General features: G+C 37.7%; 8 protein-coding genes, 2 long non-coding RNA genes and 1 pseudogene across 12 annotated transcripts; 8 read left to right on the forward strand and 3 right to left on the reverse strand.

The window, feature by feature from the left end:
- Positions 1 to 13,495: 13,495 nt before the first annotated feature.
- LOC137710022 (uncharacterized) lies at positions 13,496 to 13,930 on the reverse strand. The gene has a single exon (XM_068448986.1). The coding sequence runs from the start codon at positions 13,928 to 13,930 to the stop codon at positions 13,496 to 13,498; it is 435 nt and encodes a 144-aa protein (XP_068305087.1).
- A 12,582-nt stretch (positions 13,931 to 26,512) lies between these two features.
- On the forward strand, positions 26,513 to 28,426 carry LOC137709679 (subtilisin-like protease 3). Its single transcript, XM_068448665.1, has one exon. It carries the CDS (start codon positions 26,513 to 26,515, stop codon positions 28,424 to 28,426), a length of 1,914 nt encoding a protein of 637 aa, XP_068304766.1.
- A 1,355-nt stretch (positions 28,427 to 29,781) lies between these two features.
- Positions 29,782 to 31,701, forward strand: LOC137710023 (subtilisin-like protease 3). Its single transcript, XM_068448987.1, has one exon. It carries the CDS (start codon positions 29,782 to 29,784, stop codon positions 31,699 to 31,701), a length of 1,920 nt encoding a protein of 639 aa, XP_068305088.1.
- Positions 31,702 to 35,072: 3,371 nt separating this feature from the next.
- Positions 35,073 to 37,382, forward strand: LOC137709687 (subtilisin-like protease 3). Its single transcript, XM_068448673.1, has one exon. It carries the CDS (start codon positions 35,073 to 35,075, stop codon positions 37,335 to 37,337), a length of 2,265 nt encoding a protein of 754 aa, XP_068304774.1. The 3' UTR covers positions 37,338 to 37,382.
- Positions 37,383 to 41,985: 4,603 nt separating this feature from the next.
- LOC137711126 (subtilisin-like protease 4) lies at positions 41,986 to 44,977 on the forward strand (annotated as a pseudogene).
- A 134-nt stretch (positions 44,978 to 45,111) lies between these two features.
- LOC137711127 (uncharacterized) lies at positions 45,112 to 47,147 on the reverse strand. The gene is made up of 3 exons (XM_068450333.1): positions 46,759 to 47,147; positions 46,175 to 46,290; positions 45,112 to 45,891 (listed from the first exon to the last, which is right to left on the reverse strand). Exons 1-3 carry the CDS (start codon positions 46,870 to 46,872, stop codon positions 45,408 to 45,410), a joined length of 714 nt encoding a protein of 237 aa, XP_068306434.1. The 5' UTR covers positions 46,873 to 47,147; the 3' UTR covers positions 45,112 to 45,407.
- A 1,400-nt stretch (positions 47,148 to 48,547) lies between these two features.
- On the reverse strand, positions 48,548 to 55,868 carry LOC137710742 (uncharacterized). 3 transcript variants are annotated; one of them, XM_068449854.1, is made up of 11 exons: positions 55,807 to 55,868; positions 53,816 to 53,918; positions 52,894 to 52,947; positions 51,508 to 51,737; positions 51,175 to 51,426; positions 50,994 to 51,070; positions 50,716 to 50,903; positions 50,545 to 50,594; positions 49,901 to 49,945; positions 49,043 to 49,092; positions 48,548 to 48,946 (listed from the first exon to the last, which is right to left on the reverse strand). In XM_068449854.1, the coding sequence occupies exons 2-11, from the start codon at positions 53,904 to 53,906 to the stop codon at positions 48,868 to 48,870; spliced, it is 1,116 nt and encodes a 371-aa protein (XP_068305955.1). In that variant the 5' UTR covers positions 53,907 to 53,918; positions 55,807 to 55,868; the 3' UTR covers positions 48,548 to 48,867. The 3 variants fall into 3 exon arrangements, with proteins under 3 accessions (XP_068305955.1, XP_068305954.1, XP_068305956.1); XM_068449853.1 differs by having other exon boundaries at positions 49,889 to 49,945; XM_068449855.1 differs by lacking the exon at positions 52,894 to 52,947 and having other exon boundaries at positions 49,889 to 49,945.
- Positions 55,869 to 57,840: 1,972 nt separating this feature from the next.
- Positions 57,841 to 59,401, forward strand: LOC137709908 (uncharacterized). The gene is made up of 3 exons (XR_011064954.1): positions 57,841 to 57,930; positions 58,030 to 58,206; positions 59,158 to 59,401. It is a non-coding gene; the product is annotated as an uncharacterized lncRNA (long non-coding RNA).
- A 4,454-nt stretch (positions 59,402 to 63,855) lies between these two features.
- LOC137710024 (uncharacterized) lies at positions 63,856 to 67,942 on the forward strand. Its single transcript, XM_068448988.1, has 5 exons — positions 63,856 to 64,310; positions 64,682 to 64,790; positions 64,894 to 66,124; positions 66,542 to 66,741; positions 67,919 to 67,942. Exons 1-5 carry the CDS (start codon positions 63,856 to 63,858, stop codon positions 67,940 to 67,942), a joined length of 2,019 nt encoding a protein of 672 aa, XP_068305089.1.
- A 4,341-nt stretch (positions 67,943 to 72,283) lies between these two features.
- Positions 72,284 to 75,703, forward strand: LOC137709693 (uncharacterized). The gene is made up of 4 exons (XR_011064918.1): positions 72,284 to 72,454; positions 72,971 to 73,320; positions 74,624 to 74,705; positions 75,066 to 75,703. It is a non-coding gene; the product is annotated as an uncharacterized lncRNA (long non-coding RNA).
- Positions 75,704 to 124,771: 49,068 nt separating this feature from the next.
- Positions 124,772 to 127,141, forward strand: LOC137709763 (transcription factor bHLH118-like). Its single transcript, XM_068448747.1, has 3 exons — positions 124,772 to 125,129; positions 125,580 to 125,918; positions 126,538 to 127,141. The coding sequence occupies exons 1-3, from the start codon at positions 124,785 to 124,787 to the stop codon at positions 126,634 to 126,636; spliced, it is 783 nt and encodes a 260-aa protein (XP_068304848.1). The 5' UTR covers positions 124,772 to 124,784; the 3' UTR covers positions 126,637 to 127,141.
- The last annotated feature ends 17,038 nt before the right edge of the window (positions 127,142 to 144,179 follow it).

Genomic DNA, 144,179 nt, shown 5'->3' on the forward strand with positions numbered 1-144,179 from the left:
ACAAAAGATAGATTACACCTAAAAACGTTCCACCAATCCAACTTGAATAGCAAAAAACGTCCAAGGCTGCTCCTCCTCTCTTTCTTCCTTGCTAGGCTGCAGGACAAGGGTATGGAATGGGTGAATTTGGGTTATGGTGTACTATGGTGAAGGGTAGATGAATGGCAGGGAAGTATGATGGATGATAAGGTGCGGAAGTGTGTATGGATGATGGCTGAATGGTGGCTGCGGCTGTATGTGTGTAGATAGTCCTTTAGAATTGTGTATGTGATCTATATATGTGTGAATGGGTGCGGCAGAATGTAAATCTTTTAGGGCAAGGATCATAACTTTAATTAAATGTTTTGGGAAAGAATTGGACCCCAAGTCCTCAAGGAAAAGGATAATTAAAGTTAGAATCCTAAGGGAGCAAGGATAAGAAAGTTGCGGCAAGGGTTGAAAATAGGAAAGGTGTTTCCCTTGCACGACAAGGGAAAGGGAAAGGGAAAGGGATAATTGGTGTGGCAAGGACCCTTTGGCTGGGATCAAGGCTTCTAGAACTTATATTTAAGTGTCCTAAATTGATTAGGAACCCCTTTGATAGCTGGAACATAAGTAGGAAAAGATTAGGATTGACTACGTCAAAATAAGGAAGTTTGACTCATGTTTCCTTCTTTGTGGTTGATTCCTTTTCTTCCAAATCTTGAATTAATTTATTCCATCTCTTTAGTAGATTCGTAGCCTTCTTTGATCCTCAATTTCGTCCATCCGCCTTGCTCCAAGCATGCGGTAACCATTCCAAGCCCAAAACTGCTCCAAAATGCTCCAAATTGTCTTTTCTTGCCACTTTAACCATTTGGACCTACAAACACACGAAAATAGCTTAAATTACTAAAATAACTAAGAACTAACTAAGTAAATGCAAGAAAACAAGCTAACTAAGTTGCATAAATATGCTCCTATCAAATTCCCCCACACTTAGTTATTGCTAGTCCTCGAGCAAAACAAAACAAAACACACTCTAGACCTTCCAACATTTGTCTCAGGGATTTCCAATGAACATGACATATTAAAGATCACTACTCCCACAGATTTTAGCTCTCTTTACACTTGAGCAAACACTTAACCACAGTCACCACTTACTAGTTCACATTTAATCAATTAAAACAACATTTTGAAAGTAGTAACATGCCTTAGAGAATTCCCTCAATTCCTCACAAGATATACTCTCTATTTTCACACAGATTTTCTGACTACACTCCCTATACTAAGTATATGTGAGAAGATTGATGTAAATATGTAGACTAACACTCACATATGTTATAACAAAAAAAGCATTTTCCGGGATTATTAATATGATATGTATATGATCTCATGAACGGAATGCTACTACTTAGAACGAGAACCAGGGATTCCATATGCTCATACCAATTTCAAACTCCACATATTGAACACATAACATCAAGATAGAAGTCTAGGGGTTGTAACGGGGCTAGGGTATTGGCTAACAAAAAAAACGTAAGGATAAACAAGGGTTCTTAAAGCAATAGGAAGCAAAGTAATGAAATTGACACTTAGAATTCACTTTTGATGCAGAAATCAACTTTTAAACGCAAAGGGAAGATTCACACAAAACTTAGGGTCAAATTCAAACTTTAAAACCCTTTCTTCAACAGCCAATACTTGTGAGTTCATTCTCACTTATTTCTTAACTCTTTTCTTTCTTTTCGCAACCTTTTTTTTTGTTTTCTTCTCTTTTTTTGTTTTTCTTTCTTTTGCCATGCCCTCTTACCTTCCCCCATACTTATTTTTCTGCAATATGTAAGTCAAAAGGAATTCCCTTTAAGTCATGCTCCACTATTCTTTAAGAACAAGGGTATGGATAGTCCTAATCTAGGCTAGGAAAGGATAATGTGGCTATCAAAGAAAATAGGCTAGATAAGGCTCAAAAGGGTTAAACCTACAATACATATGCAATGGGATAAGGCTTTTTGGCTTTGGTTTAACTAAACAACTTCATCTTATTGTATGTTATGCAATCAATATCATGCTTTGAATGAAATGGGCATGAGTTCTAGTATTTGGAACTATAATGATGAAAACACTTTCTAAGTAGCAACCAAGCAAAGAAATAATGAGATCATGCAACAACTTTAGAAAACAATAATCCACAGATGTATAACTCTCCAAACAAAGTTTAGGCTCAAGTCTCTCAGGGTTGTAACGTTAGTTTGAGTTCCTTCCTTCAAGCATGTTACAAAAACTGATTTTTTTTCTTTGTGATTACATGTGAATTTGTAAACAATAGCTACAACTAAGCATAAACCAAAGAGCAAATCAAACTTCCATCCATGTTTGTAACTTTCTTTAATAGTCATGCAATCAAAATCAAATCCTCTTCATTGTGCTGGAAGGTACCCTAAGACACAAACAAACACACAAAAACAACTCTAAAACAACTCTTTTTAGGTTTTTCAAAACTGTTTTTCGAATAAAACACTTCAAAACACTTAAAAACAGTGCGAAACAACATTAGAAGTGGTAGGTGATAAAATCCCACGAAAATCATGCAAAAACAGCTTGTTGACCTCCCCCCCACACTTAAACTAAACATTGTCCTCAATGTTTTGAAACAAAGACTCACACACAAACAATCAAACAACACAAACTAACAAACATAACTATCATGGCAAAGTAAAAGCGACAAAGAGTAGGGTTTAGGAACACAAATCTGGTTGTGGATTGTTGAAGATGCCTAGGTCTTCTTTATTTGAATGGATGGGTTGCCTCCTAAGAAGCACTTGCTTTAACGTCTTCCAGCTGGACGATACCTCCTATTAAGCTCTATTAGGGTCCACGACATGGAGGGGTACATCATCCACAATCTGCCCTTCGACATTCTCATAATATGGCTTTAAACGATGCCCATTCACCTTGAATTCTTGGCCATTCCTTAAGCTTTGAATTTGGACTGCACCATAAGGAAAAACATTAGTAATAACAAAAGGACCAATCCATTTAGAACGTAACTTGCCGGGAAACAAACGAAGGCGAAAATTGAAAAGTAACACTTTCTGCCCTATGAAGATGTCTTGCTACGAATCATCTTGTCATCGAATGCCTTTGTCTTCTCCTTGTAAATGCGAGCATTCTCATAAGCTTCATGCCTAATCTCTTCAAGTTCATTCAATTGAAGCTTCCTATGAATTTCAGCCGCATCTATGTCCATGTTGAATGTTTGACAGCCCAATGCGCCTTGTGTTCTAATTCCATGGGAATATGGCATGGTTTGCCATAGATAAGCCGAAATGGGGACATTCCAATGGATGTTTTGTAGGTCCTACGATATACCCACAGTGCATCCTCCAAACGCAAGCTCCAATCCTTTCTTGTTGGCCCCACAGTTTTCTCCAAAATTTGCTTGATATCTCTATTTGAAACCTCAGCTTGGCCATTTGTTTGAGGGTGATAAGGTGTTGAAACCTTATGTGTGACATTATATTTCTTAAGCAGCGCCTCAATGGTTCGATTACAAAAATGAGACCCTCCATCACTTATGAGCACTCTAGGCCTAAATCTAGAGAAGATGTTAGTTTTGATAAAATCTGCAACCACTCTAGAATCATTAGTACGGGTGGCTTTTGCTTCCACCCATTTCGAGACATAATCAACCGCAAGCAAAATATAAGTGAAACTATATGAAGAAGAAAAATGACCCATGAAATCAATGCCCCAAACATCAAAGATTTCAACATGGAAAATTGCCCATTCTTTGACAACGATCACAAGTCATGCAAAAAGTTCTAGCATCCTTAAAGATTGAAGGCTAATAAAATCCACATTCTAACACCTTAAGGGTTGTGCGTTGTGTGCCAAAATGACCCCCACATGCATCAGTGTGACAAAAAGTTAAAATTGAATTAAACTCATAATCATGCACACACCTACGAAGAATCTGATCAGAGCAATATTTCCACAAATATGGGTCATCCCACACATAAAACCGTGCATACTTTTTGAGTTTATCATGTTGGTGTTTGTTTAGGGTGCTTGGAACTTGTTTAAACACCAAATAATTTACCAAATCTGAATACCATGGCTCACTTACCTCAATGGACAACAATTGCTCATATGGGAACGTCTCTTGGATGGGTAAGGATTCCTCATTGTGCACCAAACGACTCAAGTGGTCAGCCACAACGTTTTCACTTCCTTTCTTGTCTCTAATTTCAATATCGAGCTCTTGGAGGAGGAGCATCCAGTGAATTAGCCTTGGTTTGGCCTCATTCTTGGTGAATAAGTACTTCAACGCTGCATGGTCAGAATAAACAATAACTTTAGTGCCAAGTAAATAAGAACGAAACTTATCTAAAGCAAACACAACAACAAGAAGTTATTTGCAGTGGTAAAGTAGTTCAATTAAGCATCATTCAAGGTCCGGGATGCATAATAGATGACATGTGGCTGCTTGTTCTTCCTTTGGCCTAAAACAGCCCCTATTGCATAATCTGAGGCGTCCCACATTAGCTTAAAAGGTATGCTCCAATCTGGTGGAACTATGATTGGGGCCGAGGTAAGTAGCTCCTTGAGGTGTTTGAATGCCTTCTCACATTCCTCGTTGACCTCGAATGACTCTTCCTTTTAAAGGAGATGGCAAAGGGGTTGTGAAATTTTTGAAAAGTCCTTGATGAATCACCTATAGAATCATGCATGTCCAAGAAAAGAACAAACCTCTCTCACCGAAGTGGGAGAGGGTAAGTGGCGTACAAGATCTATTTTTGATTTATCAACCTTAATTCCTTTTTCGGAAATTATGTGACCCAAAACTATGCCTTCTTTGACCATAAAATGACATTTTTCCCAATTCAAAACAAGGTTAGTTTCAATGCATTGTTTCAAGATTAAAGTGAGATTATGTAGACAATCATCAAACGAATCACCGAAAACACTAAAATCATCCATGAATTCCTCAATGATCTTTTCAACATAATCTGAAAATATACTTACCATGCATCTTTCAAATGTGGCTGGTGCATTGCATAAACCAAATGGCATTCGATGATAAGCAAAAATACCAAATGGACAAGTAAAAGTGGTATTTTCTTGATCATCTGAAGCTATAACAATTTGATTATATCCCAAATAACCATCAAGAAAACAATAAAAAGAATGACCAGCTAACCTTTCAAGCATTTGATCAATGAATGGCAAAATGAAGTGATATTTCCTTGTAGTGGCATTGAGCTTCCTATAATCGATGCAAACTCTCCAACCTGTTTGGATACGTGTGGGCACAAGCTCATTCTCTTCATTCTTCACCAGAGTGACTTTAGATTTCTTTAGAGCAACTTGGACCGGCGAAACCCAACAATTATCAGAGATTGGATAAATCACTCCACAATCAAGGAGCTTGATAATCTCATTTTTCACGACTTGCATCATTGGAAGGTTGAGTCGGCGTTGAGCTTCTCGAGATGGTTTAGCCCCCTCCTCCAAGAAGATTCGATGCATGCAAGTTGTAGGACTTATCCCCTTAATGTCGGCCAAGGTCCATCCAATGGCTGTTTTGTACTCCTTTAGCACCGTCACCAACTTGTCTTCTTCTTGTGTCATGAGTGAGGAAGCAACTATGATGGCAAAGTCTCTTGTTCTCCTAAGAAAACATACTTCAAGTGGTTTGGTAATGGTTTAAGCTCAAAGGAAGCTGGTTGTATCATTGAATGAAGCAACTTATTAGTAGAAACAGAATCTGAAATTAGGATTGGAGACTTACCATATTGTTTGGCAATGACTCTAGAGCAGCCACCATCTCAAATACATCTTCACAAGGGGGCACGGCATGGAATTCTTGAATGGTGTCGTGGGTGTGATTTAGTGCTGCCTTTTGGTTTTTGAGTCCCATTCCATTTGTAATAACAATTTCAAGTGCATCCTCATGTAATTGTTCAAGATGTTCTTGCGACAATGAATCAATAATATCAATAGAAAAACATGAATGATCATCACTAGGATATCCCATAGTTTCAGAAATGTTAAAATCAATAATCTCGCCATCAAATTCCATTGTCAATGCCCCTTTGAACACATCTATCTTAGTACGGGCTGTTTTCATGAATGGTCTCCCAAGTAAGATCGGTAAGGGTGTGGAATGGGCCGAATCTTCCATCTCAAGCACATAGAAATCAGCCGGGAAAATTAAGTTATTAACTTGCACCAAAACATCTTCCAAAACTCCTTTTGGATATGCATTAGAACGATCGGCTAATTGAATAATAACACCATCATTTTTCAGCTCTCCTAAGTTCATAAATGCATAAATAGAGTATGGCATGACATTAATGGATACACCTAAGTCTAACATGGCATGTTCAAACTTAGTACTGCCAATAACACAAGGGATTGTGAAACTACCTGGATCTTTGCATTTAGGAGGCAATTTCCTTTGTAAAACCGCTGAAACATTCTCACTTACCCTTACCACTTCCTTATTGGAAATCCTCTTCCTTGTTGTGCAAAGCTCTTTCAAGAATTTTGCATACTTTGGAACTTGTTTGATTGCATCAAGGAGTCGAATATTGACTTGCACCTTCCTAAATGTCTCAAGAATGTCCTTGTCATTCTCTTCTTTCTTTGATTGCATAAATCTGTGAGGGAAAGGTACACTGGGTGGAATAGGGTTAGAATTAATGGAACTTGAACCTATCTTACCTATATTGGACAGATTAGGGGGTGTAGGAGTCTGCGGCAAGGAAGGTGCTACCTTTGCCGTGGCCTTTCCTTGTTCCACTTCCTCAAATTGCAGCTTCTCATCCTATTTTTGAATTGATTTGGATGGTCTTGGGTTAGTTCCAACTTCTTTACCACTTCTCAATGCGATGGCTTTGGCAAATTCAAATCCTCCCCTTGGATTCACAATGGTTGAACTAGGTAGTTTGCATTATTTTCTGAATTGGCCCATGAATTCTGCCATTTGCCCCATTTGTTTCTTCAATTCATCCACCTCCTTAGCTTGATTTTGCATCTCTTTGGTTTGATTTTGTACTCCCTACGTCAAAGGGGTGAGTAATTGAATAACTTTATCATTATCCAAAGACATACCTGAATTTGGTTAAACCAAAGGTGGTTGAGGTTACATTGGTGTGAATGGCTTTTGAAATATCCCAAGGGGTGTTGGACGAAATCCTTCTTGCTGTTGCGGTTGTTGAAGCTCCCTCCACCTCATGTTTGGGTGATCTCTCCATCCCGGATTGTAAGTGTTGGAATATGGATCATGCCTTAGCTGTTGTCCTTGATAGTCCACGACATTGACACTCTCCCATCCTCCATTCTCAATCAATTGAGGGCATTTTTCAGATTGGTGTCCTTGTATAAAGCATACACCACAGATTGTGTTTTCTTGCATTTTGGGTCTTTCAACAACCTGTGACACAAGAAGAGTGAGATTAGCCAATTGAGATTGAATTTGAGATATTGCACTTACCTCATTCACATGCTGCTGCCGTGGGGTGTCTCTTTGTCCAACTCCTTCGTATTGTTGTGCATTCAAGGCTCGGTTTGCAATTAAAGTCTTGGCATCATTTGGTGTTTTGTCAACCAAAGCTCCTACCGCTGATGCATCAAGCATTTGTCTCTCAATTGGAAGAAGTCCTTCGTAGAAATATTGAATTAGAAGTTCTTCTTTCATTTGATGTTGAGGACATGATGCAACAAGAGTCTTGAAACGCTCATAATATGCTGGAAATGAATCCCCTTGGCTTTGTTGAATTCCACTAATCTTCTTCCTCAAGAGAATGACTCTCGAAGTGAGGAAATTTTTTTTTAAGAATGCTCTCTTCATGCTTTCCCAAGATGTGACAGTTCCAGGTGCTAATTCATACAACCAATCCTTAGCTTTTTCCAAAAGAGAGAATGGAAAAGCTTTCATCTTCAAAATGTTGGCATCAACGTTGATTGGGGTCATGCTTGAACAAACCACTTCAAATTCCTTCAAGTGCTTGTTTGGATCCCCCATAGACAGCCCATGGTACTTTGGAATGTGATGCAACAAGCTAGACTTCAATTCGAACTCATCGGTCTTGTCTTGAGCTGCCCTAGGATATTGAATGCATAAGGGTGCGGCATTGTCCAATCCCGAGGTTGAAAGTTCCTTGATTGTTCGATTATCCGCTGCCATGACTTGTGCTTCTTCTTCCACCTGAGCCATGGCCTCTTCTTCCTCCTCAAAATCAGATTCTAAGCTAGAACTAGGTGGATTAAGTTCCAACTCCTTCCTCTTCCTTCTCAAAGTCCACTCAAACTCTTCGTCAAAGTCAAAGATATTTGCACGAACAAGTTGAAAGCTTCAAGTCATAAACCAGTACCTAAAAACAAGAAAAGAAAACAAGGTCAGCAACTAAAACAAACACACGAAAAAGAAACAAAAAGAAACAACGGGGGATTAGCAAAGTTGCTAATCCCCGACAACGGCGCCAAAAATTTGATGTGTTATATAATAGCACTCAAATTAAACCCTCTTGTTGACAATTGTAGTAAAGATGCAAGTAGGGATCGTTCTAGGCAGGGGATTAAGAGGAATTGCTAATCTACTTAAAACTGACTCAAAAGCATAAAACTAGGCTTGAAAACACTTAACTAGACTCAAAGAACTCGGAACAAACTAGAAAGACTCAAAACAGCACTAAACAATCAAAAAGACTTAAAACAGACTCTAGGACTTACTTTGGACGAATTCTAACTTTAACTTGACTAAAAACACTTTAAAAACACAATTTGGCCTGATTCTAGCTAATTTGACACAACAAAGTAAAGGGGGATTAGGTTTTTGACGAATTTAAACTAAAAACAAACAAATTTAAAGACTTAAACAACTTTGGACGAATTTAGGGAAAACTATGGGTGAATGGCTAGCTAGAGGGTCCTTCTCCACACATGACACACTTGCATACAAATTGATTTCCAGTTGCTTTTTCAATAAACCATAAACCTCAACACCCCAGATTAAGCGTGACACCACTAATTAACCCTCAGATTTTCCTTAAGTCATTGAATTGGACGGACAACGCATCGGCAACCAAATTATTCTTCCCAAGTTCCCTACATGAACTGCATAATAAAGACACAAGCAAAGATCATTAAGCTTTGTGAAAATCATAAGCTTTGACAAGGCATTCGTAACTATGATATCATGATACTCATGACAGGAATTTAACTTAGCATGATTGTGACCAGCAACCTATACTACTTGTGAATATACGTTTGTAATGATTATGTGAAACTCCCTTATATTATAGCATCAAATTCATGCATGCAAACTAAGTAGGCCTCCTTAATCAACATACAAGAATAAGTTCTTAATCAAACGGTTAAGTAAATTGCATTCACAATTTATGAAATCACAACTGGAATTAATCAATTCATATTGCAAATATAATCACGGTTTCAAAGTCTCCTCTAGCTAAAACAAGTTTAGCCTCTCATGTTCATAGCAAAACAAAGATAATTTAAATTAAACATTGAAGACAAAAGATAGATTACACCTAAAAACGTTCTAACAATCCAACTTGAATAGCAAAAAACGTCCAAGGCTGGTCCTCCTCTTTTTCTTCCTTGCTAGGCTGCAGCACAAGGGTATGGAATGGGTGAATTTAGGTTATGGTGTACTATGGTAAAGGGTTAATGAATGGCAGGGAAGTATGATGGATGATAGGGTGCGGAAGTTTGTATGGATGATCGCTGAATGGTGGCTGCGGCTATGTGTGTGTAGAGAGCCCTTTAGAATTGTGTATGTGATTTATATATGTGTGAATGGGTATGGCAGAATGTATATCTTTTAGGGCAAGGATCATTACTTTAATTAAATGTTTTGCGAAAGAATTGGACCCCAAATCCTCAAGGAAAAGGATAATTAAAGTCAGAATCTTAAGGGACAAAGGATAGGAAAGTTGCGGCAAGGGTTGAAAATAGGAAAGGCGTTTCCCTTGCACGGCAAGGGAAAGAGAAATGGAGAATTGGTGCTGCAAGGACCCTTTGGCTAGCATTAAGGCTTCTAGAATTTATATTTAAGTGTCCTAAATTGATTAGGAAACCCTTTGATAGTTGGAACATAAGTAGGAAAAGATTAGGATTGACTAAGTCAAAATAAGGAAGTTTGACTCATGTTTCGTTCTTTGTGGTTGATTCCTTTTCTTCCAAATCTTGAATTAATTTCTTTCATCTCTTTTGCAGATTCCTAGCCTCCTTTGGCCTTCAATTTCGTCCATCCACCTTTCTCCAAGCATGTATTAACCATTCCAAGCCCAAAACTGCTCCAAATTGCCTTTTCTTGCCATTTTAACTATTTGGACCTACAAACACACGAAAATAGCTTAAAATAATTGTACAAAGCTTCTTCAAAAACTTAGCATACTTCGGAACTTGCTTTATTGCATCAAGAAGTGGGATATTGACTTGTACCTTCCTGAAGGTTTCTAAGATGTCTTTTTCATTCTCTTCTTTCTTTGATTGCATAAACCTGCGAGGAAAAGGCACATTTGGTGGAATAGGGTTAGAAGGAGTTGAATTCGAACCAACCTTACCTAATTTAGGAGGTATAGGAGCCTTAGAAGGTTGCAGCAAGGATTGTTCTTCCCTTGCCGTGGCCTTGTCCAACTCTTCTTCTTCGGGCAGCAGCTGTTCATCCTCCTTTTGGCTTTGTTTGGACATTTTTGGATTGGTTCCAATCTCTTTACCACTTCTCAAGGTAATAACCTTAACAGTTTCAAAACCTCCCTCTGGATTTACAATGGTTGAACTAGGAAGCTTGCCTTGTTCTCTAAATTGTCCCATGAATTCTGCCATTTGTCCCATTTAGTTCTTCATTTCGCCCATCTCTTTGGCTTGGCTTTGTAAACCCTGAGTCAAAAAAAGTTAGTGCTTGAAGAATTTTATCATTATCCATTGACGAACATAAATTTGGTTGGGATTGTTGTGGGGGAGGTTGTGGTGGCTACATAGGTCTTAAATAAAACTCCTCAGATGGCTGCCAATATCCTTCTTGTTAAACTTGTTGAGGTTTTCTTCACATAAAATTTGAACGATCACTCCCACCTGGATTGTAAGTGTTGGAAAACAAGTTGTTCCTTGATAGATTATGGCCAAGATAACCCCAAGCATTAACACTATCCCAACCTTCATTCTCAATTAATTGAGGATGTTGATTAGTTTGATATCCTTGCCTATAAGACACACCAAATGTACCCACTATTTGCATTCTGGCTGGACCTTTCAATATACTGTGACATAAGAGAAGTAAGATTTGCCATTTGAGCTTGAAGATTAGCAATTGCCATTTGAGCTTGAAGATTAGCAATTTTACTAATCCCCGACAACGGCGCCAAAATTTGATGTGGTAGAAACTAACACACAAATTAAACCCTATGATTTAGACGAATGTAGTATGAGCAAGTAGGGATTTTTCTAGGCGGGGGATTAGGAGGGATGCTAATCAACACAAATTAAACTTAAAAACTGAAAACTAAGCTAGACTAACACAAAATAAGAACTGAGGGGGATTTTTGGATGAATTTTAACAAAAATAAAGTAAATTGCAACAAACGAATTAGGTTTTGTACAAGATATAGATGAAAGGCTAGCTAGAGGATTGTTCTCCACACATGAAACATATGCATACAAATCAATTTCCAGTTATTATTTCTATAAACCATGAATGAAAATACCACAAATTAACTGTGAATTGCACAAATTAACTCTCAGATTTTCCTAAGTTAATTAAATTGGACTCAGCAACGCAACCTAATTATTCTTCTCAAGTTCCCTAACTATGAAAAGCATGATAGAGATACATCTCAAAGATCATTAAGTTCTGTGAAAATCATAAGCATTGACGAAGCATTTGTAACTATGAAAAACATGATACTCCTGCCAAGAATTTGCTTAACTCAATCTTGATTAGTGACTTTTACTACTTGCAAATATAAGTTCATAACAATTAGGTGAAATTCCCTTATATTCTAGCATCAAATCCCTGCATGCAAACTAAGCGTGCACCCTTAATAAACATACAAGAATAAGTTCTCTATAAAGCAGATAAGTAAATCGCATTCATGTTTTACGAAACAATAACTGAATGTAATCAATTTATATAAAACATATGTTCATGGCTTTGAATTCACCTCTAGCTAAAAAGAAACTTGGTTACACATGTTCATCATAACTGAAAAACAATCTAAAATAAACATTGAAACTTAAAACAAAGATAGAAAGAACTCTGAAAATTACAGCAACTTCAATGGATGAATGGTAGGCATGGCACTCTCTAAATCTCTGCAAGAATTTCATATATATAGGGGGAAAATGGCTGAATCCAAGGAGGAAAGGGTTTTGGCGATTTTGAGTTATTTATTGGACTCTAAAAATCAGGTAGAAAGTGTTGGAATGTGATTAGGATTCCTCCTTGCAGCTGGAGATAAGATAAGATAAGATAAGATTGGATAAGATAAGATAAGATAAGATAAGGTAAGATAGGATAAGGTTGGATAAGATAATGTTCCTTCCCAATTAGGATTTCTCTTTCTTGTGTAATTCCTTGCCTTCCAAGCCTCAACTTTAATTTCTCCAGATTTTAACACATATCTAGCACCATTTAAACACCAAAACATTGAGCCCGTATGCTATCGATGCATGCTATCCAATCCAAGTCCAAAACTGCTCCAAATTGCTCCATTTTGCCATTTATTGTCAACTTTACCAACTGGACCTACAATAATACGAAAATAACTTAAACTACTACAATAAATAGAAATTAACTAAATAAATGCAAAGAAATAAGATAACAAAGTCACATAAATATGCTCCTATCATTTAATTCACCAACCAAGCTTATCTCAAATTCACTTGTCATCATATTGATAAATTGTTTCATAAGAGAGTCAAAAGTAAACCTAACAACTATGCCATCGACATACATTTGAGCAATCACAACCTGAGATTTAACATTCTTAACAAACAAAGTTTTATCAACAGAGCCACGAGTATAACCATGAGTACGAAGATGGGAAGACAACCTGTCATACCAAGCACACGGGGCTTGTTTAAGATCGTAGAGACCTTTTCTCAAATTGTACACCCCATCTAGTTTATGAGGATCCTCAAAATCCTGTGGTTGTTCCACGTAGACCTCCTCATGAAGATATCCATTAAGGAATGCAGTTTTGACTTCAATTTGAAAAAGTTTGAACTTTAAGTGGCATGCAATAACATAAAGAAGCTTGACTAATTCAAGACAAGCAACATGAGTGAAGGTTTCATCAAAATCAACACCTTCAAGTTGAGAGTATCCTTAAGTAACAAGCCTGGCCTTATTTCTGATAAAATTCCCTGACTCATCAAACTTGTTTTTGTAAATCCATTTTGTGCCAATAACATTAGTGTTCAATGGACGATAAAAAAAAGGACTAGACTTCATTCCTCTCAAACTGATTCAGCTCTTCTTGCATGGCTAAGATCCATTCTTCATCAGTTAAAGCATATTTGATATTCTTAGGCTCAATCTGGGAGACATAGCAAACATTTGCAACTTCATCAGCAATTTGTCTTCGAGTTCTGATGCCTTAAATAGGACACAAGGGTCTTGTTCAATGCTTAATTCACTCTCATTGTCACTTTCTAACACCACACTTGACTCACCAGAAGCATCACCATTATTCCTAGAAGAGGGAAATAACATATCATCATTTTCAATCGCCAAAGAGGGAGGGAAATCAGTGTCATCAATCTTTACGTTTATGGACTCCATAATGGTTTCTGTTCTCATATTGAAAACTCTATAAGCTTGACTTGTGTTAAAGTACCCTAAGAAGATTCCTTCATCACTCTTAGTATCAAACTTTGCTAGATGTTCAAGATCACACAGAATGTAGCAAACACTCCCAAAAACTTTGAAATACATTACCATTGGTTTCTTACCCCGCTAGAGTTCATAAGCAGTCACATTAGTGCTAGGTCTAAGGAACACTCAATTTGAGATGTAACAAGCAGTGTTCATGGCCTCAACCCAAAAGTGCTTTGCCAAGTTTTTGTTGTTGAGTAACACCCTAGTAATCTCTATCAAAACACAATTTTTCCTTCCCACTACACCATTCTGTTAAGGGGTGATTGGAGCAAAAAAATCATGGTTGATGCCATTTGTTGAACATAAATCATCAAAATGTGCATTCTCAAACTCAGTTCCATGATCAGTTATGATTCTGACTAGAGCAAGATGGCTAGAAAGAGATTCATTCAACATTATTTTATACACAGTGGAGGAACAGTTGGAAGGTATCAGATATTTCCCTTAAAAAGCATACCTAAGTGAATCTAGAGTAGTCATCCACAATTACCAAGATGGACTTTTTGCCACCAAGAGATACGATCTGAATTAGTCATACAAGATCCATATTAATCAATTGAAGAGGCTTAGTTGTTCCAATGTCAGTCACTTTCTTATGATCTACCTTAGATTGCTTTCCCAATTAACATGATCCGCAAACATAAGAGTCAGAAACAGAAAGAGGATACAGCCCCTTCACAACCTCATGTTTGGACAACTTTTTGAGGTCTTAGAAGTTCATATGCCCAAGTCACTTATGCTACAATACACTAGTTTCATCCATAACTTTATGGCACTTGGAGTATTCAACAACTTTAGAGACATCAAGAATGTAGCAATTATCTCCAGATCTCAGGAGTAGAAGCAAGTTCTTTCCATGTTTATCCCTAATCCAACAACCTCGTTTTGAGAAGCACACTTCATCAGCCTCATCATCACATAACTAGCTAATGCTAATGAGAATTGACCTTAACCCATCAACATAGCTAACATTTTCAAGCTTAGGTAATCCAGGGATCTTGACATCACCTTTCCCTATGATCTGAGACTTGTCTCCACCACTAAACACAATACCACTGCCAATAAAAGGAGCAAGAGATGAGAAAGCATCCTTGTCTCTAGTGTGACGAGAGCACCCACTATCAAGATACCACACATTTGGTTTAGGAGCAGATAAAGCATTTAGAACAACAACGCATCTATTTGAATCCTTCTCAACCCACTTTGAACTTTTCTTAATATTTGTAGATGAAGAAAAATGAACAAGATGAGCAATTCTGTTGACTTCGATGACCAGACGGTCCACCTGATATTTCAGCAAGTTAGTCTTTGAATAGTACAATTTTCTACATTTTGGATGAATGTGCCCCACTTTCTACAAAACCAAGACCATTTTTACCACCATGTAGTTTCCCAAAACTAAGCGTCATGTCAATTTTTTCAACTTCATTAGTAAGGCGAATAACTTTATCATTTGCCTCATTCAGCTCAAGTAGCTATTTCCTGTTAGCCTTATGATACATTACATTGCTTGTCTTCAACACATGAATTTGATTTGTCAAGTTTTCTTGAGATTTTAGCAAGTTGTGGACTCGAGCTTCAATAGTAGAGATGACATCTTTATCTTCAACTTTGTCATTGCAATTATGAGCTTTCTCATTCAGCTCCTTAAGATGAGCCTTAAGATAACCAATCTTTTCATCCAATTCAATTCTGACTAGACGAAGATACTTGTTTTCCTTTTGTAATTCAGTTACTTTCTTAGCTAGTTCAATCTTCTCCACTTTTGTAGAGCAAGTCTCATCAAAGAGTGTATCATACTTAATGCACAATTCATCATAAGTCATCTCCTCATTGCCATTCATAATGAAATCATCATCACTTAGAGACACTTCCTCAATTAGAGTAACAAAAGCAACAACCTTTTCTTCATCATCTGACGACATATCAGACTGCACAGAACCTTGCTCGTTGTCATCTCTCCAAGCAACCATCATTGCCTTTTCATGCTTTTGACCAAGGATTTTTGTATTATCGTAATCAGCAGCACGGTGCCCTCTTCCACCACATCCAAAGTAGGGACCAGGTACCTTCCATAAACCTTTGTCTCCTTTTTTAGTGAACTCTTTATTCTTCACTCCAGTGTATTGTTTTTCCTGACGATTTGTTGGCTCACTAAACCATTTAGAATCATTCCCTTTGTTTTTAAGAATTCTGCTGAATTGTTTGACGAATAGAGCAAGATCATTTTCTGAGGCATGTCTACACACATCACCAACAACCTAACAGTTCTAAACTGTTACATCCCACATCGCCCAGGGGAGTGGATCTTGTAAGCCTTATATGTATATTCCAATCTCTACCTAGCACGAGGCCTTTTGGGAACTCACTGGCTTCAGGTTCCATTGGAACTCCGAAGTTAAGCGAGTTAGCGCAAGAGCAATCCCAAGATGGGTGACCCACTAGGAAGTTCTCGTGTGAGTTCCCAAAAACAAAACTATGAGGGCGTGGTCGAGGCCCAAAGCGAACAAGATTGTGCTACAGTGGAGTCGATCCCGAGTTGTGGTGGCGACCCGATGTGACAATTTGGTATCAGAGCCAATCCCTGGTCGGAAGTGTACTGATAAGGACGTCGGGCCCTTAAGCGGGTGGATTGTTACATTCCACATCGCCCAGGGGAGTGGATCCTGTAAGCCTTATATGTATATCCTCATCTCTACCTAGCACGAGGCCTTTTGGGAACTCACTAGCTTCGAGTTCCATCGGAACTTTGAAGTTAAGCGCTAGCGTGAGAGTAATCCCAGGATGGGTGACCCATTGTGAAATTCTTGTGTGAGTTCCCAGAAATAAAACCGTGAGGGCATGGTCGGGGCCTAAAGTGGACAATATTGTGCTACGGTGGAGTCGAGCCCAGGATGTGGTAAGGGCCCGGGCCGGGATGTGACATAAACACCATGAAGGGCCATCTCTTTTCTCTTTTGGAATCCCTTCATCAATGTCAAGCTCCATCTCATATGTAATGAGTTTCCCAACCAATTTTCCAAGCTTGATCTTATCTAGGTCCTGAAACTCTTGAATGACAGTTTCTTTGCTTTAAATCTCTTGGGCAAGCATCTCAAAATCTTTTGAACAATGGTTGTTTCATCAATAGGCTTCCCTAACCTCAGGGCTTCATTTGTTAACATTTCAACTTTCTCAAAAAGGACCGAGAATGTCTCAGACTAGGGCATTCTCAAATCTTTAAATTTCGAAAGGGTCATTTGAAGCTTTAAATCTCTCAGTTGTTTATCACCTTCGTGAAGAATTCAGAGTTTGTCCCAAGCTTGCTTGGCAGTTATGCAATATCAAACATGAGCAAATTGATTAGACAAAATGGCAAAAACAATTGCATCCTTTGCTTTCCCACTAGCCTCAACGAAGCCTTCAACTCAAGAGTGAGATAATCAACAAGTATAAGATCTTAAGCCTCAAGGAATATCTGAAACTTCTCGGTCCAAGCAACATAATTTGTACCATCAAAGAATGGAGGTGTATTGTAGGAGCTACCGACACGATCACGATCCATGGTGAAATTCCACCCAATATCATAGAGCTCAGCAAGAAAGAAGGAATGTTAGCCAAGTTACTTTATTTTGTCCTAACCCTATTCTAATCCTACACCACCTAGGTTCCAGCTGCAAGGAGGATCCCTAATTATATTAGGACATTTAAATAAATGATTCTAGAAGGCCTAATCCCATTCCTAAAGGGAACCGCATCTATTTCTTCTAGAAAACCCTTTCCCTTGCTGTGCAAGGCATTCCCCTATCCTCTAGGATCTGGTGCACCTCTCTTTCCCTTTTCCTCTTGCATTCTGACATTTATTTACCCTTTTTCCTTGTGGATTTGGAGTGCAAATCTTTCCCAAAACAATTAATTAATGTCGTACCTTTCTTTCTTTATTTTTAAGTTTTTTGCCGCACAAAAAGACACCATTCATCCATCATTCACCACAATTTCGAACCACTCATCTATCCCTCACCATAATACACACAACCCATCCCTCACACACAAGAACCCAATTTCATACACAAACACCCTTGTGCCGCATCCTTGCAAGGAGAAAGCAAAGGAGACCCTTGGAGCCATGCCTGCCATTCAAGTTTGGATTGTTGGAACGTTCTTAGGTGTATTCAATCTCTTGTTTTCAATGTTTAATTTAAGTTATCTTTGTTTAAGTGCAAACATGAGGAGCTAAACTCGTTTTGGCTAGAGGAGAATTCAAAGCCATGAACATATATGTGATATGAATTGATTTCATCCAATTATTGTTTCGTAAAACATGAATGTGATTTGCTTAACTACTTGATTGATAACTTATTCTTGTATGTTGATTGAGGGTGCACACTTAGTTTGCATGCATGAATTTGATGCTAAAATATAAGGAATTTTCACCTAATCGTTATGAACTTATGTTTACAAGTAGTGGAGGTCTCTAGTCACGATCATGTTAAGTAAATTCCAAGCAAGAGTATCATGCTTTTCATAGTTACGAATGCCTTGTCAATGCTTATGATTTTCATAGAACTTAATGATCTTTGATATGTATCTCTATCATGTTGTTCATATAGGGAACATGATAAGAATAATTTGATTGCGTCGCTGAGTCCAATTCAATGAAATTAAGGAAATCTGAAGGTTAATTTGTGTAGTTCACAATTAACTTGGGGCATTGTCATTCATCGATTATTGGAATAATAATTGGAAATCAATTTTTATGCATATATGTCATGTGTGGAGAAGGACCCTCTAGCTAGCCATTCACCCATTAAAACACCTAATTTCGTCCAAAGTTGTTTAGAGTCTTTAAATCAGTTTGCTTTTACTTTAAATTCGTCAAAAACCAATTCCCCTTTAATATTTCGTGTTTACTTAGTTAGAATCAGTTTAAATTTGTTTCTTTTAGTGTTTTGAGTCAAGTTAGAATTCGTCCAAAATCACCTTTAGTTTCTGTTTTGAGTCAATTTGCTTGTTTTGTGTTGTTTTGAGTCATTCTAGTTTGTTTTGAGTCATTTGAGTTTAGTTTTCTGTTTTTGAGTCTAGTTTAGTGCTTTAGAGTTTAAATTTGTGTAGATTAGCATCCATTCTAATCCCCGGCCTAGAACAATCCCTACTTATTCATACTACAACTACATAAAAAGGGTTAAATTTTGTGTGCTATTTTATATCACATCAGAAGGTACCCCAAGACACAAACGACTCTTTTTGGGTTTTTCAAAGCTGTTTTCGATTTTTTTTTTTCAAAATTTTCATATTTCCCTTTCAAAACACATTAAAACACTTCAAAACACAGTAAAAACACTTAAAAACAGTGAGTACCAACTTTTAGAAGTGATAGGTGATAAAATCTGACGAAGTTCATGGAAAACACTTTGTTTACCCCCCTCCGAACACTTAAATCAAACATTGTCCTCAATGTTTCAAACATAGACTCACACGCAAACAATTAAATGACACAACTAACAAACATGACAATTATGGCAGAGTAAAAGTAATAAAGAGTAGGGTTAAGGAACGCAAATCTGGTTTTGGAGTCCGAGATTCCTATGTATTCTTTATTTGAACACATGGGTTGCCTCCCAAGAAGCGCTTGCTTTAACGTCTTCCAGCCGAACGATACCTCATTTTAAGCTTCACTAGGGCTAACGGCATGGAGGGGCATGTCCTCCACGACATGCTCATCAAAAGACTCATAGTAAGGCTCTATGAACAGAAAGGGATAGTGATATTTCCTGATTGTGGCGTTGAGCTTCCTAAAGTCAATGTAAATTCTCCCACCACCTTGGATTCGATTGGGTACCTACACTAAATAAGGTAACAACCTATTAGTTGAAATGGGAATTGGAATTGGAATAGGTGGCTTACCAATGTATTGCAATCAAGACTCAAAAGTAGCAGCATGATCAACAAAATCACTAAGGATGCTCTCGGCCAGATTGGGTGTTTTGAGGGCAGTGGCATGTTCTTTGTGCTTCATTCCAATTCCCTCTTCGATGGTGGTTTGAAATACATCCTTCTCGATAGGTGTTGAACGTTCATGCCCTATATTTTTATTCTCATCAATGACAAAATAAGAACGAACATCATTAGGATTCTTAACGGATTCAGAAACATTGAATTTAATCATATCACCACCAAACTCCATCGTTAACTCTCCCTTGGCCACATCAATCTTGGTTTGGGCTATTTTCATGAAAGGTCGTCCAAGTAAGATTGGAAATGGTGGAGAGTGGGTTGAATCTTCCATCTCAAGCACATAGAAATCGGCTAGAAAGATCAAATGATCAACCTGCACCAAAACATCTTCCAAACTACTTTCGGATATGCATTAGAATGATCGGCTAATTGGATAAGAACTCCATCATTTTTAAGCTCTCCTGGATTCATACATGCATAAATAGAATATGGCATGACATTAATGGAAGCACCTAAATCTAGCATAGCATGTTCAAACCTTGTATTACCAATTACACAAGGGATAGTGAAACTACCTGGATCTTTGCATTTAGGTGGCAGCTTCCTTTGCAACATTGCAGAGACATTTTCACTTACATGTACCACCTCTTTCTCTTGAATTCGTTTCTTTGTTGTACAAAGCTTCTTCAAAAACTTAGCATACTTCGGAATTTACTTTATTGCATCAAGAAGCCGGATATCGACTTGCACTTTCCTAAATGTCTCTAGAATGTCTTTTTCATTCTCCTCATTCCTAGATTGCATAAACCTGCTACGGAAAGGCACATTTGTTGGAATAACGTTAGAAGTAATTGAATTTGGACCTACCTTAGTTGAGTTAGATGGCATAGGGTCCTTAGGTGGTTGCGGCAAGGGTTGTTCTACCCTTGCCATGGCTTTGGCATTCTCCTTTCCCTCGAGCAGTAGCTTTTCATCCTTTTTTGCCTTGATTTGGACTTTTGTGGGTTGGTTCCAACTTCCTTGCCACTTTTCAAAGTAATGGCATTGGCGGTCTCAAATCCTCCCCTTGGATTCACAATGGTTGAACTAGGCAGTTTGTCTTGTTCTCTAAATTGTCCTATGAACTCCGCTACTTGCCCCATTTGCTTATTCAATTCATCCACCTCTTTAGCTTGATTTTGCATCTCTTTGGTTTGATTTTGTACTCCCTGTGTCAAAGAGGTGAGTAATTGAATAAATTTATCATTATCCAAAGACATACCTAAATTTGATTGGGCCGAATGTGATTGAGGTTGCATTGGTGCGAATGGCCTTTGAAATATCCCAGGGGGTGGCTGTCGAAATCCTTCTTGTTGTTGAGTTTGTTGAGGCTCCCTCCACTTCGTGTTTGGGTGATCTCTCCATCCCGGATTGTAAGTGTTGGCGTATGGATCATGCCTTGGTTGATTTTGGCCTTGATAGCCCACAGCAGTGGCACTTGCCCATCCCCCATTCTCTATCAATTGAGGACATTGATCATTGAAGTGTCCTTGCATAGTGCACACATCACAAACACTTGCTCTTTGCACTTTGGATCCATCAACAACCTCTGACACAAGAACAGTGAGATTAGCCAATTGAGATTGAATTTCGGAAATTGCACTTACCTCATTCACTTGTTGTTGTTGCCGTGAGGGGTCTCTTTGTCCAACTACCTCGTATTGCCGTGGGGGGTCTCTTTGTTCAACTACCTCGTATTGTTACTATCAGATATTAAGCAAAATTCGATAGAAAATGGATGCAGTGGCGGATATAATAAGTGACAAAATTGCCAACGTCAAGAAATGAATTTTCGGATAGAAAATACTCTAAAACTGACAAAAATTGTGTCTAATATAACCGACAAATAATATATTAATAATGAATAAATAAGAGCATTCTCTGTCGGATAAAACCGACATAAAATACTCTAAAACCGACAAAACTTGTGTCGGATATAACCGACAGAGAATTTATTTATAATGAATAAATAAGAGCATTCTCTATCGAATAAAACCGACAGAAACATTTATCCATCAATTTGATAGGATATGCATTCTACGAAACTAGTTTCAACGATCCAACCGTCAAATATGTTTGTATATACTCCGAGATAGCATGTGTAAAAAATCGCAAAAAAAAAAAAAACATTCAGAGATTAGGTAACAGGGCCATGAGTAAAAAAACAAACATTTAGAGATTATTGTGATGACCCGTCCCAATTTATTATATAATTTTCTCCTCAAGCGTGTAAAGTGACGAATATGCCCTCGTTGGCTAAGTGATGTGGATGTGTATATGCAGTTTTAAATTATTATTTCCGCTATCATAATTAAATCGTACTCGACGTCTCGAGTGAGTTGAAGTGAGTTAGAACTGAATTGGAGCCATAACGAAAAAGTTACGATTATTTAGGTGCGTAAATGGGCAAATTGTGGACCAATTATACGGGCTCCTATTTCTTTTAGCCTAATCAAATAAGTTGTTTTTCTTCTTTTGGGCCAATTAAAATTAGCTCTATCTCTCTCACAGCCAATTAGAACACACACACACACACACACACTCACTCTTCCTTCTCTCTCTCCTTCTCGACTCTTCTCCCTTCATACACCCAAGACACCCCACATACATAACCATCATCAAACTCACACGGATCAAACTTTTGGAAACCACCACCATTCTCCTCTCAACCACACGATCACCACCATACCCTTAGTTTTTCGTTTTGGTGAGTTTTAGCTCGAAAATCAGAAGCTTCGACGAGGAGTTAGTTTGCTCTGGTACGATCACAGAAAATTTACAAAGTTTTGAGGCTCGGGATGGTCTCTATGCAACTTCCCTAGCACTTTAGAGTAGATTTGGAGTGGAGCGGAATAGGTGAGTTCAAAGACTTGCAGAGTTGGTCGGATTTTCCAAGGAATTTTCTGATCATTTTTCGTTGAATTTTGGACTTCTAATAGGTATGAACGTGTTCTACTCTTCGAGACCTTCAAATCCATATAAATTTCATGGATTTTGGTTAAGAAATGAAGTAGATATAAAGCTTTGAAAATTTTCCAGAAACCTGCGTATGTAGACAGCGGCCAACGGCAGCAGACGACGAAAACCGGCAGGTGATTGGAGAAGAAGAAGGTATATTCCGTTAACTTTAACAGAATATTCTAACAGCGTTAGATAACGCCGTTACCATTTAATGAAATATTCTGCCTATTTTGACGGAATATTCGTAACGCCGTTAGGGTTTTCGTCAGTGTGCCGTGCGCGTGCCTATGCATGGCCGACACGTGTGGCCGTGCCTTGGCCGGTGCATGAAGGCGCATCCGATGTCCAAAAGTCTTTCTAAAAATTTATGTGGGTTCGTATCATTAAGTAGATCATGTTCGTATATTCAAACCTTACATTTGAGCAAACTATAAGGAGTTATTCCTGGATTTCATATGTGTGCTAATTAATTAACGTAAAAATAGTTGTATCGTATATAGGTGAGACATACCCCGAGGACGAGCGTGGACAAGCGAAGCTAGAGGGCTACGATCCTACTAGTTATTAGTGAGTGGGCATTTGTTTTCTATATATATATATATACACAATTTCCAAAAACGTTTTTATATGGAACTATGATTTGCTTGCCATGTCGTAAATAAGTTACATTTTAAATATTGCATTGTTACACTTGTGAATTGTATTGTGTGATGTTATGAAGACTTAGGTAAGCTTCAGGTGAGTATTATGTGATTGAATGGGTTGTATTGTATGCACACATTTATTTAGAGCTCATCATGGCTGCACCCCAGTACTAGTGCTCTCACCCAGGGCTAGGGCCAGCCTTCACGTGATTGTTCTCCTCCCGCACCGCACGCTCACCTTGGATCCAAGTCTGGTGCCAGCCTATCATACAGACGACAATAAGTGGTTCTGACTCGTACCTGACCCGCGAATTATCGCGCATCTTTCACGTGATCGTAGCATTTAAGCGTACATATTTATACCCAGCCTATTGTACAGGCCACACTAGGTGACTCTGACTTATGTGCTAGCCTAAATTGATGAGCTATAGGTCCAGTCGTACAGGTCACGTTAGGTGACTCCAACTGGCATACTATTTTATATTGGTTTCACACCTGGCTTACATTTATTATTGCTGAGATATTATGACATGTCATACTTCAGTTTTCGCTGCTTTTGAGCATTGGTTTTCATACCTACGTAGTAGTATTTTCTGGAAACTATACAGGTTTTACGGAGATGGGTTATTATGTTCATAAAGATAAATATGTTTTCAAATGCTTTGTTTTTGCCCACTCACCCTTCTGTTTTGTGCCCCTCCAGGTTTTAGGTAGTTGTTCATCTTTGGTGGCTCACAAGGACTACTAGGCGGTTTTGACATTCTACTAAATAAAAGTAGGGATCTTCTCCCTATTTGTATAATTAGTACTTAGTTAGTTCGACTGCACTTTCGTTTTACCTATGCTATGATATGCGTGTATCTTATACTTGATCACTTTCACACTTACATATTATCTCTAGTTCAATAAGTTTAGTTCTGGTTTTTATTTATTAGCATTTTCTTATTATTATCTCTTCTGTTGCGCACTTGGCTATGTCACCCTCACGTGACGGCCAACACGTCTCGACTTTGGTCGGGGTGTGTCATTATTATGGCAGCCGCCCAAAATTTTGCTTTGTTCGTGTCGGTTATATTCGACAGGGCCATGAGTGAAAAAAAAATTATTTAAACCATGTGTCTATTTATTTATAATCAATACAACATTTTAAAATAATAAAATAGTCAATTTATGTCGGTTATAACCGTCAAAATACTAAATATTAACCGCCAAAAACTAAAATAATAAAATAGTCAGTTTCTGTAGGTTATAACCGTCACCATTAACTTAAAAGCCGCTAGAATATGTTAAAAATATTTTTTTTTTTTAAAGAATTCAAAAATACTGGCAGCTATAATAATTTTATGGCGATTGCATCCGACACTAAATATCCGCCAAGAATTCTGTCACATCCCGGCCCAGGCCCTTACCACATCCCAGGCTCGACTCCACCATAGCACGATATTGTACGCTTTGGGCCCCGACCACGCCCTCATGGTTTTGTTTTTGGGAACTCACACGAAAACTTCCCAGTGGGTCACCCATCATGGGAGTGCTCTCGTGCGAACTCGCTTAACTTCAGAGTTCCTACGGAACCCGAAGCCAGTGAGCTCCCAAAAGGCCTCGTGCTGGGTAGAAATGGGAATATACATATAAGGCTTACAGGATCCACTCCCCTGGGCGATGTGGGATGTTACAATTTCATTGTTATCCAACACTAATTGAATGATGTGTCGGATATCTTTTATCCGACATAACAGCTTATTAAACCGCCACCATCAGTCGACACCTAAAGCTAATATTGTAGCAGTGTAAATCCGATAAGCATTCACTAGAGTAGGTTCAAGTCCAAAAGACACCTCTCCCAATGCATCTCTTGTCCGCATATACTCTCAAATACTTCCTAATTTTTCATTCATGTGGGAAATTGTTCGAAATTTATATTATATATTTATTAGATATTATAATATTAATTTCAAAGTGTGAATGAAAAAATTGTTGGTTGATCGAAATAAATATATTAGATATTATATTTATTAGATACTACAAAAACTGTTTTGTAGTTTAAAATTAGGGTTGGTGTCTACCTTTCTCAAGAGGTGGGATCATCCTTCCTAGAGGATGTGATGCATTATAACTTACCTTTCGATTATTCCTTAACAATAAAAAGGTGTCAGATGGCTGGATCTCTCTCATCAAAGCCCACCAATCAATTAATCTGGATCCTTGAAATTTGATCAAACGGCTACAAACAGAAGGCTCCTTAAAAAATTATAATAATTTTAGCCATTGGATCAAATTTCAAGGGTCCAGATTAATTGATTGGTGGGATTTTGTGGGAGAGATCCGGAGGGGATCTCTTCCCACATAATTTATCAAAGGGTGCCGTGAGTTTTATATAAACTCAAGCATCCCACCTGTCTAATGTTTTTTTAAACAAAAGAGTGTCCTTCAATGTCTTTTATTCTTTGTTAGTTAAATTTTGAGTCGTCTTTTGAGAGTGCAAGATATAAGTAGTTCGCCAGAGTCTAAAGAATGAGGTGCTTCAAGTTTGGATTATAGAATGTTGAATCCTGGGAGATGTACGCTCACCAAACTATAAGAGTAGGAGCGAAATTCTATCTTTAAAACATTACATTTATGCAAGTCTCAATCTCCAAGTTTGTCAATCTTTCTAATTCTCTCTATTTTAATCTCATACATCATTGATGTTGTAATTTTCTTTATAATTATTATCATTGAAATTCTTATATTATTTTCATATTTTCTAATATTGCTCCAACATTTATTTCATACGATATCTAGATTGAAATATCTGGGTTGAACTTTAACTTTGTTCTTTGGCTCAAGAAGGATTCTTTTTGTCCTTTCTCCAGGTTTATTTTTTTCGTCTGCGACATTAACCTATTGAATTAGAGAAGCCTCCAAGTTAAATCCGAACAAATTAATCTATTCTGTCACATAAGCTCCATCGCCACCAGCGAGCATTACCAAGTCAACCTTCACAATTATCGACTATAAATATGGTAGAGACTAACAGACGTACACCACTTATCCTTTCATGTTCTTCTTTTAACCAAATTAAAAGATGGAGAAAGAAAATGGTGCAGCATTGCACCTCATATATCTTGTTGGTTTTACTTTGATCATGTTTTTTTCATCAGGAGTAGTTTCACAAGAGGAGCAAAATAGCTTCCAAACTTACATTGTTTTTCTCGAAAAGCCCGTCTCCTCGAAATTTACAGTAGAATCAGATTTAGACAGTTGGTATCAGTCATTTTTGCCTGAAACTACTGCAAACGCAAACCAGCAGAGGATCGTTCATGTGTACCGCAATGTGGTCACTGGATTTGCAGCAAAACTGACAAAGGAGGAAGTGAAAGCAATGGAAAACAAAGAAGGTTTTTTGAAGGCTCATCCTGAGATAACTGTACCATTGCTAACTACTCATAGTCCTGATTTCTTGGGGTTACACCAAGGATATGGACTATGGAAACAAGCAAACTACGGTGAAGGTGTGATCATAGGACTTATGGATACAGGGATTGGACCCGACCATCCTTCGTTCAGTGATGAAGGAGTACCCCTTCCTCCGGCTAAATGGAAAGGCAAGTGCGAGTTCAATGGCACAGTGTGCAACAACAAGCTCATTGGTGCACAAAATTTTGTAGGTGCAGAAGAAGGGAATATTACCGGAACACCATTTGATGAACATGGTCATGGGACCCACACATCTAGCACCGCTGCTGGAAATTTTGTCCAAGGTGCCAGCGTGTTTGGAGACGCGAATGGCACGGCTGTTGGCATGGCACCTTATGCTCATTTGGCAATGTACAAAGTCTGTTACGGGATTAGTTGTAGGTCTGGTGACATCTTAGCTGGCCTCGATGCTGCTGTTGAAGATAGCGTGGACGTGATTTCTATCTCACTTGGAGGCCCTTCACTTCCATTCTACGACAATGTGATTGCAATCGGTGCATTCGCAGCAATGAAAAAAGGAATATTCGTCAGCTGTGGAGCTGGAAATTCCGGTACCCATAAATCTTTGGCAAATGAGGCCCCATGGTTTCTTACAGTTGGAGCAAGTACTACTGACAGAATACTAAAATCACAAAATGAGAAGCTCAGCTCCTATGGCGCTGTAATTGGAGATGCTCTTGCTCCCAGGGTCGCTTCCTTTTCATCAAGAGGACCAAGCCGCGCAAGCCCTGGAATTTTGAAACCCGACATCATTGGACCCGGCGTTAAAATTCTTGCTGCTTGGCCTAAATCAGTGGACAATGCAACACTTCCTAATCCTAAGGCAACATTTAACATAATTTCAGGTACCTCGATGTCAACTCCTCACCTGAGTGGCATTGCAGCTTTGCTCAAGACATCACACCCCGACTGGTCACCAGCAGCTATTAAATCTGCCATCATGACAACTGCTAATGTACTAAACCTCGCAGGAACACCCATCATTGGCCAAGGGCTTAAACCCGCAGACGTCTTTGCAATTGGTGGAGGCCATGTCAACCCTACAAAGGCAAATGACCCAGGGCTTGTCTTCGACATAAAACCAGAAGATTACTTTCCTTACTTGTGCGGTTTGAACTACAATGAGACAATGATAAAGATTATCACGCAGCAAATAGTGAAATGCTCAGAAGTCGGAGTCATACAAGAAGCACAGCTCAATTACCCTTCATTTTCTATTAAAGCAGGCCCCAATCAGACAGAGTCTCTGTACTACACCAGGACAGCAAAGAACGTTGGCCCAGCTACTTCAACATACAACTTGGATCTTTTAGTACCACATCAAATGGGGATAAGTGTGAACCCTCAGGTGCTTACATTCACAGAGGTTAACCAGGAGATTACATACCATGTCGAATTTATCGCAAAAGAAGGAGCTGGTAAGGATGGTGTACCATATGGTCAGGGATACTTGAGATGGTTTTCTGATAAACATAATGTTACTACCCCTATAGCTGTCATTTTTGACACTCCGCAAGATTAATATTTGGTCCTATAGAAGCTTAGCTATATGTTCATACAAGGAATAATGTACATGATGTAAGTACAATTTAATAATAATCTACCTACGAAAATTCAAGTTGATGAAGAATAAAAGCGTTTAGATGCCTAAAAATGTTTTCACAGAAATAACTAGTATGTTTCTCTCTCTTTTTAAGAATGATTCAAAGCAATTTTATATCATCAAAAGCGTTAGTGACAGTTTTTGCGTAAGGATTATTCTATAAAATCACCTAGTATATCAGTATATGTACTCCCTTAAGAAGAAATTCCAAGTGTTATTCCAAGTACTTCGACTTGCATGCTTTTCAATTAGAATTGAAGAAAACATAACATGTGAATTAAACAATTAATGAACTTTTTTTATGTTTATTGTCGAGGTACTCAACGATTTTTTTAGCTTTACAACCGTCCTTGGGTGAGGGATTGAACAACAATTTCCTTGTAAACATTGTTGTCTCTGTAAAGGCTTACTGATATATGGCTAGTGTAGTGCAACAGTTTCTAAGACAACAGTTACCCACAAAATTGGTCACTTATAGAAGTGCACCCTTATACATCATCCCAAATGTGTGCTCAGTCACCTTACATAAATCCTCCAGAAAATCTGGCCACTCACCACGCACTTCATCAACCTACGCCGGCGTGTAAGTTCTAGCCACTCTCTTCCACCACTGAAACATGATAAGGAAAATTAAGCAAATTTTTAGCTAAGTTCAATAAACCGATAAGTTGTTGCAGTACCTATAGCAACGAGCATGTACCTTCAGTGATTATGAATATTTATCCTTACCCAATAATGCTCGGTATTAAAAACAAAAATCAAGTGCATATGTGATGATAAATAACAGACCCCCAACTTCTTCCCCATGCTCAGGCGGTACTTATAATGTTCAACTGTGCAACCTTATAACTTAAAGGCTTCACTTGCAGTTTAGTTATCGCCAGAGTCCAGTTTTTGTCCACAGGTGGTCTGACCTAAGTTCACAATGCAGTCCTATCACAGAAGGTCCATCACCAGTTCACCACCTTGTTATAGTTCGGCGATTATTACCATGTTCTGATTAATATATGTCGTTAGGTGGTCTGACCTAAGTTCACAATGTAGTCCTACCACATAAGGTCCATCACCAGTTCACCACCTTGTTATAGTTCGGCAATTATTACCATGTTCTGAATAATATATAAACACAAAACTCCAGATTGTGACTACTCACCCGTCGAAATTACAAGAAACGCCGGCCAATGTTCCTTCAAATTTCAACTATATATAGCTGCTTGAAATGGTTGACTGACATCAACAACTTGCACTCCAAGTTCTTCTCTTGTCCATTAAAGATGGAGAACATAAAGGGTACAGGGTTGCATGTTTTATATTTTCTTGGTTTAACTTTCATGTTTTATTCATCACTAGCAGTTGCACAAGAGAAGCAAAACCACCTCCAAACTTATATTGTTTTTGTTGAAAAGCCTGTATCCCAGAAGTTTTTCGCACTATCTATTGAAGATTTGGAGATTTGGTACCAGTCATTTTTGCCCAAAACTCGTGCAGACTCAAACCAGCTGATGAACCAAAGACTGACTCATGCATACCATAACGTGGCCATGGGGTTTGCAGCAAAATTGACTCCTGAGGAACTAGAGGCGATGGAAAAGAAGGAAGGGTTTGTGTCGGCTCATCCAGAGAGAAGGCTGCCTTTGCTTACTACTCATAGCCCTGACTTCTTGGGTTTACACCAAGGATCAGGAATTTGGCAACAAACAAACTATGGTGAAGGCATCATAATTGGAGTTTTGGATACAGGGATCCCACAAGATCATCCCTCATTTAGCGACGAAGGAGTAACTCCTCCTCCGGCTAGATGGAAAGGCAAATGCGAGTTCAATGGGACGACGTGCAATAACAAGGTTATTGGTGCAAGAAATTTCATTGGCGCAGGCAAAGGCAAACCTGATCCAGAACCTCCAATTGACACAGATGGCCATGGAAGCCACACGTCTAGCACAGCTGCAGGAAATTTTGTACAAGGCGCAAGCGTGTTTGGAGAGGCCAATGGCACAGCTACTGGCATGGCTCCTCATGCTCACTTGGCTATGTATAAAGTCTGCGAATTTGACTGTGCGGAAGGTGACGTTTTGGCTGCAATGGATGCTGCTGTTGAGGATGGAGTGGATGTGCTCTCCCTCTCGCTTGGCGGCCCCTCAATTCCTTTCTATGAGGATGTGATTGCAATTGCTGCATTCGGAGCAACTCAAAAGGGAATTTTTGTTAGCTGTGCAGCTGGAAACTCTGGTCCTGAACCTGGTTCTTTGTCAAATGAGGCCCCCTGGATTCTTACAGTTGGAGCAAGCACAACTGACAGAATTTTAAACATAAACCCAAATCCTACAGCAACAATCTTGTATAATGGCAAAGGAGACCCACTCGCTCCCAAGGTAGCATCCTTTTCATCAAGAGGACCAAACACTGCAAGCCCTGGAATTCTGAAACCTGACATCATTGGACCCGGTGTTGACATCCTAGCAGCATGGCCCGAATCAGTGGACAATGCCACACTTCCTAATCCTAAGGCAACATTTAACATAATTTCGGGTACCTCAATGTCAACTCCTCACCTAAGTGGAATTGCAGCCTTGCTCAAGAGCTCACACCCTGATTGGTCACCAGCTGCAATTAAATCTGCCATCATGACAACCGCAAATGTTCTAAATCTTGCTGGCAAGCCCATTGTTGATGAATGGAATAGGACTGCGGGCATCTTTGCAATTGGTGCAGGACATGTTAACCCTTCGAAAGCAAATGATCCGGGGCTCATCTATGACCTACAACCAGAGGACTACATTCCTTACTTGTGTGGCTTGAATTACACCGAAAAACAGATAAGGACCATCACGCAACAAACAGTGAACTGCTCTCAAGTCGGCGCCATAGAAGAAACACAGCTGAATTATCCATCGTTTTCTATCATAGTAGATCCGGATAAAATGCAGACCAAGTCTGTGCTTTACACAAGGACTGTGAGGAATGTTGGCCCGGCTAATTCAGTTTACAACTCAGATCTTTTAGTACCAAATAATACGATCATGAGCGTGACTCCTCAGGTGCTTACATTCACAGAGCTTAACCAGACGATTACCTACCAGGTGGAATTTACTGCACTTGACAAGGCTAATACCCAGACACAAGGATATTTGAGATGGTTTTCTGCAAGTCATAATGTAACAAGTCCAATATCCGTGGTTATTGCCTCTAGGTAAAATTTGAATTTGATGTAGATAATTGTGTGTTCTCTACATATTTATTTATGAATTAATAATAATGAAGACAATAAAATCAAGGGTATTCACAACCTTGCTCCTGAATTTAGCTCTGAGTTTAGCTGACGCTTTTATGGTACTTGCCCGTCTAGACACATAGTACCTCGTTCGAAACATTATGTACAGATGGTATGAATTGCCTAAACAAGAATTCTTGAAAAGCGACCAACTAGAGCAATTACTCTCAACAATATCAAAAGATTTCCATTAATGAAATATGTCGGATGAAGTGGTTATTGCTCTAATACCAACCACAACTCATGGGCTTAACTGAATAGCTAAATGAACTAGAGCATTTGGAGGGCTCATAATCTTTAATCAAATTTTTTTTCCTAATTAGAATGGTTAAATATTATAAAATCTAATGTAGTACATGTAAGTAATACAACGTATAACCATACAATAATACTACTGAAGCTATACAAAAACAGATCCAAACTTCAAATTGACGATGAACTAGAAAGCGCTATCTCATCCCCGCGAGAACTTGCCTGCAACAGGACCAGTGAAGATTAAGGATAATTGGCATCCTTAATTTTGATTATTCCTTAAACATGCATTTCAATGTGTTTGTTGGGCAATAATCCACTCAACATATGTAGAACGTTGCTGTGCACTTAATTTTGATTATTCCTTATAAATGCATTTCGATGTGTTTGTTGGGCATTAATCCACTTAACATATGTAGGACGTTGCAGTGCACCCTCGCATGAAGGAAGTCTTTAACATTGGCACTCAAAAATCCTACGACAAGCACATAAGAAATAGTCTAGTGGGAATTAATCCACTCATGGAGGTTATAACTAGGTTTTAGTCTAGTGATATTTCTCTTCTTACTATTGGAAGAAGTTCTAAATTCAAATTCCCCATTCCCCTTTATTAAATTAAAGACTCATTACCCTTGATAAATTGAGCAGTCATGATAATTTTAAAAATTCCACACAAACAAAACAAAATCTCAATATTTTCCAAAGAAATCGAAAAGGTAACGAACACTATAATACTTGTTGTGCACACAAAAATTTGACGGAAAGTAGAGGTATTTTGAGGAGTTTGACAAAGAAAACTTTCTTGTAGATTTCGTATGACCAGTCGAGGATAGGTGTCTCAATAAAACCTCATTAGGTAGCAAAAATTATGTGGGAAAAATGCCCTAATCTAAGGGAAAAATAGTACACTAAGGTCAAGTAAGTACACCTCTAGATACTCCCTCTGAGTTTGACATAAATAGTACACTAAGGTCAAGTAAGTACACCTCTAGATACTCCCTCTGAGTTTGACATAACTTCAAAATAAGAACTACAAGCATTGCAAGCGAGATAGTTACGCAAACCAATTCCTCGAACAAGCTTCTAGAAAGTAAACTTCGGCAGTGACTTGATGAGGAGTTTGGCAAGGTTGTCTTGGGTTGAGATTTGCTTGACTTCAATCTCTGATACTCATGCTAATGTAATGTAGACGCAATATGCTTGGCGTTGACTTCTTGGATGTATCATATTGTGGTATGGATACATGCGGCATTATCTTCATAGATTGTCGTTAATTGAGACTCAAAGATTGATGATAACCGCAAGTGCCTCAAATATTCATCATCATTTGTCAATCATGGAGTCATCCTTGCCATCAAAATGTTTTAACGCAAGCCTTAGGTCCACTGTCTGATTTCTTCTTGCCATCGTAGAACCCTTGAATGAAGCTCTCGATAATAAATATTATAATTATGACTCTCCTCTACTGGATCTTGCTCTTTGAAGTATCTAACAATAGACAAAATTTAGCAAATTAGAGAATAACAAGAAACACTAGATTCATACTAGTTCAGCAAAACGTTTGCCTACATCCAGTTGTGATTTCTCTTGGTAGAGAAATAATTGCTTCTTTGATTAATGATAGAATATACAGTACTTTGGCAAACCCTAAAAGTAATCCCTTTTCTCCCTCTCGGCTGTCTTTGGCTATTCTCACTTTTTTCTTGCCTTGCAACACCCTATTTATAAGTATAGGTGAGGCTTATGATAAAAATTTATGTGAGGCTTTGCTTGCCTTGCCACTAAACTTTATTGAGTGACACTATAATCCAATCAAAATGTGACATGTGGCAAGTCTTAAATATTATCTTTTATCATTCTTTTTATATATAAAACTCTCATAATTATTTGTAAAAAAAAAAAAAACTCGCATAATTATTTTTCTACTAATTAATATACACCATAAAATTAATTTAATCATTCATTTTGCCCTTGATCTCCTCTGTCTCCTCAATCTTCCCAAATTTTCTCTACCATCTTCTTCCCCACTCTGTGCCTTACCTTCCTTCGTAAGAATATGGGAACAAAATTAAACCATCTTCTCCATCTATCATGGAATGAAAATAATAATAATAATAATAATGAGTAGAAAAAATAATTATAAAATAATTATAAACATTTTAAATATAAAAAAATGATATAAGATAATATTTAAGGCTTGCCACATGACAAATTTTTATTGAATTGCAGTGCCACTCAACAAAATCCACTGGCAAGGAAAGCTCCACATAAATTTTTCTCATGGTTTACACGTCTACTTTCTAATTAAGTTTTATATTCCAATTAGATTTCTAGGATTCCTAATCTAAATTATACAAGGAAACTTAATTCTTTCCTAAATCTTTGAGGACAAGAACCTATGGACCTTTAGTTTTCCAAATACAATCCTAAACAAAATAGGACACTAACAGTGACGGGCCAAATTCCTAACATTATTGAAAAAGAAATATTAATGAGGCCACATTTGGTTGACCACATGTGAGCCACTTCTTTAACTGAAGTATGACACACATGTTACAGTAGACATTAACTTTATTACAAAAGTGGTTTGCATATGATCTACTAAATTTGGTCACCCTAACATCATTCATTGAAAATATTTTGTTTGTCTATTTACTTGATTGCATGGCAATGATGATGGTATGACTGGTGCATGACTCTAAAAATAAAGTTCGACTGTAATATTTTAGGCCGTCCCAGTCAATAGGCTCCATATTAGGCCTGACATTCATTTTATAAGATTTCAGTATAACATAAGGCTTATCGACTGCTTCGGTATAAACGAATAAATTAGCGAGCATTACTAAGTCTGGTTTTAACTCCGAAACACCGACTCCAAAACTCCAGCTCCCCAGCAGCTAGCGTTTGGCTTCTCTTCAATTTTCTGTACAAGAAATGCAGGCACATTCCAGCTCGATCCATTGTTATCTACAATATATAGTTGCTCCTGCACGGTAGACTAACACAAAACACTCGCACTTCGGAGTAGTTCTTCATCGAAACATGGAGAACAGAAAGCGTCTAGTGCTGCTGCAGATTGCATGTCTGCTCGGCTTAATTTTCCTGTTTTGTTTATCGGTAGCAGCAGCTGCTGATACTCAAACTTACCTTGTTTGGGTGAAAAAGCCAGTCCAAGGTAAGTTTTTTTCAAAATCTCATCAAGATTTGGAGAGTTGGTACCAGACATTTTTGCCCGAAACAGTTGCAGACTCCAACGAGGTGACGAAGCCACGAATGGTTCATACATACCGCAATGTGGCCACAGGATTTGCAGCAAAACTGACCGCAGAGGAAGTAAGAGCGATGGAGAACAAAGAAGGGTTTGTGTCTGCTCGTCCAGAGAGGATTCTGCCTTTGCACACTACTCACAGTCCTAACTTCTTGGGATTGCAGCAAGGATTGGGAGCCTGGAAAGGAGCAAACTACGGTGCAGGTGTGATCATTGGAGTGTTGGATACTGGGATTGGACCTGATCATCCTTCGTTTAGCGACGAAGGAGTACCACCTCCTCCAGCTAAATGGAAAGGCAAGTGCGACTTCAATGGACCAGTGTGCAATAACAAGCTTATCGGTGCACGAAACTTCCAAAGCGGACAATCTACTGGAGGCCCTCCAGTTGACGATGAAGGCCATGGCACCCACACATCCAGCACAGCTGCAGGAAATTTTGTGAAAGGTGCCAATGCGTTTGGAATGGCCAATGGCACAGCAGTTGGTATGGCACCTTATGCTCATGTCGCAATGTACAAGGTCTGTGGTGAGGCGGGTTGTTCTGATGCAGACATTTTAGCTGCTATGGATACTGCTGTTGAAGATGGCGTTGACGTCCTCTCGCTCTCACTTGGTGGTGCTTCATTTCCCTTCTATGATGATGCAATTGCAGTCGGTGCATTCACAGCAATTCAAAAGGGAATTTTTGTCAGCTGTGCAGCAGGAAATTCTGGTCCTGACTACGAGTCTTTATCCAATGAGGCCCCATGGATACTCACAGTTGGAGCAAGCACCATTGACAGAAGCATAAGAGCAACAGCGCTCCTTGGAAATCACGGAGAATTTGATGGCGTATCTTTGAACCAGCCTAAAGATTTTAATTCAACATTGTTGCCTCTTGTTTATCCAGGTGCAAACGGCGACCAGTCATTATCTTTATGTGCTCCAGGGTCCCTTGGAAATGTTGAAGGGAAAATAGTGTTGTGCGAGGGAGAAAGAGGAAGAGTTGCCAAAGGGGAAGAAGTGAAAAGAGCTGGTGGTGCTGCCATGATTTTGGCGAACCTAGAGGATGGTGGCTACACCGTCTTAGCTGACGCTCATGTTCTTCCTGCGACACATGTGAGTTATGCTGCCGGGTTGATGATCAAAGCCTACATAAACTCAACTGCAACACCTCAAGCCACAATCTTGTTCAAAGGCACTGTCATTGGAGATCCTCTAGCTCCCCAAGTTGCTTTCTTTTCATCAAGGGGACCAAGCATTGCAAGCCCTGGAATTTTGAAGCCTGACATCATTGGACCTGGTGTTAGCATCCTAGCGGCATGGCCCGTTTCTGTGGACAATGCCACACTTCCCAATCCTAAGGCAACATTTAACATGGTTTCAGGTACTTCGATGTCATGCCCTCACTTAAGTGGCATTGCAGCCTTGCTCAAGAGTTCCCACCCAGACTGGTCACCGGCTGCCATTAAGTCTGCAATCATGACAACGGCAGAAGTAAATAACCTTGGAGGACAGCCCATAGTTGATGAAACACTTCAACCAGCAGACATCTTTGCCACTGGTGCAGGCCATGTTAACCCTTCAAACGCAATTGACCCGGGGCTCATCTATGACATAAATCCAGCGGAGTACATTCCTTATATGTGCGGTTTGAATTACACAAACGAACAGATACAGGTTGTCACCCAACAAACAGTGAACTGCTCGGAAGTGGGAACCATCCCAGAAGCACAGCTAAACTATCCTTCATTTTCTATTATAATAGGGTCATCTGATGAGTCTAAGTCTCAGGACTATACAAGGACGGTGAAGAATGTTGGGCCGGCTAGCTCAACTTACAAGCTGGATCTTAATGTGCCACATAAAATGGGCATGAGTGTGAATCCTGAGGTGCTAACATTCACAGAGGTTAACCAGGAGATTACATTCAGTGTGGAGTTTATTGCGGAAGACTGGGCTGGGAAGGATGGTGTACTGTTTGATCGGGGGTATCTGAGATGGATTTCTGATAAGCACTCTGTTACTAGCCCCATCTCTGTGATCTTTGACACATAGGAAAAGATATCACAAGAATGCAGAGAACGATAGAAGGAATTGAACCCAAAAAATAAGTGCTACTCCAGCGGTGCCATTTTAGTCATTCAAGATTTGATGTTTAATTTACAAACCCTTTGTATCATTGCTTACATACTGTTTGAGCAATAATTGAAATTGATAAAGGAAGTAAATGGACTCGCAGATTGCTTGCAGTTGTATCAGCTGACGGACAAGAGTTCTTCGGTGTTTTTTTTCCCGGATAGAACTAATAATTTAGCAGCATTAACCAATATACAAATTTGGGGATCGCTTAGCATAATGATAAAAAAATAAAAAATAAAAATTAAGGCGCTTCAAGTAAAGTCTTCAAAGTTTTACATAGTACATACCTCTAGCGTGTGCAGAGAAGCCAACCGAGCAACTGATCCGGTCACTTGGATAATTGTGTTTCAGAAGCTGTTCTTCCTCAATTTAGAAATATAGCAACTCGAGGCCAGCTCCAAAACCTGCTTGAGCAATGCTCCTTGAACCCCCTTCAAGAAATTCTGAATGCGCCCTCTAGAGGCTAGAAGTTTAGAAGTTGAAAATAATGGACTAAAAATCTGTGACATCCTTCCTGAATCCTGATGAGTACGTCAATCACTTATGTGATTTGAATCTTACAGACAGTGAGATAGGCATGACCACACAGCAGAGCACACAGTACTCGAGTCCAAAAGGCATACCAGCAGCACGTCGTCTATCATTCGTTTTCTGTTACGTTTGGTCCGAGTCCTCAAGACATTTACAAGAACTGACCCCTGCTTTCTCACTTTACTACGTTAGGGTTGTTCCGCCACAAGGAGTTGACATCTGTGTAGAGCCCACTGCAGTTGCATTCACGGAGACAAAGCAAACAACAACGTTCTCTGTGGCATTTACTTGAACAGGTGACAGTACTTGGGATGCAAGAAACATACAGTGGGCACAACACATGGTGCCGCATCCTCGTAGGGATCATGTATTTACTGAATGGGACCCCTATAATCTGGAGCAGAAAATGAGAGAAATAGTAAAATATATAAGAAGTCCTATATGGTAAATACACGATCCCTACGATGGTATTATTCCTATTTTGTTGTTGCCACACGGGATCCCTACTAAGAACTCCCAATTATATATAGCATATGTAAAATATGTTTTATTATGATCTAACTATTTTGTGAATGCAACACGAGTTCCTAACATTGAGACTACTATAAAATCACAAAGTGTAGTATTGTACACTATGGAAAATTCCCATCTGCATAATTCCAAGTAATAGTTGGCAATTTGTGTAAGAATATATACAAAATACGTACATAAATGTATAATAAAATACCCTGGGCCCTGGCTCAAAGAAAATGATCAAGGTCTGTGAATGCTGTCAACTTCAATATTTTGAAAGGTGAGGTTTCATGGATAACCTGTCTAGGAAAAAACCTTCACCTCACAAGATCTAAATAATTTTAATAAATATATATATATAGGGAATTGTTATTAGCACTCCAAAAATCTCATTCTACACTCCAAACTTTTTATATTAGGAAAGAAAAATACACTTGTGAGGAGTGTAAAATGAGATTTTTGAAGTGCCAATAACACTTCCCTATATATATATGTTTATAAAACAAATGTTAATTGTCATTTAAAAGTGTACAAGTCACAAACAAGTTTAACTCTCAAAACCAAATTTAACCAAGCAATCAAATTAATCAACAATTTTGCTCAAAATAATAATAATAATAATCAACAATCAAACAAATAGAGTCATACATCCCGTTTGGTGGGTTGGATGAGATAGGTTGTGATCAATTAAATACACTTGAGTCCTGTTCGTTGTTTGTTATGTCAAATTGTGAGAAGAACAGTACTAGACATGATTGGTTATGAATCCACAATAAAGCCGGTTATTTAACCTATCCTTATACATGGGTTACAAGTCATGTCTTACAAGTCCCTGCTAACTCAATCACATCCAACTCACCAAACGAAGCCCTAGAATCTTAAGTGTCTATTTATATGCAAGGATTGAAATATCGGTCGATACACCGATATATCGATATTTTCAACTGTCGATACCAATACTGGGGGGGGTAAGGCCATATCTTCCCCTATATCGACGATATATCCCTCGATAAGTGTGATATCTTCGATATTTTGCCGATATTCTCGATATTTCCCGATACCTATAACAAAACCCAAAAAAATTCAAAAGTTTTGAAGCAAATTGAAACCCAAAAGATTTTTTGGAGGTATGTGGGCAGTGATTAGATATGTGTGAAGGCTTTTGGCAATATCCAATTCAAAAGATTTTTTGGAGTATCCATTAATTATTACTATAAAGAATCTATGCACAATGAATTGAGGGAACATACGTGTCTTATCTAAAGAGAAAGAAATACACAAATCCATATATTAAATTTCTGGTCAAATATATCTTTAATACCCGCAAGAAAATGATGCACATGTGTCTGAAAATGACTACATAGACCTTCGTGACATTGCAAGGCAACCATCTGATGATGATAATAATCCAATTCAACAATGGATTATGACAGCTCACTTGGATGATGAACAAGGCAACCATGATGCCGTTATAACACAACATTCTGCCCAAGAAGGAGTTGATGTTGATAGAGTCATATCCGAAGATGTTAGGAGTGGACATACTTCATCATTTGAAAGGGATGTGTTTGGCACTCGGCAAGGTCAAAGACGTCCCTTGAGAGACAATGCCAGTACTAGTAGAAAGGAAAGTTCATCTAATTCGTCAGATAATGATGGAGGAAGTAATGCTAGATCAGGAGGTAATGAAGAAGGAAGACAATATATCCCATTTACTATCGAGGCTGATTTTACTCATGCCACCCAAGATGAGGATTATGGATGCAAAGAAGCTGGACCAGGCATTGGCGCAATTGGGAAGCAATGCTCAGGGAAAAGAAGCCAACCAATCAATCCATCTGAAGATGACATGGCGATCAGTTTTTGATCTATAAGCATAGGAACTAGACCTAGTACTAAGTCAAATGAATCTTATGATGGCTATGGGTATGTCATCTCTGATTATAGTGGAACTAGTTATGGAGCTCAAGATGATGAAACATACTATGAACCTACTAGTTAGGTTAATCCTAACTATCCCATGTATGGGAGGACAATATGGAGCTCAAGAGAGACATATGTGCACCATGTTCAAACATGGCTTACAAACTGCTCGGGTTACATGACTTGGTATGACTATTGTATGAATCTAGATGGTTGTTCCTCATTGTTTGAACCTCATAGGAGCTCTTCGTTTATGTAGTTGGACACTTATCTAAATTGTAATCTAATGTTTAAACAAACTATGGATTTATGCATGGTTTATTCATTCTAATAAACATTTTATTAGAAAACTTTTCGTTACCACGCATTACATACCACTTATATTTCATCATATGTATATCTTATTATTAGTAAATTTTGAGTTTTATTTGTTCAATACATTCATTGATAATGTACATAACATCTTTGAAAGTTTTAGACCAAAATTATGTGTTTCAATGTCTATATTTGTCATTTTTGTTGATTTTTTCCCGATACCTAAAACGATAACGATATATCCCTTGAAATATCAGTAAATTGAAGGCCCGATATTATCTGCACGACTGATATTTTAATCCTTGTTTATATGTATATGAGAGTAAAATTTGAGTGGGATATGTAGTCTTAAAAAAGAGAAATGAGAATAATATAATGTTCTTTTTAAGAAAAGAATCATATAAAGTTAGAATACAATAAAAACAAAAAGATGTTTATCATTTTTATTTCGTGGGTTGTCATGAATGTCCAGAAAAAAATGCTTATCTATTCTAAAAAAATAATAAAAACAAAAACAAAAACAAAAAGATACTTATTTATCTATTTTGTATATGAGGAAAAAATAATATAAAAAAAAAATAGGAATAGAAAAAGATGGTGGAGTAATAAATGTCAGTGGAATAGATCGGTTTAAGTTTTAAAGAGAAAAAAGTATAAAAAACAAAAATAAAAAAACGAAAACCCTCACAAGTGGCCCTTTACCACAATGGTGGAAAGGTGTTGAGCCCTTGCATGACGGCATGAGTCCAAACCCTGTCAGTAGCTAATATAACATCTAATCTAACAAAATCAATCGTTTAACCAAAAAAAAAAAAAAAAAAAAAAAGCCCCTCGGCTTCTTCATCTTCTTAGCTGACCACCCTAGCTCTGCAACTTCATCTTTTTCTCTCAGCATCCCAACTCTGCAACTCAAAAATTATGAATTATGCAACTTAAAAAAGAAAAAAGGACGCTAATAGGCGTGCCTCGACCACATCTAAACGAGTTTTTGCCTCCTCCCGATGGGCAGAGGTGATTTCATGATCGCCCCTGCCTCCATGGCTGTCTAAGCGCACCCCATTTTAAAACACTGGTCAACTTTTATGTCAAACCAACATATGGTACCAGCAATGTACATTTTTTAAATTACAATCAGAGTGAACCAAGCCCTTTGACCAGCTAATCCAGACAACACTGAAATTACAGTAACTTTGAGGATGCAGAGAAACCAGTAATTCATCAAGAAATGACTTTGAATGCAATGCATTTGGCATGTCTAATATCTATGAGATTGATGCTAGTGACAAAATATAACAAAACAGAAAAAGACAGCAACGTCTAAGAACCGTCCAGTTCACAACATAAAAGGTAAGGAAAAATGGACTCATTCAGTCAATCCTTGAACTGGTCAGACATGCAGTAGTAGCATAGAACTAAACAAGCTTGGCAAGATATGCAAACAAAGCATTACCACTTGAAGTAAAAATAAAACCTGCACAGATCCGTGTTGCCACCTTGGGGAAAAGTAGAATCACTAAATAAAGTTCTCCAAATAAAGTTCTCCGTGGGACAGAAGACAATAATAAGGCAAGAATAGGAAAAAGTTTACAGGGACCCAAACCATAAAGCTCCAACAGATATATTGCTAAGCTTCTGTGAAAATGCCGGCCAATTCTTCGCTTCCATCAACCATATATGATGCTTTCCTGAGACTATCAACTCATAACAGAAACACAGGCATCTTCTACTGTCCTTACGACTTCATTCAGTAGAGATTTGTTCACCATGGCTGTCCCTTTCTTACTCTCATTTTCATGCTTAGTTTTTGTTATGTTACCGCTCGGAAAAATGAGCTCTCACCAGCAACCACTAAACCAAGCAATTTACAAACCAGAGGGCAGATTTTCACTCAAACAGAAGACCTGAAGAGCTGGCATTAATCTTTTCTGCCCGTTACTACAGCAAGCGCAGATGAAACAGCACGCATGCCTACTCGTACCAAGAAGTGATTAGTGGTTTTGCTGCTAGACTAACTCAGGACGAAGTAAAAGCAATGCACCAGATGGATGGCTTTGTGGCAGCACATCCTAAAAGAGTAGTTCATCGGAAAACTACACACACCCAACTTCTTGGGGCTGCACCAACAAACCGGAATATGGAAGGATTCAAATTTTGGGAAGGGAGTGATCATTGGAGTGCTGGATGGTGGAATTGAGCCCATCCATCCTTCATGTAGTGGTGCAGGAATTCCACCTCCACCCACTAAATGGAAAGGGAGGTGTGACTTTAACGTATCAGACTGCAACAACAAATTAATTGGTGCAAGGACTTTCAATATTGCAGCTGAGGCCCTGAAAGGAGAGAAGCCTGAGGCACCGATTGATATAGACGGACATGGGACACACACAGCAAGCATAGCTTCTGGTGCTTTTGGGCAGAATGCTGATGTTCTAGGGCATGCCAAATGTGGGATTGCACCTCATGCCTACCTAGCAATGTACAAGGGGTGCTTCGGAGGCTAATATACTAGCTGCACCTGCAGGAACTGTTCAGGATGGTGTTGACATGATCTCAATCTCCCTTGGTGAAGATTCAGTTCCATTTTTTGCGGCAGCAATGCAATCAGCTCATTTGCAGCAATCCAAAAAGGAATATTTGTAAGTTGTGCAGCTGGAAATTCTGGCCCATACAGCACAATATCTAATGAAACCCCCTGGATCCTAACAGTTGGAGCAAGCACCATAGACAGGCATATTGTAGCCATAACAAAGCTTGGAAATGAAGAAGTATTTGATGGTGATCTCCCATTGAGCCAAGAGATTTCCCTTCAACATTAATGCCTCTTATTTATGCTGGATAAATGGTAATGATTCTGCACTGTGCGCTCAAGGATACCTGAAAGGTCTCCTTGTTAAAGGCAAGGTAGTTGTGTGAGCAAGGGGGAGGAATAGGAAGAATTGCTAAGGGAGAGGAGGTGAAAAACGCTGGAGGGCTGCCATGATTCTTTTGAATGAAGAAACTGATGGTGTGAGTACTTCAGCTGATGTTCATGTTCTTCCCGCAACAGATGTGAGCGCAACATCAGCAGCAACAATCTTATTCAGAGGAACTGTAGTCGGAGACTCATCTACTCCGGCTGTTGCTTCCCTCTCTTCAAGAGGCCCTAACCTAGCAAACCCAGGTATTCTGAAACCAGACTTTATTGGACCAGATGTGAGCATTCTTGCTGCATGGCCATTCCCTGTTGACAATACCACAAACTCAAAAGTCAATTCAACATAATTTCTGGAACTTTAATGTCATGTCCGCATCTCAGTTGAATTGCTGCTTTGCTTAAGAGCTCTCACCCTTACTGGTCACCAGCTGCCATTAAATCTGCTATAATGACTTCTGCTTACCTTCTAAATTTGGAAGGCAAACCTATTCTCGATGAAACATTTAAGCCTGCAGATGTTTTAGCCACCGGTGCTGGCCATGTCAATCCATCAAAGGCAAATGATCCAGGATTAGTTTATGATATTCAACCAGATGATTATATCCCTTATCTTTGTGGCTTGGGCTACAAAGATGATGAAGTATCATTGCGCACAGACAAATACAGTGCTCAAAGGTATCGAGCATACCTGAAGGAGAGCTGAACTATCCTTCATTTTCTGTCACATTGGGACCATCTCAGACATTCACGAGAACTCTTACAAATGTTGGTGAGGCATATTCATCTTAAGCAGTCAAGCTTAATGCACCAGAAGGAGTATATGTGAGTGTCAAGCCCAAAAACACTTAACTTTGCAAAAGTGAACCAGAAGATGTCAGTTCCCAGTGACATTCATCCGTACTGGTTCAAAAGGCAAAGCTGGTGAATTCACTCAAGGATTTCTAGCATGGGTATGGGTTTCTGCTAAATATCTTGGTAGGAGTCCGGTTTCTATTAAATTACAGTGACCATTGGATGCATATCGTACAGTGGTCACATGGTGACTTCTTGTGTTATCAAACTTTATGGAGTTGTGTGTGATCAAACATTTATATACCGACTCATTTCCTTATGTTTCCTTCAGTAACATGGCAACATTTTAAAGCAGATGACTACTGAGAGAATTTAAGTCTAGGACAGAGATGGAGAAATCTTGGATCTGCTACTAGTCGAAAAAACAATTAAAAAAGTAATATAGTAATAGAGTTAACAATAATAAACAGGATGTTGAAAGAGACAAAAGCTGCAAAAATAGATGCCAAAGAAAAAAAGGTAAAGAATAATCGCAAAACCCAGTGCGCTGTCTCACATCTAACTTGGGTTTTATGTTAGTTTTTCAGTAAAACAGTGCTGATAGAAATCTAATTACTAATTTAACTTCCACTGGGATGACTCTCCTTACCTAGATGTTGAACACTGTCAGCAAAGAATACATATAGGAAATGAGAAGAATCCTTGCTCAAGAATGATAAACATTAGATTTCCTGTTAACTCACACATCAAGTCATCAGGTCTACATCTAAGGAAGCTAATACTTTTGAATACACTAAATACCCAGGAGCCAGATGCCCACATGCAATACAATGTCAACAGTATCGCATTCTATCAAGGGAATTGCAGAGAAACTTTCCCATTGTAGGGACTCAAAATAAGATTCATTAAGCAGTTACCATAGATTGATCCTCGACTGCATTGTCTCTGAATTTGATGTTTAAATGGTAACGGTAAAAACTGAAATGCATGAAAACTCATCAACCAAAACCAGGAGGCACATCAGGGTCCTCATCACTACCATCACATGCCTGCTTGTGCTCCACATCTGTAGAAATGCCAGGTTCCAATCTGTTATCAACAGAATCCATCCTATCTTGTAACTGGTGTGAACTTCCCTTCCATTCTTCAATGGCTCCTTTAACATGAGGTAGAGGTAGTTGTAACGCATCATTATCATTTTTCTGATAATTGCCAGAAAAACAAAATCCCTGTGGTATTTTTGGCTCATTGTCAGACAACTTATCATCAATTTCATTGGCGGCAGCAACAACTAAGCCATTACTGTCAACTTCGTTTTGAACTGGAACATCACGAGTGGAGGGTTCACCCTCAGCTTCCCCATTTGGGTTAGTCAATTTATTGTAGACGGATTGAACAGTTTCTGCTATTTCACTTTTCATGCCATCACTTGATCTGATTATACCCCACAACCCATCAGATATGTGGCTCATTACTTGGTCCCTAGCAATTGGAAGCACACCAAAGGAAAAAATCCAGCATTATCAGCTCCCACATAACTTTACATTTCTAATCCTCTGACGGTAACCATTCAAAGAGAGATTGAATAAAGTTTGTAACTACCGCTTAGAAGTCCCGAAGGCTAAATATCACCCTTATTTAATCATTTAATTGTAAAATGCTATTAGTATTTTAACAAAGAGATACAAAACCACCACCACATAAACCTACACAGTCACCAGTCGCATTTTAATCATCAAGAGAAGGCGAAAAATTAGTTACGTACCCAACCTCCTGATAAATGTCATCGGAAAGCTGTCTGGGTTTCATATTCTCAGCACCTTCACGATTAAGCACGGCGGATTGCTTCACAATAGAAGCAATATTTTCTCGCAATTCTTCCTGCGATTAATTGCCCCTCTTTCAGAAATCCCACTCATAAATTTTGTTCAAATTTTCAAAACTTACAAATAAATAATTTCCAACCGTCCAAACATACTTTCAATCTACTCCAATCCAATCCAAAAGTCCAAACATTGGCTAAATTAAAAATCAAATCGAATATTATTGAGTAAAATACAAGGTTCCCATAATAATTCAATGAATTTAATTAGAAAATTCAGTGGAAATTAGTTTAAAAAAAAAGAACCAAATCAGTAGAAAAAGGCTTGATTTTTACAATTATTAACAAGCATTTTAGACAAATCTGTTTTCCAGCATTCCCAGCAACAGCAGCCCTAATCATAAGAATTTAGATACAAACAAATACAGAAAGTAGAGAATAATCATAAGAATTTAGAAACAAACAAATACAGAAACTAGCGAAATTCGTTACCCTAAGAAAGATGAGAGAGAGAGAAGGGTACGGACATTGTTTTTTAGCTTGAGGATGATGCTGCGGCGGAGCCTGTCGAAGTCTCCGTCGTCCTTGAGCTTGGCGATCACCTCCTCTTTGCTGACCTTGTGGTCGTGCGAGCACTCCATTGGATTTTTGCTTTGCTTCTTTGCATCCAAAACCCTTTTACTTATTTGCCGCCACAACTTATAGCCTTAAGAAAAAGTACTTGTTGTAAATTTATTTTACAATTAAGGACAAACCTCATTAAAATAATTTTTCATTGCTCGATAATTTGCAAGTTTATTTGCATGGATTATGTCCATAATTGCTAAAGAAATGTTCATAGGTAAAGTTTTTTAACCCCTCAAAGAATTACTCTGATCGAAAGCTAAGTAAATTACACTATGTACTAATTTTGTGCAAGTAGCAATTATCTTTAAAAATTTGACAAAATAGTCCTTAAAGTCGTGGATAGTTACATTTTCCCCCTATCACTATGATATGTAGTTAAATTTGACAATACATTGGGATTACTAGTGTGGATTTGTAACTTTAGGTATCGTTTGGTATGCAGATGGGACGGGACGGAACGGAATGGGACGGGACGGGACGGGACAAGACGGAACGGAACGGAGCGGGAGCAAAGATGCCCTCAGATGGAAACAAGGAGGAAGAAGAAGGAGACGGAGAGGTTATAATTTTGTGTTCCACGGATGTGGAACGAGTCGTTCCAGGGGGGGTGAGGTGGAACGAAAATTCACCCAAAACTCGTCCCGTGGAACAGCTCGTTCCACCCGTTTTAGGCGCACCAAACGTGGGACGGAACGCCTTGTTCCACTCTGTTCCGTCCCGTCCCACGTACCAAACGGTACCTTAGGTACCGTTTGGTCAGAAAAAGGAAATTGTACTTTTTTGTTCAGGTACGAAATAAATTATTCTTTTCTTGGCGATCTAATACTTGGTTATTCAAGTATGAAATAACTAGTAATACAGCCCACTCATTTCTTGATTCTTTATATGCAAGTAAGCATACATGTTAGAAATGAGAATGATTAATCCTCATACCTTGCGTACTCATTCGTGTTAAGGGAAAAGGTTCTGGCAGTGGCCAACAGCCTTTTCTTTAGGCCCACTCTCACACGCGTTGTTTTTTCTTAAGACTATAAGGTATTACGGAGAAAAGTTCCAACCTCACTCATTGCAACTTCTTATTGGATGACCCTACAAGTCCAACCATATAACGCCTGTACTAAAGACTCCCCGTATTCACAGTCGTTTTGCCCTTTTTTCAAAGACATACCAAAGTTATATGCACTAAACCATACGCCAGAGGGAGTTTGAGAGGTAAGTGGGGGTTTTTTTTCTTACTGTTCTTGGAACACGAGTTGGTACACCACATATCATATTGTAAGTGTATCAACCCGTATTTTCGGTACACTCTCTCTCCATATGGAGGCGGATACGGCTTTTGAAACCCCATGAGAGGGGGAGATAGAGACCTTTGGCATTCATGCCATTGTGTGTGTTGTGTGTTTAATGACAAACTCTTAAATTTCCCCGTCAGTACGGGATTCTATAGAACCAGCCCAAAAATCGACATAGTTAAGCGTCCCAGTTCTCAAAGCCAAGCCCTTGCCTTGTGCACATAGAAACACTATGAGTAGGCTCGTCGAATCAGAAAACAAGCAATACCACCTGCTTCTCCAAGACAGTTCCTTGAAAACATAGTAAACCCGAGGGCCCGACCAACCCGACAAAAATTTTAACTACAAGAATTTTCTTCTATGTGAAGCACATATAGAATCAGAATACAGGCATCGATGGATAAAAACAATTTTACATCAGAACAAACTAGGCTGATAAATTGGTGACCGTCAAAAACTGCACGGTTGAATGGATAGCATTCATTCATCTAATCTAGGTCAATATGGAGAAGCAATGGTCGGGGCTCAGTTGCCGATTCAATAACTGTACAATTTAGTAACTAGCCCCAAGAACAGTCCCATCTGGGAAAAAAACAGTATACATGTATACAACAGGACACAAGGGTGACTTCACTGGATGTTTTGCCACGATGGAAATGCAAAACTCCGTCAGATGACAAACCTATTATCCGAAAAGACCAAGGGAGGTTGGCTACATCAGTATTGTGATTGCCCGTGGGATGAATGATGAGGCCTTTTCCTTGAGCAGCTGCGGTCGCTTCCATAGCTTGAGTTTCTGCACAGAACGATATATGCCAATGAGCTAGCTACACAAGCATTAACCTGAAACTCAACTTTTAGTTCATTGTTTAAGCATTACAATTGTACTTACGAATCATGTTCCTGCATTCTACTTCTTGATGATTCCTCTGATCTAGAACCCTGCCAAATATGAGTTACTTTAGAGAGACTGCAGTTAAACTGGACAAAAGGACTCGACAGTAAGGTCAAAATTCCGGCACAGGGGAATGTTCTACTGTGTTCGCCCAGATCTGTTTCACGGAAAACAAAGTATCTATATTTTACAACAGGTTGTAATTTAAGTTCAAATATTTTGTCGTTTGAGGTTTTATTTTACGATATTTTATTATGGATTATGGAATTGCCTGTATAAACTAGCATTTACACCAATAAGAGCAGAGAACAAGCATCCATTCTGGCTTGGTAATCTTTTAACCCCTCATTAATTCCACTTTAACTTGCATTAGCCCAAAGCAGCATAATGTTTGACCGATGCCACACAGTCCAGTTGGACCTGGAAAAAGGTGACACCTCAAATGTGCCCCCCACCCCCCCCCCCCCCCCCCCCCAAAACCAAAAAAAATGAAAAACCCATCCCACCCTAGAGGTAAGACAAATATCTTTGATCCCGACACTGTTCATGGCTCCAGGAGTATTGCTCTCTAACCCTCCACACATAAGGTTAATTCCTATGATGAATTGATAGGGTTTCATAGATTTCTAGGTTTCAAATCAAAACATTAAACACATATGGAGCTATTAAATCTACCGGTAACTCCCATGAAAAATTTGCTCTTTAATACGTAAACTTGAAAACAAGAAAACAGAAATATACAACTTTGGCTACGAGAGCTTTTCAAAATCATAAATCGTGAGCTGCATCAACTGGTAATAAATTTTAAATATGCTATACTACAAGTTTAGATAGTATACTGACAGGCAGACATACTTCCTTGCTGCTTCTGCTTTGGGCCTCCAGGTATTCTTCATAAGACTGGGTTAAGAAGAAAAGGAAAATTATCAGAGCGGAAATTTCGTTGCTTAAGAAACAGAATGATTTTATAATATCAGTAATAAGCTTAAAAAGTAACATCAGAAATAAGCTTAAAAAGTAATGTACAATGTGAACTTTCCTTGACAGAGCATTCAGCATGCAAAACAACATCACTCTTACCAAAGATACGGTAAATTAGTTCAGCTTTTCTTGAGAGAGAGAGAGAGAGAGAGCGAGAGAGAGAGAGGGAGAGTAGAAAACATGATTGGGAACTATCAGACAATTTAAACCAAAATAAATCAAGACAAAGTCATGTTGGTTAGATTTTTTACCCTCAACATCTTTCCTAAGATGTTTTACAAAAGCCTTTGACCAAGAAAAAAAAAAGATGATGCAAAAAGCCATAAATTCTAACATATACTACAAGTCTACAACAACGAAGTCATAAGTTTAGATTCAAATTATTTTCAACAAGAGTCATCGATAACCTTTCATGTAGAGCTCTACATCTGCAAGGAAGATTTCAAACAGCCCTTCGGTATAAAATGAAGAAATGTGAAACAAAGAAGATAAGTCGAGAAAAAAATTGGAAATAATACCATTTCCAAAAAATCATCTTCAGTCAGAAGAGCGCTATCTAGACGACTTTCTGCAGACAAACCCCAAACAACAAATTGAGATGACAAATTCCTGTCCACTCGTATATAAGAATGGTATCCATTAATGCAAGATGCAACAAAATGACAGACAAATTTCAGGAAGAATAATACCAGTAGATCTCTGATTTGCTAAATGATATCTATTTGCTTCAGCCTGCTGCTGGTAAAGAAACGAAGGATACATCATGGGTGTCTGGGACCACAATAGATGCATGGGACCCACATTATACTCTTCCTCCCCTAATGAACATGGAGGCTCTATACAAGGCCTTTTTGAAGGAAAATCATCCATGGGAATACTGCTCCACAATAAAATTGAAACTAAACGCTCATGACCAGATTTATAAATAAATAAATGAATGCATCTGCCAGTGTTGAGAAATTATTACCCGTTCGGTAAGCCGTGCACATCATCTGTCCCATCAAGAAGCTCACAAAGAGCTTCTCCAACATCTGGAGACAACTCCTGAAATAAGACAGAATATCAAGTCAACTTTTAGATCATTCTTCCAAGAAGGTAATGCAACAAAAGGAAATCAGAAAGCACTTGATATTAATAATTAAAAAAACCTGGCAGTCTCTGCTAATTTTAACGGGTTTGTACTCATTCAATGGATTCTTGAGATGAAGAGTCTTTTGGAAAGGAAGATCATTTAGCCGCAGCCATTCGACCTTAAAACTGCGGCCCCATGGATTACTTCTACTACTTCCTTGACTCCATACATTGTCTCGTCTCCATCCAACAGAAGACATCATTTGAGCATACCCTTGGAAGGCACCACTCATGTTGACACTGAATATTAAAATTACTTTACCAGAGTTCTGCAACACAACCATATGCTACCCTATAAAGTATCTAGATTGGAAAGGAAAAACACAACATTAAAACATAGACGATCTTACATGAAAGGCTTCTTCCAAAATTGGTTCATTCATGACTTGAGTAGCCCAAATTCCTTTCTCAATTGATAGTTGGATATTTTGATGATTCAAACTCTTAATGATGAAATATCTAGTATCATGCACTGTACTCTTTTTTTGTGAGGTGGAATTCCCGACCTGATCACGAGAATGCTCTACTTCTTCTGATTTAGGTGGATCAACCCCCTCATTAACTTTGTGACTTGAACTCTCTGACAACAAAACATCATATTATTCACGCATCAAAGTTAGAAACGAAAACTGAAAATGCCTATCTAACTAATTGGAAAATGTCATTTTTTGGTTAGAATGATGATATTTGGAGACTAAAATTAAACTCCTAGAGTTCAGCTAAACCTGATATAACAATTCAAACTACCAACCTATATACTACTACAAGTTCACATCTTCCAAGAACAACATATTACATAACGACGGCAGAATTGTAAACACTATGTGTAGGCAAATACATAAATGAAAATATATCAGTGCCAAACATCTACAAAGAGGTCCAGCATGAAAATCATTAGGTGCAACTTCCAACATCAGGCCATAAACTGGAAATATCCTGAATGCATTAAACACAAACGTATGATTATCCGAGTATATCTACTACACATGCACAAATGTAAAAGTAGTGTACATGCGCAACACATATTTTGTACATTCCACCAAAGAACTTCTAAGGCAACAGTTTCACAACAGAGATCTGAAACTTCAGTTGTAGCTACAAAGCTTGAATCACTTTGCATCCAACACATCGATAATCATATACTTGCTTGTGAGAAAAAATGGGCCAGTTTACAGTTAACGAGATGCAAATGAATAAAGTACTAATCTGATTTTAAAAAGTTCTGAGAAAAGACAGCACTTAACAAGGATTAGGGAAGGCAAAAAAGCACCGAAGTGAGGAATAGCAGATTCAACAATTATAAATCAAACTGCTCTAATGGACTAGCTCTGAAAAGACACCAACCCACAATTATAGCACTTTAATTAATCACTTCTAAACTATAATTGCTTTCCATATCGCCAGTCAACCAAATCCTTATAATCTGCGATCCAAATTTTTTATTTTTTTTATTTATTTTTGTTTGTAAAAACAATCTGCAATTACTTTGATTATGCATGCACTCATCAAAACATTGGTTAGGGCAAAGCATTGTCAACAAAGAGACAAATTTTCAGTAATTACAAATATAAAAGGCATGCTTCAAACTGTTCTTGAACAAAATTCTTCGTTCACAATTTGCAAAGTTCCTGAGATCCAAAGCAAGTGGGGCTTCCACCCACTACATATTTTCCCTAAAGCTTCAATTGGCTTATAAATGAAATAAAATTGCACAAGGAGTTAGTCAATTCTCTCACTACTTGGGTTAACAGCATTAGACACTTCCATTACCACCCCACAACTTGGCAACCCTGTCAAAACAATGAAAACACAAAAACTCTATTACCTATCAGGCAGGAGGAAAGATGCCCGCATTTTCTAGTTTATAGGAAACAAAATTTCATTAAGAAGATATCCAATTTTTTCAACACCAACAATGACTACAGAGCAACAATGAGAACCTCAAGAGAGGAAACTTACCCACTGATGTGAAACTATATAGTATAAAGTATAAACATATAAAACCATCACACTAGAGATTATAACGGTAAAACCATAAACGTTTTACAACAATTCCTAGGCAACACGTGTAGATTCTCTATTCCAAACAGAACTTAGTTACTGTCTTACTGAAGACTTTATTATCATATATGAATGTCCAATGACAGAGAAATGCAAAAGCCAGACATTTACTGCCACCCACCCTAGAGCGATGGAGAACATATGCAATTGAAGTTTGAAATGTTTTTGATACACACTGGGGAACACGTTCAAGTTTGACCCTAGGGTGATCTCCAATCAGAACAGTGGCAAGTTATGGTAAGAAAAATTAATAAAAGAGGGCAATATCAAGTGTCCTACAAAATTTAGGAGGCATAAGACCTCCAAACTGTAATGTCATGATCTATACAAAGAGAAGAACTAAGAGCTTTTCAGTATGCAAAACGAAGATACATGGAAATTTACGCAGGGATAATTTCCATACTCATCATCCATCTCCGACGTAGCATTAGGCCAACAACTACTAATTCAACTAACTCTTTGAACTTGGGTTACGTCCACAATACCAGATACAGTACGCATAGATTAAATTCATTTGAAACAGCTACTCTATATCAAACAAAGTAAATTTTATCAAGTTAAATGATCAAAAAAAGAACGAACTCACACTCTTGTTACCTGGATCATCTGAATTGCCTATGTCTTGTTTCCAGTCAGTAACAGATGAATCGACTACAGATGCATTTTCCTTCGTAGTATCACACGACATATCTGTATCAGCCTAATTTGTCATAAACCAGGTGAAATGTAAGCACAAACTAACTCTATGGCGATCAAATGGTAAGGTCAGATAAAATTCAATGAATAACTTTACTAAAGAAACCAAATAAACTAAATCCTCAATGAATAACTTTACTAAAGAAAAGTGTGAGGCGTGGGCAAGGCCTCCGAGGGATAGCCCGGCCTAGGCGTGAGGTGTGAGGCTCGCCTCACGGGACCTAAATTTTTTAATATATATACCGAGCGTACACATATATTATATTAAAAAAAAAAAGATTATTAACCAATACTCACCCTGAGCACACACATATATTATAAATATATACACACACATATATAGACATATATTATATTATATATATATAAAATAGAGGATGAAAAGCACAATGAGCACACATATAACAATGCATGCAGACAACACACACATCCATTATATAAAAAATAAAAATCAGGAAAAAAGGCAGAGAGATGATAGTGCAAGAAAGAGGTATGAGGCAGTTAAAACCCTACCCAAAATTTGGGTTTGGGAGTTAAAAAAAAAAAAAAAAAAAACATTGAGGCGCGCCTTCCACCTCCTAGGCGGCTCCGGCGAAGCCTTACGCCCACTCCCTCAAAACAGAGACGGCAACCCTCAAGCCCAGCCTCAGAGGGCGCCTAGGTGCGCCCTGAGGCGAGCCTTTTAAAACATTGATCTTAAAAACCATTTCCATAATTCTTATATTCAAACAGGCATCAGAAATTTTTTTTATTCAGCTAACTTCTTCTCACTAAAATAAACAGAGCCTACTGAAAAAAGAATAATTGTCATTCATTCTGAATAGCCAAGAACAACAAATAAGTACAAATAGGCAAGACTAAAGAAAAATATGGTAGAGGGATTTCAACGTGCAATTAAACAAGAAGTCTGCTACTAGTTCTCTGTAGCATAAATAAATAGTGACGTAGCAACCAATAAACCATAAAAATAAAAACCTCATTAGCACTTGCAGCACCTAAAATGCAGCGTGTTTCTTATTTGTACATACTATAAAGGTGTACACTCCACCATAAGACGTTCAAACTGATCAAATACAGGTAGTCCTTAACTATATTTTTAGTATTTCTCATAAACAGAAAAAATTAGCTTGTTTACGGTTTAGATGAGTTCTAAGAACCGATTAAAAGCATAATCTAATCCTCTCAACTATCTATAGATGAGGCATACTCCACAACTTCATATTAAGTGTTTTTCTTCAATAACATTCCAGAAATGAAAAAGACGGCTTCCAACAAAACTCGCATTTCAAACTGTCATTGTCAATTACCGAAACTGAAACCAAACTCTAAAGCACAACCAATAGACGAGGGAAATTCCAACATTTCAGTTTGTACTAACACTAATTTGTATTAGCTCATCAATTTTGTTTACCACTTCCCGCAATTCGAATTAACATCTAACATTCAAATATGTCTATTGAACCCTATTTTAAGACAGCCCAAGCAATGATTCAAAACACTCTCTAAGATCACTAAACCTCAACAATTAGTCAGTTCACAAAACTAAATTAATACAAATTAAATAAATGAAATTAACGTCCAGCACAATTTTTATCTGATCTCGTTCCAATCATACACAGATACATAACATTTGTAAAAAAAAAGATATGGAAAAATCATTCTCTTCATTTAATTCCAACATTTCTCTCAAAAATCAATAAAAACACAAAAAATAAAGATTAACTCAGTTACGGATGAACTCAAACAAAATTACCCCAACCCAATACAAAAGCTCAATGAATTAACTTAAATCAACTTTCCCTCCATTGCGAAACGCACAAAACACGAGCTAACAAGGTCAGAACAGTATACCCATTCAAGCAAAACATCAACAGAAGCAGAAGCACTCATACCTTTTAAGAGAGAGAGGGAGATGAAGAAGTTGGGGGGGAGAGAGTTTTTTTTTTTTTTTTTTTTTGGGGGGGGGTGGGGGGGGGGGGGGGTGGGGTTTGGGGAGGGGAGTGAAAAGAGTACCAGGACGAGTGTGTGTGTGTGTTGCTATGAAGAGTTGTGTAATCTTCCTCCTCGAAGGAGCCCTAGTTTTCGAAAAGTACTTGGTAGTTGTAACCTACAGTTTCACGGCTTCCCCCGAACTCACTTCTGCTAGCGTTACAGGACCCTAGACCATATGGATTCTACTGCCACGTGTCAGATAACCAACGGGCCAAACAACCCTAATTATCTATTCTAAAACTAGGGAGCAATTGACTGTTCATTGGGCTACAGTCAATTGTTTGCCCCTCGATTTCACGCTATTTACAACAAAAACCATCAGATCTGGGCTGGGTTGGGAAGGTAATTCTTAAAAGTTAGGGGGTAATTGTGTCCGTGTGTTTGAGCCGAATTTCACTTTATTTACAAAATTGCCACCGCCTTTTCTCTCCCTCTTTCTCTCTCCCGACTCTGTCGATAACCATCCATCAAATCGCCCATCCTTTCCTTTTCTCACTCTGTGAGCTCATTTCCTACAACCCTAGCACTGTTTCTCTCTTATTTCTCTCAAATTCGAGAGACTTCTCTCTCCCATTTCTCTCAACCTAGCCCCAGCGCTGCTCACCCTATTCCTCTTCATCATCTCAGTTAAATCCGTTCAACAATCACCGATGCACCTCCACACGAACCCATATGGAATTTTCCTCCTGCCCACGAACCAACCTCCATTTCGTGGATCCACCTTCGTTGCAAGTCGCCGACACCCACAAATGAACTCAGATACGACCATCAAAAGTAGGTCGGAGCTCTCGAAGATGTCAGATTTGAGAAGGGAAAAGGTAAAGTTTCGTACTTTAGTGTTTGATCCTGAAGTAGATTGAATTTTCACTCTCTCGATTAAATTCTTCTCCTTCCCAAATTTTCTACTCAAATCTAAAAAATTCCAGGAGCGGAGCGGAATTTAAAATGCGCGAGCTCTGCTTCCAGGCCTCCCCGAATCGCTTGCAGGTCAGTCGTCCGAACCGATTTTCTGAATTTTGGATGTATTGCGTTTGAAAATGCCGAAAATTAATTGTTTTGTTGGAGTCCGATTGATTTCGAAGGATCGGCGGTGGTTTTTAAATTTGTATTTGTATTTGGTGCTTAATTTAAAAAATTGGAGTGAGTTTGGTGTGGATCCGAGCTAAATTAAGTAATTAATTGACTCTGCAATTTTAAAATTTTTTCATTTGAATTTTGTTTCAGCAATTTCAGCTCAATTTCTATGTTTTATGAATTTTAATTTTAATTAATGCTTTTGTGGAAAGAAATTTGAATTTGAATTTTTATGTTGTTTAATAGAAAGATAGGTGCTTGGATGGGAGTGGACGTAGGAGCAGGAAGTGTTACAAGGAGGGGAGGTAGTAACCTCATCTGTTGTGTTGCAGTAGTGAAGTGATTAGACGTCGGTATGGCATCTGCTAGCCTAGGGAATGGTGGAGTTGGCAGTTCAAGGTATGTTAGACAATAGATATGGCATAAGTGATAAGCCATTTTCCCTCTCTGCAAGTGTTAACCTCACCCTGTATGGGATTATGAAAAGGAGGGGCTTTCTTTTGCTTTGCGTTGCAAGGGATAGAAGGAGACTTAATTTACTATATTAGCCTTATGAGTTTACGGACCTTCTAATATTTCATAGTGGGCCTGGAAGTGATTTTCCGGGAACGGGAAAGGTAATCGAGATTAGTCTCTGATTGTTTGATCATCCTATATATATTTGATGAAGCTTCAACTAGCTTCTACCAGACAACCCCTCATTTCTTTATGGTAATTAAGCTTCATCTCTAATTGTTTATTGTCTGATTGGATTATTATAATATTTGGGTTGTTGGATATGTTGGATTTGAATTGATTCTGCTCTGCTTCACAAATTATTTGTTATTTTCCGTAATATATTTTGATTTCTAGAACTGTAATTTCAGATTATTGCCCTTTCGACTCCTCTCTCAGTGCCTCAAGCCAAAACCAAACCCAGCTCCAGTCCTCTACAAATCAAACCTCACAAAGTAAAGCACTCTGATTTCATTTTTTATTTCTGGTCCAGTAACCTTAGGTAAAGCGAAGAACTGTATAAATCCTCATGCATGTGGTTTGTTCTTTTGCAGAATCCGAGATTGGAGGTGATAAGTAGCTGGTTTTAGCTTCTGAGGCAGACACTTGAAGAAGGAGCAAAGATGAATGCATTAGTGGCAACGAACAGACACTTTAAGTTTGCTGCTCGGCTTTTGGGATTGGACTCCAAGCTTGAGAAAAGTTTACTTATACCATTTAGGGAAATCAAGGTAATTTTGCATATAATCTCCCTTATGTATATCCCTTACTCTTAATTATAGGTAGATTGTGTGTATTGGTTTTGCCCCCTTTTTTTCATTACCCTATTATCTGTTGTTGTCCTCACCCTGTGAATCAAATGCTGAGTTTTTTTTTTTATCCTTCTAAAATACATTATGCATCTGGTTTTTGTTCATTCACATATGATGCACTGTTAATCGTTTCCTAACAAATCTGTTTATGTATGTTATTTTCTGTTTGGTTTGATTCACAGGGATAGCTTTTTTATGGTTGTTGTTGTTAGAAATAGATTTAATTTTTTATGCCTTTGAACAAACCCTGTGAATCAAATGCTCTGTTTTTTTATGCTTTTTTATGGTGGTTGTTGTTGTTGTTGGTTTGTTCAAAACAATATGTTGTTAGAAATATATTTAATTTTTTATGGTTGTTATTTTCTGAGGATCATTCATGGTCACCATTGAAAACAAGTGTGATTTGTTCTTCGCCATCATATTTCAAATCAAAATTGGTTCTGTCATTAATAATTCAAATGATCAGTTCTTTTATTTCAGAGCAATATTTTTTCTTTATCGGTTTATGTAGATTGGGTAGCGTTCGATAGTTGATGGATTGATGCCTAGAATCCTACTACTAATTTTGGGCTACAGTCTTGACCATTATTTACAGCAGAGATGTTGTTTTGAGATTAAGAGACCTTAGGAAACTATCATACAAGACTATAGTTACAATTGAATATCGTTTTGGAGTTCATAAGAGGAATGTGTTTATGGAAGTAAATATCTTCTTTTTCAATAAAAACAACAAATATATTGATCTTCAAAACCAGGGTTTAGGGTAGACTGTCGTTCAATGTATAGAATTTTACCCCTTTTATTACTTTTTTAATATTTCAATCCTCTTTCAGAATACTAATCCGTAAACTTATTAAATTTATTCACCAGGTCATTTTTCTTTCAATCCCGAAGTTCGTATTTCAGGAACTTGGATGGTTGGACACAGCACTTCGCCCTTTGGCTTTTGAGGTATATTTATTTGCTGTTGTTATGGTGGAATGTGCAATCGTTATGTCTTAAGTTGAGCCTGGTTCTTTAATAAAAACAACCAAATGTATTGACTTTTGCATGTGTTTCGCGTGAGAACACCAAGTTGTGATGTGTTTGCATAATGGTTTGAATCTGTGCTTAGGTTGGTTTGAAACTCAGGTTGGGTTATGGTTTTGTTCAATTTTAATTTCATTCACTGGTTTTAGTTTCTAATGAATGAAGAGAATCATTCTCAATGACTACTAGAATGGCATCCTGTATAGCTGCTATTGCATTGTCATGCAAAACTTCACGCTTATTGGTGCTTAATTGTAGGTATATGTGACCATTGTCTTTTCAATTGGTAAAAAATCTTCTCTAACTTCTGAAAATTCATGGTCAACATTGAAAAGAAGTGTGATTTGTTCTTGGCCATCATATTTCAAATCAAAATTGGTTCCGTCATGAATAATTTAAATGATCAGTTCTTTTATTTCAGAGCAATATTTTTTCTTTATCGGTTTATGTAGATCGCGTAACGTTCGATAGTTGATGGATTGATGCCTAGAATCCTACTACTAATTTTGGGCTACAGGCTTCACCATTATTTACAGCAGAGATGTTGTTTTGAGATTAAGAGAATTTCACTTCTGCATGAACTTTGTGCACTTTGAAATCTTTATTTTGGGCTCATTCTTATAACATCTTTGGAAATATTTCAAAACTTGACTCCCTTTTTCTTAGTCATGATTGCTATTATCTTTTTAACCAGGTCATTGATAGGAGCATATTCATGCGACTTAATTAGCTTGTTTTCGTGCATTTATGTTGTGTTTATTTAGCTATTTTAGTGTTTAAGGCCATTTTTGTGTATTTTCAGATTATAAGGCCAAAGTGTGCAAGAAGATGCAAATTGGAGTCTTTTGGAGCGAAAGAGGAATGAATGAGTTGAAGACTTGAAGAAACGACGAATTCCTACTCCAACGATGAATTCTTACCAAAACGAGGAATCCTACTCAAACAAGGTTTCCTACTTGAAGTAGGAAAGTTAACCCTAAGTTTCCCGTTTTGGTAACCTTTTCTAAACTTAAACGTCCGTATTTTCTAGCCACTTTGAAGGCCTTGTAGGCACTTTAGGACACAAAACAATGGCCCTAGCCCACTTTAAACCACTTTGTCGTGCCTTAACCCTAGTCCCTTCCCTTGCCGTGCAAGGGGGGGCACTTTTGTCCAAAGTTGTGCACTTAAAACCTTTTTCCTTCTCCTAACCTAGCAGCCGCAATTTTTCACCCAAATTTCCCACCTTTGCCGTGGGTCCTATCACCAAAAACTTACAAGCCGTGGCTCCCCCCATGGAATTATCCCATTTATTTTCTAACCTAAGCCGTGGCCCCCCCCATTTTACCATGGATCCTAATAAAATAAAAAAAACAAAATCAGCTGTGCATCCACCCTAGAGATTTCAGCCATTCACCATAATAAATCATTCATTCATTCAACCTAATTAAGATCCTGCCGCAGCCACTATATTCTAGATTCTCTCTGCCGTGTCTTGCCATATTTTTCCAGCCCCCTTCACACATATTTTCACGCAGCCACCACCATTCGAATATATTTTTTTTACCCTAATAAACCAAAAACATCACAGCCGCAACCACCAATTCCAGCCTTCCCCCATCTTCACGCAGCCACCATTCACCCTAATATTCTATTCCATGTTTCCTCCCTAAGCCGCAAGCATCCCATCACCCTAAAATTCTCCCAACAGCCGCACTTTCTCCCTGCCATTCTAGCCGTCACTATCTATCCCAGTTTTGACTCCCAAAAACTGTCCAGCCGTGCATCCATTCCAGCAACCTCACAACAGCCGCAGCTTTTCCTCCACCTTCCTGCCACTATACCAACCTTCCTCCATCACTCCACCACCTTGCCGCACCACCAATCATCCCTAAATCCATCCCCAACCCAAAATAACATCCAAATCATCCATTTAACCTCACTGCCGCAGCAAGGAGAAGAGGGAAGAGGACTTAGACGCGCAGAAATTCAAGTGGATTCGTTGGGCGTTCTAGGTGTAATCCATCCTTTGTTCTTTATGTTTAAATTCAATTTTATTTTTCTTGTTGTGAACATGAGAGGCTAAACCCCTATTTAGCTAGGGGGTGATTCGAAACCATGTTTAGGCTTGCAATATGATTTGATTACTTTTGGTTGGAATTTCATGAATGGTGAATTCAATTTGTTTAACTGCTTGATCGATAACTTATTTATGTATGTTGATTGAGAGTGCACACTTAATTTTCATGCATGAATATGACGCTAGAATATAAGTGAATTTCACCTAATAGTTATGAACTTATAGTCACAAGTAGTGGAGGTTGCTTATAAACAATCGCGTTAAATAAATTCTTGGCATAAGTTTCATGCAATCATAGTAACGAATGCCTCGTCAACACTTATAGTTTTCATGATGCTTAATGATTCTTGCTTGTATCTCTATTATGCAATTCATGTAGGGAACTTGTGGGGAATGCTTTGGGTTGTCGCATGCAATCATCCAATTCATTAACTTAAGGAAAACTTGACGGTTAATTTAAGCGGACCTAATTAACCCAGGGTGTTGAGTTTCATAATTCATCGAAAGACCAACTGAAAATCAAATTGTATGCAAGTGTGACATGTGTGGAAAAGAACCTTCTAGCTAGCATTCATCCATATTTTCATCACATTCATATTTACATTCTGCCTTTAAATTCCAATTTGTGCATTTAGTTTAATTTCGTCAAAACCAATCCCCCTTTACTTTGTTGAGTCATAGTAGTTATAAATCACTTTAGTTTGTGTTTATAAGTGTTTTGTATTCCTTGAGTCTTTTGATTTGTTTTAGTGTTTTATTGTTTAGTTTTGCATTCTTTGAGTCTAGTTTAGTGTTTCTAACGTTTGTTTTACGTTTTTGAGTCAGTTTCCAAGTGATTTAGTAATCCCTCCTAATCCCCGGTCTAGAACGATCCCTACTTGCATCTTTACTACAATTGTCAAAAGAGGGTTTTAATTTGTGTGCTTAATTATTTCGCATCAAATTTTTGGCGCCGTTGCCGGGGATTAGCAAAGTTGCTAATCCCTTGTCTTGAGTCTTGTTTAAATTGTTTAGTTTCTGTTTTGTTTTAATTTTTTGCACCGTGTGTGTGTGTTTTGTTTTTGTGCCGTGTGTGGCACCTTATTTCCTTACTTGTGCCGAGTCTATTAGGTTGATTGCTAACCTTGTTTGCTCTTATGTGCAGGTACTAGTTTATGACCCGTGGCTCACAACCTGTTCGTGAGCATATCTCCGACTTTGACGGTGATTTCGAGAGGACTTTGAGAAGGAAAAAGAAATCGCAACCGTCTAATCCTCCTAGTCCCGAACCTGAATTAGAAGAGCAAGAAGTTGAAGTTGAGGTTGAAGAGGAGGCCACGGATTGGGTTGAAGAGGAAGTACCAACCATGGCAGTGGACAATCGAACCATCAAGGAGCTTTCTGCCTCGGGTTTGGCCAATGCAGCACCTCTTTGCATCCAATACCCTAGGGCAGCCCCTGAGAAGACTGATGAATTTGAGTTGAAGTCCAGCTTGCTCCACCATATTCCGAAATACCATGGGTTGGCCATGGAGGATCCGAACAAGCATCTAAAGGAATTCGAGGTGGTGTGCTCAAGTATGACACCGGTGAACGTGGACAACAACATATTGAAGATGAAGGCTTTTCCTTTTTCTTTGGTGGAAAAGGCCAAGGATTGGTTGTATGAGTTGGCTCTCGGAACTGTCACATCATGGGAGAGTATGAAGCGAGCCTTCTTAGAGAAGTTCTTTCCGACATCACGAGTCATTCTTCTTCGCAAGAAGATTAGTGGAATTCAGCAAAGCCAAGGTGAATCTTTTCCTATGTATTACGAACGTTTTAAATCTCTTGTTGCTTCATGTCCACAGCACCAGATGAAAGAGGAGCTACTTCTTCAATATTTTTACGAAGGCCTTTTACCACTTGAACGGCAAATGTTGGATGCATCCGCGGGAGGAGCTCTAGTGGACAAGACGCCTAGGGATGCCAAAACTTTCATTGCCAATCGAGCACTCAATGCACAACAATATGAAGGTGTTGGGCAGAGAGACACCCCACGGCCACAGCATGTAAATGAGGTAAGTTCTATTTCTGAGTTACAATCCCAAATGGCTAACCTTACGTCTATGTTATCGCAGTTTGTTGAAGGTCCTAAGACGCAAGGAACTACAATCTGTGGTGTATGCTCCATTCAAGGACACCAATCTGATCAATGCCCTCAATTAATTGAGAACGGAGGGTGGGAATCTGCCAATGCCGTGGGCTATGGGAATCAGAACCAACCAAGAGGTGATCCTTTCTCCAACACATACAATCAGGGATGGCGTGACCACCCCAATTTCAGATGGAGAGATGCACCACAATATGGCCAACAAAGTGGATTCCGACAACCCCCGGGTTTCTTTCCAAGGCCAATGGCACCACAACCACCTCCTCAAGCACAATCATCCCAAACCAACTCAGGTACGTCTATGAATGACGATAAAACATATCAGTTGCTAACCACAATGGCGCAGGGAATGCAGAACCAAGCAAAGGAGGTTAATGAGCTGAAGAAGCAAATGGGCCAAATGGCCGAATTTTTGGGACAAATTCGTGAAAGTGGTAAGTTACCAAGCACTACGGTAGTCAATCCCAAGGGTGGTTTCGAATCTGCGAAAGCTATCACACTAAGAAGTGGAAAAGAAGTGGGAAACAAGGAAGATGAGAAGATACGAATCGAAGAAGAGGAGAAAAATCACCCCACGGCAAGGGTGGTACCACCCATGCCACAGCCATCTACGACCCCCCATCCATCCACCTCAGGTAAGGTTGTCCCAAATGTTGTGATTTCGAACACTAATCTGCCCGATGTTCCTTTCCCTCGCAGATTTGCGCAATCGAAGAAGGAAGAAAGCGAAAAGGACATTTTGGATACCTTTCGAAAAGTCCAAGTAAACATTCCTTTACTTGATGCTATTAAGCAAGTACCCAGGTATGCAAAATTTTTAAAAGAATTATGCACAACTAGGAAAAGAATTTCAAACAAGGAAGTTGTAAAAGTAAGTGAGAATGTATCAGCGGTTTTGCAACGAAAGTTGCCTCCAAAATGTAAGGACCCAGGGAGCTTTACTATCCCATGCACAATTGGAAACACTAGATTTGAGCAATGCATATTAGATTTAGGTGCTTCTATTAATGTTATGTCATATTCCATTTATGCATCTATGAACCTGGGTGAGTTAAAACAAGATGGCGTTATAATTCAATTGGCTGATCGTTCTAACGCTTATCCCAAGGGAGTCCTTGAGGATGTTTTAGTGCAGGTCAATCATCTTATCTTTCCTGCAGATTTTTATGTCTTAGAAATGGAGGATTCGAGCCATGCTCCATCATTGCCAATCTTGCTAGGCCGTCCATTCATGAAAACAGTGAGGACAAAGATAGACGTGTTTACGGGAACATTAACCATGGAGTTTGATGGGGACATTATTAATTTTAATCTTTCTGAAACCATTAAATATCCAATTGAGGACCATTCTTGTTTTGCTATTGACATTGTTGATTCTTTGGCACAGGTACATTTGAATCGAAGGAACGAAGATGCACTTGAAGTAGCCTTAGTGCACGGCATAGGAGCAAGAAATGAGGGTGGGGGAATCCTTGCAAGCCACGGCATGGAATCTGACCATATTGCCGTGCCCCCTTGTAGTGAAGTGCTTGAAATGGTCGCGGCCCTTGAGTCATTGCCCTCACACTCTGGTAAGTCTCCACTCTCACTTTTAGATTCGGTTTTGACTAACAAGTTACTTCCATCAATTGTGCAGCCACCTACACTTGAGTTAAAGCCATTACCTAGTCACTTGAAGTATGTTTTCTTGGGAGAAGATCAGACACTACCTGTCATCATTTCTAGTTCACTCACGGGCCAAGAAGAAAACAAGTTGATAAGGGTGTTAAAGGAGCATAAACCTGCCATTGGATGGACCTTGGCGGATATCAAAGGCATTAGTCCCACCACATGCATGCATCGCATCCTTTTGGAGGAGGGAGCCAAGCCATCTCGTGAAGCTCAACGTCGCCTTAATCCACCCATGTTGGAAGTAGTAAAAAAGGAGATTATAAAATTGCTTGATTGTGGTGTTATATATCCTATTTCTGACAGTCGTTGGGTGTCACCCGTGCAGGTTGTTCCAAAGAAGTCCGGAGTCACGGTGGTGAAGAATGAAGAACAAGAGCTTGTACCCACTCGTGTTGTGACAGGTTGGCGTGTTTGCATTGATTACAGGAAGTTAAATGCCATGACAAGGAAGGATCACTTTCCATTGCCATTCCTGGACCAAATGCTAGAAAGGTTAGCCGGTTATAAATTTTATTGCTTTCTTGATGGATATTCCGGATATAACCAAATTGTGATAGCTCCGGAGGATCAGGAAAAGACAACTTTCACGTGCCCCTTTGGCACCTTTGCATATCGACGTATGCCATTTGGGTTGTGCAATGCCCCTGCGACATTTCAACGATGCATGGTGAGTATATTCTCTGATTATGTGGAGAAGATTATTGAGATATTCATGGATGATTTTAGCGTGTTTGGTAATTCATTCGATCATTGCTTGAATAATCTGACCTTAATTTTGAAACGTTGTGTTGAAACGAATCTTGTGCTTAATTGGGAAAAATGTCATTTCATGGTTAAGCAAGGTATTGTTCTAGGACATATTATTTCTGAAAAAGGCATTGAAGTGGATAAATCTAAGGTAGACCTTATTCGTCACTTACCCTCTCCAACTTCGGTTAGAGAGGTTCGTTCGTTTCTTGGTCATGCAGATTTTTATAGGCGCTTCATAAAGGATTTCTCCAAGATTGCGCAGCCACTATGCCGATTGCTTCAAAAGGAGGTGGTTTTCGAGTTCAACGAGGCGTGTGAGAAAGCATTCAACCACCTCAAGGAGGCTCTCACTTCGGCTCCCATTATCACACCTCCAGATTGGAGCTTTCCATTCGAGTTGATGTGCGATGCTTCAGACTATGCGATTGGTGCTGTTTTGGGGCAGCGAAAGAATAAACAACCTCATGTTATTTATTATGCATCTAGGACACTAAATGATGCTCAATTGAATTACTCAACCACTGAAAAAGAATTACTTGCTGTGGTATTTGCATTAGATAAGTTTCGGTCATACTTACTTGGTACTAAAGTTATTATTTTTACTGATCATGCAGCTCTCAAGTATTTGCTCACGAAGAAGGAAGCCAAGCCTAGACTAATTCGATGGCTGTTGCTTTTACAAGAGTTTGACATTGAGATTCGGGATAAGAAGGGCGTGGAGAATGTGGTGGCTGACCACCTCAGTCGAATGGTACATGAGGAAGCATCGCCAATTCCTGAAACCTTTCCCGATGAGCAATTAATGTCTATCCAGGTAAGTGAGCCTTGGTATGCAGATTTGGTGAACTTTTTGGTGTCTAAACATACTCCTAGCACACTTAATAGGAATCAACGTGATAAGATGATAAAAGATGCTAGGTTTTATGTCTGGGATGACCCATACCTTTGGAAATTTTGTCCTGATCAAATTGTACGACGTTGTGTGAATGAATCTGAGTTTCAATCTATTTTAACATTTTGTCATTCATATGCATGTGGGGGACATTTTGGCACCCAACGCACTGCACTTAAAGTCTTAGAATGCGGGTTTTATTGGCCAACCATTTTTAGGGATGCTAGGACATTTTGCCTTACATGTGATCGTTGTCAACGAATGGGTAATATAAGTGTTAAGGATCAAATGCCACAAAACCCTATACTTTCTGTTAAAATATTTGATGTGTGGGGAATTGATTTTATGGGTCCCTTTCCTTCCTCCCATGGTTTTATCTATATCTTGTTGGCGGTGGATTATGTTTCCAAATGGGTGGAAGCAAAAGCCACCCGTACTAACGATTCCAAAGTGGTTGCAGATTTTGTGAAGTCTAACATTTTTGCTAGGTTTGGAATGCCTCGAGTCCTTATCAGTGATGGAGGTTCACATTTTTGTAATCGCACAATCGAGGCACTGCTCAAGAAGTACAAAGTTACACATAGGGTTTCGACACCCTATCATCCTCAAACAAGCGGGCAAGCCGAGGTGTCGAATCGCGAGATAAAACAGATTCTTGAGAAGACGGTTCGCCCAACAAGAAAAGATTGGAGCTTGAGGTTAGAGGATGCATTGTGGGCTTATAGGACCGCCTACAAAACACCCATAGGAATGTCCCCATTTCGGCTTGTGTATGGAAAACCATGTCACTTACCGGTGGAATTGGAGCACAAGGCTCATTGGGCCGTGAGGAAGTTCAACATGGATGTAGATGAGGCTGGAATTCATCGTAAGCTTCAATTGAATGAACTTGAGGAAATACGGAATGAAGCTTATGAGAATGCCCGCATTTACAAGGAAAAGACAAAGGCCTTTCATGACAAGATGATTCGCACCAAGTCCTTCTCTGTGGGACAAAAAGTGTTGTTGTTTAATTCTCGCCTTCGTCTATTTCCGGGTAAGTTACGTTCACGTTGGATTGGACCCTTTGTTATTACTAATGTTTTTCCTCATGGTGCAGTCCAAGTTCGTAGTTTCAAAATAGGGCAAGAGTTCAAGGTGAATGGGCATCGCTTGAAGCCTTACTACGAGAGCTTTGTAGAACATGATGTGGAGGAGACAACCCACTATGCCGTGGGTTCCCATGAAGGTTGATCAATGTGGCATCGTCCGGCTGCAAGACGTAAAAGAAAGCGCTACTTGGGAGGCAACCCATGCACTCAACAAAGGAAGAACTTGGGAATCGCTCCACACTCAGATTTGCGTCCCTAAACCCTTTTCCTTTGTTGCTTACTTTTTGTTATGTGTAATGTGTTCAATTGTGTCTAAAACATTGAGGACAATGTTTAGTTTAAGTGTGGGGGGGTAACATTCTGTTTTGAGCTATTTTTGCATGAAATTCGTAGGGTATTACCACCTAACATGTCTAAACTTGTTTCCCACTGTGTTTAAGTGTTTTTAAGCTATTTTAGAGTGTTTTAGAGTATGTTGACTTAAAAATCCGAAAATCCCATAAAAATTTGAATAATTGTTTTGAAAAACCCAAAAAGAGTTGTTTTTGTGTGTTTGGTTGTGTCGTAGGTCACCTTCCAATACAATGATGAGGATTTGGTTTTTAATTGCATGATGGTTAAAGAAAGTTACAAACATGGATGGACGTTTGATATACTCTTTGGTTTATGCTTGTTTGTAGTTATAGTTTACGAATTCACATGTAATCACAAAGAAAAAAAATTAGTTTTTGTAACATGCTTGAAGGAATGAACTCAAACTAACGCTACATCCCTGTGAGACTTGAGCCTAAACGTTATTTGGAGAGTTAAAATATGTGCATTAATGTTTCTAAAGTCGTTGCATGATCTCATTATTCATTGCTTGGTTACTACTTAGAAGGCGTTTTATCACTTAGTTCCAAATGCTAGAACTCATGCCCATTTCATTCAAAGCATGTCATTGATTTGCATAACACATATTCAAGATGAAGTTGTGTAGTGACCACCATCAAAGCCAATTAGCCATGTGTCCTTAACTCATTTTGTGTTTAAGTTTAACCCCATTGAGCCGTGTTAGCCCATGTTCTTTGTTAACCCATATCATCCTCACCTAGCCTAGATTAGGACCATCCGTACCCTTGTTCTTGAAGCATAGTAAGCATGAATGAATTCCTTTTGATTATGGTGTTGCAGAAAATAAGTGTGGGGGAAGGATTATTGATGTGAGTTATGTGCCATAGGCACGGCTAGAAAAAGAAAAAAAAAAAAAAAAAAAAAAAAAAAGAGAAGAAAAGAAAAAGAAGTGAAAAAGAGTTCCAAAGTGTGGTTTGTTGAAGTAAGGGCCCAAAACAATGAATTAGGCCCTAAGAGTTGTTTGAATCTTCCCTTTATGTCTAAAAGATGAATTCTGCATTCTAAGGGAATTCTAGGTCATAATTTCATTACTTTACTTACTATTGCTTAAAGATCTTTTGTTTATCTTTACCTTTCCTTGTGAGCCAATACCCCAAGCCCCGTTACAACCCTTGACTTCTATCTTGAGTGTTGTGCATTTCAATTGTGGAGTTTGAATTTGGTATGAGCATATGGTGTCACTGGTTCTCGCATCTAAGTAGTAGCATTCCATTCATGAGATCATATCTAAACACGTTTAATTACTCCAGAAATTGCGTTCTTTGTTATAACATATGTGAGTACTAGTTTTTCTTGTTTACATCAATCTTCTCACATATAACTAGTGTAGGGTGTGTAGTCAGAAAATCTGAGTGAAAATTGAGTGCATAACTAGTGAGGAATTGAGGGAATTCTCTAAGGCATGTTGCTACATTCAAAATGTGTTTTAATTGATTAAATGCGAACTAGTGAATGGTGACTATGAGTAAGTATGTGCTCGAGGGGAAGGAAGACTAAAAGCTATGTGAGTAATGATCTTTGATATGTCATGTTTCATTGGAAATCCCTGAGGCAAACGTTGGAAGGCTTAGGTTATGTTTTGTTTGTTTTGTTTCGTTTTGTTTAGTTTAGTTGTTTTGTTTTGCTCGAGGACTAGCAAAAGTTAAGTGTGGGGGAATTTGATAGGAGCATATTCATGCGACTTAATTAGCTTGTTTTCGTGCATTTATGTTGTGTTTATTTAGCTATTTTAGTGTTTAAGGCCATTTTTGTGTATTTTCAGATTATAAGGCCAAAGTGTGCAAGAAGATGCAAATTGGAGTCTTTTGGAGCGAAAGAGGAATGAATGAGTTGAAGACTTGAAGAAACGACGAATTCCTACTCCAACGATGAATTCTTACCAAAACGAGGAATCCTACTCAAACAAGGTTTCCTACTTGAAGTAGGAAAGTTAACCCTAAGTTTCCCGTTTTGGTAACCTTTTCTAAACTTAAACGTCCGTATTTTCTAGCCACTTTGAAGGCCTTGTAGGCACTTTAGGACACAAAACAATGGCCCTAGCCCACTTTAAACCACTTTGTCGTGCCTTAACCCTAGTCCCTTCCCTTGCCGTGCAAGGGGGGGCACTTTTGTCCAAAGTTGTGCACTTAAAACCTTTTTCCTTCTCCTAACCTAGCAGCCGCAATTTTTCACCCAAATTTCCCACCTTTGCCGTGGGTCCTATCACCAAAAACTTACAAGCCGTGGCTCCCCCCATGGAATTATCCCATTTATTTTCTAACCTAAGCCGTGGCCCCCCCCATTTTACCATGGATCCTAATAAAATAAAAAAAACAAAATCAGCTGTGCATCCACCCTAGAGATTTCAGCCATTCACCATAATAAATCATTCATTCATTCAACCTAATTAAGATCCTGCCGCAGCCACTATATTCTAGATTCTCTCTGCCGTGTCTTGCCATATTTTTCCAGCCCCCTTCACACATATTTTCACGCAGCCACCACCATTCGAATATATTTTTTTTACCCTAATAAACCAAAAACATCACAGCCGCAACCACCAATTCCAGCCTTCCCCCATCTTCACGCAGCCACCATTCACCCTAATATTCTATTCCATGTTTCCTCCCTAAGCCGCAAGCATCCCATCACCCTAAAATTCTCCCAACAGCCGCACTTTCTCCCTGCCATTCTAGCCGTCACTATCTATCCCAGTTTTGACTCCCAAAAACTGTCCAGCCGTGCATCCATTCCAGTAACCTCACAACAGCCGCAGCTTTTCCTCCACCTTCCTGCCACCATACCAACCTTCCTCCATCACTCCACCACCTTGCCGCACCACCAATCATCCCTAAATCCATCCCCAACCCAAAATAACATCCAAATCATCCATTTAACCTCACTGCCGCAGCAAGGAGAAGAGGGAAGAGGACTTAGACGCGCAGAAATTCAAGTGGATTCGTTGGGCGTTCTAGGTGTAATCCATCCTTTGTTCTTTATGTTTAAATTCAATTTTATTTTTCTTGTTGTGAACATGAGAGGCTAAACCCCTATTTAGCTAGGGGGTGATTCGAAACCATGTTTAGGCTTGCAATATGATTTGATTACTTTTGGTTGGAATTTCATGAATGGTGAATTCAATTTGTTTAACTGCTTGATCGATAACTTATTTATGTATGTTGATTGAGAGTGCACACTTAATTTTCATGCATGAATATGACGCTAGAATATAAGTGAATTTCACCTAATAGTTATGAACTTATAGTCACAAGTAGTGGAGGTTGCTTATAAACAATCGCGTTAAATAAATTCTTGGCATAAGTTTCATGCAATCATAGTAACGAATGCCTCGTCAACACTTATAGTTTTCATGATGCTTAATGATTCTTGCTTGTATCTCTATTATGCAATTCATGTAGGGAACTTGTGGGGAATGCTTTGGGTTGTCGCATGCAATCATCCAATTCATTAACTTAAGGAAAACTTGACGGTTAATTTAAGCGGACCTAATTAACCCAGGGTGTTGAGTTTCATAATTCATCGAAAGACCAACTGAAAATCAAATTGTATGCAAGTGTGACATGTGTGGAGAAGAACCTTCTAGCTAGCATTCATCCATATTTTCATCACATTCATATTTACATTCTGCCTTTATATTCCAATTTGTGCATTTAGTTTAATTTCGTCAAAACCAATCCCCCTTTACTTTGTTGAGTCATAGTAGTTATAAATCACTTTAGTTTGTGTTTATAAGTGTTTTGTATTCCTTGAGTCTTTTGATTTGTTTTAGTGTTTTATTGTTTAGTTTTGCATTCTTTGAGTCTAGTTTAGTGTTTCTAACGTTTGTTTTACGTTTTTGAGTCAGTTTCCAAGTGATTTAGTAATCCCTCCTAATCCCCGGTCTAGAACGATCCCTACTTGCATCTTTACTACAATTGTCAAAAGAGGGTTTTAATTTGTGTGCTTAATTATTTCGCATCAGTCATGAGAAAAGTTAGGGTAAGCATGTACAAGTATCAGCTGGAAAGCATGTCTGTTCACCAGATGAGGCGGATAATTGTTCAGCTGTATATGGATTTGCGTTTGTTGGACTGTGCTGCTTTAAAGTTCTGGATTGGTGCTATCAGTGAAGATGCCCCCCCTGTGCTGCGTTGGGGACTTTCTTGATTCAAGTATTATTCACTTGGTTTTCTTATTTTCTTACAAGTTTTCATTTGAAAAAAAAAATTGCTTCATTCATATGCATTCTATGTTGCTACTGAGGTTTACAATTTTTTTACTTTTTGCTTTTTATTTTTCCTCCTCAGGTAATATTTTCCTTTTACTGCATATTGTATCTTCTGTTTGGGAATGCCTCTGTTTTTTTAACTTGCTGAGAATGCCTCTGTCAAAATTTTAAGGGCCTTTCTTTGTTTCATCCAATCATTTTCTTCATTTTCTATGTCCAACTATGAAGCATTTTTTTTTTATTGATATAAAGACCTTTTCTTTCTCCAATTATGCCTCTGTCAACTCTTTTTGATTTAAATGCACTCATTTAGCACTCACATTTTTCTGATAGAGTAGATGAAAAAGAGGGAAACATGGATTATATATGCGCCTTCACTTTGTTTTCTTATACGTCCTACTGTTATGAGACTAAATTTAACAGACATCCATACTAACAGCTTCGGTTTTCAAATTTGTAGAAACCAGCTGTGATCTGTTGCAAGAAAGACTTAGAAAAGAAAATACCTCTACATACCGAAGATTATGTCCAACTTTAGCATGCTTGAAACCGGTATGCTATGCCATCAGCTGCTTCTAATTTTGTAAACAGTTAATACTATCTTAAAATTGAAATGCCAATGATTCGAAGCTCATGACTGAATTATTATAGTTCTGTAAGATTTATTGAATACTTTTTTTCAAACTGTCTCTCGCAGTGGAATCACCACCACCAACAGCTATGGCTGCGCAGTTCGTCGTCGTCCAGTATTCCTCCGAAATTCAACTCTCTCTTTACTCTCTCCGACTCAGTGCATCTCTATTCTTCCAGGTACACCCATTTCTATATCCCAAACGACTCTTTATATGTATCTATTTGTTAGAGAAGGCTTTTGCCCTTTGGGTTCAATTTTATCTGCTGTCTGCGTTGGATTTGATGTCTTCTCAGTCCTTATTTTTTTATCCAGCAATGGAGCTTGCATTATCACTTGAGAAATTGGCAAATGAAAGCTGCTTCACTTGCAGAGTGTAAAACATTCATTGTTATTGTATGATATCTTCTTAATATAAGATGATTAGGTGTAGGTGATTATATTTTGTACCAGTAACATGGGTTGGTTGGTGTTATGAATTAACAATTACGTGATCGTGAGACGATTGTGCAAAGATAAAGTATTGGATTGGTGTTTGGTGTGGGTGCAAGTTGTGCCGGATTAGTGCTTTGGAGCATCATTTTTGAAAAATCATATGGTCAAGTCAGAGAAAAATGTTAGTTACTTGCTTATATACTGTAAGGATGCTTGGGCTGGTATATGTATTTCCACATATTGTATTGGCAGCCACAAACATTTGTGTTTTATCCGGCAGTGTGATGCCATTTTTATCCCAACAGGTTCTGGAAGTGATCTCTGTTTCTGTTATCAAATGTGTGTAGTTTCCTATTTTTTTTCTTCTTTTGGCTGGAAAGTAATGGAGAAGATAAAATTTGAAAGACACAGTTGTGGTAATCCTTGAGATAAAAGTAGATGATCCAAGTTTTCCTACATATATTTCAAGGAATTAATGTTGGATGCAAAGAACAATGTTACAGTTTCACCATCATACGTCCAAATATTGTAAGTTTGGGACTTAACCTAAGGTGTAGTTAGCAAGACCACTTACAAGTTATAAATGTTTTTTTTTTTTTTTTTTTTTTGGGGGGGGGGGGGGGGAAGCAGTTGAAAAACTTGATATCACCTTTGCATTTGTATGTTATCAATGTAAAGATTATTCTTTTGATCAGTTAGATGTCAGTTTTATAATCAATGCTTTGGTTAACTATAAATCCACACACCGTTTTCATAAGATTTGTTTTTCTGCCAACATGTTAATTTTGCTCGATGATAATGCCATAATTGGAATATTTTTTATAGAAATGATGTAATGGGTTAATCTGAAATTTTGAACTGAACTCTTACATGACTGCCATTGCACATGCTCCTCTTTTTTGGTTGTTGGGTTTTATTTTTATTTCATTTTTTGGTAAATGCAATTGTTGGTTTTGCAAAGAACTGACTTCTATCTTATTTTTAGTTCTCTATGCATGTAGTTTCACCTTTTTTGATCTCGAGTATCTGGTTGGCTTTATTTATCAGGCCCAGGGTTGTGATTCTGGATGCTGACATGATTAACCACACTTGGTGCGGAGAAATGCAAGCATGTTGCAGCGTATTATGGGTATATTGCTACTACTTTTTTTCCCCCTTTCTGTAAATGATACTAGATTTTAACCAAGACCAGATTGTATCAAACAAAAGCATTGTTTTCCAACTGGTATAAAACAAGATTCTTTTCCACCAAAAAAAGACTAGGTATCCATATTGTATCGTTATTTTCTTTATAGTATAAACCTGTTGAATCAACCATAGAATTGGTTTTGGAGTTTTCGTTTGATCAGAGAGTTTTTTTGGGTGAAAGTTTTAATCGGTAAGACTCGGATGAAAATGGAAGAATTTCTCTAAAAATCAGACCCTATGCATTCTTACTGTTTAATGCTGAGAGTTTCTATTCTGTTATATTATAATGGAACCAATGCAGGTTTACTTTGACTACATGAGGAGCTTTAGAGTTGAATTTGATGAGTTTTTTGAGGAAGGAATGATATCAGAAATTGAAGTTGGATTAGGTCCGTGTGGAGAGCTATGGTATCCTTCTTATCCTGAATGGCATGGTTGGAAATATCCTGGTATTGGTGAATTCCAGGTACCTTAACAAATGGTGATCCCTCCTTTCATTAGTGGCATGCATAATAGCTAGGGACTAAAGGTTATTTATAAATGTTTAAGTTAATAGCCCTTCATTCATCTGTGGTTATGACCTTAAGCCTGTAGCTCATTTGATTTTTTACTTCTATCTGAACTTTGAAGTAGTTCTCTGATTCAACCTGGTTTAGTCGATCCCCTTTTGTCGCGATGCCAATTTACGGTTCTTATCATGTAAATTGGTTGAATGTTGCTTCTGTTTCTTATGAAAACAGAGAATATTTTGCAACCACGTCTTTTGTAATCAAGAACGTTCAATTTTGTCCTGTTAATTGTACAATGTCTTTTCATATCAGCTATGTTGAATGTATATAAAAACCAAGCTGCTTATCTTACCGACCCCTTTCACTCATCTATTCCTCTGTCCATTTATGGTTATGTTTAATTTATTCAGGTTAAATGTGTCTTATTCATGCAGTTTAGACTGGTGCATTCAAGTTCCGCAGCAACGCGCGGGCATATTTTCTAGTAGGAACTAAAGACTACTTTATTTCTTACTATTTAGTATTATGGTTGTAAACACGAATATTTTGTGACAAATGACAAAAGAACATGTGTAAAAAATAATTGTTTATATTAATGAATTTGTAGAGTTACAATATCTTTACAACTTGATCCTCTGATTCGATCGTCGAAATGTGTAGATGTGTAGTGTTGTTAATCCAAAGGTTGCGATGACTTAATCTTCAATGAACGAATGCCGCAAGGTTTTAGCTCTTGGCAACGGAGAAACCAGCACGTGTAGGGGTGGTTAGTGGTTCTTCACAGGATTTAACGAAGAACATGAAGGGTTTTCCGAGTCTTCTTTAGTGTTTGAGTGTTTGGGTGCTTGAGAGCTTCAAAGTTTCAAAGCTTTAGCGTCTAGGTGTGAAATGATTTCTAGACCTTTTTCTTTGTCTTGGTTCATCAATTAATCAAGCCCACAATCAAGGGCCGATGAAAGGCCGTTGATTTCTGGACCTTTTTCTTTGTCTTGGATCCTCCACATAGTGAATGTACTTTGACCACTGTACTTTGAAGTCCTTCAATGTAGATGTCAATTCAAGGACCGTTGAGGCTTGATCTTGAATTGGGATGGAAATTTCTTCTAGGGTCGTTGAGGCTTGGTCTTGAATTGGACGGGAAGTTTATTCAAGGGTCGTTGAGGCTTGGTCTTGAATGAAACGAGATCACAAGGATTTTTCACATGGCTAGTGATCTTCGGCTTTGGTAGTGGAGGAATAGGCACATGTTTGTTGCGCTTGTTGATTCTCCACGAGCTTGATGAAGAACATTGAGTGTTAGCTTTGGCCGGAGAGCTCTCTGGCTTTCCTCCAAAGGTTCGAATTTACTTCATTTCTTTGGAGTCAACTTTGATTCAAGGGTGGTGGACACTGGACCTTGAATCGAACTTGTGATTTCTTCAAGGGCCGTCGAGACTTGATCTTGAATGAAATTGGACCACGATATGCTTCACATGGCTGGTGGTCTTCGGCTTTGGGGGTGGATGAATCGGCACGTGTTTGTTGTGCTTGTTGATTCTCCACGAGCTTGATGAAGAACACGATTGTTTGGGTGTTTGAGAGATTTTTGGATGTCCGAGGTTCGACTTGCTTCCTTTTTACCCTCCCCTGCTTATGAACGAGTGCCTAGTATTTATAGGCAAAGAATTGGGCTTGATTTGAATACCCAAGTGGAGCATTAGGCTGGCCTGCTGCTTTATGTCCTCACCACACCTATACATTAGGATAATACACATATGTACATATACACACGGCACCATCACTTTTTTTCCCCCTTTTTTTTTATATATATATATATATATTCTTTCTTGATTTTTTTTAATTATATTTTTTTTCTCTGTGTGTCTCTGAACAGGTCTTCTTTCTCATTTTGGAGACTAAAATTTGGCGCCTAAAACACTCCTTATTTTCCAAAACAAATCCCCGCAAATGGGGAAAATTAATCCTAGTGAATGAGGGATAACATTTGACTTTCATAAGAATTTCCTTCCTTTTTTAAGCAAACTTGAGCCAATAAATTGGACGAGCCATGCATGCTTCAGTCCAATTATGGCATTGCATTTCTTTTTGTCTTTCAGTGGGCAACATGTTACCCCTATTTGACGTGCCTCATTCTGCATATTTTTTATTTATTTTTATTTTGTTGCATAATCTTTTGTAGGTGATGGTACATGTCGTCCTCCCACGCATCTCGCTGTTGCTCTCTGCATACGTCGTTGTTTTCCTCATTCAGGGTACGTTTCATCCAACATGTGTCTGTATCCTACGTTTGCTTAGATTCGAGCCTCTGTTGTTGCGTTCTGTTGTTGTCGGCCGCCCACCCGCTTTGTTGCCGCTGTGAATTGCTTGCTATTTTGCCGCACACTGCCTGTTGTGTAATGTCGCTCACTGCTTGCAGCATATTGCTTGCCGCTCACCGTGACATCTTGCTTTGCTGTGCACTGCCTTCTGCCTTGCCTTCACAAATTTAGGCCCCAATGCAATGAAAGGATTCGCTCTCACATTGATTGCTGCACGGACTATATAATATTATATATATATATATATATATTTGTCTTTTATGGGGTTTTTGTTTTTTGTTTTTTTTGTTTTTTAATTTTGCTCCTTCTTCTGATACTTTTTTTTTTTTTTTTTTTAATTTGCAGGTAACAATGCTCATGGAGTTTTGCATCACTTTTCTATGTCATCCTTAATGAAGCCTTCTGTCTTTCGAGCCCGCACGTCGTCTACGAGCGCAGTTTCCAACAATAGGCGGCAGCTTTCTGCAAGCTTGCAATTAGTGACGGCTTTCTGCAAGTTTGCAATTAGTGGCGGCTTTTTGTAAATTTTTGCAATTAATGGCGGCTTTCTGCAAGTTTCTACAGTTAGTGGCGACTCTTTGTAAGTTTATAGTTAGTGGCGGTTTTCTACAAGTTTCTGCGGTTAGTGGCGACTCTCTGCAAGTTTTGGCCTTTTATGAATCAAGTCTGTGTGTTGTCCTTGAGCGCAATTTCCAACCATAGGTGGCGACTCCTTTTTTTGGGTTTGTTATGGCTTTCGGCATTGGTTTTGTGACGCCCACTGCTACTGTCACAAGGGAAGTTACTTGTCATAAGGAAGTGTGATCACCATAAGGGAAACTACTTGACATAAGGGAGGTTGTTCGCCGATAAGAAGGCTGTTTATCACAGAGGAGTTGTTTGCTGCAATGAAGGCTTATTGCCACAAGGGAGTGTGCTTGCCACAAAAGAGTGTTACTCATCACAATGGAGGCTGCTCGTTGCAAGGCAGCCTGATTACTGCTAGGGAGTCTGATTACCGCAAGGGAGTCTACGCGTCGCAATGGAGGTTTGCTCACCTCAAGGGAGGTGTGCTCACCTCAAATGAGGGTGATCGCAACAATGGATGTATGTTCGTCTCAAGGGATGTGTGCTCTCCACAAGGAAGTGTGATTGGCGCAAATAAGTGTGCTCACCGCAAGGAAGATGTGCTCACCACAAGGGAGTTGCTGGATTGCACGTATTGTCGCTGCTACAAGGGAGTCACCGAACTACATGCACTGCCTTTGCCTGTGAAGACGAGGACACACCATGGACTATAACGATGAGCCGCTATGACGACAAGTTGTGATGTCATTGTGAAGACAAGATGTGATGCCACTGTGACGACAAGCTTTGATGTCGCTATGACGACAAATTGTGACATCGTTGCTGGCTACCACTGTTGTAGGTGTCACTTCTACGCTCGTACCGTTTTTGGGACAGCACTGCCTTTGATGCATATTGCTTTTGTGGTTAAGGACTCTTTGCTTCACATTGCTCTTACCACTTGCTCGTTCGTGGAAGACATCGATAAATTGAAGACGTTGGAAGGTTTGCTCATGATTCAGCTGCACAACTTCAAAGACTTAGTCTCATAGTGATGGCTTGATCTTGCATCTTCATCTTAAAGGTTGGAACATTTATTTTTTCCATTTTTATGTGACTAAACTCGACTTTCGTTTTCGAGCTGCCTACGTACCCTTCCAGAAAAGAGATCAAGTCATAACGTAGTTCAAATATGTTTGTTTTTTTTTTCTTTTTTATTTTTTTTGTGTCTTAACTTTTTCTTGAGCAGCCCTTTTGAGTTTTCAACTCAACGGACTTTTTTTTTCCTTTTTTTTTGTGTCCTAACTTTTGCTTGAGCCGTCCTTTCAGGTTTTCAACTCAACGAACTTTTTTTTTTCATTTTTTTTTTTTTTTTGTGCTGTATGTAATTTAGGCTTTTACAGGCTAGAAGCATGTCTTCTTCTTAGGCGTAGCATTGCTTCAAACGTGGCGAAGCTTTCTTTAAGTCGTTAATGGTTACTTACCCCCCATTCTCAAGTGGTGGAACTTCCTTAACATCTTCTCCCTCGACCTCTTCGACTGTGACATGGTAGACGGCTCGTTGGCTCAAGCATTGACCAGTCTGTATGATTATACGTCGTTTCACCTTGAGCTAACCATTCGAACTCACGTCTAATGTTGAACGACGTTTCATACATGAAGGGATTAGACTACAAATTCCATCATCCTTGGCTAGGTCAACGAGTCTCTTTCCTTCTAATATCAATTGCTTTTCCCCATAGGGCTCTTTTACAACTTTAAGTCTCTCCAAAGCTGACCTTTGTGGGGGATAACTGGTTGCACTTTCCTGTCCAGTAAGGTTGGTCAACTTATTAAATACAGAACCTCAAGAGGCTGGTGCATCAAGTCGATTAAAGACGAGAGTCTGGGCTTGACCATCGATGCAATCAAATACAAAAGTTTGCGGCTTTTGAACCTTAAACTCTTTCTTGTGCGCCGACTATGTCACCTTCGTGGCTACTTTAGGGTGGGTTTTCTCAGTGTTGTAGTGAGAACTTCCCTTTTGTCTTTCCTTTCATGCTCGAGCATCTTATGATTACGACTTACGCACCTTCCTTAGGGTTGCCAGTATCTGTCCTTCATTGCCATTGATTGAAGAGCCGTCATGTAGGTTAACGCCATTGAGATAGCTTACTCTATCAATGGTGCTCGCTTTATCTACATTAACCACTTGAGGCTTTACCTTTGGCAATTGCAGCCATGTCATGATTGACGATACATGGAGAGCCACTTGATCAAGGGGTTTAAGTATGATGCTTGTTGTATTTGTCATTGCTGCTTCTTCAAAATCTAGCTTAATCTTTCTTTCTTGGGCGAGCTTCATGATTAATTCCTTAAGAACAAAGCACTTTCCCAATGGATGACTAATAACACTGTGGTACTTGCTATACTTTGGATCGTTTACTTGATTAATTTATTCCAACAGCTTGCACTCGAGCAACTCGATCACTTTCTTGTCGAGAAAATCCTTCAACATGGCAGCCACATTGGTGTTCGGGAATAGGTAAGTCTTTTCCTTAAGCTCCTTCAAAGTGTGTTTGTACCTTTCTTAATCATGAAAAGGTTCGTTCCGCTTCACCTCATTCTCTTTGTCCCTTATGGAGATTCTATCAGGAGCCGTGTTAACCACCATTGCTTTATTGGCAGGCTAATTCACATATATTGTCCATCTTATGCCCAAAGAATTTGTCTTTCTTATACTTAGTGATCGACTTTTTCTTTCCATGATTGGCGATGCTTAACTCCATATAATGGGAGGGGTAGCTAACTCTTCGAAGGTCCGAGGATGTAGTGTAATCCCCAATGCATGTCTTGTACGCACATCTTGATCGAGGAGATCTCCGAAAATCTATCTTTGCAGTTGAGACTCAATGAGCACCATCGGTTAATATAGTCGATGACTGGCTTGTCATTCCAATGCTTTGCCTTTGTAAGCTCCATTATGCTGACGGTGCGATGAGTGCTATAAAAGTGGTTCAACATTCTCACTCCATTTGCTCCCAATTGTTTATGGACTCAGGCTCTAGGTCTGTGTACCAATTGAATGCATTTCCTTTTAAAGAATAGACAAACTACTTTACAAGGTAGTCTCCTTCCATCTTAGCATTGTTGCAAGTTTCGACGAAATGAGTAATGTGTTGCTTTGGGTTTTCCTTTTCGTCAAACTGCATGAACTTTGGTGGTTGGTACCCCGTCGGCATCCGCAAGCTATCAATCCTCTCGGTGTATGGCTTTGAGTACATCAATGCATCCATTGAAGTGTCTCCATATTGTGCCTTGATGGTATTTGTGATCATGTCTTGAAGTTATTGGATGGAAAAAAAGCCCATTGATATAGCTTCGGACTCTGGCTTTTGTTTCTCTCCAACTTTGTTAATATGATGCGTTTTTTCCTCGCCAGACTCCTCGTCATGCTGATTCTTCTTTGGCTCAGGGTCAACTTTTTTATTATGTTGCAATTCCAACCTACTTATGAGCGTAGCGATCTGCACGTCTTTCTCCTCGACAGTCCTTGTCAGCTTCACGATTGCCTCGTTCATCTATGTAAGTTACTCCTCAATGGAGGTGGCGCTGGTGGTCATGACTTACGCAACCAAAGAATGTGACTCTCTTACAGACATTGAGGGTACTGGTGAAGTCTTTATGCTATGGTTGCTGGTTAGTGATCTGCAGTAAGATCATGCGCTTGAGTCTGCGTCTGAAGCTAGTGACAAAGAGCATTCCCTGGAGTTATTTGAAGACAAAGATTCCTACTGGCCGCTTTGGGATGCCATCCTGCGTGCCACAACAGCATACTTTGGTGCTCCCAGCGAGGCTAGGTTGATGATGAGCGTGCGTGTCTAAAGCTCTTCCTGCTCCCATAGCAACACCAACTTGGAAGTGGCGCGTTGAATGGTCACTACTTTTGATTTTCTTCGAGTTTTGACAATGAAGGATTCTCCACTTGTAGCTGAGGCGCTAATGCTCTTTGCATTGGTGGTGATGACAACTTGACTTATTTTGGAAGCTATTGATTTCGAAGTGTCTTCAGATTTCTTGAACGGAGAAAGAAATGAGAGGCATAGATGATCCCACCGGGCGTGCCAAATTTGTAAACACGAATATCCTACCACAAATGACAAGAGAACATGTGTACAAAATAATTGTTTGTATTAATGAATTTGTAGGGTTACAATCTCTTTACAACTTGATCCTCTGATTCGATCTCCAAAATGTGTAGATGTGTAGTATTGTTGATCCAAGGGTTGCGATGACTTAATCTTTGATGAACGAATGCCGCAAGGTTTTGGCTCTTGGAAATGGAGAAACCGGCATGTGTAATGGTGCTTGGTGGTTCTTCACATGATTTAACAAAGAACACGAAGCGTTTTCCAAGTCTTCTTGAGTGTTTGAGTGTTTGGGTGCTTGAGAGCTTTAGATTTTCAAAGCTTCAGCGTCTGGGCGTCAAATAATTTCTTGACCTTTTTCTTTGTCTTGGAGCCTTCTATTTATAGACTCTCCAAGCCTTGCCCACGAATGGATTTGGCCTTGATTGTGGGCTTGATTAATCGACGAAAGAACCAGGACTCTATTTGTGGGCCGGTTCATGATTTGAATCTATCAATTAATATTTGATTCAATTAAATTAAGATTAAATAATTTCTTTCTGCCAAATGTTGACACATGCCATTCTTGATGACTCATCTGATTTTGATGAGTCACATCTATGTGTACGATTTGTGAGACACATGGCGCATGCCATATGCCCTGGCTTGTCAAGACTTTAATGCATTAGTGAACATTTATTTCACCGAAATTTCGATGCATACAATGGTCTAGTAATATTCATCTTCACTTATAAGTGAGAGATTTTAAGTTTGATTCTCGTGAAAAACGAATTTAAACCACATTATGGCTAACTTAAGCCCACCCTATACCCTTTTAGCAAGTCATTAACTACGTGATCTCATGATGTCCTTCATTTTCAAGTCCTCATTTAGAACATCATTGTCAACATTTCATAGTTTATCAACAACATTATGTTGGTTCATTTATCGGCCACAACTAAATAATTAGATTTATTCTAATTTTAGTTAAATATTGTAAGAATAAGTTTTTAGTAATAACTTAAAAAATGGTTGGTTCAGATGATTGAAAATATTGTGGACTAGACCTAGAAGAGTAGTTAGCACCATAATAAACTACTACCTGATTATCATTTGAGTTCTTTTGATTGTATAATGCACCTATGAGATTTGGGATCATTTTATGGGCCTAACTTTTAATATGTTTTTTCAATTTATTACCTAAAGTATTATATTGTTAACAATTAGCGCCACACTAGCTCAAATTGTTGGGATTTACTACAATATTTACGCGTATTTAATATGGTCACATATAATTTATATCAACATATATACATAACCAGGAGACCATATATGACCATTGAGATACTATTTTTATTAAATACATGTAAGTACTGTAATCAAGTCTCAAATTGGTTTTTTTTTTTTTTTTTTTTTTTGGTGGTTTGGGGGGGGGGGGGGGGGGGATAGGGGTTCATCACTTGTCTACATAGCCAAATGCATAGTTCACTGTTAGAACTTAATCATCTAAACTACCTATTAACAGAACTCACTTTGTTAATCAAAAGAGGGTGAGAAAACAAAATTAACCCTGTCAACAAAACTAAAGAAAAACAACCAAAATAAAAGCTATGGGCAATATTAAACACAAAATAGTTTTACTTTTTTTTTTTTTTCTTCAAAACCTCATAGCCAGTTAATCATATCAGTTGTCCTCATTTTCTCTTCCACGTTTTACTTTTAAATAAAATAAACTTTTAGTGTAAAATAGTTATCTAAAAATAATCGCTAAAGATATAAATAGCCTCTTTAGCGACAAAAAATCGTTTGCAGGTCGTCATAAAAATGTTTTTGTGATCATTTTATATTTCCTATCTTTGTAATTTAATTTTAAACTTTTCAATAAGCACATGCATAGCATATGTCTAGAATTGCTAATATCAATTAAATCTCTAAGCGACATCCGCAGTTAACTAAATGCGCACAATTTGAATATGGCTTCGATTGTTAACAATTTAATACAAGATCAGATGGTGTTCACAGACTATGTGTGTAAAAAATAATAATTTTTTTTATATATATAAAGTTAGTTTAACATAGGTGGAAGGAGAAAAAGTAGGGAGTGAGAAAGTGTACAGTATTGGTTGGTATAATTACTATATATCCATAATTTTTATGTTTACTATTCAACATATTAAGAATAAAAAGGACATAAAGGAATCTTTGTTGGAAATAAAGTATAAGAAATATGGAAAACAAGAGAGAGAATAGAGAATAGAGAGAAACAAACAAAAAAAAAAAATGATTGAGAGGAGAAAATTCGAGTCTTTCTTCTCAGTAGAGTGCCTATTTATAGACTTAGGATTTACATAGAAAAGGTCTTATGTAATACCCAAAATCTGAACAACCATATAATAAATGGTATTCATAACACTCTCCATTGGATGTTCACCAATCAATAGTACTTTCCTCGATAAAACCTTACTTGGAAAACTCAGTAAAAAAAAACCTTAGTGAAAGAGAAAAATCGGGCACCATGAATTATGAAATATTGATACGGTGTTAGATGCACATAATGTTGCCTCGCTAAAACCTTAACAAGAAAAACCTAGTGGGATAAAAACCTAGTCGAAGGGAAAGTGCATAATGCGTCTGTATGTCAATTTTAGCATGTTGTCGAAGACTTCACGGGATGAATAATTCGAATAAATAAGTGACTACCCCTGATGATTGTTAGTCTTGATTTGACTAGTCATCACTATCAAGTTTGAAGTAATGTTCTTCAGTATTAAGCTTGAGCGGGGCTTGACTTGGGGAAGTGCAGAAGTTTAGCGTGAGTTGACAACAACTGTTTGTGTTCCTGCAAAAAAAAAAAACAAATATAAAATAAAATCAAGGGTTTAAAATAAACTAGGAGTAGTATAAACTCCATGGTAAATATAAACCATATAAATAAATAGCTGTGTAGGCTCTTCAAGAGTCATACTAAAAACTCTTGACTCTTTTAAGAGTATGTTGCAACGATGTATTTCAGTTCGATTTAACAAAGTACTCGTTCAGACAATTTATACCAAATTTATCTAGAATAGGTATTGAGTACATATTTTGAGCTTTATGATTTTCATTTGAAAACTTTGAATAAGAATTTTGTGGCATTTTCTATTCTTTATAAATTTTCTTCGAGAGAGATAAAACTTAAAAATCTCAAGTAGTATGCAGTCTCCACATGCTATGAGTCTCAACTTTAAAATAACATTGTACTTATAGAAATGTGGCTGCATATATGATGACAGAAAAATACTCATGTCTCTACTATGAAGAACCATGCGATATTAGTGAGTTTATTTCATTATGAACACACAAGAATAACGTTTGGGGGTATAAATATCAAGTTCCCTTATTCCAGATTTTTCAATGGCTTTCAAATTGGAATTTCCCTCTTTCTAGTTTGGCCAACCCTTTTACAATTGTCGACATTTAATGGGAAAACATGACTGAATAGCCCTGATGATGTGAGTAGCTACTATAATCATCAATTTGCAATCCAACAATTCTCACTCGCATGTGCATGCTTAATTTATAAGTTACATTGCTTAGGTACAATGCCTCTTTGGGGCTTCTATTGTCACATTCAGGACAAACATCTTAAGATAAATTACTTATAGAATTGGGATAGCCTCCCTTGGAGCGTTATTTACAATTAGGGCTTGGACTTTATTAATCTCTACTTACGAGGAGTTCAAAGTTTAGAGCCTATATATCTATCATGTTTTAAGCATGCAACAAATTAATCAACGTCACTTCACTTATGGCTTTATATAGTTTGAATGAGACAAATGCGGATGTATCAAAACTAATTCTTGAAGTTCTTTGAAACTATCATTTCTCCCCTGAATGTTGAAAATATTGTTTCACCAAAGTGATGACTAGCAAAACTGCGGTAACATGAGATCAACTTGAAACAAATTGACTTGAATACCAAGTTTAAGGGATTAAAACCATCTTTGTGTACACAATTATTCGTTGGTTGGAAAATAAACATCAATCGAAATGATCATGATGATGCATGTGATCAAGATGCATCTCCCAAGCAAAAATTTGCAATGAATAAAATGCTTAAAGCTAGTGGTAAGCTATGAGAGTTGTGTGCTCAAAATTAATCCCAAGTGGCATGAAATAGCCTACTAAATTTGGGAATTTTGCTTGTAATTGCGAGTAATGACCATGTTATAGATACATCTAGGTCATTGGTCAAATAATCCACAATAAGGTGTTGAATAAGCTCACAAATACACTTTAAAGTCTCGATAAAAAAATACAGGATCCAAAGTAAATTTTAGATGGTCTAAGGACCAAGTTTTCGTGTGAGCAATCCTTGCAAGGATGTGCAAAATACGTTGTGTTGAGGCCTCAAAATATGTCTATACGGATTTGTAATTATCAGACACATCATTGTGGATCATGAATGGCCATGATAATCATGCCATCATTTGGTCAATGAACTTTTGGTTCATGACAATATAAGCATACACTACTTCTATGATTGTGTGATACAACTCATTAGAGAAAGTAGGAGCTTCTCAAATAAAAGAAATTGAATGAATGAATTCATAATAATATACGAAACTAAAATAAATAAATAAAATTGAAATTAACATAATAAACGTGCTGAAAAATAAATAAAATAGAATAAAGAGACAAGCCATTGGGGGATAATCAACCGTTAATTACTTGTAAGCTCAAGGTGGGAGAATAAACTCAACCACTACGAATGGAATAAAATGATTTTTCTATGGGTATAGAGAGCAAGTTTTATACCTCAAAGTGGGCTATGTCCACCGATGTCAAATTCATAATTGTAAAACTGACTCAACCATTTTTCCTTTTTTTTTTTTTTTTTTCTTTTTTTAAAGAATGAAGAATCGGTAAAAAAAATAAAAAATGCACCAAATGTTTTTGGTAAAGAAAGTCATGCTCAATATGACACATTCCGACCGAAATCAAGGCATGCTGGTATATCCCTAATTGCATAACCACAAATCTATCAAAAATTGGTTTGGGTTGTTTATGTTATTAAACCAAGAAACTTTTGGGTTTCAGTTATTTAGAATCAGCGAACATAAGGTTCTGATTCAATAATTTGTCACTAGGCCAGCTGTGCAATTTTATTCCTAGAAAAGGAGAAAGTAATTTTCTCATGAACGTTGGAGAAAAATACTCAAGGTGAGGAGTATCCACCGAGTCTGACATATTCATATAATCATTTAGTTATAGACGCAATGAGCTACAGGCTCCCAAGTGCATGAATATGAACTTTATATTCATTACTTATGGGGCTACATGCCTCCCTTTCATATTTGACGTGATGCATCGTAATGGAATAGCATGCATGGCCGTGTCGAATACTAGATCTTCCACACATATTCAATATCCATTTGGGTTATTGACACAACGAGCAATAAGCTCTCAATTGCTTAAACATTGTATATATGAGGCTTTAAGCCGCCTACTCATCATTGTGTGAGATTTGAAAATCAATAGACTAAAATCCAATCTAATTCTATGATAAGAGGAACTGCAGATCCTGATCTCTTTAAAACTCGTCATCTCATATTACTCATATAAATTGAGGACCAACTTTTCCTTAGCTCTTTGATCAATGGATCTAATAATAAAATGGGGTAATAACATAAAATAAACCGGAAATAAGATCATATTATGAATAGCCATCATTGAACTGTTATATTAAAAAATGTGCAATTAAAACAAACAAACTAATCATGAAAATAGAAACTGACCTTTAGAATAAGTATTCCAATTTTTTTCTTGTTTCTTTAATACTAAAGATGCCAATTTTCTTTTTTTCATTAGGAACCATGTGCACTCAAGATTCATTAGGAACCATATGCATTCACGATATATATGCGATTCATGGTGGAAATCTCACAAGCATTGCACATATCATTCTTTGTAATAAATCTGCGACGAAACCACATATTTTTAGCAGAAACCCAATAGAGAAAAAGAATATATAAAAATAAGAAACATATAAAACTAAAATTATGACTACAAAAAGTGTGAATAAGAAACATAGATGTTATGATCCTTCGAGTCGTAGTTGTTTTTCTACAATCCCTTGATGTTGTAGCCATTTTTTTTCATAAAGATTCCTCTTGTCAGATACAAGATTTATATGTATGAAGGAAGGAAGAACAATTGAAAGCATCATTGAGAAATATGATCTATAAAGACCGTGCTGATAATGTGTTGGAAATAAAGTAGAAGAAATATGGAGAACAAGATAGACAGAGAATAGAGACAAACAAAAGAATGATTGGGAGGAGAAAATCCAAGTGTCTTTCTTCTCATTAGAGTGCCTATTATAGGCTTAGGATTTACATAGAAAATGTCTTAATTAATTCCATATTACATATTGACCCGGAATATGAAATGCCACTTAGTACTGTGGCTTAGTGGTATTCCTCTTTGTAAGTGAGAGGTCTTAGGTTCGATCCTTGCCAAATGCGAGTTTGAACAACATTATTGCTAGCCCATTGTGAGGCTAAGCCCACCTCCTCCCCCTTAGGATAGATGATATTGTTTGTTCAATAAAAAAAAATCATAACAATATTATCCTCTTTGATTGCAAAGAGGGTTTTTAAAAGAGTTAATTTGATATTCCTCTTCACTTATAATTGAGAGGTCTTAGTTTTGATTCTCATCAAATGCGAATTTAAACCATATTATTGCTCGTTCATTGTGAGGCTTAGTCCATCCCTTTTCCATTCATGTAGATAATATTGTTTGTGTTATAAACTTTCTAGTTTAAGTGTGATTGTATCCTAGATTAGATTTGATTCTAGTTATTCTTTCCTATAAATAAAGGCGCTACATAACGGGAATAACACACATCCCTCTACATATTTTATAAACACATCTATCTCTTTTCTCTCTTTGACGTCAGCCCCCCTTCCCTTGTCAAATAAAATAGGCTACTAAAGAAGACATATTCAACCTTCTCTGCTACTAATATTGTCTTGCAGCAACAATATAGAGCTCAGAAGTTCACTAAGTTTTCAGATTTGATCTCTGCTTTACCTATCGCTAAAAAGCAGAATCAACTATTAATGAAGAATCATCAAGTTCGACCTACTGGGACGAATGTTGTGCCTGAAGAACACTATAGCACAAACCAACACTCAAAACACTAAAAGAGCCTTAGTAAGGGCGGCCAGAAGCCACCCCATCAAGGTCAACAAAGCGAAGGCTAATCTAAGAGAGGAAACAAAGCCCATAAGTGCCCTAACCTCGCTCCTAAGGCCCCAAGCTTCAAGAATAAGGGAAAAACACCTGAAACCATGGACGCAGACATGTGCTATCCATGTGGTTCAAAGGACCATTAGTCTTGTGTTTGCTGAGCTCCCCAGAAGGCTGTAGCTGAATATCATTCTCGTCGTAAGAAGTTTGAATCAAACTTTGTGCAAGTGGACAAACTAGAAAGTACCAAGATGAAGGTTTCTGACTTTTAAGAGGCCGTTACACCCATGAAAAATTAGAATCTTAGACATAAACTATTTTTCTAGTTGAAATTTAGACATTGGGGCCAAATTCCACAGTAGTGGCCGAACCACCCTTTGTTTTTTGGTTAAATTTTGAACAATTTTCCTTTATGTTTGGATTATTTGTTGATGATTTGCTTTTGGATATTAAGTTTTTAATTAATTACCATCCTTGAATACTTATAATTATTATGAATGGATATTTATTTTTAGAACTTTTATGCATGTGATTGATTCAAATTAATTTTTCATTCTAGGTATGACTAGTGGGGAAGTTAATTGTCTGGCAAATAGTGTAACCACGCACACAGTTTTGCATGAACACATCTACTTCACTAACTTCATACCTAAGAATGCACCTCTAACAACCCTCTCAAGCCCATCCAACCTGATCGAAGGATACGGTAAGGCATGTATAATGTTGTAAAATAGTACAATTTTGACCATTGATCTATTCTCCACGTTCCGAAGGAACGTTGTTGAGTTTTAAGGACATTAGATATAACAATTACCATGTTGAAACCCAAGTAGAAAACGGAGTTGAATTTCTATGCATAACTTCCTACGAATATATCCAGAAGTGTATTTTAGAGAAGATGGAGCGTATCCTAAGTGATCTGTATACTACGACCATACACCCCATAGAAACCCACTACGTGGCCGGCCCAACCTCTGGGATCGCACACGAAATTACACTGTGGCATGATCATTTGTGACATCCTGAACGAATATCGATGCGCCGTATCCTCAAATCATCACACGGGCATCCATTAAGCCGAAGTTTAGGTTCGATTCAAGGAATTGCATGTGAAACCTGCTTTATAGGAAAGCTTATTACTAAGCCTTTTTATGACAAGATTTGTTCAAATCCTCTTATTTTTTCTACAAAAGATTCAGGGGGACATTTGTGGACTAATTCACCCTACATGCAGACCATTTAGATATTTTATGGTTTTGGTTGACGCTTCCACATGTTGGTCACACGTGTGCTTGTGGTCCACAAGGAACGCTGCATTCTCTAAACTGTTAGCTCAGGTTATCAAGCTCAGGGCTCACCATGCTGATTATCCAATCAAATTTATTCGATTAGATAATCCTGGAGAATTCACATCTAGAACTTTTGACTATTGCACGTCGGTTCGGGTTGAAGTTGAACATCATATACCCCATGTTCACACCCATAATAGCCTAGCGGAGGCATTTATTAAGTGTTTACAAATGATTGCTCGATCGTTGGTCATACATACTAAGCTCCCGATCACTGCTTGGGGCCATGTAATATTGCACGCAACCATGTTGGTCCACCTGAGGCCTGTTGCGACCCAATCATATAGTGCCCTTCAGTTTGTTACCGGATACAAACTCGACATGTCATATCTGTGCATTTTTTTTTGCAGTCTATGTGCCAATTTTGCCACCTTTACGTACAAAAATGGGGTCTCAACGAAGGATGGGAATCTATGTCGGATATGATTCTCCTTCGATTATTTGTTACTTAGAACCTTTGATAGGCGATTTGTTTACCGCTCATTTCGCGGATTGTCACTTCTATAAGATAGTCTTCCCGTCATTAGGGGGAGCTAAGAAAGTCAACGTTCCTAAAGAATGACGCGAATTATCATAGACGACTCCCACTTTGTCTCATTTAGATCCCAGACCGCTCAGATGCTTTCATCAATCTAGCATGAGTGACAAAATCACAAATTTCAACTGTGAATGTGCCTGTAGAGATGGATATACCAAATGTAAGATAGACTTCCCTCCTGGAAACCCGAGACACTAACTTTAGTGATCCATGTACATTAGCGGCTAGCCAAACATCTACCTCTACACAAAAGTGTGGCAAACCACTTGGTTCAAAGGATTCACACCTCTGGAAGAGGAAACCCACGACACAGGCACCTGAAGAACTTACTGTGAATCCGACTATCACTTACTCATTTTATCCAACTCATGAGGAAATTTTAGATTACAGAAGCATCCATGAAGAGACGAATCCACCTCCTGAGAATCATGAGATTTTGGTCTATTATGTTAGCTTAGATGGTGTGTGGTGTAGAAATGAGATGATCATCGATGATGCATTAGCATATGCAGTAACTGCTAAGATCATGTTGAACGATGACATTGAACCACGTTCCGTTGATGAATGTCAACGTTGAACCGATTGGTCAAACTAGAAACAAGCAATCCAAGTTGAACTCGATTTGTTTACGAAACGTAAGATGTTTGGACCTGTAGCTCCTACTCCTCCACATCTAAAGCCCATTTACTACAAGTGGGTTTTCGTTCGAAAGCGTAATGAGAAGAATAAAATTGTGTGTTACAAAGATCGTCTTGTTGCGCAAAGCTTCTCACAACGCCCCAGGATAGAGTATGATGAAATTTATTCACCCATTATGGATGTGATTACTTTTTGCTACCTTATCAGTTTGGTAGTTTCCAAAAAATTGAATACACAGCTGATGGACGTAGTAATTGCGTATCTCTTTGGGGATCTTAATACGAAAATTTATATGAAAGTTCTTGAAGGACTTACATTGACTGGATCAAATATTTCCTAACCCCGAAACATGCTCTCAATTCGGCTTAGGCATTCACTCTATGGTTTGAAGCAATCTGGAAAAATGTAGTATAACCATCTGAGTGAGTATTTGACTTGTCAGGGATATGTGAACAATGAACTATGCCCTTGTGTGTTCATTAAGAAGTCATATTCCGGTTCTATGATAGTTGTAGTATATGTCGATGACATGAACCTTATTGGAACTTCTGAAGAGCTCGCAAGAACTACCACACACTTGAAGTTAGAATTTAAGATGAAAGATCTAGGAAAGACTTAATACTATCTCGGTCTTGAGATAGAGCACCGTTCGGATGGAATCTTAGTACATCAAACGAGCTACACCCAGAAAGTGTTGCGCCACTTTAGTGAGGATAAAGTGAAGCCTTCGAGTACTCCTATGGTTGTTCAATCGTTAGATGCAAAATGTGATCCCTTATGTCTGAAGGAGGATGATGAAGAAATTTTGGAGCCTAAAGTTCCTTACCTAAGTGTGATAGGTGCTTTATTTTACTTAGCTCAATGCACTAGACTCGACATCTTCTTCAATGTTAATCTTTTGGCAAGATACAATAATGCACCAACCCCAGACATTGGACTGGTGTTAAAGACATCTTCCACTACATTAAGGGTACTATAGATATGGCTTGTTCTATCTCTATAGATCCTCAAGTGATGTTGTACCCCCTTATCTCGAGTCAATTCTCGCCTTGTTGGTTATGCCGATGCAAGATACTTATTTGATCCGTACAAAGCGCGCTCTCAAACAGGCTATGTCTTTACCGTTGAAGGCATCGCAATCTCTTACACCAAGCACATTGCGCCGACGTTTTTCTTTTCACATAAAAAATAAGAGTATCAGAAGATTGAAGTCACACAAATTTGTTCACAAGATAATCTGGCTAACCTCTTCACCAAATTACTACCGAAGGTGACGTTTCAGAATCTTGTTCATGAAATTGGTATGCGTAAACTTTCTAAGTTGTAACATTGCTAGGTCTCTTTGGAATTGTGTCAAACACAGGGGGAGTATCCTGAAGTATACATGTTTGATCTTTATGTACTATTTTTCCCTACGATTAGGAGCATTTTTTCCACAGGGTTTTTGCTACCTAACTAGGTTTTAACGAGGCACCCACCTTGAGTTGATCGTATCCCTGATGATGTCTCATAGACATTTCATTTGACTTTGCATTACTTATGCATTTTTCCTTAGACTATGGATTTTGTCCCTACTCAGGTTTTTGCCAAAGCCTTAGGGCTTTTCAGTGAGACTTATGTCCTTATGCAAGTTCTTACCCTATTGAAAATAACGTTGTTCACAGAATTAGTGTCGACGAGTCGTCTTCCTCAACTTCTACATGATGCCGAATCTACCTTGAGTATTTACACACTCAAGGGGGAGTTTTATAAACTTTCTAGTTTAAGTGTGATTATGTAAATCCTAGATTAGATTTGATTCTAATTATTCTTTCCTATATGGAATTGTATTCCTTGGGGATGAAGAATTTCTTCTCCCTTTTTTACCATAAATAAAGGCACTACATAGAGGGGAATAACACACACGGATCTATACACATTCTACAAGCACAACTCTCTCTTTTCTCTCTTTGCCACCAACCCTTCTTCTCTCGTCAGATAAAATAGGCTACAACAGTTTGTTCAAAAAATAGTTAATCTGATTTATGTCCAATTTTGTGAACCAAATATTAAAAATAGTTCAATTATTGTAATTATTGATGTAGGTCCATTCTACCTCAGCATTTTTAAAATTATTTATCATGTTTCTTCCAATTTTACCCTTATAATATAAATTCGTTTTATCTTAATTGATTTTTTTAAGGAATTTATTTCTTCTTATTTTGCTATTTTTTTGGGTTGGATTATTCTTTGCTTTCTTTTTGAATTGGAAGAAGATGAAGCGCAAGCATCCGGCCCATTTATATCCTGCACATAAAACTGAGAAACTTGAAAAAATAATTAGAATTTAGACCTTAAATAGAATTATAGTCACTTTTTTAGATTTGTGAATAATTATAACCAAATGTTGATTGAAAGTACTAATATACCCTTAAAATAAAAATTGAGAGATAAAAAGAGAGTTTGAAAATAAATCCTGCAAAAATTTACTTCTTTTCCACCTCCAATTTTTTAACAACAATTGAAACCCAACAACAATTTCATAAAAAAATGATGAACAATAAACAATTTTTGCTAAAACCTGCATTAATCGAGTGTTGGAGATTGTGAGAGATTTGACTTATGCATACACCTAATTAAATAAACAATTTTTTCTTATCACACACAAATCAAATCAAGAAAATCTTTGTGACATCCCACATCGTCTAGGGGAGTGATTCTAATATGTATATTCTCATCTCTACCTAGCACAAGGCTTTTTGGGAGCTCACTGGCTTCGGGTTTCGTAGGAACTCCGAAGTTAAGCGAAAAGGAGGCCAGAGCAATTCCATGATGGGTGACCCACTGGGAAGTTGCTCGTGAGTTCCCAAAAACAAAACTATGAGGGCGTGGTTGGGGCCCAAAGCGGATAATATCGTGCTACAGTGGTGGAACGGGCCCAGGAAGTGATCCGCCTTGGGCGGGGATGTGACAATCCTTGTGTTCATGGATCATTTTTTTTCTTTGGAAAAATAAAACGAAACCCAGTAGGACATTGGGATAATATTAGATTAATTTGATTTCGATTTTTGGATTTTGGATTTGTTTTCAAACTCCTTTATATATATATATATATATATATATATATATATATATTTTTTTTTTTTTTTTTTTATTTTGACAATCGGTATTATCTACAGTAAGAGGGGGGAAGGGGTGGGCTTACCCTCACAATGGGTTTGTAACAACGTAGTTCAAATTCACCTTTGACGAGAATCAAACCTAAGACCTCTCACTCACAAGTAAGTGAAAAGGAATACCAATAGACCGTAGTTCTAAGTAGCATCAAACTCTCATTCTTATCTCACAATTTCTATTTTATGGTATGTTAGTACTTTCATATCAACATTTGGCTATAATTATTATAAACTTAAAAAGATGTTTATAAGTTTATATGAGGTTCACATTGTGGTTATTTTTCCAAATTTCCTCATAAAACCATACCATTTGAATATTCATATAAACTGCATACTATACATAAAGAAAATATATGTGACGTAAAAAACCTATTGGTAAGGTTAATAAAGTACATAATCCAAAATCATCCATTAATGAGAAAATCACCTAAATGCCCCGCCAATGGAAAAAGTGGAGTTTAGCTCCTCCCCTTTTCACATTGAGGCAGTGGCTGCTAGAGCTGGTCTCTTATTGGCGATGCAAGGGGGATTTCAAATTTTGTTCTCATGTGATTCACTTTAGATTGTTGCTACTCTCTGGGATTCTTCTCCATAGCTCTCTGATGTCGAGATTACCATTGAAGATTCCAGGGAGTTGACGTCTTCAATCACTAGGGTTTCTTCCACTCACATTTGTCGCCAAGCTAATAGTATTGCTCACTGCCTAGCGCGTTATACCCTTCTTTCGAGTTCTAATTATAACTGGTTTGAAGAACCACGTGACCTTATTTCAAGTTTGCTCCTTGAGGAGTCTATCCTGTAACTGGTTTAATTTTACTACTCCCTTTTTGAATAAAATTTCTCGACTTTTACTCAAAAAAGCTGTCGCTCCACGTCAATCCGAACCTTCCCACAATTCAGGTATACAATTTATTTTTATTTTTATTTTTGGTTTTTCAGGACATAAGGGAGGATACTGAACAGAGAAGAGAAGGCATCAAAAAGAGCCCCACCAAGGTACAAGCACAGAAACTCAAACAAGAAGCTTTGCATCAAATGGATATATACACACACTGGCCATAAGAGGAGGAGAGGGATTGGGTGCGCCACAAAGAGAATTGGAGATACATAAAGCATTCCACCAGAATAGGTAGACAAAAATGAATAAAATCCATCCATGGAGGTAGAAAGAAAACCCTTTTTCTACCAATTCAGGTATACAAACAACGAATATACAAAACCAAGAAACAAAAAAGAATAAACAAATCGATTTAGCGTACCTCTACAACATGCAAGAATCTCGAAACGCAACAAAAATCAGTTGCAATTTGTTTCGGGTTTCATCGTTTGCATTTTCTACTTATATGTTTCATATATTGGTTCAAAATAAAATCTGTTACAAACGTATCGCAGAATTTGGGATCTGTTGTTTCAATTACAATGGCAAGTGGTGTAATTTGTGTGAAATCGTGGACACGAAATTTTCTGACGTGGTCGTAGAAGGCTGGTTATTGGACAGAAACTTTTCTTCTTCTCTTTTTTGGGTCAAAGGAAAGATTTCACTTCCAACAAAGAACATACACGTAAAGGTCCAGATACAACAAGTTAGATCAAAGGAAAAGTCAGACCACAAACTTTAAACCATAGCCCGAAATCATCAAAGGGCCCCACACAAAAACCAAACAAACCAAAAAACCAAAGTGATTTAAAACCCTGCCATCACCATAGCACCACAGATTCTCCATCATCTTGTAGCCTCAATTTCAATCAGACAAATTCTCAGGAAGGGGAAAACACATAGCTCCGTTACATCCATTACATGCCTATGAAATTGGAGATGTACTATAAAAATCCATTTTTAAAAGATGGGTGACTAAAAACAAATTAAAGATTAAAATCTCTTTTGAAAGCGACCCCAAATTTTCTAAATGGCTTAAATTTTTATTCTTTATACTATAATGTTATTAAATATACCCAGTTGGTCTAGTGGCACCTAATTTCTATTTGGTTGGTGATAGGAGCATATTTATGCGACTTAGTTAGCTTGTTTTCTTGAATTTACATACTTAGTTTCTACTTATTAGAGTGTTTTAAACTATTTTCATGTGTTTTCAGGTTCAAATGGCGAAAGTGGCAAGAAAAGGCAATTTTGGGCCTTTTGGAGCAGTTTTGGGTATAAAATGGATAGCTTATGATTGGAGCCAGATGGATAGACGAATTTGAAGACCAAAGGTGTCTAGGAATGTGCTAAAGAGTTGGAGAATCAAAATTAGAAGTTTTGAAGATAAGGAATCAACTATAGAAGGGACCTTATCCAAAACATTATCCAAATAAACCTTATCTTACCCTATCCTAACCAACCTTATCATTTCCTAAATCTAGCATTATCCTATCTTATCTTATCCAAATCAGTTTGTGCCTTAATTCTAGCTATTTAGAAGGGATTAATTATACATTTAAATACATAATTCTGATTCTAGAAGCTTTATCCATTGTGTGCCGCATATATGCCATTCCTTGGTGGATTGGGAGTTGTAATTCCTCTCCTACACCCTTGCCGCATGTGCTGTTGATTCGGAGTCAGAAATCTATTCTAAAACATCCTTTCTAGAAGCTTTAATTTCTGCCGCACCTTTCTATCCTAATTCTCCTTGGTTTCTGGTTGTTTTAACCCATTCCACTTGGGTTTTGGTTGCACAATTCTATTCCTATTCAGCTTATGTCGTGCCTAGCCTATATAAATATATTTATGCACCTATGTTAAGGGGGACAGACCGATATTTTCAGATATATTTTAGAGAAAAAGGAGTGAGTGCCGCAGGTTTCTTGGAGAATTCTTGGAGATTTGTGTGTGCTTGCAAGGAAGGAAGGAAGGAGCTTTGTGTCGTGGCTTCCAAATCCAAGGAGGGTTCGAAATCTGCCATTGGAATTGCTGGGACGTTTTGGTTCTCTCTATCCTTAGATCTGTTTCAATGTTTGTTTAATTTGGTTTATGTTTTCAAAGACATGAGGAACTAATTTCTTTATAGTTGGAGGTGAATTCGAAGCCATGATTATATGTTTTATATGAATTGATTACGTCCAGTTATTGCTTCTTGAGTCTTGAATGTGATTTGCTTATCTAAGTTATCAAAACTTGTTTATGTATGTTGATTAAGGGTGGACACTTAATTTGCATGCATGAATTTGATGCTAAAGTATAAGGGAGTTTCACCTAATCGTTATGAACTTATATTCACAAGTAGTGGAAGTCACTAGTCATGATTGTGTTAAGTAAATTCTTGGCATGAGTATCATGCTTTTCATAGTTACGAATGCCTCGTCAATGCTTATGGTTTTCAAAGAACTTAATGACCTTTGATATGTCTTTCTATCATGCTTTTCATAGTTAGGGAACTTGATAAGGATAATTTGGTTGCGATGTGTATTCCATCCAATTCAATGAGTTAAGGAAAATCTGATGGTTAATTTGTGCTATCACGGTTAACTTGGGGTGTTGTCATTCACAGTCTAAAGGAATAATAACTGGAAATTGGTTTGTATGCATATGTCATGTGTGGTGAAGTACCCTCTAACTAGCCTTTCATCCTTTTCAATTCACCAAATTCGTTTTTATAAAGTGTTTTATGCAAAGTTTCTGTTTTAAGTTTTAAATTTGTCAAAAACAATCCCCCTTCCATTGAGTCTTGTTATTTGAGTCAAAATCTATTTTCTTTTAGTCTCTTGAGTCAAGTTAAGTCTTATTTTCGTAAAAATCATTTGTTAGGTCTAGAATTGAGTCTTTTTTATTGTTTGTTGCTGTTTTGAGTGTTTTGAGTCAGTTTTGAGTCTATAGAGTCTAATTTAGTATTTTTAAGTCTTATTTGTGTTGATTAGCACCCCTAGTTAATCCCCGGTCTAGAACGATCCCTACTTACATATATACTACAATTGTTAACATTAGGGTTTAATTTGTGTGTCAAGTTAATTTTCACATCAGTTGGAGGAGATTTTAAGTGCAACTTATATAGATGCGGGGACGATAAATATATGTAGTGAGTTTGTTATAACTTGTAGCACGTTGTGACATTGTTGTGTGTGGGTTAACACCCAAAAAAGTATAGATAATTGTACCTTAGCCCTAAAGTTTAGCAAAACTTACACTTAATAACTCATATATTTAATACATGTATACCATCCATTCTAGTCTTTTTGTGATGTTTTTAAGTTAAATTGGTTGTATTTGATCCTATTTGGTGTTAGTGTGCAGTTGACCCTTATTGAAACATGGAAAGATGATTTGTTGTTGTTTTGAAGTCCAAAAAAAGTTTAGAGAGAATTGGAGACAAATTTAACCAATTAGAAGTAAGGCTGGTTTGGTATGGGATCCTGAACCGAAAATGGGATCTCAAATCCCGAACCGATCCTTTTCGGGATAAGGTTTCGGAAACCAAAACCAAACTGAAATTTCGGTATTCCCGAAAAAAATTCGGGATTTCGGTATGGTTCAGGATTCATCAACCTCCCACCCCCTGCCAACCCACATAGCCACACCTCATTCCAGATTCGTCGACCTCCCCACCCTCATCTGCATCCCTCTCATTCCTGGGTTTATCTTTACTGCCTTCAGGAGTCAAAGCACTTTGCAACGTGTATCGAACATAATGAATTACCCATCCTCATCGATGAGCTTTTCCATGTTTTGCCGAACAAAATCGCCATCGGAGGGCTACTCTGCTTTGAAGCGATGGCGCCGCTTCGTAGAATTCTGATGCCATGACATCAATGTGTGATTGTTTCTGAGTCCTAAATTCGTGAAGCTTTCTGGATCTGAAGTCTTGGAAGAACGATTGGGTTCCTCAGACAAAGGCTGCCATAGGTGGTGCTTTGGGAAGAGCAGGCTGCAGGTTTGGTTGCTTTTGAAGATTGAGAAAGGATTTGGAGGCCTTGGGCTTGCTTCTGCATTTGAGGGAGTCGATGGAGGGAGAGAGATAGAGGATGGCTGTCAGTGGGAGTGTGAAGACGATGATGCTATCAAGAAATAAAAAAAGAAAAGGAAAGGAACGGTTAGTGAAGATGGCAGACAAAGAAAAAATAAACAAAAGAAAAAGGTGTGTGTGTGTGTATTATATTATTTCGGTTTGGGATTCCAAAACAAAGGAAAACGTGAGACCAATTCCTATACCGAACGATTCGGGATCGGTTTGGGATTGGTACCAAAATTTTTGGGATTTTTGGTTAGGAATTTTTTCAGTATGATTCGGGATTTTTGGGATTTTTTTCCAGCACTAATTAAAAGACAAAGAGCAAAATAATAAGAGAAAATGGGCTTTCTAGCTTAATTTGGAAAGCCAAATAAGGAAAACAAGTTCAAATATTAGCTCAATTATTGGGATCTCCTTGCAATGTGCTACAGCTAGGCCTGGTAATTTTTGACACGACCCGTTAATCTGACACGACACAACACAAAATTAACAAGTTTTTGGGTTGACAGGATAACGAATCAGGTCATTATCGGGTATCACGATAAACACCTGTTAAGATAACGGGTCGGTCCAGATATACACGTCGGTAACCCGTTACACAATAAGAAAAATATTAATTTAATAATTTTATACCACTAAAAGAAATACTAGAAATAACAATAGTAGGATTTAATCCTGAACTGAACTGAAAGTTAAAATATAAATATATATATATATATATATGTACATATATTTTTAAATTAAATTTAGAAAATTGATGACTGTTAGATCAATTGAGATTTAATTTCTGCTGTCCGATGTTTTTCTCAGCCCTAAATCAAACTCTCTCTTATTCTCGAAGGCTCGAATCGAAGCAGCCGCTCTCTCTCGAATTGAACTCTCGAATCTCAATTTGGAATCTCAACTCTGGTCAGCCACGAGTCCACGACCACCCTCTCTAGTCTCCCTCCACCACACCATTGTCACCACATAGCAGCCTAGTAACCCACCACTAGTCGATTTGCTATTTTTGTCTCCGATTCTCTCTGGCTCGATATTCGGCCTTTGCTAATGACAAAGACACGATCTTTTGTCTCTTTGACCTCCAAGAGGTCAATGAAGAACCCAAAAAAAATATCTTTGTGTTGTAGGACATTCTACCCAATCCAAGTCACAATATGCATTTGACCAATTCATTCTGAGAAGGAAAGAACAAACCTTGTCTAGGTGTACTTTTTATATATTTCAAAATATGAAGGGCTGCTTCCATGTGTGGTATACGAGGCTCATGCATAAACCTACTCAATACATGCATTGAATAGGTTATACTCGGCCTGGTGATCATTAGATATATCAAACGCCTGACCAATCTTCTATATTTTGCCAGATATTTGAGGATTTCACAATTATCTAACAGCTTAAGATTTTGTTCCATGGGAAATTCCATGAGGCGTGCTCTCAAGAGACCTCTATCCTTCAATATTTCTAAAGCATATTTATGGTGCGAAATAAAGATCTCATTCTTTGAATGTGATACTTTAATACCAAGAAAGTACTTCAAATTGCCATGATCCTTAATTTTGAAACAACCATTGAGAAACCGTTTGAGGGCATTAATGGCACTCGAATCATTGTTAGTAATCAAATATTGTCAACATAAATTAAGAGGGTTGTAAAAGACTTGCCTCGTTTATGGGTAAATAAAGAGTAGTTGGCATTAGATTGTATGTAGTCAGCGGATTGAATAGCTTCGAAGAACTTTGCAAACCCATGATGAGAAGCTTGTTTCAACCTATATAGAGACTTGCTAAGGCAACAAACTAAGTTCTCCCCTATCACCGAAGACCTGGAGGATGAGTCATATAGATTTCTTCATAAGGTCACCATGAAGAAAGGCGTTGTTGACATCTAGTTGATGGAGAGACCAATGTTGTAAGGTAGCAAGAGCCAATAAATATCAAATTGTGACCATTTTTGCATTGGGAGAAAGCGTATCATGAAAATCAGTACCCTCAATTTGGATATAGCCATTGGCAACCACACATGCCTTGTAGCGTTCAATGAAGCCATTAGAATGATGCTTGATTTTGTAAACCCAACGACAGCCAATGGGAGATTTACTAACAGGAAGAGGAGTGAGAGACCAAATGCAATTAGCCTTCAAAGCTTCTAATTCAGAATCCATGGCAGCTTGTCAATGAGGGAAACGAACAACTTCCTTATAAGTCTGGGTTTCAACCAGATGAGTAATTTTTGCAAGGAAATATTGTTGTGTAAGTGAGAAATGATGATACGTGAGATAATTAGTAAGTGGATACCGTGTACCTAAGGTGTGACTAGACAATGAAGACAATGAAGAGCTTGGTTGGGTAAGCTTGATAGTAGGGCAAACATAGTCACACAACTTAGGAGGTGGAGAAAAGTGACAGCCAGAACGATGGAACACTGGTGCTGGAGCAATGGAAAGCATAGCAGGTGCTGGTAGGGAAATGTTAATGGCTGTAAGTTTAGTGGGGTGCGGTAAGCACTGCGGTGTCTGAAGATGGTGGTGAAAGAGGATTCGTAGGTGGAGCATTGGTGAGAAGGTCAATCGGGTGGGTGGCAGAGGGTGACACAAGGTTAGGAAAGTTAAGGACAAGGGAAGGTTCATGGATGATAAGTGGGGTGGGGTAGGGTGAGACACATTTTGACGTGAAGTTAGAGAGGCTGAGGTTTGATATGGGAATATGGTTTCATGAAATATAACATCGCGACTAGTAAAAATTTGGTGAGTGGTAAGATTGTATAATTAAATGCCTTATGACCAATGGGATATCCTAGAAAAGTGCATTTGTGTGCACATGGAGAAAATTTGTGAGAAACAATTGTATCAGTGGCAAAAGCAAGGCATCCAAAAACTCTAAGGTGTGAAAAAAAGGGTAGAAACATCAAAAGGTATTTTCTTTGAAAGGATGGGTGTGGGAAGACGGTTAATGAGATGAACGGCAATGAGTACACATTCACCCAAAAAATGGAAGGGAAGATTAGCTTGAATACGCAAGGCATAGGCTGTTCCAAGTATATGGCAGCGTTTGCGTTCTACAACCCCATTTTATTGAGGCGTATAAACACAAGAATGTTGCTAAATAACTCCATGATCTTTAAAGAAATCATGAAAGGAAAAAAATTCCCCACCATTGTCGACTTGTATTTGGCAAATATAAGTATTAAATTGAGTATTGACAAGGGAGAAAAAATTATTAGGGATATGATGTGTTTCATTTTTGTGTTGCATAAAAAAAGTCCATGTAAAACGAGAATAATCATCTACGATGGTCAAAAAATATTTTTCCCTAGAAGTAGAGGCAACGTTAAAAGGACCCCCAATGTCACAATGAATCAAACCAAATGGTTTTATAGTTAAAATAGAACTAATACCAAAACTCCACAGGTGAGAGCAAAAGGTTGTAGGACTGTCGATGATGGTCAGACTTCAGAGGAGCCAAGACCATAAGTAATAGAACCCTCATCTTCGCTTACCTAAACCAATCACCATCCTCATCGTTTAGTCCTGCATGACACACCAAGAAAGAAAAAAGGTTACAGAACAATGTAATCCACTTGTAATATGACTCATTGACATCAAATCTACTTTAAAAGTAGGCACACATAGCACATCTTGCAATTTAAAAGTAGAACTCAAAGGAATGTAACCAATAGAGAATATGTGAGCTTGCTCTCCACTGGGCAACAAAATAGAAGACGTTTTCGTATTTTTAACACCATCAGTAAACAATTCTGGTGACGAAGTGATATGATCCATTGCAGTACTGTTGATTATCCATCAATGGAGGTGCAAAGGTGATTTCGACAAACTTGTTTGAGTTACATTAGCCTGTGGAGCATCACTTCCTTGGCCATTCATAATTTGAAGAATTTGTTGAAACTGGATGTCAAAAAGCCTATACATGACAAAATGCATCTCCTCCTTGGTGGCTGCATTTTTCGAGACTTGATTAGTCGAGGAAGACTCTTTTCCTTCTAAGGACGGTTGTTCCTTTTCTGTGGCTTAACCTTATGTAAACGATGGCCCAATGGATATTCGTGAAGTTGATAATATGTATCAATGGTATGGTAGCATTGATCGAAATGAGTGCAATGCAAAGGTTTGCGATTAGAAGAGGCTGAAGAATAAGATGACTTCAAGCCACCTTGACGAACAACCATGGTAGTTGTGTCTGCAGTAACCCGTGAAGAAGCAAGGCTCCTTTGCTTCTTTTCCTAAGAAATGGTTGCATAGGCTTGACGAATTGTAGGTAGGGGATTCATCAACAAGACCTACCCTCGAACAACACTATAAGAGTCATTAAGTCCTAGAGAAAGTGCATCAATTTGTTTTACTCATTCTATGCTCCACAAGTGCAATAAATAGAGTCATTGTAGGATGCCAATTTATCCCACAAACTCTTCATCTTCGTGTAGTATGAAACAATGAGAGTTGGTCTTGTGTAAGTGAAGCAATGTCCCAAATCACATGAGCATCAATCATATAAAAAATACTGTGAAAGATACTCGAGTCTATGGAGTTGATAATCTATGCAACGATCATGTCATTGCATCTCTTCCATGAAGCGTGATCATCTGACTTGGTCTTGACAGAAGGTTACTTGACAGTGCCATCAACAAAGCCAAGTTTGTTTTTGGCACTCAATGAAATCTTCATAGCACGAGACTAGGTAGAATAATTGTCCCCATTGAGGGGTTTCAAAATCAACATCATGGATGGATGATTGGAATGATGGATGAATAATGGGTTAGAAATATCAGCCTTGGTGTTGGAATTGCTTCAAGAAATCACGTCAGTGGCCATGACAGTCAACGGAAAAAAAGCTATGTCAAAATAGCAAGAGAAAATGCAGCGGAAAGAACTAGGTTTTCAACCTAGCTCTCGATACCACGTAAAGAAATGTATAAAGAATATTTTGCAGAAGCAATTTTCTTCTATTGCTACAAGGAGACTTTATACAATGAGAATCCTAATCAAGGAAGTAATCTAGCCTACATTCTAGGATTACAAATAATCACAATATAAATTACAAAATAGTTTCCTAAACTATGTCAAGATATCAAGGATGAAATAGTTAACTTCTCAACAGGTTGCCACTGCTCCACACTTAAATGCCGCCAACTTTGTCTTCTTGCTTTAGGCAACCGCGCTCGACCTAGTTGGTCCATCCAAGCTTATACTCTAACACCATATCAATCAAAACTTGGCAAGTTTGTCTTGCTTTCCACCGCCCTTGTTTTGGCATGGGTTTTTTCTTGGTCAAGAAGTCAACTATCACAAGACTATCCATCTTGACCACAAATCGTGACCTGCCTCTACGTTCTCAAGTAGTGCACTATCGTTGTCATCTCCTTCTTTTGGACCACACCTTTCGATTTCATAGAGTTTTCAGCTCTCATATACTACTGGGTTACCTTATCATACTAGCACGCCACCTATGGAATAGCCTGACGCATCCGTGTGTTCTTTAAATGTTTTCATAGGACTTATACAAATATGCATATATCACTTTAGTAGAATGATGTACCAAAACCAAGCAAGGGTTGCATAGCAACGTCTAACAACTTGAAAACATATTCCAACCAATCAAAATAAAAAATAATAAGAAACAACACATATTTCAAATTTCTTGCTGAATCAACAATTCACATAACTCCAAAAAGAAAAAACGTACTAGATGAACATTGCATGCAAACTGAAGCAACATAGCAGGTTCCTAAAATGTTGACTAATCCCTAACCAATAAATTCTACGAAAAATTAATGAAAAGGGTTTGAAAACTTTGAGTTTTAAAGATAAAGATAAAATAAAGGGTAAAGTGAATAGTATCATGATTGACTTTTTAGTATAAAAATATGGTTTTTCATTAAAGTGAACAATATCTGAAGTTTTTCGTTAAAATTCCCAAAATTCTAAACCCACAGAAGACATTAGTCGAAGTAAATATATGGTTAACAAAAATTTTCAGGATGGTGGCTTTTAAACCTCTTAATACAATGTTTTTTTTAAACAAACTTCGTCGGAACGTGGAAATCTTTTATTGATATAGGAAAAATGAATTTACACCCAAGTCAAGTGGGAGACAAACCTAACTCTTCTAAGACAACACCTAAAGGGTATGTACCTTCAGAACAAGCTGCAAAACAAGAAGATTAGGCAAAAAAATGAGAGTCTCCAAGGGTGGAGCCACATGCCAAACAAGGGAAAGATGATAGTAGTTTTAAATTGGCTATTGTGTCGACGACCGCATTCCCTTCTTAAAAAATATTAGCAAATATTTACCATTTGCAGCAATTGAAAAAGACAATTTTCCAACTAGTCAAGAGCGACTAAGATGAAGAAAAAAAAACCAAAAGAAAAGCAAAAAATCGAAAAAATGACTTTCAAATCACAGATTTCGCAATAATCAAAAGAATATCATTGCTCCCCCACCCACAAAAAAATAAAATAAAATAAAGGAATAACATTATTTTTCCTCATGGTAACGGGGGGACATAATTTTACAGCTGGAAAGCAAACCATGGTTCATTATATTAATAAAAAAGCACACGATCACTGAAAGACTTCCGAGTCTCATTTCATACATTTAAGAAGCAATCAACAAGAAAATGATCAAATTATTTTTATAAGATATATTTACAATAATTAATAATAGATATGGGTAGCTAGGACCCAACATAATCCTTTCCGGATATTTTTTTGTGAAGATTCTGAGAATCTATGAATTGTGTTCGTTTATCGTACATCGTGCGGTTAATTTTTATTAGGTACTATTTGTGCTTAATTTTAAATAAAAAAATTTAAAATGATTTCTGATCGCATGATTTACAATAAATTGACACAATTTAAGAATCTCTAAGATTTCCACAAAAAGGATCCTCTTTCTCCTCAAAATTAGACAATGATTTATATATGATTTAACGTACGCATGCCGTCCATTTGGATCTCGTTAATTAGCCACGCTTCTTATCACATCGCTGGCCGATGCGAATACCATCCAGGAGACAGTGCATGTTTGAACTTTAATTATGTACATGGGCCCATAGCTAATAGCAAGATCACTAAAAAAAGGTTACATAACAATAGACACATTTGATATTATGGTACATTTGAATTTTTGATACATTTAAAATCTAAACGTATCAAAAGTTTATACTTTTGTTCTCAAATGTATTATAAGTTTTAAGTATATTTTTTATATATTTATACGTGAAAAAATATCTGTTGAAGACGTTTTATTGAGACATTTTTAATAGAAAGAGAACTTTTTTTAAAATACTGATAATAAGGTAATGAGGAATTAGTTAATTAATTTTTTATTTTATTTTATTAAAAAAAATGTCGTTTAATGCGTAGAAGGGAATTGACGAAATTAAATTCTTATGTTATAGGCAATTAGTTGCTAAGCTACATTATATCTTTATATAAATGCATTTAAATTAATGACATGAAAATTAAATAAATAAAATTATTGATTGATCAAAACATCTTAATCAAATATTTAAAAATGATGAATATTTAATCTATAAACTATATAAAATATGTAGAACATTCTAATTTTTCTTTGTTTAAAAAAAAAAAGTGTAGCCTCCAAAATTGAACTTAGTAGCACTAACCCAAGGTCAACTTAATTAGAAGCACTAAACTCGTTTAGATTTATGGTTTGCCAAGATAATAATAGTGTACATTGATTGAACATTTTGTCAGATATGGCAATCGTAAATTTCAATGCATTTTTTTATATGCGTTCACAGATTGTCCTCTTAAGTGGTAGTGAAGTTGGATTTAAGATTTAAGATATGTGATGCACAGCATCCACAGTTCTCTCAATGATTTGTCCTGTAGGTAACCTAATTAATCATGTTCCCCACAAAATAATAAGGATGGTGCTATATACACCTTTATTTTTAAGAAATTCTAACAAAAATTTTTCCGTACTATTTATTTTAATGAAAAATTATATTTTTATACTAGAAAGTAAATTATAGTATTATTTACTTTATCCTTTATTTTATCTTTATCGTTAAAACTTAAAGATTTCAAACTATTTTCATTAGTTTTCCTTTATTTTTAGCCCATGTACACTTTTTTTTTAAAATTATTATTTGACTTTTTTTCGATTCATTCAATCTGACAGTCTAAAATTTAGAAAAGTGTATAAAAAGTAAAAAAGAAATGTATGAATAGCTCTACCCAATAATAATAATAGGGTAAATTACATTTTGCATCCTTAAGTTTGAGTGTAATTACAATATCATACAATATTTTTAAAACGTTTCAATCTCATAAATTACTTATCATTTCATTTCAATATCATACATCTATTAAAAAATCTGTTAAATTAAATGTTAAGTGTTTACGTAGCAAAAATGAGCTCTACAATATATTTGCCACGTGGATTAAAAAATCCCAATTTATTTTAAAAAAGGTTAGAAACAATTGATTTTAAAACTTAAAAAAAATAAAAAAGCAAAAAAATCTAGAACGTCACACCCCAACGCACCTCTTCCTTCCAGTCCAACCGCCACACCACTATGACTTCTGCAATTCCATCTTCTTCCCTTTCAGTTCTCTTATTCTCTCTCCAAACCTCCATAACTCTAGTATCTTCTTCCTCTAAGTGAAGAATCAAAATGCATTTGAATTAAACCCTAATTGATCGCTAATAAAATCAATACCTTCAAACAAATTGGGGCCCAAACCCCCCATCCCTCCTCCTTTCTCTCTCATCTCTCTCCCTCTCTCTCACTACAATTGTCTTCAACATATCTAGGTTGCGAAGCATAGGAGACGATGAGGCTCTCGATCTGGTTCTTCTCGGCGTCGGGGAGAGGTCTCGTCAGAAGAGGAGTTGGGAGCGCATACAAATTCAAATCGAAGAGGAGTTGGGAGTGCACACATATTCAAATCGAAGAGGAGTTCGAAGCGCATCAGAATCCACTACTGGATTTCGATGCAGCTCCAGCGCCTCGCCCTGCCAACCCTCTCTTCGATGGCGACCCTAGCCCAATCCTCTTCGATTTGGACGAATCCAACCCCCAAGTTCACCAAATCCAACCCCCAAATTTACCGAATCCAACACAATCCCCAAATTCACTGAATTCACATTTCAAATTGCGAGTTCACCTCTGTTGTGTTCTCTACCTGAATCACCGCCAGATTTGTCGGCGGGAGTTTGGGTGTTCACCTCTGTTCTGCTCTTTGCTTGAACCATCGCCACCAGATTCGTCATCGACCTCTGCTGCACTCTGCCTAAACCACCACCACGAACCGCAACAAATCATCGCACCTTCAGTTCTACCCAGACATGCATCACCATCACCTGCTGCTGCCCGCACCACCCTACCCTTCACGCGATCTGACCAAACCACCGCGGCACAAAGCGCCGCCACTCTGATTTACATAGAGAGTTGGGTGGGCAGAGCAGACAGAGAGCAGAGGCCTTAGGATTCTCACCTCTCAGCCATTTCCATTCCCACCGCATCTCTAATGAACCCAGCACTCACGTCTCTCGCCACCTCCATCTTGTTCTCTCGAGGTACGGCTCGAATTGGTTGGGAACTTGGGAGATTTGCAATTACAGTAAACCCTAAACTAACTCTTCCTCCGCGATTCCATAAAACAGTAACAATTGGATTAAGCCTTTATATTATTGAGAGGATGTTGATTGTTTTCTGCCGGAGAGATTTCAAGGATCTTTCGTTGATTTTCGAGGGACTGACTTCGAATTGCTTCCATTTTGGCATCGGAAAATATGACGAAGAAGATGAACATTTTTTTTTTTCAATTCTTGTTTTTAATTTTGTTATTAATTAATAGCGTTTTATTTGTTTTTATCCACATGGTGCAAAGTTGGTACATGTCAGCACAAATATTGATTTTATATTTACCACATCATTATTTAACGGCAAATTTAATAGATTGTATAACGGATATATAAAATTGAAATGAAATAATAATTAATGTATGAGATTGCAATTGATCCCAAATTTGAGGTGGTAAAATGTAATTTATCCTTTATATAATTAAGCAATATGCATCCAGTTCTGTATATATGATCTGAATGTTGTAAACTTCTAGTTTAAGTGTGATTGCGTAAATCTTAAATTATATTTGATTCTAGTCATTCTTCCCCATTATGACTTGTATTTCTAGGAGGAGAATGATTTCTTCTCTCTCTTATAATTATAAATAAAGGCATTGCATAGAGGGAATAACACACATCATCTACACAATCCTGCAAACACATCTCTCTCTGTGTCACCAACCCTTCTTCCTCTGTCAGTTAAATGTAGGTCACAACACGTTATCAGCATGCTCCTACTGTTGCGCTTAGGAATCTGAAGCGAAAGTTTTCTACATCAAACCAGTTCACCAATATCATCGCGCAATCAGGTTCTTTCAAAACAACGATTTTTATCTTAATATTTTTGCAGCCCTGATAGCATGAACATTCACCATAATGCATGACTTAACTTTACGTTTTTTGAATTTTAGATTCTACATAAATTACGTATGCATTATATCCATAATTGTTGAATTATGTGAATTGGATATTGTCATGAATTGCATCAAATATTTGCTCATGCATTAAATTATTTATATGAATATGCATTGAATTAATATGGAATTGAAAATTTATTATAAAGATTTTTTTAGGGTTTCGTTGAAAACCCGTCCATGTTGATGGGCTTCTTTTCCCCCCAGCCGAGAACCTAAACTTGGAGCCACAACTCTATGCCCAAACCCTAAACTCGACGCCCAGACGGCATCGCCTCCCTTGAACCATCGAGTAACATGGCCTGCACCACCCATGCCCAGCCACCTCCGGGTACTTCCCCAACAACCTACAGTCGTCATCGACGAGTCTTAGTCTGAAATTTGAAGTTTTTCTTTGAAATTCAAATTGCAAACTTCTAGGATTTTATAACATTGAGAGTTTTTCACTCTCTGTTCAATTTTATGGGTTACCGTTTAACCCACGGCCTTTGCCGTGATTTTTGCACCACGACACAACCACCTGAAGCGATGGCGTCGGTTTGCATCTTCGGCGAGTTCACCCAGCTGGGGTGTATGGACCAAAAACCCAAGCCCACTTGGGGTTGGCCTGTTTCTCGACAAGTATCAGCCCTTTGAGCTTGGACACTTCTCTCGGCCCATATCATAAAGCCCCATTGGGCTTCTGTTGGACTTAGCCCGCGACACCAACCCGTGGCTATGGTGCCCCCGTGTCCTGTGACGCATTAGATTGCCATATGGGAATAAAGATCCGAAGATTAGATCGAGGGGAAAACAGATAAATCGAGGGGGAGAGTATCTAAGTAACAAGTTCCTAGATTATCTCAAATAGTGTAGAATAATATCACAGTGGACTCCACTAGGAACTCCATAACTTAATGGAGTTTCTAAAAGGAGAAATCGAACCTTGATGAACATGGTTCATTCTATGATGAGTTCCGCCGATCTACCAGTAACATTCTGGGGATACACTCTATATACAATAGCTTAGTTACTTAATAGGGTGCCTTTCAAGTCAGTTTCACAGTCACCCTATGAGATATGGCATGGGAGAAAGCCAAGTCTTAATCACATTAAGATTTGGGGTTGTGAAGCATATGTCAAGAAGCTTGAAGCGAGATCAGTTAGGTGCTATTTTGTGGGATATCTTAGAGAAACTATGGGAAATGCGTTATACCATCCTGACGACCAGAAAGTCTTTGTTGCCAGAACTGCTAAGTTTTTAGAGGATGAATTTGTTCTCAAAGGAACTACAACTAAAACGATGGAAATTAATAAGAACCACAAGCAAGCACTTGACAAGTTGACAACCCTGTTCCTGAACCCCTAGTTCCACGTAGATTTAAATAGGTCAGCAAGCCATCTGAAAGGTATGGCTTGGATATTGACTTTGGGGAATTGCACCTTCTCGGTCACAATGACACAAAGGAGGACTCTAGAGACTACACTGAAGCAAAAAGATGGCAATAGGCCATGAAATCTGAGATGGATTCCATGTATCAAAATTAGGTCTGGACTCTAATAGACCCTCCAAAAGGTATAGTAACTGTTGGAAATAAATGAGTTTTCAAGAGGAAAATAGGCGTTGATGGGAACGTGGAGACATATCAGGCTAGACTAGTAGCCAAAGGTTACAATCAACGAGAAAAGATTGACTATAAAGAAACCTTCTCTCCTATAACCATGATTAAGTTCATTCGGATTCTGCTGCTGCATATCATGATTATGAGATATGGCAAATGGATGTGAAGACGACTTTTCTGAATGGCTACCTAGAGGAAGAGCTCTATATGACTCAACCTGAAGGTTTCGTGTCCAAGTTTGAAAAGACTAAGGTATGCAAGCTTCAGAGGTCTATTTATGGACTTAAGCAAGCTTCCAGGAGTTGGAACATTCGTTTTGATACTAAAATCAAATCGTTTGGTTTTACTCAAAACGAAGACGACAATTGTGTTTGTCAAAAGGTTGTTGGGGATGCAGTTGTATTCCTAGTGTTATATGTACATGATATATTAATATTCAGGAATGACACTGCAGTACTTTCTTCTGTAAAAGTGTGGTTGTCCAAAACGTTCCACATGAAAGATTTAGGAGATGCATCTTATGTGCATGGGATAAAGCTCTATCATGATAGATCTAGAAAATTAATTAGATTATCCCAATCTATGTACATAGATAAAGTGCTAAGTAGGTTGTAGATGGAACAATCTAAGAAAGGTTTTCTTCATGTGGGACATGGAATTCACCTTTCTAGGTCCATGGGGCCTTAGACTCCTGAAGAAATACGGTAGATGAGTATTGTTCCTTATGCTTCCGTCATAAGAAGTCTCATGTATGCCATGATATGCACAAGGCCTGATATCACATATGTTGTGAGGATTACTAGTCGATATCAATCTAACCCAAGATCAGAACACTAGGCAGCTATCAAGACAGTCCTTAAATACTTAAGAAGAACTAAAGACATGTTCCTCGTTTATGGAGGAGCGATAGAGTTGCAAGTGGAAGCCTATAGAGACGCATATTTCCAATCTGACGTTGATGATAAAAGTTCCAACTTCGGATATGTGTTCACTCTGAATAGTGGGGTTGTCAGCTGGAAAAGCAAGAAACAAGATGTAATTGCTAATTCCATGATGGAGCATGAATATGTCATTGCAGCTAAAGCCGGCAAATAAGCGTTCTAGATGAAGAAGTTCATTACTGAACTTGGAGTGGTTCCAACCATTACATCACCAGTAGCTTTGTACTGTGATAACAGTGGGACAATAGCTCAAGCCAAGGAACCCAGGGGTCATAAAAAAACAAACATTTTGACAAACGCTTTAACATCATTAGAAGATATGCTGCCGAAGGGAAAGCCAACATCCTCAAGGTTACCTTAGCCGATAACATAGTAGATTCATTGACGAAGCCAATGTCTCAAATCCAGCTTGACCGCCATATGGAAAAGATGGGTATTAGATACATGGGAATGTGGCTTTGAGTGCAAGTGGGAGATTGTTGGAAGTATGCCCACAAAGCCACTCATTTGATGTAATAGTTTTTGGAATACTTATTATGTTAAACTATTATATGTTTAATGAAGGGCAAAGCTTTTTGTTTATCACTATTTATTGTATTATGTGTTTAAGCGTTAAGGGAATCCAAGGAATGTATTTAATCTAAGAGAGAAGTGATCTAAGTAAGTTAGATTAACGAGACTTTTCTCTTATGTTCATTCCTTAAACGTTCCTAGCCATAGAATTACCAAATGGGCATTGACAATCCACTAAGGTTAGTATGTGTTATGTTAACTCAAGTGTGAGTATGACTAGTCTCAAGTCATTTATTGTTGGACACTAAGACAAACACATAGGTGCTCAAAGTGGTAATCGAGTACACTGAACAACGATCAAAATAAAGTTCAAACATACATGTCATTTAAGAACTCGTAAATTATAATATGCAAAGTAGTCCTTTGACCTAAGGCATCATAGATGTCTAATGGTTAGGTCATTGATCTTTGATCATGTCAAAGGCATTCCATCGAGAGTGTCAACAACATTGTTGAGGTTAAGCTATCTAGTCATGTAGGCATATGAATACACAACAAGGGATCTCTAACCTTCCATGGTGGAGGGAGAATACTCTGAGATATGATTCAGGAGTCTTTGGCCAAAGTGTATGAATATGACTTAAGAAGTTGGTTCCAAATCATATTCAATTTAATCATATAGAGAAGTATCACATTGGATAGTAGACATGAAACAAACTATCACTCAAACAATGTGATTAAGAGTATTGTATTAGAGAATGACCGTATTGCATTGTAATTGTAACTTGATAGGTTCTCCAACCACTTGTACTTAGCTTGGGTAGCCATGACATACTGCTAGGTGTCACTCACAATTTGTGAAAGTCCTGAAGATTAGCAAACACTAATCTTCATCAAAGGGAGAATTGAAATATAGTTTCAATTCACAATCGATCGTTAAGAGTAACAATCACCTACTGCCTTGCTAATTGGAACCTAATGGATCGTACACCGAGTAAAGATGAAAGTGAAGAAATATAAATGAGATGGATAAGCAATTAAATGGTTTAATTGGAAATGGTCAAGATTAATTAATTAGTTAATTAATTATACGAAAGGTTTGTATTGGGCTTTCAAGTTAGTTTCGGGTCTCGGGGCCTAAAAAGGGTTTTGGTCCACAAGGCCCATTATGTTTAAGTTGTATGACAACTAAAACAAAATAGGGAATTAGCCCAATGACCAAAGTCAAAACCGGGCATAGGATGAGTGGTAGCAAACTTGGGTTAATTGCAAGTTTGCCACTCACATGTAAGGTGGTATGAAGGTATCTTTATATCCATTCTCTCACTAGGGTTTTCTTTTGAGGAAAAAGAGAAAAACTCTTTCTCTCTTTGTCGTCCAGAGAGGCCGGCCTCACTTAGAGGAAAATAGCTAGCAATCTTCCTTCCTCTAAGTCATCCATTTCATCTTCACACCTCATCCTTAGTGTGGAGACTTAAACACACCAAACTTTTGGTGTTCTTGGAATTCCTCTCCTCAAATCCCCAAGGAGCAAAGGAGAAGCAAAGAAGCAACCATCCAAGGAGCAAAGGAGGTGACTTGAAGGCCCTCCACTTGGGTGAATCCCTTGTGTAAACAAGGATGAGCTTCAAGGGTAATGAAACTCAAACTCTCTCTTCTCTTGAATTTGTTAAAGAGTCTTTTGGTTCACCATTCACTAGGCTTTGAAAGTCATGGGTTTTAGAATTGTTTTTGAATGCATGCCTACTTTAAAGTGTTATTAGTTTGTTTATGTGTTCAAATGTTCTCACATATTCTTAGCTAGGACAAAAATTTTCCTTCAATTTTTGGGTCTGGGCCACACAGTATCAAACTACTTAGCCCACCCGTGACCTTTAGGCTATTATTTTGGGCCTTGAGTTTTAAATGCCCAATTTTTAGGCACGTTGGGTTTTATAATGCTTTCACCCACACTTTTTATTTTGGCCCGAAATTCAAATAATTAATTCAATTATACTTATAGACCTGAAGTTCTATTTGCATATTTTCTTATTGCAAATTTCTCTGTATATATATATATATATTTGTGTTTGTTTGCAGGAACATATGAACTTGAAGTTCATAATTATTTCGAAACCTAAAGTTTCTAGAAACATGCCTTGTTTGAAAACCTGAAGTTTTCCTTAAAAATATCACCCATGAAAACCCGAAGTTTTTTTCCATGCAAATTTAAACAATACATGTCTATTAGAACCTGAATGTTCTACCCCTATGTGAATGGATTGATTTTTCTCCATTACACTAACCACATCTTGTCTATCTATTTTATGATAGGAACATCTCGAATTTGAACAAACTCGACTTTACCACTTTGGAAGTCTTTAGAAGAAACTACCTCAAGTGGGTCTAAGATGTGAAGCTCCACTTCATTGCAAAGAATTTGTGTCCCGCCATTGAAGATGAGACGGACAACCCAGCTGGCGAAGTTGAGAAAGCCACTGCCATGATCTTCATCCGAAGACATATTCATGACGTATTGCAAACCGAGTACCTTGCTGAGGAATCCATAAGAAATTTAGGTCGCTTTGGCTGATCGCTTTGATCACCAAAATGATATCTTCTTGCCTAAAGCAAGACATGACTGGCAGCATTTGCGCTTCCAAGACTTTAAGTCTGTGTATGAATATAATTATGGAGTTTGTCGAATCCGATCACTTTTTAAGTTCTGTAAGAGACCTTGACTGAAGAGGATTTCTTGGGGAAGACTTATTCGACCTTCTTTGCTACTAATATTGTCTTGCATCAACAATACAAAGCTCAGAAGTTCACTAAATTTTCGGATTTGATCTCTATTTTACTTATCGCTGAAAAACAGAATCAGTTGTTGATGAATAATCATCAAGCTCGACCTACTATGGCGACTGTTGTGCCTGAAGAACATTATAGCACAAACAAACGCCCAAAACGCCAAAATAGGCATGGTAGGAGTGGCCAGAAGCCACCCCATCAAGGTCAATAGACCTAAGGCCCATCTAAGGGAACAAACAAAGCCCAAAACCGCCCTAACCTCGCTCCCAAGGCCCCAAACTTTAAGAATAAGGGCAAAGCACCTAAAACCATGGATGTGGACATGTGCTATCATTGTGGTTCAAAGGAACATTGGTCCCGTGTTTGCCGGGCTCCCTAGAAGGTTGTAGCTGAATATCATTCTCGTGGTAAGAAGTTTGAATCAAACTTTGTGCAAGTGGATGAACTAGAGAGTACTAAGATGGAGGTTTCTAACTTTCAAGAGGATACCACCCCTATGGGAGATTAAAATCTTATACATAAACTATTTTTCTAGTTGAAATTTAGACAATATGGCCGAATTCCACCTAGTGACCGAACCCTCCCTTAAGTTTTTATAATTACTACCCTTGAATACTTAAAATTATTTTGAATGGATATTTGTTTTTAGAACTTGTATGCATGTGACCGATTCGTATTCATTTTTATTCTAGGTATGACTAGTGGGAAAGTTAGTTGATAGTGCAACCACACATACTGTTTTGTGTGAATGCATCTATTTCACTAACTTCGTAAGAATACACCTCTGACAATCCTCTCAGACCCGTCCAAGTTGATCAAAAGATACAGTAAGGCACGTATAATGTTGTCCAATGGTACAATTTTGACTAGTGATGAGGCACTTTATTTTTAGTGTTCTAGAAGAACATTGTTGAGTTTCAAGGACATTAGAGATAATAATTACCATGTTGAAACTGATGTAAAAAATAGAGTTGAATTTCTATGCATAACTTCCTACGAATATAGCCAGAAGCGTATTCCAAATAAGATGAACTGTATCCCAAGTGGGTTGTATATTATGACCATACACCCTATAGAAAGCCACTATGTGGCCGACCCTACCTTTGGGACTGTGGACGAAATTACACTTTGGTATGACCGTTCGGGACACCCTAGATGAATAGTTATGCGTCGTATCCTTAAATCATCACACAGGCATCCACTAACCCGAAGTTTAGGTTTGATTCAAGGAAATGCATGTCAAACTTGCTCCACGGGAAAACTTATTATTAAGCGTTCTTATGACAAGATTTGTTTGAATCCTTATATTTTTCTACAAATGATTCAAGGGGACATTTGTGGACTGATTCACCTTCCATGCGGACCATTTAGATATTTTATGGTTTTGGTTAATGCTTCCACACATTGGTCACAAGTGTGCTTGTTGTCCATAAGCAACGCAACTCGGGTTATCAAGCTTAGGGCTCACCATCCTGATTATCCGATTAAATATATTCGATTGGATAATGCTGGAGAATTCACATCTAAAACTATTGATGACTATTGCATCTCGGTTGGGGTTGAAGTTGAACCTGACATACAAATGATTGCTCGATCGTTGGTCATACTTACCAAGCTCTTGATCGCTAGTTAGGGCCATGCAATAATGCAGGCAGTCATGTTGGTCCGCTTGAGGCCTGTTGCGACCCAACCATATAACACTCTTCAATTGGTTACCATATACGAACCCGACATATCGCATTTGCGCGTTTTTGGTTATGCAGTCTATATGCCGATTTCGTTGTCCTTATGTACAAAAATAGGGCCTCACTGAATGATAGAAATCTACGTCAGATATGATTCTTTGATTATTCGTTACTTAGAACCCTTGACAAGCGATTTTTTTACCACTCGTGCGGATTGTCACTTCTATGGGACAGGCTTCCTGCAATTAGGGGAAGATAAGAACATCAACATTCCTGAAACTGAAGTGCAACGCATATTAGATCTTCAGAGCATAGCTCAGAGCATGTCAGATGCTTTCACTGATCTAGCGTGAGTGACAAGATCACATATTCCAGCTGCAAATGTGCTTATAAAGATGGATGTACCAAATGTACGACAGACTTCCCTCCTGAAAGCCTGGGACATCACTTTAGCCGATCCACGTACATTAACGGCTAGCCAATCATCTACCCCTACACAAAAGCGTGGTAGACCACTTGGTTCAAAAGATTCACACCCTCGAAAGAGGAAACCCACGACACAGGCACCTGAAAAGCCTACCGTGAATCCGACTATCACTTACTCATCTTATCCAACTAATGAGGAAATTCTAGATTACAGAAGCATCCTTGAAGAGACGAATCCACCTCCCGAGAATCGTGAGATTTTGGTCCATTATGCTAGCTTTGATGATGTTTGGTGTAGAAATAAGATGATCGTTGATGATACATTAGCATATGTAGTACTTATTGAGATCATGTTGAGCGATGACATTAAACCCTATTAAGTTGATGAATGTCGACGTAGAACCGATTGGTCAAACTGGAAACAAGTAATCTAAGTCGAACTGGATTTTCTTGTGAAATGTAAGGTGTTTGGACCTGTAACTCCTACTCCTCCACATGTGAAGCTTATTGGCTACAAGTGGGTTTTTGTTTGGAAGCATAATGAGAAGAAAGAAATTATGCATTACAAAGCTCGTCTTGTTGCGCAAGGCCTTTCACAACGCCCCGGGATTGACTATGACAAAACTTATTCACCTATTATGGATGTGATTACTTTTCACTACCTTATCATTTTTGGTAGTTTCTGAAAAACTGAGTATGCAACTAATGGACGTAGTAATTGTGTATCTTTATAAGGATCTTGGTACAAAAATTTATATGAAAGTTCTCGAAGGACTTATATTGACTGGATCAAATATTTCCAAACCCCAGAACACTCTTTCAATTTGGCTAAGGCGTTCACTTTACGATTTGAAGCAATCCGGAAGAATGTGGTATAACCATATGAGTGATTATTTAACTACTCAGGGATATGTGAACAACGAACTATATCTTTGTGTGTTCATTAAGAAGTCACATTCCGGTTTTGTGTTAGTTGCAGTTTATGTCGATGACATGAACATCATCAGAACTCCTGAAGAGTTTGCGAGAACTGCCGCGCACCTGAAGTTGAAATTTGAGATGAAAGATCTAGGAAATACTCAATACTGTCTCTGTCTTAAGATAGAGCACTGTTTGGATGGAATCTTAGTACATCAAATGAACTATACCTAAAAGGTTTTGCGCCGCTTTAGCGAGGATAAAGCAAAGCCTTCGAGTACTCCTATGGTTGTTCGATCGCTAGATGCAAAACGAGATCTCTTCTGTCTGAAGGAGGATGATGAAGAGATTTTGGAGGATGAAGTTCCTTATCTAAGTGCGATAGGCGCTTTATTGTACTTAACTCAATGAACTAGACCCGATATCTCCTTCGCTGTTAATCTTTCGACAAGATACAGTAATGCACCAATGATGTGATAAAAGATAGCACTCAAATTAAACCCTCTTTTTGACAATTGTAGTATAGATATAAGTAGGGATCGTTCTAGGCCGGGGATTAGGAGGGATTGCTAATCTAATGAAAATTGACTCAAAGATGTAAAAATATGTTTTAAAACACTTTAAATAGACCCACAAGACTCTTACTAACTTATATGACTCAAAACAAACTTTAAAGACTCAAAACAACCAAAAAGACTCAATTTAGACTCTAGGACTTAATTTGGACGAAAATACACTTGGTTTTGACTCTAAAGACTCAAAAAGACTCTTTTGGACAGATTTGGAACAAATAAGAAATGGGGTTTTGATTTTGGACGAATTTAAAAGAAAACAAGTGACTTAAAACTTTAAAACAGATTTTGGACGAAAATAAGAAAAACTAATGGATGATGGGATAGCCAAGGGATACTTCTCCACACATGATACTTTCTAACATAAATTGATTTCCAGTTGCTTTTCCGATAAACCATGAACCTCAACACCCCAGATTAACCGTGAATTGCACTAATTAACCCTCAGATTTTCCTCACGTTATTGAATTGGATGATTGCATACGACAACTCAAAGCATTCCCCACAAGTTCCCTACATGAATTGCATAATAGAGATACAAGCAAGAATCATTAAGTTCTTTGAAAACCATAAGCATTGACGAAGCACTCGTTACTATGAATTGCATGAAACTTATGCCAAGAATTTACTTAACATGATTGTGAAAACAACCTTAACTACTTGTGAATATTAGTTTGTGACGATTATGTGAAACACCCTAATATTCTAGCCCCAAATTCAAGCATGCAAATTAAGTAGGCCTCCCTAATAAACATACAAGAATAAGTTATCCGTCAAACGGTTAAGTAAATTGCGTTCACAATTTATGAAATCACAACTGGACTTAATCAACTCATATTATAAATGTAATCATGGTTTCAAAGCATCCCTAGGCTAAAACGAGTTTAGCCTCTCATGTTCATGACAAAACAAAGCAACATAGATTTAAACATTAACAATAAAGGATAAATTACACCTAGAAACGTCCAACACTCCAACTTGAATGCACAAACGCCAAGGCTTGGTCTTCCTTCTCCTCCTCCTTGCTAAGTCACGGCAAAGGGTCTATGGTGGTGTATGGAGGTTGGGATGGAGGTGTGGAGGTAGGGGAATGATGAATGGGTGGTTGTAAGGTCACGGCAAAAGATGGTTGTGTTTATGAATGAATGATTGTTGTGTGAAGGGTGGTGGTGATTAAATGGCACGGCAAAGGAGTTTATATAGGCTAGTTTGACACACTTAGTGAAGGAAAATGATTGCCTAATCCCATTGGAAAAAGGTTAACTCAAGGCAGAAATCAAGTGGGATTTGGAATAGGAATTTCGGCTAGGATTTAGGGATTCTAGAAGGGAAGGTGCGGCACACATGTAGGGATGAGATAAGGTTTCTAGAATAGAAGGTTTAGGGCAAATTCCTAAACCTAAAGGGCCTAGGACATGTGATATAAGAGTAGGAAAAGGTTTTCAATTCCTAAACCTACTAGGAGGGGTGTCTTGCAGCATTGGTATGGATAAGTGTTCTAGAACTAAATTAGGTGTTTAAATGTGTAATTGATTCCCCCTAATTAGCTAGGTTTAAGCCCCCACCTGATTTCGATAGGATAGAATAGGATAATGTTAGAGATAGGATAGGATAAGGTTTCTAGGATAGGATAAGATAAGGTTGGATAAGGTTCCTTGTTTCTTGCTTCTTCCTTATCTTCGTTGTATTAGGACTTCTTCCACCAGATTTGTAGCCTTTCCTAACTCTTCTAGTCTTCAATTTCGTCCATCCTCTTTGCTCCATGGTTAAGCTATCCAATCCATGCCCAAAAATGCTCCAAATAGCCTCAAAATGCACTTTATTGCTCCCTTTGCCATTAGAACCTAAAAATACACGAAAATAGCTTAAAAGACAAAAATAGATAGTAATTAAGTAACTAAATGCAAGGAAACAATATAACTAAGTAGCATAAATATGCTCCTATCAACCAACATGCAAACACTAGACTGATGTTAAAGACATCTTCCGCTACCTTAAGGTTACTACAAATATGGGCTTGTGATCCGTGCAAGGTACGTTCTCAAACAGGTTATGTCTTTACCATTTGAGGCACCGCAAACTTTTGAAGGTCAACTAAACAGACCTTAGTTGCCACTTCGTCTAACCATGCTGAAATTCTCGCCTTACATGAAGCAACTCGGGATTGCTTTTGGTTGAGAGTAGTTATGGGCCATATTCAAAGCTCATGCAATCTTTACTCTATTGTTGATGTCCCGACGACGATCTATGAAGACAATGCAGCATGCATCGAACATCTTAAGAAGGGTTACATCAAGGCAGACAACACCAAGCACATTGCGCCAAAGTTCTTCTTCTCACATCAACAACAAAAGCATCAGAAGATTGAAGTCATGCAAATCCGTTCATAGGACAATCTGGCTGACCTCTTCACCAAATCACCACTGAAGGCAACATTTTAGAAACTTGTTCAAGGAATTGGTATGCGTAAACTTTCTGAGTTGTAACATTGCTAGTCTTTTTGGAATTATAACAAACTCAGGGGAGTATCTTGAAGTATACTTGCTTGATCTTGATGTACTCTTTTTCCCTACGATTAAGATCATTTTTCCCACTGAGTTTTTCCTACCTAACGAGGTTTTGACGAGGCACCAACCTTGGGTTGATCATATCCCTGATGACGTCCTGTAGACATTTCATTTGACTTTGCATTTCTCACGCATTTTTCCCTAGACTATGGATTTGTCCCTACTAGGGTTTTTACCATAGCCATAGGGTTTTTTTGTGAGACTTACTTCTTTATGCAAGTTCCTACCTTATTGAGAATAGTGTGTTCCCAAAATCAATGCCGACGAGTCGACTTCCTCAACCTCTACATGATGTCGAATCTACTTGCGTATTTACACACTCAGCGGGGAATGTTGTAAATTTCTAGTTTAAGTGTGATTGTGTAAATCCTATATTATATTTGATCCTAGTTATGTTTCCTTATTAGGACTTGTATTTCTTGGAGGAGAATGATTTATTCTCCCTCTTATTACTATAAATAAAGGCACTGCGTAGGGGGAATAACAGACATTCTCTACACAACCCTACAAACACATCTCTCTATATTCTCTCTTTGTGCCTTCGGCCCCCTTCCCCTGTCAGTTAAAAATAGGCCACAACAACAAACTAATAATAATAAAGGACGCATGGCTACTATTATTATATTTATATATTGTGCCGTATAAAATACCCTACGGTATGACAGAAAATTTACTTTTGTTAATTTTTTTTTCTTTGGCTTTTGAACTGGTAACTCGCTCTGCAAAAAAAAAAAATGACTAGTACTTAATAATATGATACTCCCACCTTGACATTTCTATGAAGATCTCTTCTTGGTATACTATTGGGGTTGCTTAATCCGTCACTTGTTTTTCTTATGTCTAGTTTTTTATTATTATTACTTCAAATCTATTTTGTGATCTGACAGGTTCAGCAGTTACAATCAAGTGTAATAACAAAACAATATAAATGATCTTGAAATTTTCTCACAATTTTAATATAGGAGAAAAATGAGATCGTGCTTATAAGAAAGTTAAATTACTTTTCTTACTATCAATTATGACTTGTTTGGAAATGCTTTTAAAATGACTGAAAACACTTTTATAGGAAATGTTTTTAGATTCTAAAAACACTTGAAGTACTTTTTGCAAAAAGCACATAATTGATCATTCTTGCATGAAACACTATAAGACTATGGTATATGTACTTTTCCAAGATTCACTTGTGTTTTTACTATGATTGGTTTCAAAAATATTTCACTAAAATCGTTTTCAGCTATTGTTACAGCATTTCTAAATGAGCTTTATTTTTATAAGTGAAATCTCATCTCCCTTCACAGTATGAATCTTACGTAGAAGAAAAAAGAGATTTTGTATGTGCTAATAAAGAGTAGGTTGACACTATTACAATAATTTATAAGAAGAAAAACTTTCAAACCTAAAACACATGATTAGAAATCCAACATTCTATTTATTAAAATAGTGAATTATATGCAAAATGATAATAAATAATTTCTTAGTATCCACTGATAATTTTATTAAAATGAAGGGCAGGTATCATCATTATATCTCACGTAAATCAAAATTAAAGGAAGAAAACCTGCCGACTTTATGGAAAGTGATGAATCGCATAGTTGAGGAGACTGATATCTTCTGTTCAATTAATTTGGAAATATTTTGCGTGATCGATTTTCTGGTTGTGGGATCCCATAGATGGTAGTCCCAGTTCAATACGTATCCTATGTCCTTATCAGCTTGTCAGCATTACTACATGTGAAAGTTGTGTGGCATTTATTTAATTAGTCCCCAAATGTACAGTTATCTTTTAATTAAACTAACAAGTTAATGATTAAATCCTTAAAAAATAAAAAAAATAACAATTCACTGAGGTCAAGTCACTGAATTTTAGCCAGCTCTGTATTGTAGCTATTGCTACTGAGGTCACTTCCTATGTCACCGTTCCATTTAAAAAACCTCATCACATCAAAATCTTGAAACCCTAGCCACGGCAGAGATTTTATTTCCCCAATTGAACTTATCTTTTTTTTTTTTTTTTTTCTTTTTTTTTTTTTTTCTGGTTTTACGTTTCACTTTTTAAATTGAGGGGGAGGGGTGCTATAAATAAAGTCGACCAATAAAATGCAAGCTGGAATATAGAGAATACAGAAAGAGATTTGGAGCTTTAAACATGGATTATATTCCTTCCAATATACTCCAATTTGACCAAGCTTCACAACATGCTGATGACTTGTTCCAAGTTTCCACCTTTTCCTACATAGAGAGCACAATCCAAGACAATCAAGCACTCCCGCCGACTCTATCTCAGGATGGTCGTGATCTCACTTGGAGGCCAAGCTCCGGCCGCGGAAAGCGGAAGGCATCATCGTCGTCCATCAGTTTTAGTGAAATTGATGATAAAAAACCAAAGGGCAACAAGAAAGTCATGCATAGAGATATTGAACGACAAAGAAGACAACAAATGGGCACCCTTTATGCATCTCTTCGATCTCAACTCCCCCTTGAATATCTCAAGGTAAAATGGTTAAAATTTTGTCTGATAACTAAGAAGATGAATTTCTAGTACAGTTTGAACCAAATTTCGATCTCAACTCCCCCTTGAATAATGTCAAATTCTGACACACACACATACACAATTGTGAACCAGCATCATACGTTTAAAGCACATGACATAGTACCCATGAATTATTTCTGATTGAATCTATGATAACTTAACATGTTAGACTATCCGATTAAACACTAACTACTACTTTATTTTCTATGATTATATGTCAAATTTGATATACAATTACACATTAGAAATATAGATTCAGATTCAGGCATGATTTCATTAATCAAACCATGCTTCTTGATGCATAATTTGATAACACAACATGTTAGAGTATGTATTTGTCTTATCAATCCTCTTGTTTGGTGTTTTGGCTTTGTTGACTTGCATCCTTATCATGGTATTCAATTGCTTCAGGGTAAGAGGTCTATATCTGATCATGTGCACCAGGCAGGAAATTATATTAAGCATCTACAAAACAATGTCCAAGAACTGCATAATAAGAGGGATCAATTGAAAGGGTCGTGCAATATTTTATGCTCTGCCGGTACCAAAAATACACAGTGCAAAATGCAACATTCTGTAATAATTGTTAGACCTTGTAGAGTAGGAATGGAAGTTGTTGTGAATACTCCCTTGAAACAAGGGCTTCCCCTTTCTAGAGTTCTCGAAATTCTGGTCGGAGAAGGACTTAGCACGGTCAGCTGCATCTCAACCGAAGTAAATGAAAGGTCGATTTATACAACTGAATCTGAGGTATTGTAATCAATCCCATGATATCAACTTTAGTTAGGGATTTATTTTCCTTCCCTTTTTTTCATGGCTACCTCAATATCTCGAATATTGCCAAAGTAACTACAGGTTTTTTCGTAAGAAAGCTGGCAAATTCCTAGCAAAATGCATATACAGGTTTTTTACTAAACAACATTCCATGTGAAACATGCATGAGATGAAAAACATAAAACAAATCCAATGAAACAAATTTGAAGCAAGCAATTAAAATTCTCCCCCTTAGTTTCATACATCAATCTACTATCCATGTAATCAATACATTAGTCACTGATTTTGCTTGACGTTTTTGAGACGAAAGCACGAGAGACAAAGTACTATGACTGAACAATTACATATATAGGAATAACTATCTAATTAGAAGATTATAAATACATGCGTTTTGCTAGAAATTGCAAATTTCGTACTAAGAAACTGTTAAACAAAATGTTTATGTTCCCAAATTGTTAGTTTTAGTCACATGTTTAGGCAAAAATCAATATGACCAATGGTTTTAGATTGATCTATAATCTGGCAACATAAAATATATTCTGTTTACTAAATCCACAATTAGTCCTGTTCATATTTAGTGGGCATAAATACACAGGTAAGTGATGGGAGTATCATTGATATGTCTGAACTACAACAGAGATTGACAAGATCTTTTGATCAAGCCTGGCTTCAACTAAGGTGCTGGAGGATTTGATTATATATATCCTTTGTAAAAGTTTGGTGAGCTGTGTTTGTATCCCTGGCCGGCCCTATTGATATTCGACCTCCTGGCATTTAATATGACCATCTACTACTGGAAATGTGATTAAGCTATTGTGTTCATCAATGACTAATGAGGAAAAAGCTACGGGATGGTGATCCCATAAAACAATATTATGGTTGTAACATCACGTACACAGTGTGTAAAATAAGAAAGGTAGGGTTGGCGTTGGTCTGGGCTTCTGCCCCTTATGGTGAGGAAATGGAACTGACTTCGATGTGCTAAGTCCAATTCCGGAGTTTTATTGATGTGTGCCATAGCTCAAGTGTATTTTGTTCGGATCATGCACAGCTTTCAATTTTATGTAGTTTCTTTTGCCAGTTCAACTGAGTTAGTACATGTATGTTTAATTACATTTAGCAACATATATCTACATGTAAAAGATCTGTAGACTCGACGCATACAGTTGAATAAGATGTTGATGATCTTGAGATTAGTAAGATGCAGCTCCAGCAACGATTTCATGAACATGTTCTCTTGTTATCAAAAATATATAAGGTAACATTTCTCTTCCATATATAATTTTCTTAATTTTTTTATTGATTTATTAAATTGATTCTTGGTGTAACATTGTGTATTAATCTCAAATGATGAAAGAATTGAGTTTTTGGTTGCCAATAATATTACGATCTAGTAATATTATAAAAATTGACAATATTAAACCTAGGCTACCAGATACACTGATATTCATGACAACTAATATTTAACTAGAATTGATTTATATATGTTCCATGATGAAGTTGTGAGAGGAAGTGAAGAGAGAGAGAGATTGACAAAAAAAGTTGGTTCTTCCTCGTTTATGGGTAGTGGAGTGGGGGAGTCGCCAGGGTTTAGGAAGCTTTGAGGAATTCGCAGCATAATATTCCTCTTTTTTTTTTTTTTTTTTCCCTTTTTTTTTTTAATTCTTCCCGTGTGTTTTTATTAAGTTGTGCCATAATTTTATTTTAGCAATGTTTCTAATAAAAGAATGTCATTAAAAAAATTACTAAGTGTCATAAAAGCTCTATTTTGTAGTAGTGGCAGAAAAATAGTTGGGTTCGGAAGTGATACAATAATAAATTTGTGTACAAAACTATTTTAGTATGTAGATCCAACATTGCATAAAATATTTTATTATTTTATACTGTTTAGTCTAAGTCAAGTTAATCCATATTAGTCCATAAAGTATGTCCAAGTCTGAACTAGTGTGTAACAAACGGGACCTTAGTGGCAGCAAGAATCACAATACCTAATTATATACCATGATATATAGATAGAGAGTAGTTGCAAACATGCAAGCATTAAATTAATACTAACTGTGTTTGTTAACAGAGTAAAAAAGCAATCACGGAATCAGAACACATAAAAGATACCATGCATCACTCAAGTATCCAGGGTGGTTGGTGCAGTCCGAACCGTAACCCCTGAGCAACTCCACCCCTAAAGACTTTGCGCCAGCATCCAGCCCATTTATCCACTTAATTGAACAGTAATAGACCCAATGAACAGTAATAGGCCAAAGCATCTCCACCCCAAAAAAAATGTGCTGGTACCCAGTAAAAAAATGCGCTGGCATAAACGATCTCCACCCCTACAAAATGCGCTGGCATCCAGTCCATTTAAAATATTAAATAAATTTTTTATAAAATAATAAAAAAAATAGTTTTAATTTCGGGTAGGATTTTTAACCAATCTCGTCACGCCACGTGCCATTATCCGAACGTACTATTTTTTGAATAGATTTCCGCTAAGATTTTCAACCAATCCCGACAACCCATGCGTCACTTCCTGTCACTTCCTGTCACTTCCTGTTTACAATATTTAGGCAAGATTTCGATAAGATTTTTAACCAATCTCGTCACGCCACGTGTCATTATCCGAACGTACTATTTTTTGAATAGATTTCCGCTAAGATTTTCAACCAATCCCGACATGCCACGTGTCACTTCCTATTTACAATAATTTAGCCAAGATTTCGATAAGATTTTCAACCAATCACGTAGTGCCACGTGACATTGTCCAGAACCTCATTTTCTTTTTTTTTTGTCCATATAAACCCTACATCCCTACATCCATCCTCACACTAAACTCAATCCTTTTTTTTAGCTCAGAATTCTTCTTTATCGTTTTCAAATCTTGAGTTCTTACAATGTCTTCTTCAAGGAGAGCGTATAAACAATTGCAAGAGCAGTAGAAAAGGTTGTTGGCACAACAGGAAGAATTGGTCAATCTTGACCAAGGTGGAGGTGGAGATGAGGCCTTCGCAATGGAGGAGGATGAGGATGATCACCATAGAAGGCGGAGGGCCTCACATTCCCGCTGTATCATGGAAGCTATGGGTCAGATAGCCAAATCCAGACGTGCGGCAAACATCAATAGAAGAAAGGAAAGACGAGGTAAAGATCTCTTGGAAGATTATTTTATTCCCAACAGCGTTTTCCCTGATTATGTTTTTAGATGTCGTTTTAGAATGCAATGAAGTTTGTTCGTTAAAATCATGAGTGATGTTTGCAACCATGATCCATATTTTGTGCAAAAAGAGGATGCTTTTTATGTTCTAGGTCTTCTTCCTGAGCAAAAAATTACGGCTACCTTGCGAATGCTTGCATATGGAGCATCTGCAGATCAAGTGGATGAGATCGCAAGGATGGGAAAAACAACAGTTCTGGAGTCCCTGATGCGGTTTTGCTCTGCAATTGAAGCCCTCTACACCAATGAGTACCTTCGGCAACCGACGACAAGGGACATGCGAAGGCTTCTAAGGAAGGGTGAGATGCAAGGCTTCCCTGGCATGATTGGAAGCATCGACTGCATGCACTGGACATGGAAAAACTGTCCAAGTGCGTGGCAAGGAGCTTATGGCGACAGAAAATGAGCCAAAAGCATCATTCTAGAAGCGGTGGTTTCTTTTGATACATGGATTTGACATGCTTTTTTTGGTGTTCCAGGAGCTCAAAATGACCTAAATGTCCTTGCCCAATCTCCAGTGTCTGACGAACTGCTACAAGGGCGTGGGCCGAGATGCACATATTGGGTTAATGGTAATAAATACGAGGGACCATACTACCTTGCAGATGGTATTTACCTAAGGTGGTCAACATTTGTCAAAACAGTGCCACACCCGCAGAGTGAAAAAGAGAAACACTTCGCAAAGTGTCAAGAAGGGTGTAGGAAGGATGTCGAGCGTTGTTTTGGTATCCTGCAAGCTCGTTGGGCCATTGTCAGGGCTGCAGCTAGAATGTTTGATGTCGAGGCTCTTCGATCCATCATGATGACGTGTATTATTCTGCACAACATGATTGTTGAAGACGAGCATGATTATGATGTCGTCGATGAATACAAGCCGGATCCGATGAACAACTCAAGAACACAAATCTACTATGCTCATGACCAGACCGAAGATCCCGTGCAACACGAGCCGTTGGAACGGGATGGACGTTACAATGAATTGATCGTTCAACGATACACTTCATTGCAAGAGCCATACTGGCACATAGTCCGCCAGAATGACTTGATTGACCATCAGTGGAGATTGCACGAAGGCGAAGATAATTAAAATAAGGCTTGTGGTTGAAGAATAAAGTGTATTGTTTTTTAAGTAATCTTATTTAGTGTGTTTGTTTTTTTTTTTAAGTTTAAATGGTGAGGTTATGTAATTTTATTTGGTGTTTTTTTTTTAAATGTTTATTTGGTGAGTTTATGTAATCTTATTCAAATATTTAAATAAAGTACAAAAATTACATAAGAAATTAAATAAAGTCCTAAAAATAAATAAGAAATTAAATAAAGTTCTAAAAGTAAATAAGAAATTACATAAGAAATTAAATAAAGTTCTAAAAGTAAATAAGAAAGTTCTAAAAGTAAATAAGAAATTACATAAGAAATTAAATAAAGTTCTACAAGTAAATAAGAAATTACATAAGAAATTAAATAAAGTTCTAAAAGTAAATAAGAAATTAAATAAAGTTCTAAAAATAAATAAGAAATTACATAAGAAATTAAATAAAGTAGTACAAATAAATGCAAAATTATACAAAGCTTGTGGAGTTAGGATATGTGGTGCTAGGATCTTGGTTGCTAGGATTTCTGTAGCTGGAACCCCCTTGACTTGTTTCGGCATCTCTTGCACGCCTCCTTCGCACGACATCTCTTTTTTCTGATGTCCAAAAATATTTTGAATTCGGAGATAGTCCTACTAGAGACTTGTCCATAGTGTCACGATCTGTTTGAGCCATCCTTTCTTCTCTAAGCATCTCATTCTCTCGATGAAGTGCTTCTCTAATCATCTTGTTCTCTCAATTAATTATTTCTCTTTGTCTCTTAGCCGCCGCATCACAAGCCTCAGTAGCTGCAATAATTGCTGCCATAGTAGTAGCTTTTTCCTCATCTCTAGCCTTTTCCCATGCCATGTTCAGTTCACCTTGACGAGTAAGTTCCTCCATATATTTAGTGTAGTCATTTTTGGAAGAACTACCTTTTTTCTTTGATGCCTTTTGACCTTGAGTCCTAAGGGACTAACGAGTCGGTTGGGTCTCTGGCACTTGTTCAGGCGTCCCTTCCGTGTCTTCAAATGTGTTGGCTTCTTGTTCGGCTGTGTCTGCTTCTGGCGAACTGTGTAGACCCATACCGTGCATGACAACTTCTGGACCGATTGCCACAATTTTGTATCTAGGGCAATCTTTGACAATTTGCCAACATTCCCATTTGTTGAATGATTTGTTATGGTTCTTTGCATTGTAGAATGCTTGTGCTTGTAGTTCTATAAAAATGTGGGATAAGATAGTATTAAAAAATACGGGTGTAACACAAATAAATAAATTAAAATATTGATGGACGTGGAATGCATATAAATTACATAAGAAATTACATAAAATATTGATGGGCGTGGAATGCATATTACATAAAAATTACATAAGAAATTAAATAAATTAAAATATTGATGTGGGTGAAATGCATATAAAAGTCAAATTTTTTAGCCCAAAAACAGCTTTTCTACTCTAACCATTCTACCCTAAAATTTTAGCCTGAGATTATTAAAGAATGAACTTAGGCTATTTTTTTTGTTAAATTAATTTTTTTTTTTAAATAAATATGTAGACTATCGTAAATTAATTTTATGAACATTTTAATCTAAAAAAATTTAAATTCCAATAAATATTGGGTAGAGTCCACCCCGATTTATGGGCTAAATTTCGGGGGGAATTTGGCATTGGTTTAGCATTTAGCATTTAGCTCAAAATTTCCCCTTGGGTTGGAGTGGGTTTGAGGGGAAATTTTGGGGGGTAATTTGGCTTTTAGCCCACCATTGGAGTTGGTCTAAAAATCGAGAATCATTGTAGTGATAGTCCACAGTGTCCTTCTCAATCTTCCATATCCACGCAATGATCATTTGATGATTGTTTATTTATTTTTATTATTTTAATAAAAAATGATGGCTTTATAGAAATTATGTTTGGAATATGAATAAAAATAAGGTTTGCTACGGGGCCTATTCATTTTTATTTATGCAAAAGTTGCACAAATACAACTCCCAAATGTCGAAACCCAAATTAGGGCTCGAACGACCATCTCATTTCACTCCAACATGTCTGACGCCTCGAACAGAAATCTCTTCAAAGCACGTTGCCATGCAGACGACCAAATCTGAGAATATATCGCCTCTGTAAATGGCTATACACACATCATCTGACACATTGATATCACCACCGCAATTGTGTGAACCACCACAAGACATATCTGAAGACCACCAATAAGGAATTTTGCCAGTATGTCTCCTGGATTTTATCAAAAACAATGGGGGGTCGTTGGTGTGGATGTGTGTAATAGGGTTCGAAACATGCTCATCTCGGGTCATTTTTTTAGGAAAATTAATTATACCCATGTTATGTTAATTTCCAAGGTAAAGGATGCTACGAAGATGACACAGTTATGGCCTATTAGTTTATGCAACGTCCTATATAAGATTGTGGCGAAAGTTCTCACGAACAGGTTGAAAGCTATTCTCCTTCGTATTATTAAGCCTACCTAAAGTACTTTTATTCCAGGGTGCCTAATCTCTGATAATTATTTAGTTGTCGTTGAAGTTGCTCATTATATGCATAAGAGATCATCAGGGTTAAATGGTCTCATGGCATTGAAATTGGATATTAGTAAGGCATAGAATCGGGTGGAGTGGAGGTTTCTTGAGGCCATGATGTCTCGCATAGGCTTCTCTAATAAGTGGATTAAGATGATTACGTTATATGTTACAATGGTGACCTACTCCTTCAAGCTGAACAGGGATTTGGTGGGTTATGTGCATCCAGAAAGGGGAATTCGACAAGAGGACCCCTTCTCGACATTGCTCTCAAATGCTAAAACTGAAGGGGAGTTGTAGGGAGTTAAAGTATGTTGTAATGCCCATAGTATTCATCATCTCTTATTTACTGATGATAATTTTCTGTTTTCTAGTGGTACCCTTTATGAGTGTCAAAAAATCAAGCAGGTGTTACGTATGTATGAGGAGGCCTCTTGGCAAGCAATGAATTTCGAGAAGAACTATGTCTCTTTTAGCCCTAATCTCATGAGTGTTGATAAGCAATTGCTTGCTGACTACCTTGGCATGAAGAGGGTGGAGTTTCATGATAAATATTTGGGTCTGCTAGCCCTAATTAGGAAATCGAAACAGGAAACTTTTGCATATGTGAAAAATAGGCTTTGGAAGAAATTACAAAGTTGGCGGAGGGCAGGGATTACTAAGTTATGTAGGGCAGGAATTGTTGGTGAAAACTGTTGCCCAAGCTTTGCCGATGTATTTTATCTAATGTTTTCTTCTCCTAAAGTCATTTTGTGAGGAGTTTAATATGATGATTGCTAAATTTTGGTAGAGTGGTGATCTGGGCAAACGGAAAATACATTGGCTTAATTGGCGATGTTTGTGTAAGCCTAAAAGTGAGGGAGGCCCTGGGTTTAGGGATCTCTATGCATTTAACCTTGCTTTGCTAGCAAAACAAGCTTGGCGGTTCAAGCATCAACCTAGGTCGCTTGCTTTTCAAGTATTTGCTCAATACTTTCCTACGACGGAATTTCTGGAGGCTCGGGTTAATGCCAACAGCTCCTATAGGTGGAAAAGCATTGTCGCTTCTTGGAGGGTGATTCAGAAGGGTTCTCGATGACAGGTGGGGAATAGGAGGAGTATACGCATTGGGCAAGATAATTAGGTGCCCAGAGACCATTACTTTCAGATTTTGACCCCTTCTTTGGCACATTGGGATAATGTTGCTACGATGGATGGTCTCTTTTGGAATGAGTCAAAGTAATGAGATGTTCAGTTATTGGGTGAGCTCTTTTCTTCCGAGGAAGTGGAGTTATTCCGGAGCCTTTCTCTTAGCTTGAGGAACATGGAGGATCGTTAGATTTGGCATTATGAGTGGAATGGAAAGTTCATGGTGTGAAGCGTATACCATGTAGCATGGGCCCTTAATGTTTCTAGCAGAAGAAATAAAAAAGCATCATCTTCTTCTTTTGGTAGTGTGGGAGAGAAGTTTTGGAAGAAATTATGGGACACATGTGTTCTGGGGAAGGTTAAGATTTGTGCTTGGTGTGCTTGTTTAGACACGTTACCTACAAGCTCGAATCTGTGCAAACGGCTGGTGATGTGTAAAGATGTATGTGTGGTTTATGGCGGGCTAGTCAAGTTCATTGAGCATGCGTTGTGAGATTATAGCTTGGCGAGGGCAGTGTGGTTTTGAAGTCTGGGCATGAGGGTGGAGATGGATCACAAACTGTCTTTAGTGCAATAGATCTCTCGTTTATCTTTGCAGCTTCTCTCATATGGGTTTGAGTTGTGCTTGATGTTGCTTTAGACTATTTGGAAGCAAAGGAATGGCATGGTTTGGAAAAACGGTTATTCGATACCCTCGCAGGAGGTCGTGCTAAGAGCTGAAGGTTGGCTGCATGAGTTTCAATAGTGGCATAAGGGGGCTGCAAAGATGGCTAGTTGAGAGGTGCAACAGTGACAGAAACCGGAAGTTGGATGGGTAAAGTGCAATTTTGATGGGGCATGAAGTTGAAATGGGCTACGAAAGGGTTTTGGGATGGTAATTCGCAATCATTCAGGGGAATTTTTGGCTACTTTTGCAGGTCCTATTGAGATGACACAATCGGCATTCCACAGAGAGTTGATTGCTCTTCAAAATGCAGTTTTTGTTGGTTAAAAATAATTGTCCTATCGGCTGGAAGGTTATTTTTTAAGGAGACTCTAGTTTGGTGCTGGCGACAATGAAGAATCAAGGGGAAGATTGCTCATCCTTTGGTCCTGTTATAAATGATGTTAAAGTCTTCCTTAGAGGAATGGCTCATTCGCTCGTTACCCATGTGCAACGGAAGGGCAACTTTAGTACACATCACCTTGCTAGTATGGGTATTGGGAGTTCTCAAGAGATTATGTGGTTTGAGGAGCCTCTGAATTTACTCCAAGATGTCTTAATTGAGGAGGGAATGTAATTTCTATATTGTTCAGCTGAGGATATGTCACATTGTTGTGCAGGACACATTTTTAATCTTCAACCAGGTTGAAATCCCTGACAAGGTTTTTATCAATGCCCATTATGCACACTATCCTCAGGTTGTACGTATTCTTTGTTCTTTAATGAATATTGTTTCATTTTGACAAAAAAAGAAAATTGGGAATTTTTATTGGCACTCCAAATTTTCTAAAATTAGAAAGAAAAATACACTTATGAGGAGTGTAGAATGAGATTTTTGGAGTGCTAATAACAGTTCCTTTTTCAAAATGATTTCAAGTGAAGACGATTTTCATAGTCTACAAAATTAATTTCACAATCCAACCGTCAAACTTATTTGCATATACTCTGAAATCGCACAAGCCAAAAATGATCAAAACTAAATGATGTGAAAATTAACTTGACACACAAATTAAACCCTATTTGTGACAATTGTAGTGTATATGCAAGTAGGGATCGTTCTAGACCGGGGATTTACTAGGGATGCTAATCAACACAATTAAGACTTAAAAACACTAATTTAGACTATATAGACTTAAAACTATCTCAAAACACTTAAAACAACAACAAACACTAAAAAAGACTCAATTCTAGACCTAACAAGTGGTTTTGACGAAAATAAAACTTAACTTGACTCAAAAGACTAAAAGAAAACAGATTTTGACTCAAATAACAAGACTAAATGAAAGGGGGATTGTTTTTGACGAATTTAAAACTTAAAAAAAAAAAACTTTGTAGAAAACACTTTGTAAAAACAAATTTGGGTGAATTAAATGGGTGAAAGGTTAGTTAGAGGGTCCTTCTCCACACATGATATATGCATACAAACCAATTTCCAGTTATTATTCCTTTAGACCATGAATGACAACGCCCCAAGTTAATTGCATCGTACAATCAACGATCAGATTTTCCTTATTTCATTGAATTAGATGGAATACGCATCGCAACCAAATTATCTTTCTCAAGTTCCCTATATGAAACGCATGATAGAGATACATATAAAAAATCATTAAGTTCTATGAAAATCATCAGCATTGACAAGGCATTCATCACTATGAAACGCATGAGACTCATACCAAGGATTTACTTAACATGATTGTGACTAGCAACCTCCACTACTTCTGAATATAAGTGAATAACTATTACGTGAAACCCCCTTATACTTTAGCATCAAATTCATGCATGCAAATTAAGTGTCGACCCTCAACCAACATACATAAACAAGTTTTAATAACTTAGATAAGCAAATCACATGCAAGACTTAAGAAACAATAACTGGATATAATCAATTCATATAAAACATATAATCATGGCTTCGAATTCACCTCTAACTAAAAAGAAATTAGTTCCACATGTTCATCATAATTGAAAACCAAATTAATATAAACATTGAACTAAAACTAAAGATAGAATACACCTAGAAACACTCCACACTCCAATGGCATGCACTACACTCCTTGGATGGTAGATTGCACAAGTCTTCTCCTCTTTCCTTCCTTGGTTGCGGCACTAGGGTGATGTGGTGTGAATTGTGGTGTTTTATGGCTGAATGTATGAATGAATGAATGAGTGAATGGATGAATTGAATGGTGTGGCATAGGGTTGTATTTATAGGGCTTAAACCTTAGGGAAATCAGATTAGGGTGTGGTAGAAATTAGGTGGGAAAAGGTTTGCACAATCCTAGGGTAAAAGGACTAGGATTCCACGGCAAAGACCAAGGAAGAAAGGGAAAAGGATTGCAGATTCTAGAGCTTCTAGAAGAGGGGGAGCGTGTCTTTTGTAAGGTTTCTAGAAACAATGTGTTTTGTGGCAGAAATTGGACTTCTAGAAGGTATAAAGGGGGCGGCACCTACTTAGGAGGAGATAGGGTCTCCTAGAACCATATATTTAGGTGTCCTAATGTAAAATTAAGTCCTATTTGCAGCTGGAATTAAGGTAGCAAAAGATTAGGATAAGATAAAATGAGATAAGGTTGGATAAGATAAGATTGGATAGGATAAGGTTGGATAGGATATGGTTGGATAATGTTCCTTATTTCTTGCTCTTTCCTTATCCTCTTTGTATTTGAACTTCTTTCCCCGGATTTGTAGCCTTTCCTAGCCTCTCTTGACTTCAATTTCGTCCATCCACTTTGCTCCATAGTTAAGCTATCCAGTCCATGCCCAAAATTGCTCCAATTAGCTCCAAAATGCACTTTCTTGCTCCTTTTGCCATTAGGACCTAAAAACATACGAAAATAGCTTAAAAGACTATAATAAGTAGTAATTAACTAACTAAATGCAAGGAAACTACATAGCTAAGCGGCATAAATATGCTCCTATCACTAAACTTTTGGAGATTAGGTAATAGGATGAAATCCTTCGATGGTTAGAAACAAAGATTTGAGATTTAATGATCATTTTAGCTTTGATTTTGATGATTTTTTACAAATACACTCCTCGACCTAGAAGAATAAATGAACAAAACCAATCAATTTAAAATATTCACACTAGTAGCTACCACAAAATCTTACGTTCTACTTAATGAAAGTATTGAAACAAACTTTAAGTAATTGTTAAACCTATTGTTTTGACGTTAAACTTGTTTATATATACTCTGAGATCACATACACAAAAAATCACTAGAAACGAACTTTCAAGGATTAGATAATGGGACGAAGTCCTTTGCCAGTTGCAAACGTATCATCACAATTTAACGGCTATACAACCTTTGATTTTAATTACTTTTACAAGGATGCTAATTGAAAATAAAATCACACACTAAATTGACATGGTTATCAAATTCGATGATCTTTCAACTGTTTGAATATTAAATAAAAATGTAAGCTAAAATTAAAATTTTTATGTTTGGCCGAAAAAAGAAGTACAGTTCATAGACCAAATGTACATAATTTCGTTGGCAACAATATTTATTTCGTCGGGCAAACCTAATAATTTCCTCCAGCTTAAAGATGTGAAATTTGTGAAAATTATGAAATATGGGAATATTGTGAAATTACAAGAATATTGTAAAATTGTAAGAATATTGTAGAAGTTTGTGAAATTTGTAGGAAATTAGTTAAATAATTTTTGGAAAGAAATTAAATTTGTAGGAGAGAAATTAAATTTGTCGGAAATTTGTGAAATTTGTGGGAGAGAAATGAAATTTGTAGTAAAGAAATGATATTTTATCAAATAATGTCATATTATGAAATAATTTTTGTGAATTATTGTTTCTTAATAGTGTTATTTTTTCATAGATGTCATCGTTGTTGATCACTAGTGGTTGCCTGCCTCCGGTTCAGGTTAAAGTGACCCAGCGGTAGAGATACACAACGGCATCAAGGCAGCTATTGCTGAGTCAGCGGTCGACCCCAGCACATATGCTACACTAAGCTTGGTGCTCCAATATGCCTGGCGTGTTCACAGCCAAATATGACATAACGCTATGTTCGCCCCTTGTTGATGGTGGAAGGCAGATGTTGATTCAGCAGTCATGCACTTAGAAGAAGACAGAGAACACACGACATGAATGCCATATTCCGCACCAAGTGACCCATGCTCAGCCCTTCATGGAAAAAGCTTTCCCCCAACTAAATGATGAGATTGTTAGGACCCATCTTTGATTTTTACAAGGTTTTAACATTAAAAGAGTGAAATGACCAAAATGCCCCTAGAGGCGAAGATTTTGACTTTCATTGACTGTTGGATTGTTACATGTATGAACATTCTCTTAGCATATTTTCATAGTACTCGATGATGTGAACACGTGGGGGCTAGCAGAAGTGAATTTGGAACTACGACGAAGATTTTATGAAACTCGGAATGCCATGGGCAATTTGGTAATTTCACGCTCCTCAAAGATATTTTTTGTTTTGTCCTTTAGTGGCAATGAAGTGTATGCTAGGTGGGGCCCACACCTTACTCCACCTCTCCCTCTTGTCTTTCTCGTGTCTCCCCATCTCTTGAATCCCTCTCCTATCTCTCTCATTTTCCCTCTCCACCTTACCCCGCTCCCTCTAAAAAAAAAAAAAAAAAAAAAAACTAAAAAAAAAAAAAAAAAAAAAAAAAAAAGCCTCTCTCATCTCAAACTCTCTCTGCTCTTGGAGCATCAACATGCCTCGCCAATGCCAGCGAGTTTCACCACCACAAAACCACCCTCACAAACCTCACACCCCCCCTTGATGAGCTCCACCCAGGGCTAGTCTAGAGATTTTTAAGGCCCGGGGTGACATCAAAAAATGTACCCTCACTTTATATAATAAAATTATTTGTTTTCACACATAAGACATCGATAAAATTATACTTAGAAAAGCACTTTAAACTTAATAATTTATAAACACGGAAAAACTAATTTATTTTGTATTGTGAGAAGGAAACCAGAAAAGTCCAGGTTTACAAGTAGATAGATATGAGTTTTGTTTTCTATTTGAACTTTTAAAGTGTTTTTGTATAAATCGTGAGGTGTTTTTTCTTATTTACTAACCTTGTCAATATGGGACTAAAAAAATAATGATGTTTTTGAGTCTTTAATTGATATGTGTAAGTCACAAATGGGTACTAAATTAAACTTTTTGATGACACGTCATATGAATTGCAAATTTGGTCTAAAACTTTGGTTAATGCATGACTCTTTGTTGAAAATTAGACTTGAATTGGAACAAATGTTTAAAGATAACAACCTACATAGCTACAAGCTACTAATTAAAAATAAATTAACAACCAAACAAAAATTCATAAAAATTGAAAATAATAAACATGCACTTAGCATTTCGAACTTATGACCTCTTGTTAATTTTAAACAACAAAAACCATTGATTCTAATTAAACTTCTTGATCATTTAGTCAAATTTTATATATTTATATTCTTACGATGAAAAGAAATTTGTAAAAATTGAAAAATAAATAATCACATATGGTGTTTTGAATCCAAGACCTCCTCATTAATTTCAAACAACAAAACCACCAGTTCTAGTTCAATTTCTTTGTCATTAAACCAAATTTTATAAATTTATACTCTTATGAAAACATATAAATATACCGTCCTAATAATTTTGGTGCCTCGGATGGTCGCCCTGCCAGTACTGGGCCTACGCAGGCCCTGACTCCACCTCGCTCAGAAGTGAAAATCACGTTTTAAAAACCGAATGAGAGAACGTGACTTTGGTTTTGAATATGGAAGTTTTCTTGCGAGGATCTCATTAATTTCAATGATGGTAAGTTTGGAAATCAACCCAAATTACTTTAGGTAGTGAGTAAGATTTTGGGTTTATACATGTGCTTTGGTGATGCTTTGATGCAGAAAAACCTCTGGGGAGTTTTTCCCAGATTTTTGAAAAATCAGAATTGTTGCCATCGAGCCACTATTAGACCTTTTTTTCGACCATTTTTGGCCTCCATTGAGCATCGATTTTGGTATAGACATGTTCCTTACATTCCTAACTTCACTTTGTCTTTTGAATAATTGAATTTGGTTGAAAATTGAGCTCGAAATGAGCTATGAAAGTTGGGAGAAAAACCTGCAAAACTGTAGGAAATCGCAAGGAAGGCTAATACTAGTGTACTCTTGGCTTATGGGCATGTTGGGGGTTCTTCTGCGCTCGTAACGTGCGGCGTGTGGTTGCCTGTGCAACCACCTTCTGGCGATGCATGGAGGAACCTAAGGTCCCAACTTAGCTTTCTCGACGTGCCGAATTCAAATCCATCCTTTGTTTTTCGAAATTTGATGGTTTTAAAATTAGTTCCTTTATTAGCCGTACTTTGTACTAATACACGAATTTACTTTTGTTCGTTATATATTTACATAAATGGTTTCGTTTCTAGGTGAAAAGCATCACAAGGATCTTTGTTGCTTGCGAGGCGGGTTCGACCCGGTGACATGATTTGTGAGTGGGTCTTTTCTCGACCCAATGACGGAATGTCCGAAATTTTGCTAAATCCTACGGGATGCATAGGTATGCGTACTATTATGGGATTTTATTAACGGCCATGACTAATATTTTATTGAATAGTATTTTGTCGACTAGAATTATTGATTTACCGTTGTATGATCATATTTAAGTTATCTGCTCATCGTGTGCTACACTGGTGTTATTACTTGCTCGGGCAGGGTCTTTAAGTGTATTTCGCATTGCACCCTACACTCATTTTGGATCCATTTTAGGTGCCAGTCTTGTCTTAGATTGTTACAGGCAATCAAGACTCGCATCTGATGAGCATAGCACTAATCTTCATGTGATTGTAGTACTATAATGTAAATCATTATTACACCCAGTCTAGTTCATGCTAGAATTTCTCTGCAGGAACTTGTGTGTCAGCATATGTCGATGAGTTTTTGATATGATATGTTCGTTTATGCGAGATATTATGATTATTGGATGTCATATGTTTTATATGCGGAAATATTCTGAATGATTGCATTTTGATATGTTACTGTTTATGGTAAGTATTTTCATACTATATGTAGTATGTTATATTTAGAAACTATACTTGTTTTACGGCGGGGGTTATTACATATTTGAATAGGTTTTTACAAAGTTTCATTTTTCTTAGGCCCACTCACCTTTGTTATTCGCCCCTCCAGGTTTTAGTAGCAAAGCTTTTGTGTCGACAAGGATTCTTGGCAAATGTTGGTATAGGAAAGTACCTTCGATGACATAATTATTATCCTACTTTTACGGTACTTTACTTATGCTTTGACATCAAGTGTGAATTGGGTTAAATGTCGCTCACATTCACACTTTTGCATTTATTCACTTTTAGGTTTAAATTTATTCATATTTTACACATCACTACACTATGTGGCTTGGTCACCTTTATGGTCTTGGCCAACACAGCTCGATTTGGAGTCCAGGTGGACATTCCGGATCGTAGTGTGTCAGTTTGGTATTAGAGCATAAGTTTAGGCAGTACTACATTCCTCACATATGTGATGTAAGCATTCTTGGTTCTTGAACCTAATTGTCGAATATTGCCACCTCGTCAAACATGAAAAATGTATTAGATTTTCCTAAGTTTTGGGTGACTTAGATGACTTATCGACATACTAGAAGAACATTTTGGCGACTACCTCTAGATTTTAAACGAACCAAGGAAAATTCCAATTTGGAAATGAGTTGTTGGCCCTGAAGTAGGGCTAAGGTATTGATTGGTGTGTACCACCAGAGATATTACCAATTAATCCCACTATCATCCTGTTATTATCTAGTCATTCTACCAACCCTTCGAAGATAGGAAACCACAATTAGTTTTGATCCTTGGTAGTGACTGTATCACCTATTAGAATTCTTATGAAGTTTTACTTTTCGTCGAAATTTCCGAAAATGTCTCAAGTAACAATGTGGTGCTAAAGTTGTAGCACTCAACGGAAGAACATCTGGGGGGACAGTCACTTTTGGTCCCTATTAGCACTACTCTTCTCAAATGCACTAGTTACAATTCCAGATCTTCAAGAGGAAGATCGATTTCCTTTAAAGTCCATTTTGAAGTAAGTTATTAGAAAAATCCTTTTCACCTATAACACTTCAACCAACATTATTTCCCAATTTACTTTTGATGCAGTATCCATCACTACGTTGTGTATTAGCATGGGAGTATAAGTTGTTATACCTACGGTTAGTAAAGATACTAGAAGCAGTAATTAATTCTCCCTAAAATTAGTGAAACTAAATCATAGGACCAGTTCATTACCAATCAACTGAAACTATCCATCAGCGGACTCTAACCTGTAATAAGCCTACGGTGGCCCTACTCATTGATGATGATGTCCGATATCCAGAAGGTGTTAACCAGTATTCAGTTGGTATGATTTCTGATACTGGACACATGCTAGTATTTAGGAGTGATACCTTTATGCCAGAACGCCGACTCACAGTTTCAGGATAACGAACAATACCAAAATATTATAAATGCGTTAATCAACAGTGCGACTGATGGACTGATTAACAGTGACAACTTGGGCCGAAGAAATTACAATTGTTGAAACTTAGGAGAAAGCCTTGTAGGAGGACAGTAAACTTGTAGATTTTTTAACCATATTACCCATTTAGTAACCCGAAGATTCTCCACCAGTCATTCTTGTGGTCACTTCCACCGATTAACATTAAAATTGAAGCACGAATTAAATTCCTGCTGTAAGAGCGAATTAAGGATCGAGAAAGTTGTGAAGACCTATTAGTACATGTACAAAAAGGAAGTAGTATTGTACGTTTCGAGGACACATATCTTTAGCGTCATTTCTCAAAATTCTACCTGAGATACCATCGAAGCGAGAAGTGGAGTACACCATCGTTCCACCTTTCTAATACCACACTTATTCTCTTTGCATCATATTGAATGACTTCTTTGACATTGAGGAAACTTAGTTGTAAAAGCGTATTTAGGAATTTTCCAACCCAACACTTTATCTTGGGGAACCTTTAACTTATTTGCGAGGCAAAAGACCAAACCTTAAGGTTGTACCTAGATTCTGGCAACTCAATCGGGTGACAATTAAAAACCATTAATCTATTTCGAATTAATGGTCTCTCTAAGCAACTAGCCCGAGTTTTCTTCCATAGCCTAACGAATTCATAGTAGTCTTACCAACGGCTTTCTTACCTACTCTAGTAACGAGATCAAATTCTCTAAACATCGACAATCAGCTTTGTACCAAGTTCTTCAAATGTTAATTTTATTTAGATCATGTACTTTCCTTGGGAAATGTGATTTCATCAAACGACATTCTCTTCAACTCCCAAAACATTGCAAATGTAGAAAAAATTGGATATTTCCATGAGTTGTTGTGAAATACAAGATATCTTTGGCCTTGTCAAATTTTATCAGTAGTTTGTTAGCGATTTTTCATTTATAGTGTTTTTTCCTCACATGTCAATTAAGGAAAGTTAGTTTAATTTGAGATGTTGAATGTGAATAAAGTTTCTGACATCAAAACTGTTGTCTCACTTCACCTTTGTCTTACACCCTTTGATGACATTGATCATTTTGAAATCTATTATGATGTTCCACCGAATGATT

The sequence above is a fragment of the Pyrus communis genome, chromosome 12 (genome assembly GCF_963583255.1).
Source record: "Pyrus communis chromosome 12, drPyrComm1.1, whole genome shotgun sequence".
Taxonomy (NCBI): Eukaryota; Viridiplantae; Streptophyta; class Magnoliopsida; order Rosales; family Rosaceae; genus Pyrus; species Pyrus communis.

Bases quoted from the DNA above. Each gene is read 5' to 3' on its own strand.
- LOC137710742 (XM_068449853.1), bottom strand. From the start codon at position 53,906: ATGTCGTGTGATACTACGAAGGAAAATGCATCTGTAGTCGATTCATCT. The intron at 51,071-51,174 runs GTTTTTTTAATT...GTCTTATTTCAG, and splicing joins AAATTAGCAGAGACTGCCAG to GAGTTGTCTCCAGATGTTGG. The intron at 50,904-50,993 runs GTAATAATTTCT...ATTGTGGAGCAG, and splicing joins GTGCACGGCTTACCGAACGG to TATTCCCATGGATGATTTTC.
- LOC137710023 (XM_068448987.1), top strand. From the start codon at position 29,782: ATGGAGAACATAAAGGGTACAGGGTTGCATGTTTTATATTTTCTTGGT.
- LOC137709763 (XM_068448747.1), top strand. From the start codon at position 124,785: ATGGATTATATTCCTTCCAATATACTCCAATTTGACCAAGCTTCACAA. The intron at 125,130-125,579 runs GTAAAATGGTTA...CAATTGCTTCAG, and splicing joins TCCCCCTTGAATATCTCAAG to GGTAAGAGGTCTATATCTGA. The intron at 125,919-126,537 runs GTATTGTAATCA...ATAAATACACAG, and splicing joins TTTATACAACTGAATCTGAG to GTAAGTGATGGGAGTATCAT.
- LOC137709679 (XM_068448665.1), top strand. From the start codon at position 26,513: ATGGAGAAAGAAAATGGTGCAGCATTGCACCTCATATATCTTGTTGGT.
- LOC137711127 (XM_068450333.1), bottom strand. From the start codon at position 46,872: ATGGAGTGCTCGCACGACCACAAGGTCAGCAAAGAGGAGGTGATCGCC. The intron at 46,291-46,758 runs GTCCGTACCCTT...AATTAATCGCAG, and splicing joins TCCTCAAGCTAAAAAACAAT to GAAGAATTGCGAGAAAATAT. The intron at 45,892-46,174 runs GTACGTAACTAA...TCCAATTGCTAG, and splicing joins GACATTTATCAGGAGGTTGG to GGACCAAGTAATGAGCCACA.
- LOC137710024 (XM_068448988.1), top strand. From the start codon at position 63,856: ATGCAGAACCAAGCAAAGGAGGTTAATGAGCTGAAGAAGCAAATGGGC. The intron at 64,311-64,681 runs GTATGCAAAATT...TTTATGTCTTAG, and splicing joins GCTATTAAGCAAGTACCCAG to AAATGGAGGATTCGAGCCAT. The intron at 64,791-64,893 runs GTTTGATGGGGA...TCTTTGGCACAG, and splicing joins ACGGGAACATTAACCATGGA to GTACATTTGAATCGAAGGAA.
- LOC137709687 (XM_068448673.1), top strand. From the start codon at position 35,073: ATGGAGAACAGAAAGCGTCTAGTGCTGCTGCAGATTGCATGTCTGCTC.
- LOC137710022 (XM_068448986.1), bottom strand. From the start codon at position 13,930: ATGGTAATGTATTTCAAAGTTTTTGGGAGTGTTTGCTACATTCTGTGT.